Raw genomic sequence first — 114,608 nt, forward strand, 5'->3', positions numbered from 1 at the left:
ATGTTTTTGTCACATCGAGTGGCAATTTGCCCTAAGCCTGGTTAATTTCTGACCTTGACTGGTGGGGATTAAAGGCTGGGCTGACCATGAGATGTTTGAGGGCTGCCTTTAATGTTGAACAAACCGCTAAAAGTGGCATCTGACAGCACTGTTAAAAATCGGCATCGTCTCGTGTCAAGCAAAGAATGTTTTGTTGTGCGGCTTACAAAGCTGGTCTGCAATTGTTCCCTGGTCTGAGACTTTCGAGGACTTCCCTCAGGATGACTAATGGGGAAAATCCCTCTAATAGACAGATCGTGCATTAGGACTGCGGGACCGTGGTACACAACACATGCAACAGAGTTTTGAGCAGTGCGCTGGCTCTCTCGGCTTGCCGAGAGAGGAGGCCCTTCGATCGTGCTTTCTCTTGCTGTATTGACTTAAGTGGCTGGACAACCTCCAGGCCAAGTAATGAAACGCTCCAACCTAAATGTCGTAGGCCCGCCGATCAAAGTGTTTGTGGAAAGACGGGTTCTTGATGTGGTTTTGTGGCCACTGAGAATTGTTATGCTTTCAGTGATGCTTCCACAAGACAGATTAATCTCCTCCATATCCTCTGTTTGTGCAAAGGATCCTTTGTATTGGCTTCCCAGGATGCCAGGCCCAGGTCGTCCCACCTATTCCCCTTACTCTCTGGCCATTTCAAACAGAGCAGCCCCTGCCTGTTGTCCCCGGGCCGTCTGACCAAACACACAAAGGATCTCTTCAGCTTCCAGGCTCTCTGCTCGACCCTCCTTACACAGTCTTTCTGAACAGAGCCATGAGAATCTCTGAGAAACATCACAGCTGACACCCAGTTTTGTGCTGAATATGTGATGGGCTCACCCTCGGAGGTCGTACTGGACGTATCCAGTATGGATTTGTCTAGGGATGGATCACAATAATTGAATTAATTGGTTTCCTGTGTTTACAGCTGTTAGTAAAACCCTCTAAGAGAGTTTGCATCTTTAAAACACTACCTACAGCCTAGTCAGACTTCTGGCTAAGAACCACCCACTTTGATAGGAAGAGAATCTGACTGACATGGACAACAACCAAACACAGTTTGTTTTTAGGGTTGGGTTATCTGAAATGCATTATACCTATAGTCCACCTACAAAAATGGGTTCTCAAAAATGGCGCTTATATATAGATTAAAATGTACAAAAGTAGATGTCAAATGTTTATATACACCTTGCAGAATCTGCAAAATTATAATTATTTTACCAAAATAAGAGGGATCATACAAAATTCATGTTATTTTTTTATTTAGTACTGACCCGAATAAGATATTTCACATGAAGGATGTTTACATATAATCCACAAGAGAAAATAATAGTTGAATTTATAAGAATGATTCTTTACTGTGCTGTTACCTGAATGATCCACAGCTCGGTTTTGTAGTGATAGTTGTTCATGAGTCCCTTGTTTGTCCTTAACAGTTAAACTGCCTGCTATTCTTCAGAAAAATCCTTCAGGTCCCACAAATTCTTTGGTTTTTCAGCTTTCCAACAATGACTGTGTGATTTTGAGATCCATCTTTTCACACTGAGGAAAACTGAGTGACTCATATGCAACTATTACAGAAGGTTCAAACACTCACTGATGCTTCAGAAGGAAACAATGCATTAGGAACCAGGGGTGCAAACCTTTGAACAGAATTAAAAATGTGTACATTTTTCTTATTTTGCCCAAATATAATATTTTTTTCCATTTAGTATTGCCCTTCAGAAGCTACAGAAGATACTTACATGTTTCCCAAAAGACAAAATAAGTTAAAATTTACCCTGGTCTTCAAATACAAAAAGTTTTCACCGCGACTCTTGCTGCATCATGTTTTTTTTATGAAGCATCATTGATCGTTTGAAGCTTCTGTAATAGTTGCATATGAGTCCCTCAGTTGTCCTTAATGTCAAAAGATGGATCTCAAAATCATACAGATGTTGTTGGAATGGGTTCAAATACACAAAAATGCTGAAAAACGTAAGTTTGCGATGGTATTTGTGAATGTTCGTTTGAACTATAGTTTTGGGAAACACCGACTCGTTGATAACAACGGAACTTGCCACCATAGTTGGCTATTGATGCTTTTTGGAAACGCACCCCAGATCATGAACTGCTCACATATAAATGAAATGCCACGCTTCACTCTAAAACACACAGCATCCAAATTTCAGCCATCTGGCGACTATCAGTTTCATAGTCTCGCCAGTGCTGTTTTTACTACAACTGGTGCATTGATTCATGATTAATCTATTTTAAATGTATTTGAAAACACATCTTTCATTTTTCCTTCCAATATCCCTATTAATACAGAGAAAATCATATCACTGAATACTTCACAGAACTTAATAAATCAGAAAGTTCTGGATGTTGATAACTAGTGTATTTGCTTATAACATCCTCTGATGTCTTTAACCTTGCATAATCCATTGACTGGTTCTTTTTCAAGTTCACCACTCCTTGTTTTAATCATTTTCCAGTAAGCTCCACTGTGTGCTAGTTCTTAGGAGTTGCATAAAGCCAACAAGACTATAATACTGGGTAGTTGGAAAGACTGTGAAGCTGTTTCTTACCTTAACATGGTAACTGTCTGCTCTCTGTTTCAGCGACAGTGTGAACATAGATTTGAATGTTCTGTAAAAGTTTTTCAAAGGTTTAATAGACATGGGAATCATTGTCATTGAGAAATGAGATTGCGTGGGTGTTTCAATCAAGATTGAGATGCAATCTTTAAACGATTAATCGTGGAGCTCTAGTCCACACACACATGTAAATGGACATATATGGCCATTGCATCAAGGTTTTTGAGCATCTTCTGCCATGAGCATTGCATTTTTAAGACAATGTCAAGTGGCTAAAATGGCTAAACATTTTATGTTTTTGAACACAAAAATGCATCTTATTTGAAAAAGGTCCATTATTTCTTCTCAATAGTGTAGATATGTAGGAAGCACTACTCACACAGAAGTCACTTCCAAACCAAGCAGGTTTTTGTTGTTCAGTGAGGCGAATTCTTGTGACCAATTTGAAAATGAGCAAAACTTGTGTATGAAAGTTTTTTGCCCTCATGTGAATCTCCAAATGCATGCAGATTTCTATTAGATTAGCTGGATTTCCCACACAACATTTCGCAAAGTAACAGCAAATGTGACCACACCTTAAGAAACACTCGATCATGTACTATTCAGGTCATTTAGGAATACCAGCATGATCCAAACTATTTTTTTTTTCATTCCTAGATTTCATTATGTGCCCACTTTTTTTTTTATAGGCTAAATGTCATGAGTACAAGGAAACCAGAAGAGAAGAGGAGAACACTGACCTGCTTAAGAAGAAAGAAGAGCAAAGGAGAAAGGTAAAGAACAAAGGAAGTGAAACAGATGGTCTGAGCTTACGAACATCACCTCCACTTTCAGTTCACAGAAACACCACAGCTAAACATCTGGGCTTTGCCAAGAAAAAGAACTAACTCTGCCTAGCATATGCTATTGATTAGCATGTTCTAGGTTATAGAAGGTAGTCATGGATGGAGTATTGTAGGTGTTTTCCAGCTGGCTGTATAGTGGTATTTCTGTGGCTTTGAATGCCTCTATGTCGGTCAAACACAAACTAAATTCACTGATACGCATCGAGGACAAAAGGTCAGCCTGGCCTATCATGTTGATATTGTTGTTTATTCATGCAAACATGCAGTTAGATTGTTATAGCCACAGACCTTCAGTCCCTTTACATAAGTAGAAGAGACATTTCTGTTGGAGATGAAATTTTCATTAACTTACTCTTTCCAGGCAGATATTTTGGAGGAAAAACAAAAACAACAGGAGGAGGACAGGAAGAGACAGACTGAAGCTGACCATCGGCGGTATGGGCGCCTAATCATGACAGACCGCTAAGAAAGCCATGTCTGTCAGAATTAATAAAGAAGTCTGAGACCACTAGTAAAAATGCTTATATTATGCATTTTTTCTAATTTGATGCCATTTTTTCATTACAAATTATATTGTGAACATCGTGATTTGAACGAGAAGTTCAATTTTGGAAAAATAGCATGAATTTCAGAATGCTTTTATATTTTGGTCGCTTTAATGACTCCACAATGACTGTGTGAACTCCAAATTTTGTATAAAACCTGATGATCAGGTTCTCCAGCATGATAGGAGATGATTCAGAGAGGAGCATTGTGTGCTTCAATGGAAGCAAGACGGAAGGGTTCAAATGATTTACTCGATTTACTCAAAACAAAACAAAATAAGTCATCATTAACCTGTCATGTATGATTTTTTTCCACCTGTGAAGCACCAAAGGAGATATTTAGCAGAATGCCTGAGCCACACAATGGACATTCTTAAAATTACTTCCTTTGTGTGGAAGAAAGTAATATAGGTTCCTTAACACATTTTAAACTTATATATATAAATAAATATAATAATTAATGTTTTAAACACTTAATTGGCCCTTCGCAAAGTTACTGTTGCTATATCCAACAAGCCATAGCGCACTTACACTCATGTTCTCACTCATGTTAAAAATACATTGCGGAACATAAGGAAACTGGCAGTGCGCAGACAGGCAAGACAGAGCAACAGAGTTACTTTTGGTGTAAAAAATTCAAACAATAAATACCATTGTTGGCTCTTTAATGTATTGTGACAGATCGCTGTAGCACCTCAGTTCAAGCGGCATGTGAACCAATCATCATTCCTCTTTCCTAGTTGTAGCATGAAATAAACATGAATGAACATCAGAACTGGTTTAAAAAATGGAAAGATGTGAATACAGACCATTTTTCAAGTTCAAGTCCACTGACGTTAATATACTCTCATGTCTGGTTTATTTGTTGGACAAAAATGGCAGATTCAGCGTTATGATTGGTCAGATCGCCTGTCAATCATACTCCCTGGCGAAGAGTCAATTGCATGTTAATTGCAATTACATTAAAATGTTTTTTAGTTTAAATTGTAATAATGTATGTAATTAGCTGAACATTATAGTAATTTCTGACCACTTACAGTTAGTAGGACTTGAGTATGAGGTCAAAAGTTTACATACAAATATTGTACCAAAACAATGTACATACAATATTGTACCAAAATACAAAATGCATGTTATTTTTTATTACTGACCTGAATAAGATATTTTTTTATTACTGACCTGAATAGGATATTTCACATAAAAGACGTTTACATATAGTCCATTAGAGAAAATAATAGTTGAATTTATAAAAATGACCCCGTTCAAAAGTTTACATACACTTGATTCTTAATAGTGTTCTTACCTGAATGATCCACAGCTTTGTGTTTTTTTGTTTTTTGGTGATAGTTGTTAATGAGTCCTTTGTTTGTCCTGAACAGTTAAACTGCCTGCTGTTCTTCAGAAAAATTATTCCGGTCCCACAATTTCTTAGGTTTTTTTTTAGCATTTTTGTGTATTTGAACCCTTTCCAACAATGACTTTATGATTTTGATATCCATCTTTTCACACTGAGGACAACTGAGGGACTCAGAGGGATATGCAACTATTACAGAAGGTTCAAACACTCACTGATGCTCCAGAAAGGAAAACAAAGCATTAAGAGCTGCGGTGTGAAAACTTCTGAACAGAATCAAGATGTGTAGATTTTTCTCATTTTGCCTAAATATCATATTTTTTTATTTAGTACTGCACATCAGAAGCTACAGAAGAAACTTATATGTTTCCCAGAAGACAAAACAAGTTAAATTTACCCTGATCTTCAAATGGCTCTCATGAATAATTTTTCCTTCTGGAGCATCAGTGAGTGTTTGAACCTTCTGTAATAGTTGCACATGAGTCCCTCAAAGATCTCAAAATCAAACAGTCATTGTTGGAAATGGTTCAAATACACAAAAATGCTGAAAAACCAAAGACAAGGGCCTCATGAACAACTATCATGAAACAAAAAAAAACAGCTGTGGATCATTCAGGTAACCAAACAGTATTAAGAATCAAGTGTAAACTTTTATATTGGGTCTTTGATGCACATTCACGAGAGAGTGACAGAGAAGCATGTGTTCTATTAAGATATTTAGTTCTTTATTTTAAATGTATCGAAATCCTAAAAAGTGTTGTACAGTTCTAAATTAGAAAGATTTGGAATTTTAACGTGGTCTCAGACATCTAAAGCCCATTTCATTGCTCGGAAGAGGTTGTGAAACATTCTGATGATGCATTGTTCTCTTCAGGGTGAACACGGCCTTTCTGGACCGCCTGCAGGCGAGTAGTTCAGGTAGGGTGCCTGAACCAGTGACCCAAACCGCTGAAAGCACTAATGTCTGGCTGGATTCAGACGATGATGATGTAGATGATGACGAACCACAGGATACAGCTTTATCCAACCCATCACAGGTCCACGCAGACCGTGCAGAGGAGGATGGTGAGTCTTAAACAAGATTTATACGCATCTGCCATGGCACCGTGTGTGTTTAGGTCTGTTTCATTTCACAGCACCTCTGGAAACGTCTTTATTGCATCGACTCAAAGCCTCCATTTGTGTGTGATATTAAACAGATCTCACACCCCCGATGCCGGACGGCACAGCACATTATGTAAATACAAATGTCCCAGTACGCCAGACACGTGATGCTCTTTAGATGCCCCTGTATATACAAACTGTCAGTGTTATGAGAGGTTAATGTCTATGAGTCAGTAAGCGACAAACTCATTAGCGTGGTAGATGTGTTTTGAGGTCCAAATTGCCAGCTGTAAAGTAAACTCATTTGGCTGGGAGAAGCTTGAATTATTGGCATGCCTGTCTGACAACAGATTCATTAATTGTATGTCTTAAGCGACTGCTGCAAAAACATCGGTTAGCTCTTCGAGATCCAGTCTGGCTGCTTTGTCATTACTTGGAAATGGGCCATTCTGTCTTCAGACTTGCCCTGCTGTAGTGTGGGTTAAAGAAATAGTTCAACCAAAAATGAAAATCAGTCAGTATTTACTTATCCTCATGTCGCAGTAAACCCGTATGCTGTTATTTTTTCTGCAGAACACACAGGGAGAATCTTCATGCAGCTCTTTTCCATAAAAAGAGACAGTTCATACAACATGCCTGTCATGTTTTAAAAAGCACCATAAAAGCAGTCTATATGATTTGTGTACTACATTTCAAGTCTTCTGATGCCAGATCGTTGTGTAAGAAACAGTCAATGTTCACTCTCAAATTGAATCAAACATGCATAAAAAGTGCAAAAATTGTACCTTTAAAGATTCCCAGTGTTATTTTAGTATCATTTTAATATCACAGTTTTTATTGATATTTAGAATTATTTAATTGTTTTATATTTTCTGATTTTCAGTGATAAAGTTTAAAAAAAGTGTTCTCATTTTTTTTAGTACATTTCACTTAGTTTTAGTACAACTTAAAATAACATTTTTTTATTTCAAGTAACACTTTTTTATTAGTTTTAGTTAACTATAATAACTGGTCAGTGTGGCAGTAAGACCTATTCACACAAAGAGATGGGTTGAAAAATATTCTGTGCAATAAACAAAACTGGCCAACCACTGGGATTTGTGCCTTTGATAACAAGGCTATTTCTGCTTTTCTGAAAGCAGCGTATTCTGAGAATAAATCTGCATTTTTATTTAGCCCATCTCTGTTTTTTAATGTGCTGGTCCAAATTTTAATGCTAAACATTTGTGTTGGGCCTTTACAGGCTTTTGTACCCTATTTACCACCGAAAGGTTCATAGTAGTACCTTAAAAGTTATGTATTACTACTCTAAGGTACTAACATGCTCATTTTAGAGGTAAATAAAGTACAAAGTTGTGCAGTTTTTGCATATTTTTTTTTAACAGTGTATTATGGCACAGGTCAGACTTGAATCGCATCATAAAGATGGTCATTGGTTCTCATATGACCATATGATTTAATCTGAGAGAGTTTATAGTGTCCTTTTTGGAGTGTTAAATGAAAAACAGTTGCATGAAGATTAAACATTTCTTCATTTGTGTTTCACTGAAAAAAAAATTAACTGCATACAGGTTTGGAACAACATAATAGTGAATAAATAATGACAGAGTCTACATTTCTCCTTTGATGGATTGATCATTGTAAAACAAAAATTGTAAAAAATATTGAATTTACTTTATATCCAGGAACTGAGAACTATTGCTTATTCTATTCTGACAAACAGACGTGGAATTGTATGATTCACACATGTTGCTTTAGCCTCCTTAGTGGGATTTGCAAATTCAGCTCCATATGTGGAGATATTCACCTTTTTTTATGCCAAGAGGTGTGGCTGTTACGGCCAGAGCTGCTGTGTGATGGTGTGGGACTGATGTGCCATACACATTGAAACAGTCTTCATATCTTCTCAGATGCCTAATGACACATTATGTCTGTGTGTTCAGCATCACTTACATCTGAATCACTGTACGGACCAAAGGTTGTATCCTCAGCTGAGGTTTGGGGTCAGCCAGGTCCTCCGATTCTCAAACTCACACCTCTGTCTCTGATTACCAGAAACATTAGATGTGTTTGTCTCCGAACCAAGAGAGTTTCAGAATGACCTCTCGTCTGGCTGCGGTTCGGCTTACTCACAGCAGTGATAGGACCTGCCCTGGTGTACATGAACACCATGAGTACAGTTAACAGGCAGAAAGATGAGTTATTAGAAGCTTTCTATGTTCAAAGGAATAGTTCACTCCTGAATAAAAAAAATCCTGCTAATTTACTCACCCCCATGTCATCCAAGATGTTCATGTCTTTCTTCCTTCAGTCGAAAAGAAATTAAAGTTTTTGAGGAAAACATTCCCGGATTTTTCTCCATATATGGATGTCAATGGGGATCAACAGGTTGCAGTTTTAATGCAGCTTCAAAGGGCTCTATACGATCCAAGCCAAGGAAAAAGGGTCTTATCTAGCGAAACGACTGGTAATTTTCTGAAAAAAAATTAAAAATAATTAAATTTGTATTTTTTTTAACTACAAATGCTCATCCATGACTTCAAACATTATGTAATCACATTGGAAAGGTCACGTGTGGCATAGACAGAAGTACCGATCCAGTGTTTACAAAGCGAACATGCAAAGAAAGTCAAATGCCCTTTACAAAAAAAGGTAAAACAATGACGTTGGACAATTTTGAAGGTGAAGGAGAACGTGAGATGGAGTTTTCCACCCTACCCTACATTTTTGAAGACTAAAAACTCACCATGCGTGACCTTTCCAACGTTACGTAATGCGTGAAGTTGCAGACGTGATTCACAGAGCTAGTGCAATATGAGCATTTGTGGTTAAAAAGTATTAACTTTTTTATAAACTAAATAAGACTCTTACTCCTCTTTTGGGATCATGTAGAGCACTTTGAAGCCTCATTGAGACTGCAATTTGGACCTTCAACCCACTGATCCTCATTGAAGTTCACTATATGGAGAAAAATCCTGGAATGTTTTCCTCAAAAACCTTAATTTCTTTTAGATTGAAGAAAGAAAATCATGAACATCTTGGATGACACGGAGGAGAATTTTTTTTTTTTCTGGAAGTAAACTAATCCTTTAAGGCAAAACACTACAGGTGAATAGAGTAAAGATTAGATATCACCATACTTTCCCCCATTTGATTAATCAAAGTACATTAAGACAATTGTTTTCTATTACAAGCAATGTTTAAACATGCAATAAGGCATAGAGGGTTTGCACTTACGTCACGATTTGGTCACTTACCCTGATGCACGGCCATTTTGGATAATACTCAGATGTAAACAACAGCATGGATTGCGAGGTTATTGTACTACTAAATATGTTGTTCTGCTAATTTATGCTGACTAAACCACGGGAAAAAATGTGTGGAAGCTGCTAAATAATTTAGAGAAGGACTTAGTAAGCAGGAAAGGGCACAATATTTTGACAAACTAAAGTTAATAGGTGGTAAATGTACATACAAGCAATATTAATTAGGATATTAGCCTAATATTTCACCTACTTGACCAGAAATGATATTAAACAAGATTCTTGCCCTGGAAATCCTGGTTCAGTTTGGTTAACCACAAACGCCTTTTGTTCCTCAGACAGTTTTTTGCATTTTTTTCCTTCGTTATAACTTTTGGCAGTCTATAGTACTCCAAATGTTTTCCCAGTTTGACAGATTAGCACAACCCAAAACATGACAACAACTGACCATTTTCAGCAGCAATAATCAGCTAAATAAGCAAGTTTTGTTCGGCTCAGTGGCATTGTTTATGTTTATTGTTTAAGTACTGCCAATACAGCCGATTGATGATTAGTCTTGAAAACACTTTATTATCAATTTTTTTTTTTGCATATATTGTCATAACAGAAATCTAAATATTGGATAAAGCCAGGTTCAAAATCATTGGTTCATTTTATCGCCATATTAAAGCCGAAGGTGTTTAACAGAGAGGATTTTGGATACCTCTTGTTATTACTCCATAAATTAGAAAATACTGTCAACAGTCATTAAAAATACATTTTCACCATGTTTAAGGCATTAAATGTCAAATACATATCATGCAAAGGAAATCTGAACAAACCCCTCTATAAAAACCGGAATACTGTATAGATGGGAATAAAATTGGAAAGTTCATTTGAAGAGATAGTTCACCCAAAAATTTAAATTTGACGTTTATCTGCTTACCCCCAGGGCATCCAAGATGTAGGTGACTTTGTTTCTTCAGTAGAAAACAAACAAAGATTTTGAACTCCAACCGTTGCAGTCTGTCAGTCATATAATGGCAGTCAATGGGCTCCACGGCTTTGAGAGTCAAAAAAACATATACAGACAAAACCAAATTAAACCCTGCGGCTCGTGACGATACATTCAGGTGTTAAGACACCAAACAATAAGTCTGTGCAAGAAACTGAACAGTATTTATATCATTTTTTTTTTTTTACCTCTGATCCACCACAATGTCCAACTGTCCTGAGCATGTTCACAACAGTAAGCATATACACATCAAATTTTCATTTTTGGGTAAACAATCCCTTTAAGTGCTACTGAAGTAAAGATAATAAATAAAACTCATTTTAAGAAAAGCCCTTTAAAGATATGCATTGCAATTGAAATCTACAGATGCTGAATGAAAATAGATCAAGTCTAATATGAAATAATCAAACTTGTATTTTGCATGTTTTCTTTACTTTAGTCTGATGGAAGTCAGGTTATGAAAGCGAAATAGCCCAAAATCTCAAAATTGACCACTGCCTAAAATGATTGGCCTGTAGTGTCTAAAATGTCTATACTGGATTCAAGCTGTATATTCTTAAAGGTGAAGTGAGTAATTTCTGCTCCGCTAACATCACTGAATGTAACTGTGAAAATAATGACTTCCATTTTCCGAACAACTCCACCCGTAAATCAACCTACGAACGGATTACTGATAGTTGGCACTACATGTTAAACTATGATAAAAAATGCCCACTTCATCTTCAATTATGTTCCTGTAGCTCAACCACTAAAGCCTAGCACTAGCCATGTCAAGGTTGTTGGTTCGAGTCCCTAGAAACATATGGTTTACCAATAAAGTGTATACCTTGAACGGACACTTATTCTGTCTCTTCCAATTATTGTCATAAGTATTCTGGTATCCTTTCACCACTTGCCTAATTTAATTTACATGCTGTTGGTTTTTATGTCCAATGACGGCCTTCCAATCTATCCGGCATTCCTGGGATCTGTGAGCATGGGACATCTGTCTGCCATAGTGCTAGTTCTGTCCATTAGTGTGTGGTTTAGTGTGGGATCAAGATGCCGTTGTTTGCGGAACAGGCTGGCAGAAGCACTGCGGTGGAGACGAGTTCTCCCACCCTGTCTGTCCTGCGCCATGAACCAGATGAACCAGCAGGGAGGTCAATCATGCGCTGCAGCCCTACATAGCTGCACATTATTAGACGGATGTGTGAGAGATTCAGGATCTGAAGCCTCTAGGAACAAGTGACCATGCTGCTCATAAACCTTTGGCAGCCTTGCACTCGCACAAGTGATTCAGCTATGGAGATATGAGTTAAACCACTGTATATTTACAATTTGTTTGTTTTTTCCTAGATAGTGACCATACATGGACCCTGATGAAACTCCAGAACAGGTTTCCATACTACGAGCAAGACATGCTGGAAGAGATTGTCAAACAGTGCAATGGGAATTACCAGCAAGCATATGAGCTGCTGGATGTGTAAATGAACCCATTTTTGGTTTGTTTCTGAGTGATTTGATCCTAATGCTGTTTTGTGAGTAAATTATGATAATAATGAAGGTAGTGAGCTTAAACCAAACACAGTGTCCTTTGAACTGAAACAAAAACGTATTTTTTAGTTGGTGCAGTTATTTTTGCTTTGACACAAAATGGATTGACACTTAGTCACAGAGAAAAGAAATCAAAACAATAAATCAAGATTTTAGTCTGCAGTGGGAACATTTATGGATCCCATGAGTACAATTCACAAGCTAAATGATGTGCGCTCACAAAATCCAAAGGCTAATTTATAATGAGGTAAAGGACTGGAGGAATACTGAACTCATCCACCATAGGAGTGGACAGTGAAAAACCAAACCATCATACAGATCATTAGCTTCCAGAATGCTGCATAGGTTTCTGCTAAAACAGCATGAATTTGAAAAGGATGCCTCTATGTATGGGAAACAGAGTGCAACAGTCGGTTCCTGAAGTAAAAATCCCATCCATTTTCTCCATTGGGAAATGATTTATTTAACGATAACTTATAAATTGTTAAAGACAGACTTACTGTTAACCCTTTTGAAAAAAACAGCATATGCTGGTTAGGTAGGTTTTGAAGCATTGGTGCTGGTTCGAGCTGGTTTAAGGTGATCCTTAGCTGGCCATGAGCTGGTTTAAGCTGGTCCATAGCTGGTCATGAACTAGTCATAAGCTGGTTTAAGCTGGTCATGAGCTGGTTTAAACTGGTCCATAGCTGGTCATGAGCTAGTCATAAACTGGTTTAAACTGGTGATGAGCTGGTTTAAACTGGTCCATAGCTGGGCATGAGCTAGTCATAAACTGGTTTAAACTGATCATGAGATGGTTTAAACTGATCCATAGCTGGTCATGAGCTAGTCATAAACTGGCTTAAGCTGGTCATGAGATGGTTTAAACTGATCCATAGCTGGTCATGAGCTAGTCATAAACTGGTTTAAGCTGGTCATGAGCTGGTTTAAACTGGTCCATAGCTGGTCATGAGCTAGTCATAAGCTGGTTTAAGCTGGTCATGAGCTGGTTTAAACTGGTCCATAGCTGGTCATGAGCTAGTCATAAACTGGTTTAAACTGGTGATGAGCTGGTTTAAACTGGTCCATAGCTGGTCATGAGCTAGTCATAAACTGGTTTAAGCTGGTCATGAGCTGGTTTAAACTGGTCCATAGCTGGTCATGAACTAGTCATAAACTGGTTTAAGCTGGTCATGAGCTGGTTTAAACTGGTCCATAGCTGGTCATGAACTAGTCATAAGCTGGTTTAAGCTGGTCATGAGCTGGTTTAAACTGGTCCATAGCTGGTCATGAGCTAGTCATAAACTGGTTTAAGCTGGTCATGAGCTGGTTTAAACTGGTCCATAGCTGGTCATGAGCTAGTCATAAACTGGTTTAAGCTGGTCATGAGCTGGTTTAAACTGGTCCATAGCTGGTCATGAGCTAGTCATAAACTGGTTTAAGCTGGTCATGAGCTGGTTTAAACTGGTCCATAGCTGGTCATGAGCTAGTCATAAACTGGTTTAAACTGGTGATGAGCTGGTTTAAACTGGTCCATAGCTGGTCATGAGCTAGTCATAAACTGGTTTAAGCTGGTCATGAGCTGGTTTAAACTGGTCCATAGCTGGTCATGAACTAGTCATAAGCTGGTTTAAGCTGGTCATGAGCTGGTTTAAACTGGTCCATAGCTGGTCATGAGCTAGTCATAAACTGGTTTAAACTGGTGATGAGCTGGTTTAAACTGGTCCATAGCTGGGCATGAGCTAGTCATAAACTGGTTTAAACTGATCATGAGCTGGTTTAAACTGATCCATAGCTGGTCATGAGCTAGTCATAAACTGGCTTAAGCTGGTCATGAGATGGTTTAAACTGATCCATAGCTGGTCATGAGCTAGTCATAAACTGGTTTAAGCTGGTCATGAGCTGGTTTAAACTGGTCCATAGCTGGTCATGAGCTAGTCATAAGCTGGTTTAAGCTGGTCATGAGATGGTTTAAACTGATCCATAGCTGGTCATGAGCTAGTCATAAACTGGTTTAAACTGATCATGAGCTGGTTTAAACTGGTCCATAGCTGGTCATGAGCTAGTCATAAGCTGGTTTAAGCTGGTCATGAGCTGGTTTAAACTGGTCCATAGCTGGTCATGAGCTAGTCATAAGCTGGTTTAAACTGATCATGAGATGGTTTAAACGGATCCATAGCTGGTCATGAGCTAGTCATAAACTGGCTTAAGCTGGTCATGAGCTGGTTTAAACTGCTCCATAGCTGGTCATGAGCTAGTCATAAACTGGTTTAAGCTGGTCATGAGCTGGTTTAAACTGGTCCATAGCTGGTCATGAGCTAGTCATAAGCTGGTTTAAGCTGGTCATGAGCTGGTTTAAACTGGTCCATAGCTGGTCATGAGCTAGTCATAAACTGGTTTAAGCTGGTCATGAGCTGGTTTAAGCTGGTCCATAGCTGGTCATGAACTAGTCATAAGCTGGTTTAAGCTGGTCATGAGCTGGTTTAAACTGGTCCATAGCTGGTCATGAGCTAGTCATAAACTGGTTTAAACTGGTGATGAGCTGGTTTAAACTGCTCCATAGCTGGTCATGAGCTAGTCATAAGTTGGTTTAAGCTGGTCATGAGCTGGTTTAAACTGGTCCATAGCTGGTCATGAGCTAGTCATAAGTTGGTTTAAGCTGGTCATGAGCTGGTTTAAACTGGTCCATAGCTGGTCATGAGCTAGTCATAAGTTGGTTTAAGATGGTCATGAGCTGGTTTAAACTGGTCCATAGCTGGTCATGAGCTAGTCATAAACTGGTTTAAGCTGGTCATGAGCTGATTTAAACTGGTCCATAGCTGGTCATGAGCTAGTCATAAGATGGTTTAAGATAGTCCTTAGCTTATGACCAGTTTAAACCAATTTATGACTAGCTCATGACCAGCTATGGACCATCTTAAACCAGCATCCATGCTTTAAAGCCTACCTAACCAACATGCAGGGGGTTTTTTTCAACATGGAGGTTGTTAATCAGTGGCATATGCTTTTTGTTGAAGCCACCAGCTTGCATTATTTTAATTTTTTTTTAATATAATTTCTGTTTTAAAGTGCCCCTATTATGCCTTTTCAAATATGATATTTCATGTAGTGTGTCATGTAGCTGTATGTGAACATAAACTATCTGCAAAGTTGTGACGCCGACAGTGCACTATAAATGAAGTTTTTGTCTAACAAAAAAAAGAGTCGGCTCACATTCGCCTAAACGAGTCGTCAGCAATTCGAATCTTTTTTCTGTAACGGCCACACGTCACGAGCTACACATTTGCGTAATGTCCGCCCACGTTCAATTTCGCGAACAACTTGCCCGCCCACAAACAGTAGGCCTACCATTTTCACGTGGATTACATCATGTCAAGAAGACGCCCTGCGCTGTGAGAGTGAATTTGTTTTATATGCCCTTCCGAAAGATGAAACTACCAAGAATGAGTGGTTAACATTAATTTTTTCAACAACACCTCAGCAGTCCAATTCCAATCTTGTTTTGTGTTCGCGTCATTTTACTGATGACTGCTTTTCCAATCTTGGGGAGTAACGTTACAACGCGGGATTCACCAAACGCTTGGTTTTAAAAAATGGATCAGTGCCCAGTTTATTTGGACCGGCTTGCTCCTCTGAACTTCTACATGTAAGTATGATTAATAATTGATGATTGTATTTTCTAGCGATCGTTCAAAATACGTCTTTGTGTACGTTATGGTGTTTAACAACCCCGAACATGTCTTGGTAACCGGCGAACTTGCGTTTCTGTAGTTCTGTTGTTCAGCTGTGAGTGCAATGTAGTCTAAAAATTGTGATTGATGCAGCTTGACTGTCTGTCTGCCTTATTAGTTTAAGTAATGATAATGATAAACGATGGCTTAACGCAATGTTATGGATTGTACAGTGTTGAAGTTCACAACGTAGAGGTGTGCCCGGTTCGCTTACAAAAGCAAATTGCAAGCACTTTCCACAGGTAACATATGACACCCACTGAGAGACGTCCTGCTCCAGTCGTGCTTGCAAAACAGTTTCTTGTCGATGTGACACTTCAACCGTTTCATCGTCAGACTCCGGCTCGAATTGATAGGGTAAAATCGAGGCTATCTTTTCTATGCATTAACAGGTCTCCGCAGCTGTCATTCAGTTATGGCAATGGGCGTTTCGTTTTTGCGCTGTAGCGGTAGACCAATCCAAAAGGACTGCACCATCTGACCAATCACAGCAGTGAGGGCTCACGGAAAGGAGGGGTTTAGAGAGACTGAATCTTCGAACTGCTTCACACGAGTCGTTTAGGAATCATTTAGAAACGGGGTAAAAATAAATCTAATTTTGGAGAAAACTAAAGTGTTTTTTGAACTTGCATACATGTAAACCTGTTTTAAGAGACTATTACAACAATATTAACTACCTTTAAAATGGCATAATAGGGGCACTTTAAAAAAAAACTACACTACCTATGAGTCTTAAAAAGAAATCTCCATCAATCAGAGAATCACGACAAGCAAATCAAAATTAAAATAACTCTTTAGCACTCTCATGAAGCAATTCAAATGACTTAAAGGGTTAGTTCACACAAATGAAAATTCTGTTATTAATTACTCACACTTATGTCGTTCCAAATCCATAAGACCTTCAATCATCTTCAGAATAATTTTTTGATGAAATCCAAGAGCTTTCTGACTCTGCATAGACAGCAACATAACTACCACGTTCAAAGCCCAGAAAGGTAGTAAGGTCATCGATAAAATAGTCCATGTGACATCAGTGGTTCAACCGTAATGTTATGAAGCTACGAGAATACTTCTTGAGTGCAAAGAAAACAAAAATAATTATTTTTATTCAACAATTTCTTCTCTCGTGTCAGTCTTTGACACGGGTTCACAAGAGTATCACGACATTAGAAAAAGTCAATATTTTGGTTCTCTTTGCGCACTTCATAACATTATGGTTGAACCACTGATGTCACATGGACTATTTTATTGATGCTCTTACTAGTTGCGTTGCTGTCTATGGAGAGTCAGAAAGCTATTGAATTTCATCAAAAATATCTTAATTTGTGTTCTAAAGATGAACAAAGGTCTTAAGGGTTTGGAACAACATAAGGGTGAGTAACAAATGACAGAATTTTCATTTCTGGTTGAACTAGTCCTTTAATCCCTGTAAGATACTCAAAATCTTTCATATATATTAAAAACATTTTTATTTCTCCTCACAATGCTTCATAAGATCGTAGCTCTTCCATGTGTTAAAGCCGTTAAGTTTTGTACACAGTCCTACTTTTTTTGTAATGTGATCCACCACTTAGCCTGATGGTTTGGTTCATGGCTTAAAATTTCTTAATAACGACTTTTGTTTAAAATTCGTATGGGAAAAATGAGTGGGAAAAATACTTCTGGAACCAATGCGGCATAAAAAAAAGTGGGCAGGCACAGACGTAATCCTGAAGTAATGGAAGAGACATTTCATAAAATGTATGTCTTGTCCTAAATACATATTCTGTCAAATAAATAATAGAAGTTATAATATGCTTAATTGTTATTCAATTGTATTTGTGTTATCTTTATGTTAATTATCTTTACTTTTAATGTTTAGAATTGATTTCTTAATTTAAAAAAATATATATTTGAATATATGTTGGGATTAGATCAGAAAGGTAACAGGGTTGACAGTTTCGTTTCACAACAAAATAGTTTCTATGTAGTTCGCTTTAATCAAAATATATATATTTTTTCTAAAATACAGTAGCAAGAAGAGTGGAAACAGATTCAAAGAAAGAGAAAAAATGTGTTTAGAAAACCGCACAAAGTAACAATCTTGAGTTTTTCATCATTAAATTCCTTTTACAAATATCTATATGATATACTCAATTAACACACACTTTGTACATTGAGAGAAGGAGCTTTTTTTTTTTTTTTTTGACTCAGTAAAGGAGTTCAGATTCAAGTGTGGCCAAAATATCGTGGCACAGTTTTCTTGCTCTTCAAAGGTTTTTACCCTGCTTAGTGAACAAAATAATGTGGTAGATTCTGTGTGAGTTGCAATAATGTAGCTACCTTGTGTTTTTGTTGAACCACGATCAATCGTGTTTCTGCGCAGGAGAAGTTTCTCATGTAAATGTGATCGCTGCATTAAACATGCCGTTTCCTGTGACAGCTTCCCTGTCTTTTGATGAGTGTATTTTTTGCGAGTGTGTTTTCCTGTGTGCGGGGTGGAGAGGTAGTTGTGGAAAGAGCGGTTCCCAAGGTAACCCAAACTCAAAGGAAACTGTGTTTTTTCTGACATGCGATACAAAGAGATATTTCCGAGAGGTGTTGTTCTGGGTCATTGAAACTAAGAGGGATCACACTGCAACGTCATATCGCACAACTCTGATGACCCACAAATCAGATCTCCGAGACCCTGATTACCTCAGCAGCATTCAGGGGGATTTCCTGTGGGTGGTTCCCCATCTGAATTAGGTCACAGCATTACCCATATCACCCAAGAATTCTGGGGGAAAAATAATAAAATCTACAGACAGCAATAAACCACAGCATCCACCCAGCAGATCTGGGGTCCATTATCCATTGGTGTCGAAAAGACAAATATATTGATTCTCTACGAAATTACCACTTTTGTTTTTCTCTTTGACCGTTTTCCAAGCATTGTGAGGTTTCACTTCAAGACTCATGTGAGTTGCCCTTTCGCGCTTTTATTATTCCAAGGTCTTGTCTGAGAGAATGAGTCATGAAATGCAGCTTCGCTGTATAGAAAAATAAAACCGGCGAGATCGCACAAGCTCTCCTGTCTGTGAAAGATAGGCTTTTATCACTAGGGATCGCGTGTTCATACAGGGTGTAACATTTGCTTATGCTCTGACTGAAATATTAGCCATCTCGTCTGTTGGACCGGGGAGAGGAGGATACTTCAGGACAGAAGAGGACCTCGAAGTGAACTAGGAAAACATGCCACTCGCAGGGTTGTAACATGTAGAGATCTCCACAGTCAACCACAACTGAGTCACAGTGCTTCCTGGGGAAAATGGGCTCCACAAGACAGGCTATTGAGGCACGCCTTGGCTGCTGGCTGACAGCGCCGACAATCCTCACTCGTTCTCACACGCGCAGACACAAACAAATAAATAAACTAGTTACAGCACAACAATATTTGCGTACATTACTGCTCCACTGAGGATTGGCTGCCTTTGAAATAGTTGTTCTGTTATATATGGTATGATTAAGCATTGAGCAATCATGCCAAAGGGTGATTCATTTTCTATGAGTGGTGGAAGATACGTTTGTAATACAAAGCACTATACAGTTGACAACCAATAGACAGCCTGCTATTATACTGAAAAGATTTATTATACAGATACAAATCATATATGGAACTGTTTGTGGTTTAGCTCCTTTTTTTTCCCTAAAAAGCCATTTATCTGAAGCAGGAGTACTCCCTAAACAAACAGCTTAAACCAGCCTCAAGATAACAGGGTTGACAGTTTTATGGGCTAAATTGACACTATATGTATTGTGCTCAAGGTCATGATACTATATGGGGAATTCATTTAATGCTGACATTTCTGCAAATATCTACTTTTCAGCTATCAGCGGTTTACTAAATTAAATCATGGTAACAGGGTTAACATTTTATTTAGACCGCTTTCTGCTGTGTTAAGTAATGTTTGAAAAATGGTCTTAATAGTTGTTTGTTGAAAGGACATAAATTGTATTGTAGCTCTTTTTCCTCCCGAAAGTCATCAATCTAATGTAGCATTACTAACTAAAAGGTAACAGGGTTGACAGTTTCATGGTTTCACTTGCAGGGTCATGAGACTGTTAGGAGAAATCAATCATTTTTGTTGAAATTTCTACAAATATCCACTTTTTGATTATGAGTGACTTTAAATAAAATCATAAAAGCAAAAATGGCAGTTACAGCCTGTTATTTTACTAAACGGCCTGTGGAAATGTCTTGTCTACTTATTTGTTAGAAGAACATAAGTTTTGTACTATGAATGTGTTTTTTGTTTAGCCCTGTTTTTTCCCCCAAGGGCTTTTTAGTTAGAAAGCAAGACAGATGTCAGTTAAGATCTTATTTCCACAAAAGTCATTCATCTAAAGTGATAATACTCATGTTTTGCGAAGGTGTCAAATACTTATTTCACTTATTAAAATGCAAATCAATTTAGAACTTTTTTGAAATGTGTTTTTTGGATTTTGTTGTTGTTGTTGTTGTTGTTGTTGTTGTTGTTATTCTGTCTCTCACTGTTCAAATAAACATACCATTAAAATTATAGACTGATCATTTCTTTGTCAGTGGGCAAACGAACAAAATCAGCAGGGGATCAAATCATTTTTTTTTCCATTACTGTATGGTCTAAATTGACATTATATGCATTGTGCTCAAGGTCATGATACTATATGGGGAATTAATTTAATGTTGACATTTCTGAAAATATCTACTTTTCAGTTATCAGTGGTTTACTAAATTAAATCACGGTAACATGGTTAAAATTTTATATAGACCGCTTTCTGCTGTGATAAGTAATGTTTGAAAAATGTTCTTAATAGTTATTTGTTGAAAGGACATAAATTGCATTTAGCTATTTTTCCTCCCAAAAGTCATTACTCTGAAGCAGCAATACTCCCTAAAAGGTAACAGCGTTGACAGTTTCATGGTTTCGCTTGCAGGGTCATGATACTATAAGGAAAAATCATTCATTTAATGTTGACATTTCTACAAATATTCATTTTCTGTTTATTAGTGATTCTAAATAAAATCACGGTAACAGGACTGACATTTTTGTGGAAATGTCTACTTATTTGTTAGGACACAAGTTGTGTACTGTAAATATGTTTTTGGTTTAGCTCTTTTTCGCACCCTGAAAGTCATTAATCTGATGCGGCAAAACCCCCTCCCTAAAAACAGCCTAAAAAAATAACAGGGTTGACAGTTACATGATTTCACTTGCTATAGGGTCACGATACTTTAAAGAAAAATAACTCTCATTTATTGTTGACATTTCTCCAAATATCTACTTTTAAGTTATCAGTGATTTACTAAATTTAAATCATGGTAACAGGGTTAACATTTTATATAGACCGCTTTCTGTTGTGTTAAATAATGTGTCGAAAATTTGTCTCATCTAATAGTTATTTGTTGAAAGGACATAAATTGTATAAACAACTGTTTGTGGTTTAGCTCTTTTTCCTTCCGAAAGTCATTCATCTGAAGCAGCAATACACCCTAAAACAGCCTAAACGGTAACAGTTTTGTGGTTTCAAATGGTATTATATGCAGCATCATGATACTATAAACAAAAATAATCCAGTTAATGTTGACATTTCTACAAATATTCATTTTTCGATTATTGGTGATTCACTAAATAAAATCATGATAACAGGATTGACATTTACACCCTACTGCTCTGCTAAATGCCTGTGGAAATTGTCTTTGTATTTGTCAAACACAAGTTCTGTACTGCATACTGTAAATATGTTTTTGGTTTAGACCTCTTTTTTAACCAAGGTCTTTTTTATTGAGAAGGTACAGTAAGAAAGATGCAAGTTTATGTTGAGGTCTAAGTTGACATTATATGCATTGTGCTCAAGGACACGATACTATATGGGGTATTAATTTAATGTTGACATTTCTGTAAGAATCTACTTTTTTAGTTATCAGTGATTTACTAAATTACATCATGGTAACAGGGTTAACATTTTATATAGACTGCTTGCTGTTGTATTAAATAATGTGTGGAAAAATTGTCTTGTCTAGTGGTTATTTGTTGAAAGGACATAAATTGTATAAGCAACTTGTCAAGCTGTGTCTTGCAGGAAGCATGAGGGAAGCACGAAGTAAGAATAAACACTTTTTAATGACGAAGCACGGGATAATCCAACATATGCGATAGCAACAACACATCTAAACTAACAAGTAGACCGGACGAAGGAGAACTTAACAGGCATATAATACATTATATATATAAGTGTATATAATATATATGTGACCCTGGACCACAAAACCAGTCATAAGGTTAAATTTTACAAAACTGAGATGTATACATCATATGAAAGCTCAATAAATAAGCTTTCTATTGATGTATAGTTTGTTAGGATAGGACAATATTTGGCCGAGATACATCTATTTGAATATCTGAAATCTGAGGGTGCAAAAAAATCAAAATACTGTGAAAATCACCTTTAAAGTTGTCCAAATTAAGTTCTTAATAATGCATATTACTAATCAAAAATTACATTTTGATATATTTACAGTAGGAATTTTACAAAAAAATCTTCATGGAACATCATCTTTACTGAATTTCCTAATGATTTTTGGCATTAAAGAAAAATCAATCATTTTGACCCATACAATGTATTTTTGGCTATTGCTGCAAATATACCCTAACGACTTAAGACTGGTTTTGTGGTCCAGGGTCACATATAATTAACTAATATACACAGGATAACTACAAAAACACATAACAGGTCCAAGGTCCTGACATATCGCTCCCTCCCGGAAGGTGCGTCCTCGCGCCATACACAACAACATAAGGAGGCAAGGATGTAAACTTGCGAGGAGGTTTAGGAGGAGGCTGACCAGAGTTCATGGGGAAGATGACAGAGGGAGGAGCCAAGGAGACAACAGGAGAGATCAGGGTGGACCAGACGAAGACAGGAGGGACTTGGAGCAGGAGGAGCCAGATGGGACCCAGGCCACAGCCATGATGGCGGCCCATGGTGGAGCCATGGAGAAGGAAGGGCTGAAGACTCCAGGGGGCCGACCGACCGCGGTGGAGCAGGTGGCGGACGAGCCCGAGGCATAGATGGAGAGCCAGAGATTCAGGATGATGAAGAGGGTCCGGAGGGCTGAGGTGGAGCCAATAGCGCCGGCAACCGACGCGGAGGCAAGGATCTGGGAGGCCGCAGTGGAGCCGGAGTGACAGAGGACCAAAGCAGAAGCCAGAGGGATGGAGTAATCTGACGGAGCCAGAGGGTTAAGGAGCAGGATGGTCGACGCCACTCCAAGGTGGAGCCGGAGGGACGGTGGAGCCAGTAGACTGTGGAGAAGAGGGAGCTAGGAGCCATGGTGGAGCCGCTGGGTTGACGAGCCAAGGCGGAGTCCTGGACTCATCAGACCCGTGTCGAGCCCACCGCACAGATGGAGGACTGAGGGTGAGCAGAGGAGCTGTCAGACGACAGCAGAGGAGAAGGCAGGAGTGGGTGGGAGGGTGGTCATTTGTGAGCCTCTGGGGCTCTCGGGGATGCCCTTAGGAACAGAGTCTTTCCTTGGGTTAAACTCAGGAACGGGAGCCTCCTCTCAGCAGGACGTCGAAACCAGAGCCCTCTCTGGACTGGACATGGGAATGGGGGTGACCGGGGGCTCCGCAGAAGGAGAGAGGAGAGGGGGCAGGTCAGCAAACCAGTCTATAAGATCCTCCTCCTCTTTCCATTCACCTGCTGTAGATCTTCAACCAGCTCACCCTCAGCCATGTTGCAGTGTATGGAGCTCCTCTCTGTGATCACACTGGCCTCGGCGTGATACATGGCTCTGTCAATTAGGTTTTTACCCTAAAGTCATTCATCTGACATGGTAATACTCGTTAAGTGTTACCAGGTTAAAAGGTAACAGGGTTGACAGTTTTTAATCTAAATTGACATTATATGCATTGTGCTCAAGGTCATGATACTATATGGGGAATTAATTTAATGTTGACATTTCTGCAAATATCTACTTTTTAGTTATCAGTGGTTTACTAAATTAAATCATGGTAACAGGGTTAACATTTTATGCAGAACGCTTTCTGCTGTGTTAAATAATGTGTGGAACAACTGTCTCGTCTAATAGTTTTGAATAGATTGTTGAAAGGACATAAATTATATAAGAAACTGTATGTGGCTTAGCTCTTTTTCCTCCTGAAAGTCAATAATCTGAAGCAGCAATACTCCCTAAAAGGTAACAGAGTTTCATGGTTTCACTAAACATTATATGAAGGGTCATGATACTATAAAGAAAATAATTTATTTAATGTTGCTATTTCCAAAAATATCCACTTCTACATAAAATCATGGTAACAGGATTGACATTTACAGCCTGCTATTCTGCTAAACGCCCTGTGGAAATGTCTTGTCTTATTTGTCAAACACAAGTTGTATACTGTAAATGTGTTTGCTCAAGAACATGATACTTTAAGGAAATAGAATTTAATGCTGACATTTCTACAAATGTCAAATTACTTTTCAGTTACCGGTGGTTTACTAAATAAAATCATGGTAACAGGGTTGATACTTTATATAGACAGCCTGCTGTTCTGCTAAACACTAAATGTAAAATTGGTCTTGTCTAGTTGTTTGTTAAATGGACAGAAATTGTATATTAAAGTATTTTTTTGTTCAGATATTTTTTCCTCCAAAAGTAATTCAACTGAATATACTGTACTTCCTGCTGGAAAAAGACTAAACCAGCCTATGACAATTTTCTGGTGTTTGCTGGTTTAGCTGGCAGGACAACTGGTAGCCTGACAAGTGTCAACCCCTGCCAAAAATCCAAAAGTGGTTATTTCAATTGTGTTTATTTTTACTCACGCAAAGGTAGTTTCAGACAAACATCAGAGACAGTATGTCATACTCTCCTGAGCTATGAAAGAGCAACCTCTTAGCAATAAAACTGCCAAAGTATTTGACGATGAAAACTCTGGGAAACAGCATCAACACTGATGATATGACAGATTATATCCCACATGTTTAAGCCGTCATGAGGGTGCGAAGCCGAAACAGTGCATTGGTTGGAAATCTGTCACCATGTTGGCTAAACTGCCATGAAACAGCTTGAGGAAAGACTGAGTAGTGATGAGCGCTCTTTACTACACTACGATGATGTCCTCCTGTCCTGACAGGACCTTAGGAGAGGGGTACAGACAGGACGCTGACGCCACTCAAAGTCCTCACAGCCCATGTGATTTAACACTCTAATTATGGCAAATTTTGTTTTGCTGGTGCGTTTTTTTCATCTTGACCGTTTCCCCGCTGAGGCTTGGCCCTTTTCCAGCCTTAAGTCACTCTACATGGAACCTGCACAGCTGCAAGACTAGCAAAATATTTGCTTTCTCTGGTCTGGCACTGGCACAAAACCCAAGACTATAGCAAAAGCAATGGCTCTGCCTGCTTACAAACTCTCTACTAATACCCACAGATTGGCGTTCTGACAGCCCACTCTGGAAAAAACATCCTCCTCTGACTCGCTCTCTGGCTTCTCATGGGTAACACAAGATCTGAGCTACACCATGCCCCGATGAACTTCCTCTGCCCCAGGCCTGCATGTCACACGAACTTGTCTGACCTCCTCTGCCAGTAGATTTGAGGCGACATTCACTCCTCCCACCCACAGAGAAGCACCCCATGCTGAAAACCACCAACACGCTGTTCTGCGGCGACTCCGTTGGGGGCAAAACAAACTGCTTGCCGCTTAATTAAAGGCCACAACAAAGCTGGAGATGAGGCAACAACAGAAGAGTAGTGCTTTCAGTGGCCGTCTGTGATTTTGGTGGGTGATGTGTCAGAGAATATTTGTTTTGTTTGGGAAAATAACATCCAGGTCATGGAAGAACGTCAGGGAAAATTCATTCAAAAGGAATGAGACATGATTATTCATTTGCTGATGACATTTCTCCACTCATTACGGCAATTCAGCTTTAACTAATGCATACCACTTTGTGAAACACCTTGTTATACTGATTTGCTCAATGTAATCATTTTGCGCCCAAACTGGACCATTTTCTTCTTTCACGTATTTAACGTGTTTGCTGACGTTTTTTTTTTTTTTTTTCAGGACTATTTGTGCTACATGGACACACCTTTCAAAAGTTTGAGGTCTGTAAGTTACATAAGGCTGTTTTGTTTACCAAGACTGCATTTATTTGATCTAAACTACAATAATAATAAAAAAACAGTAGTATTATACTTTAAAATGTAATTTATTACTGTGATTAAACAGATATTAAACAGATTAAAACATATTTTGAATGAAAGAACTTTATATATACTGTATTGTGTACTCATAGTTCCTTACATTATTTACTGTGTGGAGGTGTGGGGTCACGCATATAAGACCAATTTGAATTCATTATATATGTTACAAAAGAAAGCTATTAGGATTGTTAAAAGGATTGATTATTATGAACCAACTAATAAACTGTTTATCAATTTACATGCATTAAAATTTGTAGATTTAGTTTCTTTATATACTTTACAGTTAATGTACAAAGCATATCATAATTTACTTCCAAATTGTATTCAGAGGCTGTTCAAAATAAGAGAAAGTCAGTATAATTTAAGAGGATTGTATATGTTTAAAAAAGTGAGGGCAAGAACTAACGCAAAAAGTAGGTGTTTATCTGTTATAGGGGTAAATCTATGGAATAAATGTGATAAGGAATTAAAAGTATGTAACTCACCTTGCCAATTTAAGAAAATGTATCAAAATAAGGTGATAAAAAGTTATATGATTTCGTATAAATAAATTGTGGTTGTATTGTTAAATGAAAGATAAAGGGGAAAAACGAAGGAATAAAAGAAAAGAAAAAATTGTGATTAATGTTTGTATATTTTGGGAAATGTTTTTTTTGTCATATTGTTTATTTTGTGTTAATTAACTTTGCCCATTCAGTTAATGATGTATAAAGGGTAGGCTTAATAAGCAACGCTTCTGCCTACACCTTTTTCGGCAACTATGTATTTTTATTTTTATTTTGTATTTATCTTGTGAAAATTTGTTTGTGAGGACCGGAATAAAATTATTATTGATTGATTGATTGATTAATCAAAGCTGAATTTAAAGCATCATTACTCCAGTTTTTAGAAATCATTCTAATATGCTGACTTTCTGATCAAGAAACATTTCTTATTAGAGATGTAACAGAGATGTTCCGATATAGAATAATAGGTCTTCTGGGCAAAAAGTGCAGTTTTTTAAATATATTTAAAGGTGCCATAGAATCTATTGATACAATATTTAAAATTGTTCTCTGATATCTACATAGAAGGTATATGGCTTAGGTAAGGGCAAAAATTCTCCAGAAACAGTTTAACAAGTACATTTACAACCCTAGGATTTGTCCCTAGAATGAAATGGTCTGTTATTACCTTATTTGAAAGGTTCATGAATAATAATAATGAGCACTGCTCTGATTGGCTGTTTCACAGAGCGGCTCATTCAGTGGCTCACACATGGAGGAAAATATATATTTAATCACAGAGCTCGTGCCCCTATTAATATAACTGCCGTTTTGATTGCACGATCGTTTTACTTTCACTTTTGTGATCGCACGTGCTCTGTGTAACGTTATACTGCAGCGGCAGTACTTACCACATAAGTTTAGATGCTTGTTAGTAATGCTCAGGATCTGTAAATCATTCGCAATCATCCGAGCAGTCATCTCTCCAGCTCTCCGTTTATGTGGTAAGTGAAATCTTATGTACTGCAATATAACAGGCTACCGTTAGCAGTAAGCTAACCATGTCCCTTTAGTGGCTCGCACATTTTGTTCAGGTGATCAGCTTGTGATCCAGTGTTTTCCGCACCTCAGAACGGCTCAGTTCACAGTGAATGAATGCAATGAACTTGTTTATTGCATGTGCTTTGATTTTAGTGTGCACCCACCAGTTTTGCTTTATTTTCGCGGCAGATGATTACAGCATTTTACTAGATTTGTAGTGAGACGTTTTTGTAAGCCTGTTTTCACTGAAGCTGGAGTTTTCTGTAAAAACAAAAGCTCTGTTTCCGTCAAGATAAAAGCTTAAAAATGCAGTATGAATTGCTGATAGCTAGTGGTTTAAATGGATAACTTTACTGCAGTTCAAATTCAAAATATCTATTTTAAGTGTAAAAATTAGGAAAGAAGTATTGTAATTTCCCTATTGTAGTGTAAAGCAGAAATAATATACCTATGAACTAGTCATTTTCATTTATTTTGCAGTGCAATTGCTGGCTATTACTGTCATTGTTATTATTATTATTATTATTTTCTAATTTGTTTTGTTTGGCTTTCTAAAACACCAGTGTGAATGTAAATTTGACTGAGACAGTATATCACAAACAAAAAGTGAATTGAGTCCCTTTTAAAGGTCAGGTACTAGTCAATTCAAGTCAAAATACTTTTTTCTGACAAAAGTTTTCTTAAGAACATCGGTTGAAGCTCTTATTTTGAACTCTCGAAGTGCATTAGATATAATAATTTATTGTAAAAAATGTTCAATGTTTTTTTTTTCAAATATTGCAATAAATATTGTAGTGTGGACTTCATATTGTGATATTATCGTATCATGAGATTTTGATATCGTTACATCCCTATTTTTATTATTATCAATGTTAAAAACAGTTGTGCTGCATAACATTTTTGTAGAAACCATATTTTCTGTTTTTCTAATGAATATAAAATTCAAAATGGAAATCTTCTGTAACAATGAATGTATTTACTGTTACTTTTGATAATTTTGTGTTTGCTGAATAAATGTATTGTTTTTCTCTCATCAAAATCTTACTGATCTTTGAACTTTTGAACAGTAGTGTAAAATTTTCATTCTGCAACATGTTGTTGTCTGTTACAATATGGGTGTAGCATATCATAAATAAATATTGTTTCAAAACATGTAGGTTGCTACGATTGTTTTAGCCGAGATGAAAATAATACACATACTAGCTTGAACCCAAAAACAGAGGTCTCTACGGTTTTTCCGAAAACATTCCACCAAATAAACTCAGTGACTTAATTTAGAAGTTGCACAGGACAAGTCCTGACCATGCTGTGGTCTTCTGTCTCAGAAAAATCCTCAATGATGCATCTAAAATCCCAACAGTATCCCAGTTTATTCATAGTGTAATCAGTTCAGGAGCCAAGGGGAGGCCTTTGACCAGCAGACAGTCAGGCCTCTTTCACAACACCAAGTCCAGTGTTGCTAGTGATTGTGTAAAGCCCAATTTGAAGCAATTGTGGTATTCTACCAAAGAAAGTCTCTAAAGACCGAAACGCTCCAACTCTACTGTACAAAGAAAACAATATTTTTCCACTGAACAGCCACCATTAATTTAATATAACCCTAAAGTATAGCACAATAATTGCCTTTTATATCTTTCAGCAGCGCAACAAAAATGAACTATACTGTCTGCAAAGCTTATCTTCAAGTACATAAAGTAATAAAAGACAAAAGGTTGAATAAACTTCAAATGAAGAGGTACTTTTTCCTAGAAGGACTTAAACTCGTTTAAGGGAGATGGGTGCCCAAAATCAGTCAAATCTAAACAAATTGGACTATTTTATGCGTCATTCGGCACACCCACGCAAGCACTCACTAGGGGTCAAACTGGCAAGTCGAATGTTTAATTTTCACATAGAGATCCCGCAGCTCTGATCTGGTTGAAAGTGCACTACACCGGCAAGAATGACATTAATTGGGTGGAGACTTTGGTGGTATATAAACAGATATAGTTTCCAATGCAGCATATTCTGATGTTTAGAGATTAATCATGGTTTTGTTTGTTAGGTTGGTAGAAAATGAAAATCAACTATCAGCTGTTGTCAGGGTGAACTTTTGTGTATTTAAATGTGGAAACAGCATTAAAATAAACAGTTTTTAGGCAGTACCAAGCAAAACCTGATTACATGTATCAGGTTACCTTTAAAACATGCCAGTGGTTTCTGTATATGGTTTAATGACTGACGCAATCTTTTTTTTTTTTGGTCAGATCCATTAAGTTCTAAAACAAAAATACAACTCATTCAACAAATGAACAGAACATACCTTTTCAATAATATTTCCTACATTAAAAATAATGTCTAGGTGTGTAACTAGATATTGAAGTCTCATTAAAAGTCTGAAATGTATTTAAATGTATACAATTTATTCTAAATAAGCAGTGTAACCATTTTTGACTATTATTATAGTCATTGTGGGGGTGACAGTAACTAATATGTTATATAATGTGAGATTCAGAGAGACAGATTTAACAGGTGGAATAACTTTATGATAAAGTAGAATAGAGATTTTTAGCTTGAAAACAATAGATTAGCAAAATCTGCATTCATAGAAACTTATCAAATGCTGATTTTGACAGATTTCACCTTTTCACCGTCTCGGACATCCTTATTTATCACTGACCCAAAGCTGACATACCACACAACAATCTCATAACAGCTCATTCATTTCATGAGAGGAGTCATATAATCCACTGGAGCCTTGCTACACCCTCATGATTTGGACTGATTTAGGGAAACATCTTTTCTTTGTTTACTATATGTCTGATGGTTTCTGATATAATTATGTGACTTTTGATATTAATATCTATTGATCTTTTAGCACCTACAGCTTCTGCTTAGCAGTCACATGATCACACGGTCAACTACAGTACAACTGTATTAAAGGGAACCCTGGGTATTAAGTCTTGTATGGCTTAATATAACCTAAATGATGTCTTTCACTGAAATATATAGTAGAAAACCTATGTAACATGAAAGATTACGAAATTTAAAAAAAAATTCACATATTTTGGACTATTATTTCGATGACATGAAATGGTTGCACTCTGTGTCACTACCTGTTGCTATTTTTACCACAAAACAACTCGGAAAATACAATACTGATGCGACGCCACATCATGTGGCTTTTGGTTGTAAATTTCACTCGGAAAGCAACAAGAGAAGCGATGTAAGTCTTCACTGCTTTCCAAGAGATAAGGAGAGAAGAAAATAATGGGAATGCCTGTGGATGAATAAAAAATTTTAAAGACCCGTGTTTTTGTTCTCTCCACTTTAGTCCTAATGCCTTTGAGGCTTTTAAGCTTATAAATGGCAGAGACAAAAAACGCAAGATGGCATCCGGGCAGGATGTAAACATGCCGACGCATAAATAAATAAATGGCGATAACGCATATTGCGATACTGAGTCACTCAAAAAAGGTACATTTCTTCACCGCGACAGCCCTACAGTGAGATAAGTTGAGGGCTATCTATTTGCCCACACAATAGATACCTGTTTAAAAAGCTAAGTTTTAGCTCTGCAAGATCACGGTCAACCATTTACCAGAAAGACTATGCTGGTCCACCAACTAGACCAGTATGAAACCAGCCTGGATCCGCATGACAATTCACATCACTCTATGATGGTCTTTCTAGCAGGGAGGTTTATGTCTTTTCAAATAAATTGAGCCGCCTCCATACTGTCTGATGCATGGTGCCATATGAAATTAGTGATGTCTGGAGAAGAAGACATTGTTGAAATCAATTAGAGAGTTTAGCTAACCATACCCAAACCATCAGAGGAGCCGCCATCTGTACTAATATGAGAGACTCTCATGAACTCTGCAGCAGGCACCAAAACCTGACCAGTGTTTAGCCTTGTGCCCTCCACACTGTGATTTGCTGAATCATAAAGGACTGGGAGACAGGACCACCGGTGTGATATAATCCAACTCCTGTTTAAATGCATATACTCCTGTTTACTCTTACTCTTGAAACTTCAATGCCTTGTTTCTAGCGTGCCCGCTGGAAAATTGTTTAAGAATAGAGAGCTTCATCATGGTGCTGGGGTCTCTGAGTGGCTCCTCTCAGATGTTTTTAACGTGGTATGAGGACACAGCAAACCAAACTGGGACATAACAAACCAAGATCAAGTGATGTTGATTCCAGTGTCTGCTGCAGTGAGATAGCTTTTGTGGTTGCCTCTCTAAAGTTGCATGGAATCGTTCTCTCAAACACAAATGTCATCATTTACTCACCCTCATCTCGTTCTGACCCCATATTACCTTCTTTCCTTGGTAAAACACAAAAAATGTTTGTCTGTGCTGCTCTTGTCTACACAATAGCAGTGCATGGCAAACTTAAAGCTTTTGTTGATTTTAGTATATGTTTATAAGCTTTAGATCATGTAATTCTAAACTTCGTCCTTAGGAGATTTACACATTTAAAATGTATAGTCTTTCTCTTCCAGGAATACAAACCCAGAAAAAAATTACTCACAGTGCTGTAACGCAGGACTCAACGACAGTGTGGTAAGATCCAAGTGCGAGCTTTATTACAGATCGTAGTCAAGACAGGCAGGGTCGAACACCAGCAAACAGTAATATCCAGGGCAAGACAAAAGCGTAATCCAGTAAATACAGGTGTGGGTCAAACTCCAAAAGGGCAGTCCAAAGTAGCAAATCAAACAAAACAATGAAGCAAGGCAAAACTATGGCAAAATAACTATGACTATGACAATGAAAACAAAACCGTGGCAAAAACAAGGCAATGAAACAAGAGCAATGCTTAATAGAATCCGCACAGCAAAACAATACTTTGCGGGGCCTGTTTTGTGTAGGCCTCCTTAAATGGCCACCAAACATGAAGTAACCAACAAGGCAGCAGAGGGAGCAGCAACAGTCAGTGTGTTTAAGGGCTCCCTATGCTGACGTGACGTTACAGAACCCCCCCCCCCCACGCCCCAGGAGCGACTCCTGGCACTCAAACAATAACAGTCCAGGAGGGTGGGGGAACAGAGGCAAAACAGGGGGTGGGACGGTGGGCCAGGTCCATGCAGGGGAACAGGTTCAGAGTCAGGGCCAGGACCTTGGAGCAGAGGCAGACAGTGGAGCACTGGAGGACCTGGTCCATGGAGCAGTGGCAGACAGTGGAGCAATGGAGGTCCTGGGCCGTGGAGCAATAGCAGACAGTGAGGCAATGGAGGACCTGGGCCGTGGAACAGTGGCAGACAGTAAAGCACTGGAGGTCCTGGGCCGTGGAGCTGTGGCAGACAGTGGAGCAATGGAGGTCCTGGGCCGTGGAGCAATAGCAGACAGTGAGGCAATGGAGGACCTGGGCCGTGGAACAGTGGCAGACAGTAAAGCACTGGAGGTCCTGGGCCATGGGGCTGTGGCAGACAGTGGAGCAATGGAGGTCCTGGGCCGTGGAGCAATGGCAGACAGTGGAGCAATGGAGGTCCTGGGCCGTGGAGCAATAGCAGACCTGGATCATGAAGTGGAGGTGGGCCTGGACCGTGAAGCAATGGCAGACTGTGGAGTAGTGGAAGCCATGGCAAGGCCGGCAGAGCAGGAAGCCTTGGCGGTGCAGGCAAAGCAGGAAGCCATGGCGGAGCAGGCAGAGCAGGAAGCCTTGGCGTTGCAGGCAGAGCAGGGAGCCATGGCGGAGCAGGTAGAGCAGGGAGCCTTGGCAGTGAAGGCAGAGCAGGAAGCTTTGGCATTGCAGGCAGAACGGGAAGCCTTGGCGTTGCAGGCAGAACAGGAGGCCATGGCGGAGCAGGTAGCTTGGGTAGCCATGGCAGAGCAGGATCATTGGCAGTGGTTGAGCAGACAGTGAGTTCATAACAGGGTGGTACCCACTTTTGAGAATCTGCAGCGGGAGCTGCCTCCTAAGGGGGTTCCGCCGTGGACGCCACCTCCATAAGAGGCATTGGCGCAGTGGACACATGGACAGACAAGGCCTCCGGAGCAGACTCATGGACAGACAAGGCCTCTGGAGCAGACTCGTGGACAGATTCAAGGACAGACGAGGCCTCTGGAGCAGACTCGTGGACAAATTCATGGACAGACGAAGCTTCTGGAGCAGACTCGTGGACAGACTCATGGACAGACGAGGCCTCTGGAATGCAGTGTGCAGCCCACACACTTAAAATGGTGATGGCCATCACAGGCAGTGCAGTGGTTAATGGGATGCCCACCGGGCTGGAAGGTGTGAGGCTTGGGAGCGTCAGCTCTGCGTGGCTTGCTTGGCTTGGGAGAGTCGGCTCTGCGTGGCTTGCTTGGCTTGGGAGCGTTGGCTCTGCATGGCTTGCTTGACTTAGGAGCGTCGGCTCTATTAGTTTGCCTGCTGCCCGCACTGTCATTAGAGGAGGGTCCATTACACTGGCAATCAAGACATGGCGTGGCTCTGGCAGATCAGACGAGACAAGGCATGGCTCTGGCAGGTCAAACGAGACATGGCGTGGCTCTGGCAGGTCAGACGAGACATGGTATGGCTCTGGCAGGTCAAACGAGACATGGCGTGGCTCTGGCAGGTCGGGCGAGACGTGGCATGGCTCTGGATGCTCGGGCGAGACGTGACTTGGCTCTGGACACTCGGGCGAGACGTGACTTGGCTCTGGACGCTCGGGCGAGACGTGACTTGGCTCTGGACGCTCGGGCGAGACGTGACTTGGCTCTGGATGCTCTGGCGAGACGTGACTTGGCTCAGGAATAACAGCATCAACTTGGCTTGGCTCATGAAGATCTGCTGTAACTTGGCTTGGCTCATGGAAATCAGCTGTGGTTTGGCTTAACATAGATAACCCAGCTGAAACTTGACTTGATTCAGGAACAACAGTTGCGACTTGGCTTGACTCGTGGTGCACAGCTGTGACTTGGCTTGACTCATGGAGGACAGCTGTATCTTGGCTTGACTCATGGAGGACAGCTGTATCTTGGCTTGACTCATGGAGAACAACAGCTGTATCTTGGCTTGACTCGTGGAGAACAACAGCTGTATCTTGGCTTGACTCGTGGAGAACAACAGCTGTATCTTGGCTTGACTCATGGAGAACAACAGCTGTATCTTGGCTTGATTCACGAAGTGCTGCAGTGTCTTGACTTGACTTTGCAGGAACAGCAGCTGTAAAGTGACTTGACTTGGCAGGAACAGTAGCTGTAACATGACTTGACCTGGCAGGAACAGCAGTTGTAACGTGTCTTGGCTTGGCAGGAACAGCAGCTGTAACGTGACTTGGCTTGGCAGGAACAGCAGGTGTGACGTGACTTGGCTTGGCAGGAACAGCAGCTGTAACGTGACTTGACTTGGCAGGAACAGTAGCTGTAACATGACTTGACCTGGCAGGAACAGCAGCTGTAACGTGACTTGGCTTGGCAGGAACAGCAGCTGTGACGTGACTTGGCGGCAGGCATGGCGTGAGCAGGCCCTGGAGCGGCAGGCTTGGCGTGAACAGGCTTTGAAGCGGCAGGCATGAAGTGAACTGGCTGTGGCTTGGCAGATGTGACGTGTTCCTCCTTCACGACACCAACAGTGAAAGCAGAGCCACCCAACAATAAGGCAAAGTCAATATACTGCTCAAGGGTAGCAGGGCCATTGCTGTTGGGCATTAGAAAATTTAAGCAGTCCACAAGTCCATTCCGGAATATACCCTTCAGAGCAGTGTCATTAAAAGCCACCAAATGGCACAGTCCACAAAAGTCCTGAACGTAATCTTCAATAGACCGGTTACCTTGGCGGAGGCAGAAGAGGCGTGATGCTGGATCCATGATGATCTGCGTACTAAAACCCGCTGGATCTTTGGTAGGCGAAGTATTTCTGTAACGCAGGACTCGACGACAGCGTGGTAAGATCCAAGTGCAAGCTTTATTACAGATCGTATTCAAGACAGGCAGGGTCGAACACCAGCAAACAGTAATATCCAGGGCAAGAAAAAAGCGTAATCCAGTAAATACAGGCGTGGGTCAAAGGCAGGACCGATTTCATAGTGACACGAAATCTCATGGAGACTCACATGATCAAGAGTGACAATCAATGTAGTAAGCTGGCTCTCCTGGCACACCAAGTTTTAGCTATAGAAGCACGCAACATCAGGTAGATGATGCTTGCTCACTCTCAGGGTACATCTACATTAATCTGTATACATTTAAAAATTGAGTTTTTTTGTTGCAGTAATCAGTTGTTCCACAAAGTGGCAACACTGTCCAGAGTTTTCAAATTTATTCACTTTGGAGAGCGTTTTAAAAAAGCTGAGTTTTCCTTGACAAAAACGCTATCTCAGTGTGGACAGAAGGCCTCACTGGCTGTCGAAAACATATTAGTGTGGACAAGGCCCCATTGGCTGTTGATGGGCATCACGTCAGAAGCAGCCTGATGCTGAAACCATGATATTTATGATTTGAATTTGGGGACGACTTGTCTCAATCCTGAGCAGTTAAATAATCGTAATTACACCACACAATAGAGTTTGTGACAAGCTTTGAATCAGGCCATGTCCTCATGATTATTCAGGGGTGCAAATCAGGCTTAAAATCTTCAAGTGTGTGGCCAGCCTTAACATCACCACCATAAAGCTTTAGTGTTGGTTCGGAGTCGAGTCCAAGTCCTTAACCAACCGAGCTTTAAAAAAAATAATGTGTGGTGTATTACTATTTTATGTTGTAGAATAGTACATGAAAATATCTTAAGCTTGATTTAACCACAGACCATATTTTAGCCATTTTTTGGGATGTTAGAACCGGAGTTCAAAATTAATAAGTTGTTTCTGGCTTCAAGGGCTGAAATGAATTGAACTTGAACTGGCTTCATGTTTTAATTGGAAATGCACTTAAACACCTTGAAAAACTGCGCTCATCAAGCCTCTTCACCAATTAAGTGTAAATATGTACTAATCCTTTAAATTGTTGACCCTATTTGTTTCAGGAAAGGACATTGTCATTTTCAATGTTCTTTCACTTAACCAGACAAAAACCAGTGATGCTGAATCATGTACAAATGTTGTTTATATATAGAGAAGCAATATGTGTAATCAATGTTTTGAACAATGTTTATTAGGTGATGGAAATCCTGTTTTAATAAGTACATGGTCTTGTAAAATAGCAAGCCATTCCCTTGGAACATTGTATAATTATGTCCACACTCAGTGGTCAAAAAGACTAATTCCTGCCCTGACGTTTCATAACAAACAAGCTGCTGGGAGGAGAAAGACATGCATGACATGTAAAGATGTTTTACTTTAATTCATAAAACATTCATTATTCATTCGCATTATTCATCTGTCATGATGAAGAGCTGTCTGGTATTTAGACGTCTACTTAATGACAGTGTAACTTGTCTGTAAACAGTTCCATAACATCTGAATTACAGCTGTCTATCACTCATTTTGAATTATAGGCAGAAGAGCATCCAGTTAACCTGAGAGTAAAGAGAGCCAATCACTCCCACAGTGGAAAGAATGACGGCTGGGCTAAAAGACACATGGCTAAATGAATACCTCCTTCAGCACAGCCCTGTTCAAGTATAAGTGAGTTTGTGTATGTGAGCATTAGTGTGGGTTGAGGTTTGATAGGTGGATTTAAGAACATTCCCATGACCTTACCGTTCCGAGCATCCTGTAGAGTTTGCTCTAGGATTTCAAGAGCTGTGCTGTGGTCTCTCTCTCTCTCTCTCTCTCTCTCTCTCTCTCTGTGTGTGTGTGTGTGTGTGTGTGTGTGTGTGTGTGTGTGTGTGTGTGTGTGTGTGTGTGTGTGTGTGTGTGTGTGTGTGTGTGTGTGTGTGTGTGTGTAAAATCTTGGCAGGCTTTGAAGTGCTTTAGCTATACTTCCTTTATTTGATGTCAAGTCAGAAAATGCTAATTAGCAGTTTATAAAGTTGCGTTTCTGATACCTGCAGATGCACTCAAACAAGTTTCATAGTGCTTACTGAATGTTTTTTAACACTATAAACAATTAGAAGGGTATGTGTCAAGAAGTTTCTACCATCTGTTTTTCCTTTTTCCAATTTCTTTTGCTTCCGCAAATGGCACAACTTCTTTTTTTAAATCTTTTAATTTGACACGGTCTGTCTCATCTCTATCATGCAATATAGCAATTACAAAATGTAATTTCACACCAGTCAGTATAATATCTGCGTTAAAACCTGTTATTACAACTGGCTTGACACTAAGTGGTGCTATGGGGTCATATTTGCTACATAATAACGCTTTTTTTCTCATTTTTACTATTTAGCTACAGCTTCATGGTGTGGTCAAAGTACTTTCATTCAGCCTTTTTTCGCAGGCAAAATCTAGTAATTTTAATAGGAATCCACATGATTGGGAATCTCGTGTGGACGAAAGATCTCCATGCTGATTTCGCCATTGGTTCTCAAAGTTTTTTACAGATTTGCCATGCAAACCAACAGAAACAGAACCACAGAACACATCTGTGTGAGATGTACTTCATGCATTCCTAAACTAGTGACAATGTACAATGTTTTTTTTCCTGCAAAATGTTTGTAAAATTTGACCACAGCTTCAGTTTGTCACGTTTATATTTAATTCTGTTTCCTTTGTTCTAGTTTTCCCTCCACTAGCTCCACACCTGTTCTCCTTTTCCCTAATTGTGTTCCACCTAGTATTTAAGCCCTGCATTCTCCTCTGTTTCTTTGTCTGCTATACTCCTTGTGTGTCCATGTGTGGGCACTTTGGGTTTGGGCTAAAAAATGCAGAGCTCTGACCCCTCTCCCCGGGCAGGGGGAGTGCCCTGGGCTTGGGAATGATTACCGAGCTCGGCGCCCTCCACCGGACAGCATGCCAATAACTTTTACTCAGTTTATTATATGTAAGTATGAACTGAAATGTTGTTTAGCATATTATAATGCTCTTTTTTGTTGGACAACAGGTTTGGAAATGCTTTTCATCCCAAGAGTTTGGCATGTGTTGCTTTTTTAGATGCACGTTTTTAACGGTGAGTGTTTCCTCACCTTAGAGCATAGAGCATATTTCCTTCTCTTTTGCTGTTGCCTCATTTGAGTACTGCATGTGGACAGAGGCGTAACCAGGTTTTTGCGTAGTTTAGAGTGACAAATCGTACCAGCATACTTTGAGGTCAAATTGCACATCCGCTACGCAAAATGCGTACAGGTTGGAAGGTTTGGAACAATCCCATAAAGGATTTTGCCGTGTTTATACAGAATAAATTATGTCTCATTAACAAGGTTCGGGAGGAGCACGATCAGATAATCAGCTTGGCCCAGGTGGAGCTCATCAGCCAATCACCTTAACAAGCACAATTCGTATATAAATACAGCCAGCTCACCTCCGTTCCACAACGGTTTTCCAGCATCCCACCCCCACCCCAATGCCTCACTCTCCATTTAATTCATCCCAGTTTCGGGATGGGGAAGGGGGGGTGGTTCTCTGGGTTTGGGCTCCATCCCGAGCTCGGAGCCCTCCCCCTGGACAGCACGCCAAATATTCTTATTAAATTGCCATATCACATTATATGAGAGTGCGAACTCGTGAATGGAGTTTATTTCTCCACCTGGCCCACTAAGGAGGACATCTCCAGCCCCACTCCCAACCAAGAGCCCAGCCAGCCGCTTAACCCATTATGCACAGGGCGATCGTCTGACCTCACCACGACACAAGAGCCAATGCTAGAACTTGCAATTGAGCTTATTATTGCCCCAGAGCCTGGGCATCACAGAACATCTGACCAGGTGTGTGAGCTGGCAACACCACACGTGCCTGAGGGAGTACTAGTGGAGAGGTAATATCCTATGTTCCTGAGTCTCCTGAATCTTAGCTGGTTCCGCCCAGCCTTGAATCTCTTGCGTCTCTGCTGGTTCTGCCCATCTCCTGTTCTTGTGTTCCTTCCAAGCTTCCCTTTCCCACCTCATCTTCTAAAACCAGCCAGCTCCTCAGCCCTGTCTTTGCTGGTTCCTGTCAGTCCCTCAGTCAGCGCCATTCGGGTGCTCTGATTCACCTAAGGTCTTCCAGTTTCCAGCTCCACCTAGGCATGATGATCCCCTTTGAGTCCCGGACTCCACCTCTGTTCTCCAACCCATCGGCTTCGCCTGGCTCCTTGCTCCGTCATCTCCGCTGTGGTCCGTCATCCCACTGGCTCCACTGGGCTCCCTCATCCCTCCAGCTCCGCCTTGGTCAGTCGTTGACCTTTCTCCGCTACGGGATTCCACTGCCCTCGCTTTGCCTCATCCCTCCATCCCACTGGCTCCTCCTTCCTTCCGGCTCCTCCATTGTCCTTAGGCACTCTGGCTCCGCCACAGCCTTCCGGGTTCTCGTCTCTGTCTCACTCGCTTGAGCTGTCAGCTCCACCTTGGCCCTCCTCGAGTGTGACCCTGGCTCTCTGTCTGCCCGGCTCCACCTGGGTCTCCACCTGGGACTCCACCTCCTGTGGCTCCATCTCCATCCCTCATCCCCAGGGTGTTGTCTGCCAAGTTAACATCATGGCTCCTCCCCTCCTCCCTCAACCCCTCCCTGGGGCCCCGTCCTGGTTGCGTTCTGGGTCCCAGCTTGGCTTCTTCTTCTCCCTGGCTCCCCTCACTGCCTATTTCGCCCTGGCCCTACAAGCTTTGTCCTCTCTCTTTTGCCTGCCCCTCATCTATCTCATGAACCTCCACCTTCCCTCCTCAGTAGGACTGTTCCATGGCACAAGGACACGCTTTCTGGGAGGGGGGAGTAATGTCACGTGTATATTTAGTTCTGTTTGTTCTAGTTTTCCCTCCACTAGACTGTTTCTTTGGTTGCTGATTACCTCCACACATGTTCTGTTTCTCCCTGATTACGTTCCACCTAGTATTTAAGCCCTGTGTTCTCTCTTCCTTTATCTACCATTTTGTGCCCATGTGGTTGTTCTTTTCTCCCTGTGGAATTATAACAATTACTTTCTTGGACTTTACTCCTTCGTTGTGTGCTTTATACTGGACAGCCCATGACAGAGATGCAGAAAATATCATATTATTGGTTACCAGAGTTAAGGTTAGCACTCCGTGTTGAACACACTTGTATAACTAACTTGTAACACTTAAATATAAAAAATACCTGTACATGAGAAATTTACAACACATCAAACTTCCAACTTTTATTAGTGACCTCCATTAGCTGTTTTTTCATACACCTATTTTTATGCGCATTTCGGGATACTGCGTAAAACAAAAAAAAACAAAAAAACTAGAATAGAATAGAAAAGTCAAGATGCATGTAAATTCTAAAAATGCACATAAAAAATATGTCAGGTCAACTTTTTATCTGAAAAGAAAACATTTGCATAAACTAAGATGGAAACCGATTTTCCAAATAAATTCCTCGCGCATACAAAAAGTCATGTCACTTTGCACAATGGGTCAACACAATTGGACTAACCAATGACTGTTCTCATTGCATGGGATCTGAAATGTTGTTTTGATCGTTCGGAAATGCCTGAGCTGAACTCATCTAAGTGGTTCGTTCGCATTCCCAGACAGCAGACATCCACCTTTGAAAGCAAGATTAATTTCATCTACACAACCAAATTACCTATTTCTTAGTGTAATTTGCCTGCAGTTTATTAGGAAGTGACGATTTTGTTCTCTTCATTTCACTGGATGGATGAAATTTCAATTTTAAAAACTTTGTTAAAAACAGTTAAATTCAAAACGTTGGATGACTGACTGCTGGCCAGTGGAAAAATATGTCTGAAATCAAAATGTAAAGGCAGCATAAAGGTGTAGTCACCTTTCTCTGTGAAATTTTGCAGACAAAACGCATTCATTTAAATAGAAATCGACATAAATGTTTGTTTTGTGTGAGGGCAGAAAAGTTCCCCATGCAGATTTTTCAGTTGATCTTGCAAATTTGCCAAACTTTACACCTTTTAGGCAACTATATGTTATTAAGACTATTCTATTTATATAGGAACTGTTGATGAAGTAAGTCCCATTTGAACCAATATAAAATTTCATTATTATCGTCTCCTGGCAAGCCTAACATGCTAATAACTTATGTAGGATATCAAATCATACATAAAGCTCCCTGGAATTGGAATCTGATTGGCCAATCACAACATTTTTTTGGTCAGATGTTTATATATAATTACCACTAAATTGTATAAATGGTTTCTCCATTAGATTTTCAAGTCAACACCAATATTAGTACGTCACACCAATGAAATGAAGACAAAACATGTCTCAGAGAGGGGAAACCGATCAGCTATCAGGATGACCCTCCAAAATGAATGAAGTATTGCATTTTGCGGTTAGCCCGACCGAAAGACTCAAAACAAGTCATAATTTCTCCAAAACAATAACACTGCCGTGACATCACGGCTTTATTACAATCAAACCCAAACCTAATTTCCAATCCTTCCTGCTTGTTTAACTCATGAGTACCATTTTTCATAGACAAGTAAATTTAGATTCACGCTGGCATGAAGTGTTACAACACTGCACGTTGAGCAAGCTGAGCGAGTTGGACAGCCCAAATGTTTGCATGTTTGGACCTTGCATGAGTACGGCTCCTGTCATGGAGTTCATTACCAAGCCTGTGTAATGACAAACAGATGCTTCTGTTCGCCGCTTTCTAACATGCGTCATAATGATACCAAATCGATATTACTCCAGCTAACCACAGAAGCATATTCTCAACTTCCTCTCAGAGTCTTGGACTCTCCTTTTGCAATGTCTGTGAGTAAATTGGTCCAGTGCAAGATTGTTTTGATGGAGTTCATTAAAAGATTTGACCAAGGATTCTTCTGACAATTTTTTCCAGAGTTTGTAGAATATATGCTTCCCCCTACATATACACAACTGTGCCTGTGTTTTTTAAAAGGGAAATATTTATATGTGGTCCAGCTGAATGCTCATCATTTGCGAGTTAAACCACTATGATGAGGGAAAATGTTAGGGGAAGTTGTTTTTCCAGTTTTTCCCCTGTTCAAGGACAGTTTACCAAAACGAATATTTTCTTTTACAGCCAAGTGCCTATAAACAAACCAATTTTTTACTTTTCTGTGATTTTGCCATTGCGAACGTGAGCGTAGCTTTTAGTTAATCTTCCTCAGATCATCCTATTCTATGAAAGCAAATTGAAAACTTAAACATCAAGATTTCCATGTAAAGGGTGGCTCTAACATATGGTTATGGGTCACAACTACTGTAAACCCTTGAGGCGCTGGGGAAAGAGGATAAGTATCGTTTTTCTTCACTGGAGCAAAGAATTATTCCATTGTTTAGGGCATATTGAAATAATCTGCCACTTAGACTAAAAAACATGGTTTTCTGAAATGGATGACAGCTTCACAGTCATCACTCTGCTTGTTCTCTGAACATATGAACGCTGGGAACAGCAGCTCTCTGAGCAAAACTCCACATCAATACTTATTCTGTCTTGAATTATCACCACAATTAATCATGTAGCATCATCAGATTTCTCATCCCTTGTTGTTGTTTGTTAGTAAGTTTTAATTTTCAGCACTTTTCTGATGGACGCTTGTATATTTATGGATTACGAATAGCTTTAGTACACCTGTACTGGGTTAAAAATATCACTTTTTAAAACATGAGTTTAAAAAAAAATACAGTAACCCACTGCAAGTCTACATACTAAGCACAGCCAGTTTGCACATGCTTCATGTTTGTGCAATGCATTGGAGGTGGTGTATCAAATGTGTTACTTTTTACACAGGCCTTACTGTCACTGCCTTATTATTGTTTAGGAGGAGGTTAGATCTTACACAACAAAGGTAACAAGAGTGAAACTTATAAGTGTGGCATACATGCTGCATACACAGGTTTCTAAACACTGGTCTGACATTTAAGGTGAAAAAATCAAACCTGCACTGAGCAATGAGTTGCAATGAGTCCAAGTTTATTCTGCCCTAGTTAAATGTAAAAAAAAAAAAAAAGAGTAAAGGTCACAACTGAGGATATGGTCGCACTTCTGTGAGGCTGTATACGTTAACATTAGTTAATATGGACTGTTTTATATCACTGTTCAAATCAACATTTTATCAGAATTCATTTAGTTAGGTCATGTTAATTTATGTTTATACCAATACATTTTCAAAAATACAACTTGAAGTTTTAAAACTGGTTAATGCATAAATTAAATATAAAATGATCAATACTTGTAATTTATATGGTATACACACACACACACACACACACACACACACACACACACACCACTTATCTATTCTTAGCATTGTATGTGAACATTGTATCCACTCTTAAAGTATTAGTTCACTTCCAGAGTAAAAAGTTCCTGATAATTTACTCACCCCCATGTAATCCAAGATGTTCATGTCTTTCTTTAGTCACAAAGAAATAAAGTTTTCTGAGGAAAACATTCTATAATTTTTCTCCATATAGTGGACTTTAGTGAGAGCCAACGGGTTGAAGGTCCAAATTGCAGTTTCAATGCAGCTTCAAAGGGCTCTGCACGATCCCAGCCGAGGAATAAGGGTCTTATCTAGTGAAATGATCCGCCATTTTCCTAAAACAATAAAAATGTAAAAACTTTTTAACCACAATGGCTTGTCTTGCACTAGCCGACCTCACGCATTACATAATAATGTTGGAAAGGTCATTCATGACATAAGCAGAAGTACCGACCCAGTGTTTACAAAGCGAACATGCAAAGAAAGCCAAACACCCTATACAAAAAAAAGGTAAAACAATGACGTCAGACAGTTTTAAAGTTGGAGAAAATACGATTTTTTTAATTTTTGGCCTACCCTAACGTTTTGAACTGAAGTGCCCAGGTGAAAAAAAAATATACTTAAATGCAATTAAAATACACTTAAATACCCGCAAATACATTTTTAGTACATTGTTTTTTTTGTGTTAAATAAAAGTTTGATGGTTATACACTATAAATTTACTAATTAAAAGTATGTTTATACTTCAGTAGGACTTTAGTACACTTGACAAAAGTATACTAAATACCAGTAATACTTAAATAATTTTTTAGTGTACTACAATAAAGTACACTACAGAAAAAACATCCAAAAGAGTTTTATTAGTGTGTTTTTCAAAAGTGTGCTTTAAATGCTTTAAACATTAGTTGATTTTTAGTACACTGTTTACATACTAATCTTGAGTTTAAAATAAGTTAATATATAAAAAATCTATTAGTAATGTATTGTAGTAGAAGTACATTTTCCCAAAAGTTGTACTTAAGTACACTTAATATGAATGCATTATTATCACTAACACTTAAATTGATTTTGAGTGTGGTAATTTTAAGTTTACATTAAATTGATTTTATTAAAAATCTATTAGTAATGTATTGTAGTAGAAGTACATTTTCCCAAAAGTTGTACTTAAGTACACTTAATGTGAATGCATTATTATCACTAACACTTAAATTGATTTTGAGTGTGGTAATTTTAAGTTTACATTAAATTGATTTTATTAAAAATCTATTAGTAATGTACCGTAGTAGAAGTACATTTTCTCAAAAGTTGTACTTAAGTACACTTAATATGAATGCATTATTATCACTAACACTTAAATTGATTTTGAGTGTGGTAATTTTAAGTTTACATTAAATTGATTTTATTAAAAATCTATTAGTAATGTACTGTAGTAGAAGTACATTTTCTCAAAAGTTGTACTTAAGTACACTTAATATGAATGCATTATTATCACTAACACTTAAATTGATTTTGAGTGTGGTAATTTTAAGTTTACATTAAATTGATTTTATTAAAAATCTATTAGTAATGTACTGTAGTAGAAGTACATTTTCCCAAAAGTTGTACTTAAGTACACTTAATATGAATGCATTATTAGCACTAACACTTAAACTGATTTTGAGTGTGGTAATTCTCCCAGGTTAAAAAAAAGTGCACTAAAATGCACTTTATTTAAGTATACTTAGTACACTTTTCAGTAATGTACTAAAAGTGCTCTATTTTCGCACACTAATTTTGTACTTATTGTACTAAAAAATAGTATTAAGTATATGTTAAGATAAACTTAATACCATCTAAGTGTACTCAACTGTGCTATTTTGAGACACCATGAAATTGAACTAAAATGTGCTTTTAACATACTATATCTGTATTTTAAAAAATATATTTAGTTACAACTAGAAATACACTTGAACCCTGCTTTTGAACATTTATAAATACATTTATGACTAATTTAAAGTATAGCAATAATATATTAAAAGAATATACAAAGTGTGAAAAAAGTGTGCTAAAATACAATTTAAGTATACTTAGTGCACTTCCCTAATGTACTTAAAGTGCTCTATTTTCGGCCACTAATTTTGTACTCTATATACTAAAAGTTATTCTTAAGTATATGTTAAGATAAACTTAAGATCATCTAAGTGTACTCAACTGTGCTATTTTGAGACACCATGAAGATGAACTAAAATGTGCTTTTAACATACTATCTCAGCATTTCCAAAAAATGTATTTTGTTACCACTTCTAATAGGATTGAAACATATTTCATAAACCTTTAAATATACTAATTATACATAAAAAATAAACTTACTGATTATTTAAAATACATGAATAATATATAACAAATGTATACAAAGCGTATTTATAATGTATTGCCCAGATATTTTTATTACAAAAAAATACACTTGTTGATTATTTAAAATACATGAATAATATATAATAAATGTATACAAAGCATATTTATAATGTATTGCCCACATATGTTTAATAATAAAAAATACACTTCTTAATTATTTAAAATACATAAATATATAACAAATGTATGCAAGGCGTATTTATAATGTATTTCCCACATATTTTTATTACAAAAAAAATACACTTGTTGATTATTTAAAATACATGAATAATATATAATAAATGTATACAAAGCATATTTATAATGTATTGCCCACATATGTTTAATAATAAAAAATACACTTCTTAATTATTTAAAATACATGAATAATATATGATAAATGTATACAAAGTGTATGTCACGCCCTTGGACTGTTTGTCTTGGTTTTTCCCAGTGTTTCCCCCATTGGACTGTCTGTTTGGTTTCTCCCATGCCCTTTTTTGGTCTTCCTGCTCATTAGTGTGATCCCCTCCACCTGTTGTTGTAATTATCTCCCCTTTATAAGTTTGTTTGATTTCCTTGTTTCTTTGTCCGGCTACAAGCGTTACACCTATGCTCCTTCGTTGTGTGCACGTCTTCTCCCGCCATTCCTGTCTATTGTTACTCTGCCTGAGGATTTATTGAAGACTTTTTATTGAAGACGTTATTTTTTGCTTTCCTACACGTTTCGTGACAACGTATTTATAATGTATTGCCCATACATTTTTATTCATTATAATACACTTATTAATTAATTAAAATATATCAATTATATATAATAAATTTATTCAAAGCGTAATTATAATGTCTTGCCCACATATTTTTATTAATAAAAAATACATTATAAATACGCTATGTATACATTTATTATATATTATTCATGTATTTTAAATAATCATCAAGTGTATTTTTTATTAATAAAAATATTTGGGCAATACATTATAAATACGCTTTGTATACATTTGTCATATATTATTCATGTATTTTAAATAATCATCAAGTGTATTTTTTATTAATAAAAATATTTGGGCAATACATTATAAATACGCTTTGTATACATTTGTCATATATTATTCATGTATTTTAAATAATCAACAAATGTATTTTTTATTAATGAATATATGTGGCCAATACATTATAAATACGCTTTGTATACATTTTTTATATATTATTCATGTATTTTAAATAATTAATAAGTGTATTTTTTATTAATAAAAAACATGTGGGCAATACATTATAAATACGCCTTGTATACATTTGTTATATATTATTATTGTATTTTAAATAATCAGTAAGTTTATTTTTATGTATAATTAGTATATTTAAAGGTTTATGAAATATGTTTCAAATGTATTATAAGTGGTAACAAAATACATTTTTGGAAATGCTGAGATAGTATGTTAAAAGCACGTTTTAGTTCATCTTCATGGTGTCTCAAAATAGCACACTGAGTACACTTAGATGATCTTAAGTTTATCTTAAGGAGTACTTAAGAATAACTTTTAGTATATTAAGTACAAAATCAGTGCCCGAAAATAGAGCACTTTAAGTACATTAGGGAAGTGCACTAAGTGTACTTAAATTGTATTTTAGCACACTTTTTTCCCACTTTGTATATTCTTTTAATATATTATTGTTATACTTTAAATTAGTCATAAATATATTTATAAATGTTTAAAAGTAGGGTTCAAGTGTATTTCTAGTTGTAACTAAATATATATTTTTAAATACAGATATAGTATGTTAAAAGCACATTTTAGTTCAATTTCATGGTGTCTCAAAATAGCACAGTTGAGTACACTTAGATGGTATTAAATTTATCTTAACATATACTTAATACTATTTTTTAGTACAATAAGTACAAAATTAGTGTGCGAAAATAGAGCACTTTTAGTACATTACTGAAAAGTGTACTAAGTATACTTAAAGTGTATTTTAGCACACTTTTTTCACATTTTGAATATTCTTTTAATATATTATTGTTATACTTTAAATTAGTCTTAAATATATTTATAAATGTTTAAAAATAGGGTTCAAGTGTATTTCTAGTTTTAACTAAATATATTTTTTAAAATACAGATATAGTATGTTAAAAGCACATTTTAGTTCAATTTCAGGGTGTCTCAAAATAGCACAGTTGAGTACACTTAGATGGTATTAAGTTTATCTTAACATATACTTAATACTATCTTTTAGTACATTAAGTACAAAATTAGTGTGCGAAAATAGAGCACTTTTAGTACATTACTGAAAAGTGTACTAAGTATACTTAAATAAAGTGCATTTTAGTGCACTTTTTTTTTTTACCTGGGTGCCCAGATGAAGAACTAACCGCACATGACCTTTCCAACATGATTACGTATGTGTGAAGATAATAATGCATTGCAGAGCTAGTGTAAGGTGAGCATCTGTGGGTAAAAAGTATATAAATTTGTATTTTTTTTGGAAAATTACCATCATTTTGCTAGATAAGACCCTTATTACTCGGCTGGGATCGTGTAGAGTCCTTTGAAGCTGCAATTTGGACCTTCAACTCATTGGTCCCCACTGATGTCCACTATATGGAGAAAAATCCCCTAATGTTTTCCTCAAAAACCTTAATTTCTTTGCGATTGAACATCTTGGATCATATCGGGGTGAAAAAACGATCAGGAAATTTTTATTCTGAAATTAAAAAAAATAAAAGGTAAAGCACCTTTTTATCTCACAATTCTGACTTTATTTCTCACAACTGTAAGTTTATATCAAGCAATTTTTACTTCATTTCTCAGAATTGTGAGTTTATATTTTGCAATTGCAAGTTTATGTCTCGCAATCTCTGAGAAAGTTTGTATCATACAATTCTGAGAAAAAGAGTCAGAATTGCAAGATGTAAACTTGCAATTGCTTTGGGGAAAAAAATTAATTGTGAGGTAAAAAGTCACAATTTCATTTTTAAATTTTTTATTCAGTGGCGGAAACAGGCATAATAAATTTCATAAAGTAACTTTACACAGAAAATGTTAGTTAGGTTAATTCAAGACTTTAGTGTGGGAAAAAAACTAAGTTGTTATTGTTGTTCTAACCAAAGGCTATTAAAAAACGACTCAAAGGGGCATTCATTAGCTCTTTAACTAGCGTTAGCATCGCTGTTCCCTCTCAGTCGGTCTCTTCGACGTCACATCGGAGACTGACGAATTGGGATATTGCCTAGAGAGACCAATCCTCTTCGTGTGTAAACTAAACGAGCCAATGCACATTGGCATGCATGATTGCATCCAGCTGTCGCTGATCACAGCATGAGCATAAATACACAGCAGGTGCAATGCATAGACAGCATTTCGCTTCGGAGCCGATCTTCTTTGCAAGACGGAACGAGCCAAACTTCAAAGAACTATTGTCTGCGAGTGTTGGCGGCACGGCAGGTCAGCGGTGGTGGTTTTTCTGTGGGTGGAAAAGCGCACAGTTAAGGACTGCACTACCTGCCTTCTGTGTCGCAGCGACCATCTCCCCTGTGCGCTTCAGCACTGCGAGCAGCTTTTCTAAAAAAGTGACACGGGTGAACGTCTTTTTAAAGACGAAGCATTTAAAAGAGCAAAATGCCTTTTCACCCATGCGTTTCTGGATGTGGTCGTTACCTGGCGCCAGGTGATGGTCACGATCACTGTCTGACGTGTCTGGGCATTGAGCACGCTCAGGCGGCGTTCGTGGATGAGTCATGTCGTCATTGCGGCGGCATGTCCATCACGGAGCTGCGGACCAGACTCCGCTTCCTGCAAAGGGGCGGAGTGCCAGTTCCTCTGCCCAGATCTACCATGACGGTGAGGAATTCCCTGGCGGGTAATCTGTCGGGGGTTTCTCCTTCCATCGACACTCCGCTTCCAGTGGAGCTCCCAGGAGAGTGTGTTGGACCTCCTTGTGAGGTACCACTCATTACTTTTGGGGCTCCCCCTGATGACCAGATGTCGATCGCGGCATCAGGGGGTGAGCCAGACTTCTCGGGGGAGGATGATTCCGGATCGCTGCCGTCCACCGGGCGGTCAGCGGTGCCGGATACCGACCCTGACATGATGGCTATTCTTGCCCAGGCCGCCGAGAAGGTAGGGCTTGAATGGAACCCTCCATCACTATGGCGTTGTTACAGGTCCATCAGGCCCAGGCACTGAAGGACCTGTACGAGGGTGGGCATGATCCAGAAGTTCTACGTGAACTTCGCATCGCGACGGACCTCGCGCTACGAGTGACGAAGGTGACCGTGCGGTCTCTGGGTCGTGCGATGTCCACGATGGTGGTCCAGGAACGCCATCTCTGGCTGTGTCTGGCCGACATGAGGGAAGCCGATAAGATCAGGTTCCTAAATGCCCCCGTGTCCCAGACCGGCCTCTTCGGCGACGCGATGGAAAACTTTGCCCAGCAGTTTTCTGCCGCCCAGAAGCAGACTGAGGCCATCAGTCACATCCTGCCCCGGCGTGCTCCTGCTGCTGCCTCCACCCAGCCGCCGTGGAGCCGGTCGCAGAGCACCCGCCCTGCCCGTCCAGGCTCCCACGAAGACCAGTGGGAAACGCAAGAATAAGTGTCCCTGAGACGGGTGACCCAGCTGCTCTTCGGGAGGTGGTGAACGCACCCCTCCCTCCCCCGGAGGAGGGCCGGGTGGAGAATCTTTTGTTTCTTTTTACCCGTCTTCGGCCTCATGGCCGGTGACACTCAAATTTTCAATAAAAGAGCAATTTCCACTATCTCTGGGTCCCCAGAGGGGACAGCGGGTGTTGCACAGGTCAGCCCCGGGCCTCACCCCCTCTCCCCTCTCACCAGCAAACGGCGCTGGGCGGTTGGAGAGTGCTGTAGAAAGGACTACTCACGCACTGGCTGCCAGAACACAGGTAAATGTCTCGCACACACCACACACAGACACACTGACCCCGCTTCGGACCGGCACAAAGACGCCCGAGCGGGGTCCCTGCGTTCCACTTCGCTGCTCCCCCACAGGTATGTCGCTGGTTCCACTGGTTCCGCTTGTACGTTGTCTGGGAGCCTGGCTAGAGCTTCCCAGCCCGACAGGGTTTTACAGCCCTTACTTCATAGTACCCAAGAAAGGCGGTGGGTTACGACCGATCCTAGACCTGCGCGTCTTGAATCAAGCTCTTCACAAGCTACCTTTCAAGATGCTCACGCAGAAACACATCTTCAGATGTGTCCGTCCCCAGGATTGGTTTGCAGTGATCGACCTGAAGGACGCGTACTTCCATGTTTCGATTCTTCTGCGCCACAGGCCATTCCTGCAGTTTGCGTTCGAAGGCAGGGCATATCAGTACAAAGTCCTGCCCTTCGGGCTGTCCCTCTCGGCCCGTGTCTTCACGAAAGTCGCGGAGGCGGCCCTTGTTCCTCTCAAAGAACAGGGTGTTCGTATCCTCAACTACCTCGATGACTGGTTGATACTAGCACAGACTCGAGGTCAGTTATGCAAACACAGGGACCTGGTGTTGGCACACCTCGCCCGCTTGGGCCTTTGGGTCAACTGGGAAAAGAGCAAACTCTCTCCTACGCAGAGGATCTCTTTTCTCGGTGTGGAACACAAGAGCGTGCTCAGTCGGTGCTGAACTGCTTGAACACGTTCAAGAGCAGGAAAGTGGTCCCACTGAAACAATTTCAGAGGCTCCTGGGGCATATGGCAGCAGCTACGGCAGTTATACCGCTTGGACTGCTACATATGAGACCACTTCAGCACTGGCACATGGCCGAGTCCCGAGGAGAGCGTGGCAGCGCGGCACTCTACAGGTCAAAGTAACCTCGGCCTGTCGCCAAACCTTCACCCCATGGTCAGACCTAACTTTTCTTCGGGCAGGAGTACCCTTAGAACAGGTCTCCAGGCATGCTGTGGTACACACGGATGCCTCCACCACCGGTTGGGGGGCCACATACAACGGGCAGGCAGTGTCGGGGGTTTGGACTGGCCCTCAGCTACACTGTCTAGCTGTCTCCCTCCACACTTAAGGTTTATGTAGCCGCCATCTCTGCAAACCATGACCCCATTGAAGGAAGGTCGGTCTACAAACTACCTGGTCATCAGGTTTCTTAGGGGAGAGAGCAGGTTAAATCCTCCTAGGCCCCCCTCCGTACCCTCTTGGGACCTGTCTCTGGTGCTCACAGCACTACAGCGGGTCCCCTTTGAGCCTTTGCAGTCAGTCGAGCTGAAGTATCTCTCTATGAAGACTCTGCTTCTGCTTGCACTGGCCTCCATCAAGAGGGTAGGAGACCTGCAGGCATTTTCGGTCGACAATTCGTGCCTTCAGTTCGGGCCGGCAGATTCCCAGGTAACCCTGAGGCCCCGGCCTGGCTACGTGCCCAAGGTTCCCACTACTCCCTTCAGGGATCAGGTGGTGAGCCTGCAAGCGCTGACCCCGGAGGAGGCAGACCCAGCCCTAGCTTTGCTTTGTCCCGTCCGAGCATTAAGATGCTATGTCGACCGGACGCAAAGCTTCAGGACCTCAGACCAGCTCTTTATTTGTCACGGAAGACGGCAGAAGGGGAAGGCTGTCTCCAAGCAGAGGATGGCACACTGGATAGTGGATGCCATCGCCCTGGCTTATCAAGCTCAGGGCGTGCCCTGCCCGCTCAGGTTGCGAGCTCACTCAACTAGAAGTATTGCATCCTCCTGGACGCTGGCTCGTGGCGCCTCGCTATCTGCCATTTGTAGAGCTGTGGGCTGGGCGACCCCCAACACATTCACTAGATTTTATAGCCTTCGTGTAGAGCCAGTCTCCTCCTGTGTTCTCACCTCAAATGGGTAGAAACACTGAGCGGCACTGGCTCAGGTCGGCTTGCTATCTTCTCCAGAGTGTCCATATAGTAGACCCTGTAGAGTTCCTCCTTCCCTGGCACCAGACGTGGCGGAACATCTAGGCGCCAGGCCATCTCTCGATGAATCTTCAGAACCGATAGAAGGCTCGGGTTAACATGAGAGACTTAAGTGAATCCCATATGTTTTCCACGGTAACCCTCAGAGGCCGTGTTTCCCCAGTAGACCTTCTACCATCATCACGAGGGTTCAATCACCTCTAATCTTCCATATGTTGCAATTTGAGCCATATGTGTATTGCTCTGAACCTCCTGCAGGATGGGTGGGAGCTCCGCACGTTCCCAGTGCTCCAGCTTCACTGAAGTGGGTAGTGCTATGTTATACAGTGACTGGTCTTTCCTGATCCGCCCTTGGCCTAAGCAAAAAAATTGGAGGCCAGGAGGCTTGCTCAGGACACTGGAGGGGGGCAGCAGCTGCGGCGCTTTGCTAGGGATCCCAATTCGTCGGTCTCCGACATGACGTCGAAGAGACCGACTGAGAGGGAACGTCTCGGTTACGTATGTAACCCTCGTTCCCTGAAGGAGGGAACGGAGACGACACGTCCCGTCGCCTCAGCTGCTGTACCACTGCTGTGCAGCTGGACCCAAGCTCGGCTCCGAAGCGAAATGCTGTCTATGCATTGCACCTGCTGTGTATTTATGCTCACGCTGTGATCAGCGACAGCTGGATGCAATCATGCATGCCAATGTGCATTGGCTCGTTTAGTTTACACACGAAGAGGATTGGTCTCTCTAGGCGATATCCCAATTCGTTGGTCTCCGACATGACGTCTCCGTTCCCTCCTTCAGGGAATGAGGGTTACATACGTAACCAAGACGTTCTTTACTTAGGCTACTGTGACTACCGAACGAGCGGAGGAAGACGCAGCTGCCATCTATAGACTTGTATCAACCTTGTTGTTTCTGAGTATTATATAGATTACATTGATACTATTGAATTTCAGAGAGCGATTTACACAATAATTTATTCACTTACCTGTTTAACAAAAACAGCAACAGCACCAACATGGGCATCACAAACTTTCTTTGTCATCTTTCCACCTTGTGTATCACAGAGCTGTTTTCTCAACAGCTCTGGTGTATCAGATCGATGTTTACGCTTGTTTATTTGTCTTTGTCAGTCTCCCTGTCTTCTATCTTCAAATTCTTTCTTGTTCTTCGTCCATTCAAGCACTGATTCTCCCGTTGTGTCCGCTTTTAAAGTATAATAGATGGGTTTCATTGTATAATTTTAGCTCTTCCTCTCACAAAACTACACGACGCAACTAAACTCACAGACAGCAACCAATGAGCGTGATGTTTAGTGAAACAATGCGGGTCACGTATTTTATTAGTTTTATATATATATATATATATATATATATATATTAGTGGTGGGCCGTTATCGGCGTTAACTTGCTGCATTAACGTGAGACTCTTATCGGGCGATAAAAAAATATCGCCGTTAATCTATTCTCAAAGTTGGGTTGGGAGCTGGGTCTATACTACGCAAGCTATGATGACTTTCACCTTGATATTTTAGCGCGGATGTATACCTAGCCGAATTGCACTGTAGGGGGCGAGAACGAGTCTTGGAACCTGTGTGTATGCCTACTGTGAAATTACCACATCAAACGAGACGTGCTAACATGGATGCAGCTATGAAGCCGCCAGGTTTGCTTCAGGGCAGGTGCGTTGCTAGACCCTTTTTACTGGGGCACGTGCGTGAGTTATAATTTACTTTGATAATCCCAAAATAAAGACATTAAACTATATGCAACAACTGAATTGATGCTTCTAAAAGCAACGCATTATATATATATATATATATATATATATATATATATATATATTAGCATTAATTAATTTCAATAATTATAAAGAATACATTAAAAACAAACCATTTATTTATTCTGTTTGATTTTGTCATAAGTAACATTTTTGAATAAAACAGTTACTGCATGAAACACATCAGGTTAGCTGACAAGTCATTGTTTACAGTGTGTCTGTCTGTTGAGTTGGTGTATCACCGTGTGTTTGTCCATGTGAGTGTGCACATCATGTTACTGGTAATGTACGGTATGTATCTCTACTCATTCTGCACATGGTCAGTGGAAGGGGAAGATTCAGAAAATCTTTAGCCAGTGCATAGCCCAAATTTGTGGTGAGCTCCTACGTAAGCAAGTAACCAAATGGGTTTCTGCCACTAGCATGTTTCTGCAGCTAAACGTCCCATCATTCCCTCCTGTCCTCTTCGGATGGTAGTGGGGAGAGAAATCAGGACCATATGAATGACATTCCACCTCGTCTTCAGTCTGGGTGTGTTGCCGGCGGTTTGGGAAGTCTGGAGGCTTTACCGATCTAAGTCTATATTTCACATATCCTGGCTCAACCCTGCCTGAGTCATTTTTGTTTAAAAAGAGACAGGAGTTGATGAATTGGAAAATAAATTACGCAAATGTACCCAACACTCAAGCACAAATAAAGGCATAAACAATGTGATCTCTGTCACTTTGTACCTTTTTGATAGATTCACATAGTCGTGATGTACCCAGCGGATGGGAACATGCTCACAGGTGTGTTTAGGCATATGATTTTGACATTCAGAGCACATCAAATCTTTTTAATTGTTTTTTAAATGTTTAACAGACAAGATTTTTGGTTAGCATCTGTTACATCTTTTGTCCATCAAAAATTTGCAGTTTTTTCAAGTAACATGTTATGTGATTGCCCAGTTTCGTGTCTGTCTATCTATCTATCTACAGTGAGGGGAAAAAAATATTAGATCCCCTGCTGATTTTGTACATTTGCCCACTGACAAAGAAATAATCAGTCTATAATTTTAATGGTAGGTTTATTTAAACAGTCAGAGACAGAACAACAATAAGACAAATCTAGAAAAATGCATTTCAGAAAGGTTATACAATTTATTTACATTTATTACATTTACACAGAGGTCAGATGTCTCTTGTAGTTGGCCACCAGGTTTGCACACATCTCAGGAGGGATTTTGTCCCACTCCTCTTTGCATATCCTCTTTAAGTCAAAGAGGCTGATGTTTGGCAACTCGAACCTTCAGTATAAATATATAATTTTGAGTCGTTTCTCAAGATTACAGTATAGTAGACAATAGTACACAGTTGGTAAACCAAATAAAACAAACAAACAAAAAATGTAATCAGTTAATCAATTGCCAGCAATACTTCAATCATAAACAATTTCTTTGCAGTGCCCATGTTTTTTTTTTTTTGTTTTTTTTTTTAATTAAGCTTATGATTTTATCAAAGTACCTACATGATTTTTTTTTGTTAAATGTCTGTATTATTTGAGCTGTTAATGTGTTTAAATGATCATTTTCATATTCATTTTAGAGGTTTGGGGTTTATAGATTTTGGTTGTGACAGCAAATTGGATATAACTTTACACAGAGAAGGTTTAAAAGCAGTTTTTTCATAATAAAAAAAAAGTATTGTCATAGTGTTTATGCCCAGTAGCTATACAGTTGAAATATTTATTTATTTATGTTTTAAGAAAAAAAAAAAATAAGAGCAAAAATGCTTTTGCTGCTTTTCTGTAAGTATATTTTAATAATAATAATAATAATAATAATAATAATAATAATAATAATAATCTAACTAAATCTCAAAAAGTAAGATTATATACTTCCAAAAATGCATGTTGCAACCAACAAGTATTCACACTAAGTCAGAAATGCTGACTTCAGCCTCCCAAAACTGTCACATAAAGTATCTCCTGAAACAAGCACGTCAGATTTACGCAAATGACTGGTTAGACCAAAAGAAAAAAAGTGTGCATGTAAACTGATGGCATCTATGACACACAAACAAACTTTGGTTAGTTAAAAATCCAGAAGATTTTTTAAAGACACGTAATCTCATCACAAAGGGTTAAGATCACTGCATATGAGTCAGCAGGGTATTCCCTGTTCTCAACCGCAACCCTTCCTGTTTGGTGCTCAAATTATGTTTTCTCATCTGATAACAGAGGTCAGTGTTTTTTTTTTTTTTTTTCATGTAATATCTAGATGACGTCTTTGTCTCTATGTTTTTTTATTATCATTATTTTTCCTTAAAATATACGCCTATACATTTCCTGGAATACAAAGTGGTACTAAAACTTTAGATATAAACCACCAGTCCAAATTTTCCATACAAATATATTTTAGACATTATTTAGAATTTGATTTTAATGTTTTATTTCTAATTTATATTCTACATACAATTTTAATATTGCTTGTATCAACGTTGGCATAAAACATTAAAATAAATATATTTTTCAATGTATTTTCTAAACTCATGTTGATGATCTTATTGTGTGAACATCATATGTTTTATTTTTTTTAAATCTTTTGAAACTTCTCATATTTAAAGGGGTCATCGGATGATAAATGATAAAAATCCACCCAGTGGTATTTTTTTAATCTTTAAAAGTAATATCTCCTTTTTAAAATCAGGTCATTCTCTGCTTCTTGTCGGTGTGATGGCACACAGACAGAGGCCGCTCCCACATTGACTGACATGAGCGCCTTACCTTAGACCTCACCGAGCTGAAACAGTCTGACTTCGATCGCCATTGTGGGACTCAGGTGCAGACAAGAATATAAGATTGAGCGTTTGAGGTGTTCTGTTCTTGGATGTAATAATGAACATGGCAGTCGTCATTTACTACCGACATCTGAGCCACTGAAGATGCAGAGGATAACGTTACTTTCAATTTTAAATAGAAAAGTGCCGATCCCAATCTACATATGCGTCTTTGTTCGTGTGAATCATTCATGATGCAGCTTCACCCACAGCAGAAGTGACTATAAAGGTTTTTATGCATCTTTGTAAACGGCCTTTCTTAATAATGTGCTTGTTAACAAGTTTCGCCGCTAAATGTGGCTAAAAGCGGCTAAATGCAGCTAAAGTAAACATTATGGCTCATAATCCCACATCAGAGAGAGGCGGGGCAAGCAGAGCTCATTTGCATTTAAAGGGACCATGCAATAAAATGAGTTGATGTTTTGCAGAGCTGATTTTGACAAGGTAAAAAGGTGTTTTTTACACTACTATTGAGAATTTTTAACTGAAGTATATTATAGACTTATAGGCATCCGATGACCCCTTTAATAAAAATGTCACAGATGAATCTCCAGAGAACTGAAAGACTGCTCTCTGATGACGTACGCAGGACTTCTCCAAATCAAAACTGATGTTTTTTGGCTTTCAGTATGAATAGCCTTAAGGTTATCTGTAAGCTAGTTTGCTCCAAAGCAATGACAAAATTCGCATTTACAAGATACAAGCATTCAAAACTTAGAGTCTTTAACTTACGTCAACATGGATCAACGATTTTGATGACATCACCCTCCCCTTCTCATCAAACCTTCTGTCCAATCAAATGCTTTCTAGGATCCAAAGTGTCCCGCCCCCTACACTATAAACAGATGCTGAAGCTGCAGCTGTAATCGGTCACTTGTTCACAGAATTAGTATTTTTTGTACGGTGAATGGCACATAGTGCACTATATAGGGGACTGGGAATGATTCAGAGTGTAAATATGCTTTCCACTGGGGCAAAAGAAGACTGGTTTTGTGCTGTTTCACACAAACTACTGTAGCACACAGTTAGCCTCATTTGAATTCTACAGAAAATGCTATATTTTATAGTGATATGGATGAGATTGTGGCTGTCATATGCTGACAAAAGCGGCTTTACCAAGCTCAACCTCTGGCTCAAGCTTTTTTTTTTTGCAAGCTTACTTTAAAGTGAACATCTCCAAATGCAACCAACAATGGAGGCACACATTATTGATTAATTGATCGATTGGTATGTTACAGAAGAAAAGCTCATTGCTATTTCCTTGACTTTACACATTAACTAGGTGGTAGCTGTATGCTCTGCTTCGATCGAAGGTGGTGCTAGGCCTGAATTTGATGGTTCACCTTAAAAGCATGGTCATGTGAGTTAGGTCATGTGCAGTGGCCACCGTCTGTCTCATCTGATAAATTTGGACATTGATTGGAATGCTGTCCAAGGTCCTGAAGCCTGTGGAAACACAAGCGGGGGCCTGTGTTTGTATCACCACATATTTGACCACTATCTATTATTTGCTTATATATATATATATATATATATATATATATATATATATATATATATATATATATTTGTGCAATAGGTTGTAATGTGTTTAGAAGGTTTGATTTGGTAATATGGTGTCAATAATAAGCGATCACATATGTGACCCTGGACCACAAAACCAGTCATAAGGTTAAATTTTACAAAACTGAGATATAAACATCATATAAAAGCTCAATAAATAAGCTTCCCATTGAAGTATAGTTTGTTAGGATAGGACAATATTTGGCCGAGATACATCTATTTGAAAACCTGGAATATAAGGGTGCAAAAAAATCTAAATACTGAGAAAATACCTTTAAAGTTGTCCAAATTAAGTTCTTAACAATGCATATTACTAATCAAAAATTACATTTTGATAGGTTTACAGTAGGAATTTTACAAAAAATCTTAATGTAACATCTTTACTTAATTTCCTAATGATTTTTGACATAAAAGAAAAATCAATAATTTTGACCCATACAATGTATTTTTGGCTATTGCTACAAATATACCCCAGCGACTTAAGACTGGTTTTGTGGTCCAGGGTCACATATTAGTGTAGTGCATTGGTAGGATGTTAAAGACATCCAGTCCATCAGTCTGTATTGTCATAGAGCCGTGCTGCCCAGTAAAAACAATTGGCGAAGCTTAGTCAGCAAAGGCAGAATGCGTGAGCGTGCAAATTGCTAAGCAACTTTAATGTGCATAACAAAGCTCCCAGCTGCTCCATAAATCTAACCTTGAAGCCATTTCCTTCTCACCACAGAATCCCATTAAAAGAGGCTCTCGGCGTTAGCTAATCTAATAATGTATCGATGCCTGTGATATAAGCTTACAAAAGCACAATTCAGTCACAAAACATTTCATTCCACATCAAGCCCATTAACATTTCACACTGGGTTGGTAACATCTGATGACCACAGAAATGTGTTCTGGTGAAGTATGTGCCATATAGACTGAGCTGTAAATGGACCGACATTCACACATATGGCTGCACGGGGAGATCACGGATAGACTATTTAACTGACTCCAAATGAAAACTTGAAACAATCAGTTCATCTGCAATGCTACGTTTTTGGCTCTGAAAACCAGTAACCCGAAACCTTTATTTTTACACATGCAAACAATAAAGTCTAAAAAGAAAGAAAGAAAGAAAGAAAAAACAAAAAGACAAAATCAAAACAAAAAACTCAGCCTACATACAGGGGGCATAAAGCCAGTGTGAGCACACAGTACAGTTGGCAAACATCCTGACATTTTTATGGGACCCCATGCGTGCCAAGTACTGAGAAATGTAATTGCTTCAAAAAACGAAACTTCGCAAGACAAAGCAAAGTTTGCTGTGCTAGCATTCAAAATGAAACAGTGGCTGTAGTAAAAGTAGGAGCCAAAACATGAACTTTAAAAAACTAATTCTTGCAAAAATGTTGGCACAAGCATTTTGGCATATTTGTTATTGTTAAAACGAGACTCAAAAATAACAAGATTTGTTAAGTAAATTAATACATTCATTAAAAAAAGCATGTTTTTAGATGCTGATTAAAAAACAACACTTGACATTTTTGGAAGTCATTATTATTATTATTTCATGACTCCCAAAATGTCAACCATAAAATACAAAAAAATATGTTTCTTTGCACTGTACACTATTATTAAAAAAGAAAAACAAAACAAAACAAAATGTATGTTCAAATTAGTTTTTTTTAAATAGTTAAACCACTTGACATTTTGGGAGTCATTATTATTATTATTATTATTATTATTATTATTATTATCTTTGACTCCAACAATGTCAAGTAGAATAACCATAAAATACAAAAAATATATAATTCTTTGCACTGTACACAATTATTAAAAAAAAAAAAAAAAACAATCACCCAAACAAAAAACAATATTGTGTGTTCAAAGTAAAGTTTTTTTTTATAAAAGTTTTTTTTTGGGAGTCATTATTATTACTTTATTATTATTATTATTGTTTCATGACTTCAAAAAATGTCAAGTGATATCAACATAAAATTCAAAAACATATATTTCTTTGCATTGTACAACATTATTTAAAAAAAAAAAACAATATTGTGTATTCAAAGTACAGGGTTTTATATTTATAGTCGTTTTTTATAGTTGCACCACTTGACATATTGGAAGTCATTATTATTATTAAATTATAAATTATTATTTATTTATTTGCATTTTATACACAATTATTTATTTATTTTTATTTAAAACTGTATTTTTTTCAAAAAACAAAAGCAACAAAAATACAAAGAATAATAATTTTTGGAATAACTTTCTTTTTCCATCTCAGACAGTTTAATTTGTTTACTGCCTATACAAGATGTTCTTGTTTTCATAATGATGATTATATAAAAACAAACCTATTAAAACTTTGATATGGAACTATATGATTCATTATGATGTTTCAAAGACAAACGTATCATTATATTGGTTGCCTTTTTTTTCTTAACAATTGCAATACAGAGGTCAATCTTCATATGTGGCCACATCACACTTGGATTTCACAGACCACAGTGCTTTCAATGGTTGCTATGTTGAGTGATGAGCACTAGCACTGCGAGTTCCTCTCAAATCAATCTGTTAACTTGAGTTAGACTTGAGAAATACACAATGGGACGCTGTTTTGTTTTGCTTCTCCTACTTCTATTCTCTCAGCTTAGAAGAGGTCCAAGCAAAATGACGGTCCAAATATCTGCAGTGAATTAGAGGATAAAACAACCGCCACTAATGGGTGGATATTATTTTAAGGATGACCATGTTCCCACCTCACAGCTAGTGTATTTCACCCGTTTTCTTGACAATACCACAAAGAAAGGAAAGACCAAACATTTACTTTAGCTGTCACATCCAGAGAGGAGCCAGTTAACGCTGGGAACTGCCTGGACTTTTTCTTTCTCCAGGCAATAATAAAAATGTGTAACGCATATGTAAACAATGAATGCCAAGGAGGTGGAAAACCGTATCAAAAGTATTTTTCATTAACAAATTGGCATTTTATTTAGAAAAGTATCTTTATTAGGCAGAATAGTATAAATAAACATAATAAAACAAAACTTTTGCTAACATATGAAAAACAAAATATTAGACTTTAAGGCTGCAAACCTTTTAAGGCTTGCTTCGGGTTGGGAACAATATATTCTGCTGTCCACAAACATTTGCACACAGAATTGTCAAACGAATTTTACTTAAATACAAAGTTTCTTAGTGAGAAACTAATCCATTTATGCTTTAAACAGGAGCCCTGTGCCTGGGACAAAAGCGCATGAATAACTGACCTAAAGTCAATGCCCTTAATCCAAAACCTCTTGCAGAATGGAATAAAGGCAATTATATACACTGTACAAAACTGTACAAAAGACAGAACATTTGACAAACATTCCATCATCATAGAAAATAAATAAATACACTTAGTGCATTAAAAAAAAAAAAATTAAATTAGAGCGTACCAAACTCAGTTTGGTTCTGCACATCGCTTCTCACACTGAGTCAAAGACAGTCCAGCTGCCTTGCTTTTTGTTGAATGTTTGTATACGTTTTGTTCAAGAAATTTGATTTTAACACCATTACAAAAACCAAAGGGCAGCTCTAAATGTCCAACAGTGAAATTCATCCATCAGTAAAATATTATGTTCTTGATAAGAAGTGTCTATCCACTAGTTTCAATTGACAGATTGGGCATGATCATTTTTACAAAATTCAATTAACCATGCTTGTTAGTAGGGCTGGGTAAAAAAAAGAGATTCTCGTTTTTACGAAAACGATACCGATTCTGAAATCCTAATAATTGATTAGTCTAGCCTGTTTCCATTTAGCGCCTCTCATCCAGTAAATCGCAATAAGCTTTGTGCTTTGTTACTTTTGGTATGAAACAAAATCTCGGATTTTAAATTCTGTCCGTTTTATTACAGTATTATTACAATATTATTTGGTGCTGTTTAAAGTGGAGCGACAGATCAAGAGTTCAAGATAAGCGGCACGTAAACAGATCATCTCCTCCGCTTTAAAACTAGTTTTAGCACAAAATAAACATGAATGAACATCTGAAGGCATGTTAAAAGAAAGAGTACAACTTACCAAAGTCCATATCCTGTCTTATGTAACCGTTTAATCAGTGTTTAAACCGCATTAATCAATATAACCAGGGGTGCATATAAGTGGTCCGCAGGTCCGCATGCGCGACCAAAATAAGAAAATGCGCTGTGTAAATAAGTTCAGAGCGTGCATTTGCGTAACGACATGGCTGACAGCTGTTAATACACAAATACCATTTTAGATCGGCAAACTGTAATACTGACTGTATAAACAGCATAATTATAGGCTATTCGCTGCCGTTTACAAAGTACAATGCAAAAATGTGACATTTAATTCACTGGGCACTCTTCAATCAGAAGCGCTAAACCCAGGAGCGCGTATACTTCACTAGGCGTGTTTCCATTACAGATTTGCGCAAAAATTTGGCGATATTTTATAAATGTTGATTAAAAAGTATTGCAAAATGATGGCTTTTCTATTAACCGATGTTATGCGACTAAAACGTAATTTATAACTTATCTAAAATAAGTTATTGTCACTGATTTTTGTGGCATTTTGCTAGTAGCTGCGTTTCCATTACCCCTAAATTGCGCAAATTGAAATTGCGAATTGAAAATACACCTAATGGAAACACGTCAATTGCGCAAAAACTCCCATGTATCGCAAAAAAGTTTTTACGCTTGCATAAGGTGATTTTTCAGGCAATTCGAAAAAGAAATATTTCGCAAATCAGCAATAGAAACATTTTTTTTTTTCGCATTTACAAGTCACATTCGATCAAATATAGCCAAAATCACACAAACAATTTATAAATAAATAAGGTTAATGGAAACGCCGTCATTTCGCAATACTTTTTGATAAACATTTATAAAATAGCGCCAGAATTTGCGCAAATCTTTAATGGAAACGTAGCTACTGACGCTCCTTACTGATGCATATACCAACTTGCCGGCAACCCGCCGAAATAAAAGCTTGCTAATTTATGTTTGGAAATTCATATAAAAAAGTAAATATTAACATTTTAGTTTTAAGTTTGCTATTAAATCATTTTATTTTTATTTAATAAACCCTTTTAATTATAAAACAATAGTATTATCACACTTTATTATTTTATTATCACTATTATTAATTTACTTTTTTAGAGTTATATTTAATGGCTCACACTATGTGCAGCGCGAGGATCAAACCAAATCTCCAGGTACTCTTATGATAACCAGGCTAAAACTTATGTGCACCCTTGAATATAACCAACCCAATATCACGGTAACTCGTACATATTTTATGAGGTGTATAATTTCTACGATGTTTACTAGATTGTACTAGTTCCCCAATTCGCATGAATCGTATTTTCGTAAGAATTACCTACCTCTAACCCCGCCCCCAAATCTACCCATAACTGGAGTCATACGAGTGAGGTTGTACGAATTAACCACCTCATAAAATACGTACGAATTGGTAGTGAGATAGCATTGTTATACAATGCTTGTAAACAATGTGACATAACGTCACATTTACACATTTTCAATCGGAATCGGCCGCTTGTAAATAGAAATCGAATCGAATTGTGAAATTTGTGTCAATACCCAGCCCTACTTGTTAGAATGAAACATGGTATTAAGACTGTTTTCTTTTGTTTTATATCTTGATCCAATGGAAGTTTGGGTGCAAACTAGGGATCCGCTAATATGTCGTCTTTTATTACTGTCTTAAGGCTGATACTTTTTGGTACTCACCACTAACAATAAGCCCCTATGGCTTTTAAGCTTTTATACAACACTTCAATGAACTAGAAGTTCCCACTGAGTATGTTTCGAACTAAATTCGAGCCCTTAATTCATACATTTTTCCTCTGTTGTGAATGTTGCAGCAGACTACTGCGATTTGGCGTACTTTACTCGAACTGTCCCGCATCTCTCCACCACTGTGATTGACTGCATGGTTATTGGTATTGGAGCATTTTAAGAGTACAGGTACCAGTATTGGACTGATCCCTATTGCCATTAGGGGTGCTGCTAGCATTTCTGGGCCCCAGTTTTTGCCTCTGGTCAGGGCCCTTGAAATAGTCCTAACCCGCACCCCTTTACAGCGGCCCTTATTGCCAGTATTGGTAGTTAACTATGAAAAAAAACATGGACAGAGGCCTGAGTCCATTCTTGGTCTTCTAGTGCTGGTATTTAAGAGCTTCAATGGCACAACTGAGAAGTGTTCAAAGTTATAATGTGCTCTTAAAAGTCATCTATACTGAATAAAAATTCAAAAGTCAGTGATCAAAAACAAGTGCTCAGTGGTTCATGGTCACTTTCAAAAAGTTCGTAAGGTTGCAAAATGTGCATAAACATGTTCAGTAGCAAAAACGATGCAAATCAATCGCTTATCTTAAATGCGCCAAAATACGTCCCTTCAGCTGCTGGGTCTAGCAGCCACGCATTAGATACGCGGACAAAAAGACCATCGCCCTTACTCAACAGGATGCCTCTGCCCTGCTCCACGCAGTACATGTTGTAGTCCGAGATGTTCCACTGCAGCGTGCCTCCGCTTTTCGTAAGGGAAATAGGTGTAATGACAGACTGCGTATGCTTCTCGTGATAAATGTATTGAAACAACTGTACATTGCTGACGTCCTCTCTGCTTGAGTCGTGCTCCTTAGCATATCGAAAGCAGGTCTTGGCATACACATAGTAATAGCCAGTTTCGTCCACTAGAAGTCGTCCGTCATGGTATTTCATCTTCTTCAAATTCGGCCCTTGAAAATCATCCCAAAGGATTATGGTCAAATCATTTCGATCTTCTGCACAAAGCAAAAGTAACACGGTCAGAACAAACATGTTTGATAAAAATATGGTTATATATTACATTAAGATCACTTCAATTCACTTTAGTTTTTTGACACAAGCTATAAAACTACAATTTGAAAGTCAATCGAAGTCAAAAGACATTTCCGGCAAACGTGTCATGTGATTCTGAAATAAACAGCATATGCTTACTGGCTGAAAAATTGATGGGCGTCTTGATAGGAAGGTGAGCCGATGGCATTCGTAAGTCCTTTTTTGTTCGACATCTTTCCTTCTTTTCCTTCAATCCTTTGAGTGGATCGGCTATTAAGGTTTCACTGTGCATTTCCTAAAAAAGAACAACCAAACACATTACTGATTGATCTTCACAATGCAGATTTTTATGATCATGATCATCTCCAATAAGAAAACAAATACACTTACAGACTAAAAATAGATATTTAATGTAATAATTGTAGATATTTCATGTAGAGGATTTTTTTTTTTTTACCAATGATATGGTGTAAATTGAAACCAGCCAAGCTAGTTTGGAAATGGTGTAAAGGTAAGCATTGATTCCTCATATATGACTAGTACTGCACAGTATTTCTTTGACAATGTTTATCACCAACATTTATTCTGGCTCACTCTTTCACAATACTGATAATATTCAAAGAAGAAGTAGGAAACACTCCGTGTCTTGACCTCATGGTGACATTGTTTTCCTTATTTCAGAAAAGCAATCATTAAGGAAAACGCAAATGTCATCTAAAATGTATGTCCTGAGCTGAAATGTGTAATTTCTGTCACTAAAAACTGCAAAAGGGTTCAAACACTTCCACTGATCGGACACATAGTTCTGTTCTCAAAGTCGATGTTGTAGCATCAGGCTGGTTGGGATGAAAATCGCTCTTCGACACATTTTCATGGGTACAAAACATTTCGGAATCTATGTGAATGGGAATTTTGCATAAGGATGAAAGTTTTACCAATTCAGATTTCGCATCTGGTTCAGTTGGTAATGCGAATGTCTCAAATGCACTGCTTTGTTAAAAACTAATTTCTGTTTGGGCTACACTAGAAAGCAAGAATCTTGGAGGAAATATTTTAACATTACACACTTTAACTCAACGTTCTATAAAGGAATACCATGAATGATAGGGAAGAGGAAGACCATGTTGAAATAGGCCACAACCAGCCTATAAATGTGTCAGACTGTTCCTTTCTACAGTTACACCTGCTCAGGTATGACTGAAATGCTTTCAATGCCTCAAGGGACTTTAGTAAGGATGTAACGGTGAGGACATTTTTTCACCAGTTTGTTAGCTTACAACTACACCTGTTACCTTAGGGTAGAGACCTGCAACCCAACGCAACAGAGTGCGGCACGGGACGAAACTTGATGGGCAAGTGCGAGTGCGGGCGGGTAGAGACTCGTGTGTGTGCGGGATGCCGGAAAATAAAATGATTTGCGGGACTCCCGCAAAATAGAAATATCTAAACATAAAATATCTAAAAACAAAAAATTGTTATTCACCTATTGCACAAAAGCTGCAAGAACAACATAAATATGATTAGTAAGTGAGAATAGGCAGTTTCGATTTAAAGCTTGTTTGCAGCGTGAGGAATGTAGCCATCTGCTGATTTCTGGAACGCATCGCCAATCTGTGCTGTTCAAGTTAAAATCCACTCACTGCTCAAAAGTTTTGCACAGTGCTGAATATTGCGTGCTTACGAATTACAACACACAAAGTGTAGACATTTATGAAAGGCTAATCGTGCATAATATCAATTGTGTTATAAGAGCTTTATGAGATCGTGTATGTACTGAGATGTCAGCTTTAAAGGAGCTTTGTTTGTGAATGTTGATGCTTAGCCTAAATAACAAATATTTTATCCAGAGCATTTATGCTGGGGTCTAGTGGAACTTACGAGATGTTACAGAACTTTTTCATGTAAATTCAACCGTTGTACTGAAAAAATCTCTATAGGTTAATTTTATGCGGGCTTTTGCGGGCGGGAGCGGGACGAGATAACATTTATTTCCGCGGGAGCGGGCGGGCGCGGGACACAATCTTGCGTGAGCGGGACTGAAAAATCCGTCCCGCGCAGGTCTCTACCTTAGGGGGTTGTTGGGTGTGGGTTAGGGTTAGGATGCTTTCGCTTTCAAAGTTGCGATCTTGGTGTCACTTTTTACAGGTTTTACACCTCTCACTTTCCAATACTAAATATTGGCATACACCACATGCTGTACTGTATATCAACTAATAAACTCAGAAAGTTAAGCAAACGCTGTGGGATGAACTAAATAAAAAAGCGTCTAGTTTAATGTCAAAGACAACAGCAAAGACAACAGGCTTTTTTTTAATGAAAACAAAAAGAAAATTAGAACTAAATTGGCTGTCGGTGATGGTGCTTGCATGTTTTTTGCTGAGAAAACCAACATGCTCATCTTCTCTGGTTTAAGAAGTGATCTTTTACTTTACTTTTACATTTCTCTTGAAAACCAAAGCCTTTGCCTGTCATCGTCTCCACAGTATTTGCGTCATTTTTGCCACACGCACCTTTGCGCTCGTATCCATGTTTTTACTAGTGTAAGAGCGGGTGCAGCCATTTGCAAATTTTATGGGTCTGGCTTCTGGTCTCATCCACATCCAACTATTTTTAGTTGTACAAAACAGCTTGTTTTGCTGCTTGATATTACAAATTGGTGTCTTACCATATATTTTAATGTATTATCTTAATTATGAACACAGTAGTTTGTACGACAAACGATTTTACCATTTATGTTGTTATTCTTCTCATTATTTTCCTATAGCAGCTAATGAACCGGAAGTCTCGCCTATAGGCTTACTTCTGCGTTAAAGAAAAATGTGGATACACCTGACGTGCTTGATGTGATCAGTGAAATATGACTCCTGCTGCACTGTTCTGCGGCTCTGCAGCGCACCCTGTATGGAGCAGAGCAAACGCTTTCAGTTTACTGTTTACAACTGAGCGGGCGCGGTCAGCACCGATAGATGGCGCCATTGCGCTCCGGGCGTCCCGAGTTCGAATCCCGGCTTGTAGTTAGTTTTAGTTTCCTGATCTCGTCATCCTCTCTCTCCCACTTGGCTTTCTGTCATTACTCTACTTTCCTATTAAAATAAAGGCATAAAAACTGCAAAAATGAATCCTTAAAGCAAGGCTATTTGTAAATGGTATGGTTCTGGCTTCTGATCTCATCTGCATCCTACTTTTAGCTGTACTTCTAAAAATAACAGCTCGTTTTGCTGCTTGATATTGCAAATTGGTGTGTCTTACCATATTATTTTAATGTTTTTTCTTAATGATTAACACACTATTTTGTAGTGCAAACAGTTTTACCATTTACCGCACGTTGTTTTTCTTCTTGTTATTTCCCTATATCGGCTAATGACCTGGAAGTCTCGCCCATAGTCTTACTTCCACATTGAAGAATAAGGTGGATAAAAAAGTAAAACAATAGTGGGAGTGGTACCGCAGTGGGCAAGTAGTGTATTCGGTGTACAGCCAAACACAGTAATACCGCTATCAGCGACTACCGCAGCCTAGTCTTTAGAAAAAAAAAAGAAAAAAAAAAAAACTCAGACAGAATCAAATGTCTGCTAATGTGCAAGGTGTCTTCAAAATCGAGCCAACAATCCAGAAAGACCAGCAAATCTGGAACACAGTGAATACTTGAATACACTTCCTTCAACTGTGTGAAATCTAGTCTGATTTGTGGGTGAATATGTCATCATTTTATATATCATACCACAAAGAGATTTATATAAGTAGTAGCAGGTTATGGCCCGACTAAAAGATATATTTATGAAATATGAAGAAAATATCTCAACATTAGGTTTTTTATGTCCTAGACTAGGATTGAATAGCAAACAAACATAATAATTAGGGCTTTCAAGTGCAGAGTTCTGGATGTTGTTCGGTGCTCTGACCTTCTTAAGAATTTTGGTAGACCGCAAACAAAGTAGGCCAGCACTTACAAGCTCTCAACTTAGATTGCATTTGAGCAACAGTAACAAGCCATGACACAAGATATATTTAAACACTTTCTCAGGTTTACATTTCCTCAGAAATAAGTTGTCCCAGGGTAATGATAAAAACAGTCGATTTCTCATGGACTGGTAAAGCAAAAAGTGCTTCATAAAGCCCAGAAGAATAGAACTTCTATACAGCATTATAGCCATAATATAACAACACAACCTAAAAAAAGACTGTGTGTACAGGAAATACTCATGCATGTATGAACAAACACACTTTATCTCTCTTCTGATCGCTCCTCACAGATTCTGATATTAATTGAGACAAATTGATTGCTCAACTGCGGCCAAATGTCTTTTCCAAACCCTACAATTACACTATATAATATGAGGAAAGCACAAGGAGGCCTGCATCCATACGGACCATATATAGATGTTTAAGTAAGTCATTTATAACTATCGAGCCAGTAGCCATGAGACATGGTTAAACATCCAAAATGAGTTCCTGACAAAAAACAGTTCCAGGGGCTTGACCTTTTTACAAGCGACTGAACCATCATGGTTAAGGAAATGTTTTACAGCAGCCAAGGTATTATGGCATGTTTATTCTGGCGTCTTTAAACAAAATATGTGAAAATACCAATGCAAAGCCTATGTTTAACAATGGGACTTTCGCATCATTAATGCACAAAGCACATTCTGTCAGCCCAATAAACACTACTTGCAGCAGGTCACTGTTTCGGAACGTCCTTGTTTGTGCTAATAGGAGGAAATGCTTTGCTATAAGCACAGGAAATGTCTATAACGCTAATGAAGAATTTCATTTTTTTTTTTTGGCAGACTATCACACATCATGCAGCTTAGAAGCATCTCTTCACATCTTGGATGAGTGTCAACTGTTTTAATCATCATTAAACAGCAACAATCAATCAAAAAGCATAACCTAAAGCCTAAGGATTTAATGTGTATTTCAATTGCATTTAATTTCTTTCAAAAGATTCCTAAACGGACCGTGTTGTGTAAACTGAAGAAAAGAACTGCAAACTGATGCTGTTTCTGAGTCTGAGCCAAAGTGCACAAACATGAAAAACACAGACTCATCTTTTGAAGTTTATTAGCTCACCTCATTAGGACTCTGCTGGGCTGAGGCAAGGTCGACCTGTAAAACACAACAAACACAGTTCGGTTACACAACTGCATCCAGCAGGTACCACTGCACACTGCATGCTTTTAATGAACTAACGGGAAGGCAGGCTTGCTTTCATTAAGAAATTAAACTCTGCTTGACATGCTCAGAGAACAAAAGTGATGTAAGATATACAGTGGGTACGGAAAGTATTCAGACCCCCTTAAATGTTTCACTCTTTGTTATATTGCAGCCATTTGCTGAAATCATTTAAGTTCATTTTTTTCCCTCATTAATGTACACACAGCACCCCATATTGACAGAAAAACACAGAATTGTTGACATTTTTGCAGATTTATTGAAAAAGAAAAACTGAAATATCACATGGTCCTAAGTATTCAGACCCTTTGCTGTGACACTCATATATTTAACTCAGGTGCTGTCCATTTCTTCTGATCATCCTTGAGATGGTTCTACACCTTCATTTGAGTCCAGCTGTGTTTGATTATACTGATTGGACTTGATTAGGAAAGCCACACACCTGTCTATATAAGACCTTACAGCTCACAGTGCATGTCAGAGCAAATGAGAATCATGAGGTCAAAGGAACTGCCTGAAGAGCTCAGAGACAGAATTGTGGCAAGGCACAGATCTGGCCAAGGTTACAAAAAAATTCTACTGCACTTAAGGTTCCTAAGAGCACAGTGGCCTCCATAATCCTTAAATGGAAGACGTTTGGGACGACCAGAACCCTTCCTAGAGCTGGCCGTCCGGCCAAACTGAGCTATCGGGGGAGAAGAGCCTTGGTGAGAGAGGTAAAGAAGAACCCAAAGATCACTGTGGCTGAGCTCCAGAGATGCAGTCGGGAGATGGGAGAAAGTTGTAGAAAGTCAACCATCACTGCAGCCCTCCACCAGTCGGGGCTTTATGGCAGAGTGGCCCGACGGAAGCCTCTCCTCAGTGCAAGACACATGAAAGCCCGCATGGAGTTTGCTAAAAAAGACCTGAAGGACTCCAAGATGGTGAGAAATAAGATTCTCTGGTCTGATGAGACCAAGATAGAACTTTTTGGCCTAAACTCTAAACGGTATGTGTGGAGAAAACCAGGCACTGCTCATCACCTGTCCAATACAGTCCCAGCAGTGAAGCATGGTGGTGGCAGCATCATGCTGTGGGGGTGTTTTTCAGCTGCAGGGACAGGACGACTGGTTGCAATCGAGGGAAAGATGAATGCGGCACAAGTACAGGGATATCCTGGACGAAAACCTTCTTCAGAGTGCTCAGGACCTCAGACTGGGCCGAGGGTTTACCTTCCAACAAGACAATGACCCTAAGCACACAGCTAAAAGAACGAAGGAGTGGCTTCACAACAACTCCGTGACTGTTCTTGAATGGCCCAGCCAGAGCCCTGACTTAAACCCAATTGAGCATGTCTGGAGCGACCTAAAAATGTCCACCAACGTTTACCATCCAACCTGACAGAACTGGAGAGGATCTGGAGGAATGGCAGAGGATCCCCAAATCCAGGTGTGAAAAACTTGTTGCATCTTTCCCAAAAAGACTCATGGCTGTATTAGATCAAAAGGGTGCTTCTACTAAATACTGAGCAAAGGGTCTGAATATTTAGGACCATGTGATATTTCAGTTTTTCTTTTTTAATAAATCTGCAAAAATGTCAACAATTCTGTGTTTTTCTGTCAATATGGGGTGCTGTGTGTACATTAATGAGGAAAAAAATTAACTTAAATGATTTCAGCAAATGGCTGCAATATAACAAAGAGTGAAACATTTAAGGGGGTCTGAATACTTTCTGTACCCACTGTACATTTAAATCCAATTTGGTGAGAACTAATGTGTTTAGCAAGGTAAAACATCCTGATTATTCTCCTCAGCTATGTCCTGACCAATGCACTCCTTCAGCATGGGTGGTAAATCAGAATTATATTATCAAATAGGGTTTAAATGAGGTGCATATTATACAATGTAAACAGTAGACCTGAATCTGCACCTGCAGAATGCTTCAAAAAGTCTTCCGCAAAATTGGAGTGCTTGCCATACCTAAGATTCTACAAATTGTCCAGCACTACTGCTTTTGTTCATTGCACATTTCTAATAATAATAATAACAACATTCTATTTTCTATCAATTTATATCTATTTTTTTATCAATAAGAGTCTCAGATCTTGCATTTTACCTTGAGTGTAGAAAATGCAAAAACGTATTTCCATTTGGGTCTAATTTACGAAGAGGAACACTGTCAAGTATGTTGAAGCACAAACAAGTTTTTCTTCTATCATTACATCAGCCACATCTTTGGAAATGAAATAAACTGTTCTCACAGGTCTTGGATTAAGATCACTGTTTAAACTAGGGCGTAAACACCTATCTGAAACTATGAACGGTGCAGGTGCTCGGTTACAAGGTAATTTGACACACCACAAAATCTGAAAATCCGAAACTGTCTGTTACTGAAAGTAACACCAGATGGAATGCTGACAGACAGAATGAGAAAGGCATGCAGTGTGTGATGTTATTCCCATTTTCTCTGATCTGCTTTTGATATATATGTGCTATAAATGGAATGAGAAGAAGCTTTTCGCAAAAGCATTTCATTATCATATATGGTTTGGTTCGGTTGTGGATTGTCCCTGCATGCATTTCTGAGGATAACAAGAATCATGAGCCAAATACAACTGACATTCATCTTTTTTCCTTCTTGCATCTGTTTCTCTGGCCCTCCACCAGCACACAAGAAGCCTCCGACATACACCGCTGCGTTTGGGCCAAAGCCTCACAAAACAAGATGTCATAATATTCTCCACAGCATTCAAACTACAGGAGAGAGAGAGCTGGGCATGACAACATGCGAGAGCTGTTTCTCAGCAGCTCTGCCAAACATATAAGTATCAGACCACCAGATGAGCAAATGAAGTCAGAGGGAATGTTTTGGAGAATCAGGGTGAAAGGGCAAACTTGACATGACCAGCAAACAAACTTCCCAAAGTGGGAAAATAAGTCTTTTTACTTTAGCAACTACACTTCTACAAGCTGTGCTTTTGAATTTAGGAAACTATGTTCAATACCGTTTCAAAGCATCTTAGGATGCAGCTCATGAAGTTCAGAGCGAACAGAGCAGGAATCTAGACAAAGAAGAAACTTAGATTTGTTCAACATGTTTTGGGCACAACATAATTCCCATTTATGTTATTTTATAGCTCTGCTGACTTTAATTTTATACCAATATACTCAAAAAGTATTGATAGACACGTCTAGCTTTATTGACTGACACTGTATATCTTTATATCACTTGTGGGAGACCCTCAACAAAAAGTTTCCAGATTTTTGGAAAACGCAGAAAAAGGAAACCAGTGCTAGACCAACAACACATTCACGACGATCAGCATTGCCAAAAACCAACATTTCCTGCGTCAGCAATAGGATTATAAGGTTATTCCCAGGACAAAACTAGTGTACAACACTAAAATATTAAACATTTAATAACCAGCAAACTGAACTACAGTAGCGTACACATAAAAGACAACTCCTATATCTCACGTTAATACATTTGTGAGATGATATTAGTAGCAGTAATGTCTAACTAAAGAAAAAATAAGATTTTTTAAAACACGTTTATGATGTTTCTTGTCGCCTGCAAGGACACGGACTTTTTCTTAATAAACCAGAATTGAAAAACATAAATGGAAATCAAAAGTTTTCGCATTTATTTATTTATTTATTTTAAATCAAAAGCTATTGGAGCGACGTTTCAGTGATGACAGAATGTAAAATATTCTGTTGAAGGTGCGACTAAACTGGACGGACCAAATTCACACCTTTTAAAAAGTCAAATACGTTTTACCTCCAACAGTCGTGCAGCTTGTAAACTATAGAAAAAGTTGTTTTTGAAATTACGTTCAAAACCCACTTGCCACATAAAGCACTGAGTGGGCACGAGGCGCTTCTTCAAATGCGCGCTCCTTCAGAAGTTCAAACGCGGCGCGTCTCACACGCTCTGAACCGTCCTGCAGCGCTTGACATTCAGAGTTTACAGCAGGTTAAACGAAACCAGGCCTCAGAAACTGCTGAAACGCAAGTAAAACTTTAAAATTCATGCACCTAAATTGTGACAATGCCTGTAAGTTTGTTATAATAAATGAGTTTGTTAAGTAAGTGGGGTTGTTTTTCCCCGGGTGCGTTCTGTCTGTCTTTGTTTCCTTAAGAGTTTCTTACCTCTCGGAGATAACCGGTTAAGTGCAACAAAATCGCCACACTCGACGTGACCTGCAGCAGTCCCATGACAGCGAGCGTGCCGAATATGAGCGCTCTGTGCGTGGAGCCCGTGTGTGGAGCGCGCGTCGGACCCTCTTCCATATCGATATGATTCCGCAGGTACGCGCGATAATCATTAGCTGCCATGAGCGCTCGATCGCGGCACAGATCCTCTCTCAGTGGGAGGACTCGACAAATGATCAACGATTCATATAAACATGTGGGTGGGCAATGCTGTTGGCTTCGGAGGCAGCCAATCAGATAATAGACACAGATGATCTCGCTTTTTCATGTTTACTTTTTTCTCTTTTTCTCTTCTTTTTGCGTAAATTCAGTCAAGTGCAGGTTGCTGTAGTCGCAAGAGATTACCAAATGAGGAGTACGCTAACCTGGAGATGCACGTGTCTCTTACTTTCTACTTCTAAATGCTTTAAATAAATCAAGGTATTTGTTATTATTAACTATAACTATATTTCTTCGCCACATAGTACCACACAAACCGCAATGAGATTAGACTGACAACTTCCTAAAACCGGTAAGATTAACATGACAAGTGCATAATAATAAACCACTTGTACTTTAAACCCACTGTAATAGAACTGTGTTGATAATGACTATTACTTCCTGGAGTGATGTAATATTGTTGGCTCCTGTCTGTTGTAATACTGAGACCACACAAGACTGTGGCTGTGCTCATGTGCTACCTAACTAGACAGCATTTATGGGTGTCATACCTAGAGATTATTTTGATCAGTTTGGGCATCAAATCTAGTGAGCAGCCTATGTAGACACAGTTTTTGACATTAAGCTGCCTACCTAGACAGCATTTTTGGTGTAATACCTAGTGAACTGCCTACCTAGACAGCATTTTTGGTGTAATACCTAGTGAGCTGCCTACCTAGACAGCATTTATAATGTAATGCTTAGTGCACTGCCTACCTAGACACCACGTTTGGTGTAATTCCTAGGGATTATTTTGATCATCAAATCTACTGAGCAACCTATGTAGACACCAGTTTTTGACATTAGGCTTCCTACCTAGACAGCATTTTTGGTGTATTGCCTAGTGCGCTGCATACCCAGACAACATTTTTTGAAGTAATGTCTAGTGCGCTGCCTGCCTAAACAGCATTTTTTATTAAATATCTAGTGCACTGCCTACCTAGACAGCATTTTTGATTAAATACCTAGTGTACAGAGCTGCCTGATGCTGCTCTGTCTAGGTTGCCAGCTCACTGGGTATTTCATCAGGCAGTGAACTGCCTACGTAGAAAGCATTTTTGGTGAAATACCTAGTGAGTTGCCTACATAGACAGCATTTTTGATGAAATACCTAGTGCACTGCCTAACTAGACAGTATTTTTGGTGTAATACCTAATAAGCTGCCTACATAGACAGCATTCTTTATATAATGCCTAGTGAGCAGCCTACCTAGACAGCGTTTTTGGTGTAATACCCAGTGAGCTGCATACCTAGACAGCATTTTTGATTAAATACCTAGTGCACCATTTTTTGAGAGCTGCCTACCTAGACAGCATTTTTAATTAAATACCTAGTGCAGCATTTTTTGGAGAGCTGCCTGCCTAGACAGCATTTTTGGTAAAATACCTAGTGCACTGCCTAACTAGACAGCATTTTTTGGTGTAATACCTAGTGAGCTGCCTACATAGACAGCATTTTTTATGTAATGCCTAGTGAGCAGCCTACCTAGATAGCATTTCTGGAGTAATACCTAGGGAGCTGCGTACATAGACAGCATTTTTATATAATACCTAGTGAGCAGCCTACCTAGACAGCACTTTTGGTGTAATACCTAGTGAGTTGCCTACCTAGACAGCATTTTTTTATTAAATACCTAGTGCAACATTTTTGGAGAGCTGCCTGCCTAGACAGCATTTTTGGTAAAATACATAGTGCACTGCCTAACTAGACAGCATTTTTTTGGTGTAATACCTAGTGAGCTGCCTACATAGACAGCATTTTTTTATGTAATGCCTAGTGTGCAGCCTACCTAGATAGCATTTTTTGGAGTAATACCTAGGGAGCACTTTTGGTGTAATACCTAGTGAGTTGCCTACCTAGACAGCATTTTTGGTTAAAAACCTAGTGCAGCATTTTTGGAGACTTCCCTACTTAGACAGCATTTTTGGTAAAATACCTAGTGCACTGCCTAACTAGACAGCATTGTTTGGTGTAATACCTAATGAGCTGCCTACATAGACAGCATTTTTTATGTAATGCCTAGTGAGCAGCCTACCTAGATAGCATTTTTGGAGTAATACCTGGGGAGCTTCCTAGATAGACAGCATTTTTATATAATGCCTAGTGAGCAGCCTACCTAGACAGCATTTTTGGTGTAATACCTAGTGAGCTGCCTACCTAGACAGCATTTTTTGGTTAAAAACCTAGTGCAGCATTTTTGGTAAAATACCTGGTGCACTGCCTACCTCGATAGCATTTTTGGAGTAATACCTAGGGAGCTGCCTACATAAACAGCACTTTTTATGTAATGCCTAGTGAGCAGCCTACCTAGATAGCATTTTTGGTGTAATACCTAGGGAGCTTCCTACATTTTTATATAATGACTAGTGAGCAGCCTACCTAGACAGCATTTTTGGTGTAATACCTAGTGAGCTGCCTACCTAGAAAGCATTTTTGATGAAATACCCAATGAGTTGCCTACCTAGACAGCATTTTTGATGAAATACCCAGTGAGTTGCCTACCTAGACAGCATTTTTGCTGCCTGATGCTGCTCTTCAAAAATGCTGTCTAGGTTGCCAGCTCACTGGGTATTTCATCAAAAATGCTTAGATAGCATTTTTTTGGTGTAATACCTAATGAGCTGCCTACATAGACAGCATTTTTATATAATGCCTAGTGAGCATCCTACCTAGATAGCATTTTTGGAGTAATACCTAGTGAGGTGCCTACATAGACACCATTTTTTATGCAATGTCTAGTGAGCAGCCTACCTAGATAGCATTTTTGATGAAATACCCAGTGAGCTGCATACCTAGACAGCATTTTTGATTAAATACCCAGTGAGTTGCCAACCTAGACAGCATTTTCGATTAAATACATAGTGCAGCATTTTTGGAGAGCTGCCTGCCTAGATAGCATTTTTGGTAAAATACCTAGTGCACTGCCTAACTAGACAGCATTTATTGGTGTAATACCTAGTGAGCTGCCTACATAGACAGCATTTTTTATGTAATGCCTAGTGAGCAGCCTACCTAGATAGCATTTTTGGAGTAATACCTAGGGATCTTCCTACATAGACAGCATTTTTTATGTAATGCCCAGTGAGTCGCCTACCTAGACAGCATTTTTGTTGTAATACCTAGTGAGCTGCCTACCTAGAAAGCATTTTTGATTAAATACCCAGTGAGCTGCCTACCTAGACAGCATTTTTGATGAAATACCCAGTGAGCTGCCTACCTAGACAGCATTTTTGATTAAAAACCTAGTGCAACATTTTTGGAGACTTCCCTACTTAGACAGCATTTTTGGTAAAATACCTAGTGCACTGCCTAACTTGACAGCATTTATTGGTGTAATACCTAATGAGCTGCCTACATAGACAGCATTTTTAATATAATACCTAGTGAGCAGCCTACATAGACAGCGTTTTTAGTGTAATACCTAGTGAGCTGCCTACCCAGACAACATTTTTTGATGTAATGCCTAGTGCGCTGCCTACCTAGACAACATTTTTGTTGTATGACCTAGTGCACTGCCTACATAGACAGCATTTTTGCTTCAATACCATAACTGAGGTGCTCTTGAGCAAGGCACAGAACCCCCAATTGCTCCCCGGGCACTGGAGCAATGGCTGCCCACTTCTCACTGCTGTGTGTATGTGCACTTGGATGGGTTAAATGCAGAGCACTAATTTCGAGTATGAAATGAGCTGTCTACATAGACAACGTTTTTGTGCATCATATCTAGTGAGCTGCCCACCTAGACAGTATAGGTGTCGATGCAGACACCTGTTTTGGGAGTCGTGCCAAGAGAGCTGCCTCTCCTAGATAACAATTTTTGGGCATCATATTGTGTAAATACCAGTTTTGGACATATATTGAGCTACCTAACAAAACAGTGTGTTTTGGGCATCATGCCAAGTGAGCTGTTTACCATTTTTGGATGTCATACTAATTGAGCCACCCAGGTAGAAGAAACAAAACAAAACAAAACAAATGAGCTGCCTACCTGTGGTATCACAAGCACATTCCAAACATCCTAAGAAGGAAGCTCACTAGCTTCTGAAACAGCAGCGAAAAGTTAATAGTAATTAATACTGTTAAAAACAGATGTTTTTGTTCCTACACAATCTATACCGTATTGAACGACTCAACATTCACAGTCCACAAACAGATTTTCCAAATAACACCCACTTTTCAGATCAGCATCCATGATATTCTTGAAGAGAATCAATGAGTCACAGAGTGTTTATCTGAACTTATAAACACACTAAGATTCCTCTTGTTATTGCCAAGCTGAAGCGATGTTAAAAAAGAACAGAGCTTCATAAACAAAAGTGCCTTTTGATGTTGACGCAATTACAATTCCCAGCAGAAAACCTGTTTCAAAACAGTTATTTTAGGCAGCTGCAGAGATAACGCAAGTTATCTTCGAAATAGAATCGGCAAATGTCAACAGGGTTTGTGCGCTTGGCTTTTCCTCCATTCATCCAGCCTCCAGTGCTGAAAGCCTGCAATACTCCACCATTATATCAGCCTTTTTTCAGAACCACAATTATTACTCTGGTTGCAAATAGCACCACGTTGGAGTTTGTGTGACTGCGTACTGTAACTCGCGTCCGCTCGTCGTGTTTTGGCAACGAGGATTTCTGTGGATGACGATCGGGTCACCTGCATTCTCCTCCCAAAATTAGGGCAAGGCCAGACAAGCTCAAGCACTCTCAGTAACCTTATGAACTTGGCTGCCCTCGCAGGGACCGCTATCCCGCAGCACGCCACGTTCGCTCGAGAGTCATTAATATACCGTGAGAACCCTCGTCTTGCCGTGGGTTTCTCGTGCCTTCAGCTATTTTCCACAGAATGCAGGCGCTGCGGCAGGAAGGTTTGGGTGGTATTTATACCCTTTTGTTTTGCCATGTGAGCTGTTCTTGCCCAAGCCAGAAGGTAGTTGAATACGCCGAACCCAGCACTCCATCAGAATATGACAGACGGCCAAAACCAGGCAGTGTTGAGAGCAAAGCAGCCGAAACCACTAGCAGGCACTTTCCTCAGTGCTGAGCAGGCCCCGGGAGCGTATTATTAGCTCTCCTGTAAGCGTGGTACTGTACACACAGGATGAGCGAGAGCACCACGCCAGAATCCTTCCCATGTTTCGCAGACTGTGGAGTCACCGTGAGGATGTTTTTTTCTGGCTGCAGACTCCATGTGGCTACGCTAAAGTGTCTCAGGCCGACCACTTTCTTTGCATAAACTTCACAATATTTCAGCACTCAAGGAGAGGCAGGAAGTTCGATTTGAAATATTAGCGTCACCGCAGAGCCTTGCTCGTGGGATTTTGTATCCCGTGGAACTTTTCATTGTCCTTTTAGCCTGCGGGATTACATATTCATAGCTCTTACAGTGCTTAATAACACAGAAACAGCGCTGCGGTCATCGCTCATATTAATCTGCGATCAGTGTCAAAGCTGCATACGCACAGAATTAAGAAGTCGCCATGTTCCAGACTTCAGAAATGGGACATGAAAGAGTGCAGTGTTGTCCTTTCCCTCTCCGCCACATCCTGTGTGGTAAGTCATCCCAGAGCACACAAAGAACACCCGCCTCTTCCTCTTTTCTCCTTCCTCGCTCTCTCTTTTATACACCATAACAGAAGAGGTCTTGAAAAGGGCACTTAAACTCTGCTTTATGTCTGTCGGTCTTGGCACTTTATACTCAGCCCAACGACGATCATTGCAAAACAACCGATATGGTGACAGATATGTTGGCACACCCACAAGGACCTTTGATGCACAATGCACAGAATCTTGGCAAGAGCTCCAAAAGTCATGCATTCTAACTGGCTGGCACTGTGGAGGATTCACCGGTTCAGTCTGTCAGTGAAATCAAAATTGTGTCCTAAGAAGATACCCAAAACAGTTACGCTTGGAGATTGGTCCCCTCATGTGTCGGTCAGACAGCCACTTCCTGTCTAAGTAGGCGGTTCTTGGCCGAGCAAAAGTGCAAAGTGGACTAGACTTTATGTTGGTAATAAAAAAATGTGGCTATGCGAAGACTGAATGTGGTTTTGACCAAGCACTGATTTGGAAACATCACTTGCGAAAGAAATGTGCCAAAAATATTCAGGCTTAATACATATATTCAGTTTCACTTTATGAGTAGTTTCACTAGTTGGAATACAATGTAGATTATTAGAGCATGCGTCAATGGTTTGACAGACAAAGACTGGTGCCATGCCAGAGGAATCACTCTAGTCTGGGGATTATAATGTCTAATTGCTTCTAGTATTTCTAGGAACTGTTGTGAATCTTGTGCCAGTCAAGTTTACCATTATGAAGGGGGGAAATGGCCAGCTTAGCCTCTTATTTTGATATGTGATCTATTGTTATGGTTAGAGGGCAGCTTATAAAAATACTTGGCTTTATTACAGTAGAGCTTTCAAAGATCTGCCTGGGGTCATAGTCTACATTATACTTTTCAGTGAACATTGGGACCCAGTGTTTTATCATTTAGGAAAAATAAATGGACCATAAAGCAAACAGCTGGAAAGAGAATGCCGTTTCAATATCCTGTTCCATAATGCATCTCGATCGTATCAGATATCCCACACTTGCTTGGTTCCAAAACCTAGTGAACTGGCAACAGAGGCAGCATTTTATCCTGAAAGGTCCTCTACTACTACAAACAACAGATTCTCAAATGGGTCACTTGTGAGGTTTCAAGATGCTGACAAGGAAGGCAGCTTCCTATGTAGGCAGTAGACGGCGAGGCAGCACAATAGGTTTTGGTGCAGCGCTAATTTAATTCAGGTGGTGCTTGCTGCATCACCATGGGGCGCTGATTTTAAGATGAACAGTGTGGAATAGGGCAGCGGTAGACCATTACAGCTAAACCGTCAGTTAGAGGCTGCCCAGTCTCTTATTATCCCAAGATAAATTGCAACTGGCTCCTTAGCGAGTGCACAGCCGCATCCACGACATGCAGCATGTCACCAGATTAGCGCCGCCTCCCTGCCTCTTCCTGCACTCCCCACAAGCAGCTTCCTGCTTGTTTTTCCGTTAGTTAAGGCCTAATTCGAGTAGCCACAGCGCTGCCCATTTAAAGCCGCTGACAGTTTTTCCCAGCCTGCGTCTCTGGAGCTTTCCAGTTGGCAAAGAGTTCCTGGCCTACTGACCAAGGTATTACCGCTGTGAAGATGGTACAGCTCACAGCTGCCGCATAATGTGTCACTGGTTATTTACTCGAATTGTTGCAGACATGATTCATCCGCGGTGATTAAGAACACCCCATTCATTAGAAAATCCCCCAAAAGTAATCCGTACCGTTTCCATGTCAATACGGAGGTACTTGTCCTTTGGTATCATGCCTGGGATGGCTACAGGAAAGTTGATGTCATGGAAGGGCATAGGCGATTGTTTTTCATATTATGACATGTCTGAGTCAGGAATGACTTCGTCAGGAGGCAGGAAGCAGCAGGATCAAAGCAACGGTGTTATGATATGTCAGGCTGATGTAAGTCCGGTGTGTACGGCAACTCTAGGGTTGCCTCGTCTCACCCATACGTGATTAATGTGTTTTCAGCCACTTGAGTAAAAACATGTTCAGCCATGGGAAACACTGAGTCCTCTCCACAGAAGCAAGGGGTCACTTTCTCATGTAAACCCTCGGTAAACACTGATATTTTGAAATGACTCAGCTGCTCCTCCAGTGAACGAGGGGTCTTGAAGACCTCTTGAAGCTGACGCTCTCCTACCGTGGGATGATTCCATGGTAAACAGGGCCAACCTCACTAGCTCAGAGCTGTGGGAGAGCCCTGTACCACCCACCCGAGAGTTTCAGCCCACAAACACAACAGAAACCACTGCCATGTGCGTCGTCGTGTTGTCTGAGACGTCCTGGTTACGGCCACTCGATACTCCTTGCTGTGAGGTAAAACAATGGCTTGTGGTCACGAATGGAAATGAACTGCTAATAGATTCAGAGAAATTGGCACGTGGTGTTCGCTCACAGCCGTCCAGCCGAGTCACCGACTCCCGCCCGCTCCTTTTCGTGAAAGGTGCTGGGTGACGACCGTATTGTGATGGTCAAATGTCACCTGGTTCATGTTCTGAAAGGTCGAAATAAATAGGGTGGTTGTTGGAATCTCCTCAAGACTTTGCTATCTATCTTTCCCGCCAACCTTTAACTAATATGAAGGACGCCACAGCTATGGCGTGACCTTATTTGTGGCAGCTATTGTATTTACGTCTAAATGAAATGTAGTGTACCATGAGAAATAGCAGTGTTTATATCCTTTACGAACAGAGGAAATGAATCCGAAAGACTTTGTACACCCAGCTGTCATCAGAATGTTGGCGATAAATCACGGCAGCTTGACCGTCGCATTGGGCTGCGTGCTAATCAGCGCATAGCCAAATGTGATTTGTCATAATCCATTAAGAAAACATACATCTGGTGCTGCTAGTGATGCAAACTGAACACGTTCCAAGCGTATGTGGTTAAGCAAAGTTTTATTTTGAACAAAACATTCATTAAGTCTCTTATTGAGGAGACAAAATAGAAACCAGTGAGGATGAGGTAGGTGGAGATTATTTACCATATGTCATGCATTTCAGAGCCGCTTCTCCTCCACAATGGATTCACCCAGCAACACAGTCGTTGTGTTAGGGTTGGGAAGGAAGTGATATCATTGCCTGAATCATGGCAGACCCGAAGGGGGGATTCCAGTCGAAGACTAAGCCTGTCTGATGTCAGACCACACCAGTTGGGACGGGAGGCAAACCTAATAAAGTCAATGGGTCTCTGCTTGTGTTGGCTGAGGGCTGATGAGAGCCACCTTGTGTAATGGTGCGAGGGCTGGGCGTGGATGACACCACCGAGAGCTTTCATCAGCGAGTTAATGGGCGATTCATTCAATCTACTCTATTGTAAAACTTGCTGCCTTTTGGAATTCTTTCGCCAGCATGTCATTACAAAGCCTGAAATTACCGTGAACCTCATCGGCATTTAACAAACAGCTAATTTGTTGCTCCTGCGCTGGAGGATAGCACATTTTTCAGCTTAAGTTACAGTAAGGAGTGGCTGTAAAACCTGAAAAACAATACTTGACAGCTTTTGCCTAAATAGATATCATCATACATTTTTTTTTATTCCTCTAGATGCCAGTTTATAATGTCAGGAAAGACTTATTGACCTTTCTCCTCCTTTTCACTAACCCTAAAAATTAAATGGTCAGTTTTTTGCTGCTACTATGCAAACACCTTATTCATACGCAGACTGAAATGCAACTCCACTTCACTTGCAAGCTGTGGCCCGCGAGTTTGAAAAGCTGATATGCACTAAATTGAGCTGCTTAAACCGATAAGATCAAGGTCTGACAGATTTTTTGACACGTTAAGGGTCGTGCACACAGAGCACGTTTTTGCATTCCACTGCGCAGCTTGTGCAAGTACTAGATGAACTTGTCTGATTTTTGCACTCTCTACATCCCATGCACGACCGTTTTTATGTCTGTATGTCATGTGTGATTGATTAAGTACAAATAAAAATCCACTAGGTACCCGACAGCGAATGTTCTCGGAATTTTTACATTCTGGCTAGGTTCTCTAAAAGTTAAAACCAAAAATTTTGAACAGAACATTCAGCATTTTTTTTTTTTTTCAATTTTAATAAATGTTCTCAAATTGTTAACACAATTTATACATCTATTCACATTCATGCAACATTTTTTTTTTCTAAAATGTTTTAGTTGGACATCCAACTTTATTTTATTTTTTTAGACGTAACTATTTATTATACATAAATATAAACCTACAGCAACCCGTTAAAAATAAAAGTTTGGTTTAACTTGAACAAATTGTGACAGAATTATATTACTTAATGTATCGATAATACTACTTTGCACAATTTGTCAATAAAATGCCCTTTAAATTATTAAAAGGTCGCAATCTTGATTCAAACACCCACGCGATCTTATTTCTAAAGGACAACAATTCCCCTGTGTCCATTAAATATTTGATCAAATCATACACTCATTCAAATCTGTGTTTGCGCTGCCGCTGACAGTTACCATGTTTAGATAAGAAACACCGTAACTACTTTTGTATCCTGTAATGTTTGCAAAATAACAAAATAAAACGTTTCCTTAATGGTAATGCAAAACCATGAAAAAACGTTTTTTAAAACATTTTAAATGTTCGAAGAATTAACTATGAGTGATTACTTCCACATTTAGCCTCAATGGCCACTTTCAGAGCGTACACGGAATGTAATAGATTTTGCCAAATTTTGGATGAATAAATTAAAAGTAGGTCAGGACACTTGCATCAAAACGTGATATAGACAAGCCTCTGTGAATATTAAGCCGCAAAAATGCTATTTAAAAATGAATCTGCATTTTTCTATGTGAATGAATGCCGCAGACGTGTGGTTTCATTTACAGCATCTGAAGCTACAAAATATGAGTACATGAATACAAAAATAATCTCTAGAACTATTCTGAAAGTCACTTTGACCACAATTTAGCATTTTTTTATTTTTAGAAAAACTTAAATCATATCATACATAAATAGAAACCTACAGCAAACCGTCAAAATAAAAGTTTGGTTTAATTTTAACAAATTGTGACAGAATTATATTACTTAATGTAGATAGTACTACTTAGAGTTGCACAATTAATCATTAAAAGGTCGCAATCTTGATTCAAACACCCACGCAATCACATTTCTAAATGACGATTCCCTGTGTCTATTAAATCTTTAATAAAATTTTACCAGAACATTCAACTCTAAGTTTGCGCTGCCGCTGAAACAGAGAGCAGACTGTTACCATGTTTAGATACAGCTTCACAAACAATCTGCTATCCAGCATTATTTCTCTTTTATAGTCATTCAAATTATCACAGAAATACTGGTATTAAAGGTCATAGTTGAGAAATAAACATTGATGTCTATGATAGCGATCAAAATAGAGCATGTCATCTTTTGAAAGTACTTGGTGCTTCAAATAACGTTTATGTTGATTGCATTGTTCGCCACTAGGTGGCAACAAATAACTAATAATTTTTTTTTCATTGAATCATTCACTCAAGAGATTTGTTCAAAAAAGCTGATTCATCCAGTAATGAAACAAGTATTTATGATTGAGTCATTTAATTATTCATTAAAACCACTTTTTCATAATTTTATTTGTGTATTAAATATATATAAATTGCAGCAATTAATATTTTGTCACGCATTATTTTGTTTAGTTCAGAATTGTGGGAGAATTGCGATCACTGTTTGAGACAAAAAAAAAACAAAAAAAAAAAACCCAACATGATTCTTAATTTATCCAGAATCGTGCAGCACTACTACTACTACTACTAATACAATTATTAATAAAACATAATTTAAGGAATATTCATCATTTTTTAAAATATTTAGTTAAAGCTGCAGTCCATAACTTTTGGTGCTCTAGTGGTTAATAAACAGAACTACATGCATCTTGAGGAAGAACACATACATTTTGTAAATTGTGAACAAAAAAAAATGTATGGACTGCAGCTTTTAAAAGAAAAAAAAAAAAAGAAAAAAAAAGGAACAAATAAAATAAATAATTTTTTTAAATAAAATCACTTGTGATTAGTGTTTTCACCATTGCAACTTATACGTACATAAATAATTAAATATTCAATAAATGCTTGTGATTATTAAAATTTAATGACACCATTAAAAATGGAAACCAGAAAATTTATGGAAAACAGAATTTGGTAAAAACAAAACAGATTTTGAGAAAAAAAAAATCATAGGGCTTTTTTAAGAAATTACTGTTCAATTGTGTATCTTTAATGATTTTGATTAATTTGACATGCTTTTTGATTCATATTTTTTTAATATAACCATTAAAACAGAGTCTTAAAAATTAAACCCCAAAAAAAATAAAAAAAAATAAATAGTGCAATTTGGGAGAAAATTAAATGGATTTCATAGGGCCCTACACTTCTGGTGCAGCACAAGAATTAAGCACAAAATCTTGAAGATTCCCACAACCAGAAAAAGCAGTATTGTGTTTTCTACTGTTATGTTACTATATTATAATTAGTTGTGATCAACTGTTATTAACAGCAGAAATTACATTTCAGCAGAAATGCGTAGGAAGTTGTCGCCCATGGTTGGACCATAAACAAAAGTGTCTGACATCTGAAGCTTACGGAAATATGGGATGAGATGTCTTTTCAGCTTAGTTAAATTAATCACTCTTTTTACAAATAAGGAAGTTCTGAAAGTTATGTTTCCATGGCACAACAACATTGATTATCTTAATCAAGAATCAGAAATGTGAGAGTAAATAAGCAGACACCACGATTCAAATGAAAAAGCTTTATTACCCACAGCTTTTTACAGTGTACAGGTGTAGTGCATTAAGCTTAATGTGTAAACTACTCAGCAACTTCACTGGGGGGGGGGGGGGGGGGGACAAGTAGTGTTTTCACCATTGCAACTTATACGTACATAACTTATTAAATATCTTATTTGGCAATATTATACAAATGGGCAGGAAGAAAATAGAGAAGTCAGTGTGTTATCATTTGCCCACTACACTATGAGACAGCATGGAGGAACACTGCACAAGTAACAAAATATTCATCTGTTTAGTATAGCGTGTACTCGGCATTATACTTTCAACACAAAATAGCAATAGATCCTTTGTGAAAGAGAGGAAGGTACACAGAAATTAGGTTAAGAGTAAGAACACAAGGGCAGAACATCTACAGCATTAATGTTTACAAGAACTGCAAGAGCACAGATGCATATACAATCCCACTGAAAATGAGGCTGAAAATTGTGCCAACTCCTTCTCAAATGTACAGGATTTAGCTTTCTTCGCTTCTCCCACGTTACCGTTTAGGTGATACTGCTATCGTATGAAAATGTCCAACACAGTGTATGGCAGGTTTTTAAAACATCTCAAAAGAATGTAAACAAATACTGTGTGAGTGCAGATCCAAACATATTTGGCAGCGCTGATGTAACGCAACAGCATGAAAACAGAAATGCATTTTTTTTTTTTTTCATAGTAGCAGGTAGTGTGAGCATATATGGCGTCGGCCCCATGCACAAGATCGTGAATCAGCACTGAAAAGTACGTCCATGCACACGCAAAGAGAGAAATACATGAAGCATGGGCTGAAAGCGCGTCATGCGTGTTACAGCAAAGAAACCACAAGATACAACAATCTTTACAACTCGGATTGCCTCAGTAATGTTTCTCTTATCAACCAATCGCACTGTAACCGTATCTGAGCGAGATAAAGTTTAAAAGGATGAAAATAACACTTAAAAAAACAGGAAAACTAAACTTCAGGTATTATTTACTCACTCTCATTGCTGTTCCAAACATATATGCAGTTGCTCAAAGTATATCCACACTAAAAAGCACAAGTTCATAAAAAAAAAAAAAAAAAAAAAAAAGAATATATATATTTGGGATCAGTAAGATTGTTAATGCTTTTAAAGAATTGCTCATCAAAGCTGTATTTACTTGATCAAAAATACAGAAAAAATAGTAATATTGTGAAATGTTATTACAGTTTAAAATAATGGTTTTCTATTTTAATAAATTGTAAAATGTAATTTATTTCTGTGATGCAAAGCTGAATTTTCAGCATCATTACTCCAGTCTTAAGTGTCAGATAATCCTTCAGAAATAATTTTAATTTGCTGATTTATTACTTTTATTATCAATTAAGAAACAGTTGTGCCGCTTAACATTTTTTTGGAATCTGTGAAGCTTTTTTCAGGTTTCTTTGGTGAATAAAAAGTTAAAAAGAACAGCATTTATTCAAAATAGAAATCTTTTCTAACAATATAAGTCTTTGCCATCACTTTCGATCAATTAAGCATATTCTAGGTGAATAAAAGTATTAATTTCTTTAAAAAAAAGAGAAAGAATAGCATTTACTGACCACAAACTTGTGAATGGCAGTTTGTATTGTTAAAAATATATATATATATATATATATATATTTAAATAAATGCTGCTCTTTTTAATGTTTTATTAATCAAAGAATCCTAAAAAAAAGTATCATAGGTTCCAAAAGCAATATTAAGCCACACAACCGTTTCAGACATTGACAATAAATCAGCATATTAGAATAATTTCTGAAGGATCATGTGACACTGAAGACCGATGTAATAATGCTGAAAATTCAGCATTGCATCACAGAAATATTTTAAATAATATTTTAAAGTATATTCAAATAGAAAACCACTATTTTAAATCGCAATAATATTTAACAATATCACTTTTTTTTGTTTTTAATTAAATAAATGGAGCCTTGATGCGCAGAAAAGACAACATCAAAAATCTTACTGATCCCAAACTTTTGAAAGACAGTTTATATAATTTTCTGAATATTTCTAAAGCCATACATTATATCTAGTTTACCTTTACTTGTATCACCTGTATTAATCATTTGTCCAAAGCCAATTTCATACATTCAAAAATTATACAAAAAAATGTTATGATCTTGTGTGTAATAACCAAACATTAGGCACAATTTTTTTTTTAAAAATTGGCTATTTAATTTAATTTCAACACAAAAAACTATCGCAAGAAAGCTTTATTTTTGAGAATACTGCACAGAAGTTGTATAACCTACTTAAATTGTGTTTTTTTTTAACAGGAGTGTTCCAAAACAACAGCAACATACAGATTTAGTCCATCATGAGAGCGAGTAAAAAAATGACAGGCTTTCCTTTATGCACAAGAAACTGCATTGAGAAAATACTTTTAATACAGGGCACTTGTCACTTAGGGCTTGATAAGTTAGACGTGCCAAACACCTACTAGCTGTCAGCGATCTATCGTTTACGCTTTGCTAAAACAAGAGTGTTTTTTGAGGTCTAAACGAAGATATAGGGAGCGGCCTGTCTGGCCATTCCTCAGTAAAGTGCAATATTCAGTTATATTGTAGTGCACACTAAAGGGCAGGCAGTGAGTAAGAGGTCCACGTGGAAGAGACTGTAGAGACGCTGACTAGTTCAGATGTACTCACTGCAGATGTGTCCTCATTTAGTAATGCACTACCAGTGCGTCACAGTAACCTCCAATGAGTGGACGACGCCAGGAGGAAATTAGAAAATAGAGAAAAGTCCCCTGTAGGTAATGTTCAATCGTTTCCTCATTTGGCAAAATGGGGGTGTTTGTACTCATTTAGCAGCTTTTTAAAGTTTAAAAGTATGTTTGTGTTTTTCCGTAAATTGGCAACCCTTTACTTTGTAGTGAACTCGTTTTTTAGATCATGCGGAGTCTGATTGCGGCATCTGTTGTAAACAATTTTAAACTTAGTTTAAGAAAAGCATATTTACACTTACATCGATTTATTTCAGACAATCATGAATAGGTAATTACACAAAAATAACTGGGAAAATGTATGAGTCACAAGAGGGGAATGTAAAAGCCACTATTTGTTGATGGATTCTTTAACAACAGTAACTATCTTTGTCTAATTACCAGTGAAAAGATATTTTTAAACTGTCACGGCTGGTATCCAAGTGGCGTTGCCAAAAATGTGCTAAAACAGGGTTGTTTGTTAGAACTACCCTGCGATTCTTTTATGTGTTTTGAGTCATGAAATACCTTGCGTTGACCTGGAGCGCTGCTGGATTGCACGGCTGGTCCCTTCGACAAGTGCGAACATCACGGCGAAGGAGAGGTATGGAGATGACATAAGCTTTCCTGCAGCCATGGGGATTCCCTAACAAGAAACCAACTCATAAAACTCATCCGTCTTTTGTGCTGTGGCAGGGTGTGAAAGCAAAACACGGGTAGGCATCAGTGATGGCGCGCCAAAAGCGTGATATGCGGTCTAATTTTAAAGAAAACAAAGTGATAAAAAAAAGAGGTGAAAGCAAGCAAAAAGGTACTCTCGGTCACAGCATGCAATACACACACTTGAACGAACGGCTCTTAGATTACTTCAGTTGTTTCTATGGCACCCCCTGGATGGCCACGGGTGCACGAGCATTACACAACACATAAACACATTCCACTGGCTATGCCTCTAGGTTTGGCAGATACATTGCAGATCACTGGAAAGTGACGGGAAACTTCATTGTTTAATGGCTGACGGGTGTCAGTGTGATGGTGATTTACGCTTGCTCCAGAAGCCACTGGAACAGACTCTTGTGGCCGTTCCTTGTGTCCCCGACCTCTTCTTCAGTACGGCGTTCTTCAAAATATCTCAGAAGAGCTTGCAGGAGGTCGCCGACCCTGAACTCTCTCTCCCTCAGCCTCTGCGCCACGGCTGGCAGCTGGAGAAGTAGAAAAACACACAAAATTAAGCTCAAACATCTGGATAGATACTGCTAGAGTTGGGTGATAGAGCTAAAACACGATCTGAAATGTAATTAACATAACGCCTTTAAAAGCTACTAACTTTACCTGGATACATATGCAAAGAAGATACTTTGCATGTTTGAGAAAGTAAGTTGGCCTGGGTGCATTTCGAAGGCCTCAAAACCAAACTACAAAACAGTGAGGGCAAAAAATTATTTGTTCCCTTGTTGATTTTATAGGTTTGCTTACTGACAAAGAAATGGTCAGTCTAAAATGTTAACGGTAGGTTTATTTGAACAGTGAGAGACCAGTGAAAAACCAGAAAAACACATTTCAAAAAAAGTTATAAATTGATTTGCATTTTATGAGTGAAATAAGTATTTGATCCCCTATCAATCAGCAAGGTTTTTGGCTCCCAGGTGTCTTTTATACAGGTAACAAGTTGAGATTAGAAGCACTCTCTTAAGGGGCAATGCTCCTAATCTCAGCTTGTTACCTGTATAAAAGACACCTGTCCACAGAAGCAATCAATCAATCAGATTCCAAACTCTCCGCCATGAACAAGACCAAAGAGCTGTCCAAGGATGTCAGGGACAAGATTGTAGACCTACACAAGGCTGGAATGGGCTACAAGACCATCTCCAAGCAGCTTGGTGAGAAGAGGACAACAGTTGGTGTGATTATTCACAAATGGAAGAAACACAAAATAACTGTCAATCTCCTTCGGTCTGGGGCTCCATGCAAGATCTCACCTCGTGGAGTTTCAATGATCATGAGAACGGTGAGGAATCAGCCCAGAACTACACTGGAGGAACTTGTCGATGATCTCAAGGCAGCTGGGACCACAGTCACCAAGAAAACAATTGGTAACACACTACGCCGTGAAGGACTGAAATCCTGCAGTGCCCGCAAGGTCCCCCTACTTAGGAAAGCACATGGTCCGTTTGAAGTTTGCAAATGAACATCTTAATGATTCAGAGGAGAACTGGGTGAAAGTGTTGTGGTCTGATGAGACTAAAATCAAGCTCTTTGGCATCAACTCAACTCGCCTTGTTTGGAAGAGGAGGAATTCTGTATCCATGTACAATCAAATCTTGGGTGAGAACCTCCTTCCCTCAGCCAGGGCATTGAAAATGGGTCGTGGACGGATATTCCAGCCTGACAATGACCCAAAACACACGGCCAAGGCAACAAAGGAGTGGCTCAAGAAGAATCTCATTAAGGTCCTGGAGTGGCCTAGTAAGTCTCCAGACCTTAATCCCATAGAAAATCTGTGAAGGGAGCTGAGGTTCGAGTTGCCAAACGTCAGTCTCGAAACCTTAATGACTTTGAGAGGAAAAAAGTAAAAAAAAAAAAAAAAAAAAAGTTACTTTTCCCAACACTTGATACTAAGGGTGTAGTTCGGTAAAGGCGTAGTGATATGTGCACAACCTGATTGGTTGGGGTGAATGACATATATTTCGTGACGGAACTCATTGAACACTCCAAACAAAAGAAAAACAAAAAACTTAAGACTTAAAGTCGAATACACCTAATGCCATCTGCTGGACTAAGCGCATACATTGTGTGTTTATGATTTCATTTTCACACCTACTAACTCACAAAGAGGTCATAAAAGGCAATTTACCTCCTTGTTGCTCCACGTTTGCCCTCTACTCATTTAGTTTTGGATACACGGCTTGTTCCCTTCATGAAATCATGTTGCATAGCATCAGATCTTGTCATTACTTCCTGTTTTTGGTTCGTTTCAAAGTATTTGGTCCTTGTTGCGTTCATATTTCATTCATCAGAGTTCATTTGGAAGCAGGCAGAGACCCATCTATTTAGCTTGTTTGGCGCGCAACAGGGTTCGGATGGCAACATTTACACGTACTCAAATGAACCGCACTAACAGGGCAATCGCACCAAAGTTCGTTTTAATCCAAACTAAACATGACAATGTGAACTCACCCTAAGTGTTCTTACCTGCTGCAGCTCCTGGGCTGAGATCTGGCTGAGCTGCATTGAAGACAGATCAGCGATAGAGGCGGCGATCCACTGGAGCAGAGCAGTCAGCTGAGGGTCCACAGATCGACCCTGGACATCTGTACTGACCACCAGCAGAGCTCTTTCTGCAGGCCCATGTTCCCTCTCCACTCGCACTGCTCCTGCATGGACAAAATACACAAGTTCAACCCATACATACACATTAAAACCATCACAGCAAAGAGTCTACTTCACAAACCATTTCCCACGCTCTCTCTGTTAACTAGGCCAGACACAGAACTCTGTTTGAGCTCATCTGTTGACCCACATGGAGCCGGTTTGACAGTTAGACAACTAGGAACGTGAATAAATAGTCTTGTGGCTTCGACAGGGGCGCGCTGAAGGTGCTTAGCCAAGTAAGACCACTTTAAATGAGTGGCAGCACAAAAATAAGGGCTGAAATTAGTCTAACAGTTGAGGTCAAAAAACAGACCACAAAATAAACACTAGCACTGGAGAAAAAATACAAAAAACATATATAGTTTTCATTTACCGGCTGAATCCTCTTTGGCCTCAGCTTCCTTCTCTTCAGTGCCGTCACTGTAAGGTGAAAAATATTACAGGTGTAAAATGGTCTTACTGACAGATTGAAGGGAAAGACACCACAAACCACATGCAGAAGAGAGTGACAGGAGCTCCCAGATTCCCATTTCTCATATAAACCAGCTGCACTACTGTTTCAGCTACAATTCATGCCAAATGTACAACTTACACATACTAACAGATATTATGGAAGCCCGTTTCCACCACTGAATAACAAAAATAAAAGGCTATTGCGACTTTTTTTAGAATGGCAGGATACAAGGCTTTTTTTCTTAAAATTGTGAGATATAAACTCAGAATTGCGAGTTATAAAGTTAGATTTGCAATATAAACTCACAACTTTGACTTTTTTCCTCGCAATTGAGAGTTTGTATCTCACACTTCTGACTTCTTTTTCTTGCAATTGTGAGTTTATATCCCAATTCTGAGAAAAAAGGTCAGAATTGTGAGATAAACTCGCATTTGCGAGTTATGAAATCCAATTTTGAGGGGGAAAGTTCTCAGAATTGTGAGTTGATATCTCACAATTCTGACTTAACTTGCTATTGCATGTTCAATTCTGAGAAAAAAAAAAAGTCACAACTGGGAGATATAAACTCACACTTCTGACTTTTTTTCTCAGTAAGATATAAGTCAGAATTGTTAAATATAAACACACAATTCTGAGAAATTAAGTCAGAAGTGCAAGATATAAACTCAGAATTCTGATTTCTTTTCTCAGTATTGCGTTTATATTTAACAATTCTGACTTTATAACTTACAACTGCGAGCTTATATCTCACAATCCTGAGGAAAAAAAAGTCAGAATTGTGAAATAAATCGCAATTACCTTTTTAAAAAAAAATTATTCAGTTGCGGAACCGGGCTTCCATAAGATATTAATGCCATACTTTTTTATATAATATATTTTTCTTGAAGCCTTTAAGTGAACAATTGATCTTGGGTGCGAAAAAAAAATATTTATAATAAATTAGCAGTATATCATAAATATTTGCCATCCAACTCTCAAAATTAGTAGTGCTATCAGTAAAATTTAGCATAGTAAAATTAAATCAGCATATAAGAATGATTTCTGAAGGATCATGTGACAGTGAAAAATTGTGTAATTGCTGCTGAAAATTCAGCTTTGCATCACAGCAATAAATTACATTTTTAAATATATTAAAACAGAAATTTGTAATAAATCTTTTAAATTGTAATAATGTTTCACAGTATTGCTGTTTTTTCTTGCATTTTAATAATAAATTTAATTTGAAATATTTAAATCTTACCAAGCCTTAAATCTATTTTATTGTACTTCTACTCGCAAAACATAAAGACAAGGAGAGATCATAAAACTAATGACCAAGACTCTTTATGAAATTTAACAGCTAAACGAAAGCACAAAAGCACATTCACAGTGTTGCTTATTTTTATATTAATAGAAAAATCATAAGTCATAAGTTTCAATATGAAATATGAATATTAAATTTATTTAGTGTCAAAAAAAGGACACCATGTTGGATTAGCTTAAACAGTCAACTGAAAACTTGCAATATTGTTAAATGAATCAGCAGTATATCATTAATATTTGTTGATTTGGGTGGCAATTTTCAAGCATAGGTGTAAATGAAATTGTTTTCAAGAAGTAAACAATCATGATTCTATATCTTTTTCTGTTTGCAATGTATAATTATAACATTTTTATAAACTATCAATTGTGCTTCCTCAGATATAATTGTTCTTTGTCTGATGTAATGAAGAGATATCCGTTGGTTTTATGTGGATTAAAGGATTAGGTCACTTTTAAAATTAACATTTCCTGAAAATTTAAGATGTTCATGTCTTTCTTGCTTTAGTCAAAAGGAAATCATTTGAGGAAATCATTCCAGAATTTTTCTCCATATAGTGGACTTCAATGAGGATCAAATTTCAGTTTCAATGCAGCTTTAAAGGGCTCTACACGATCCCAGACTAGGAATAAGGGTTTTATATAGCGAAACAATCTGTCATTTTCTAAGAAAAATAAAAACATATATACAGGTGCATTTCAATAAATTAGAATGTTCATTTATTTCAATAATTAAACTCAAATTGTGAAACTTGTGTATTAAATGAATTCAGTGCACACAGAGTCTTTGGTTCTTTTAATTGTGATGATTTTGCATGATTTTAACAAAAACCCACCAACTCCCTATCTCAACAAATTACAATACTTCATAAGACCAAAAAAAAAAAAAAAAAAAAACATTTTCCAGAAGGCAAACAATTCACTAAAAATATGTTCATGTACTCTTACTGTACATGTACTCAATAATTGCTAGGGGCTCCGTTTGCTTTAATTCTGTGTGGCATGGAGGTGATCAGTCTGTGGCACTGCTGAGGTGGTATGGAAGCCCAGGTTTCTTTGGCAGTGGCCTTCAGCTCATCTGCATTTTTTATATATTCTCAGGTCTGGTGAGTTTGCTGGCCAGTCAAGCACACCAACACCATGGTCATTTAACCAACTTTTGGTGCTTTTGGCAGTGTGGGCAGGTGCCAAATCCTGCTGGAAAATGAAATCAGCATCTTTAAAAAGCTGGTCAGCAGAAGGAAGCATAAGGTGCTCTAAAATTTCTTGGTAAATGGGTGCAGTGACTTTGGTTTTCAAAAAACACAGTGGACCAACACCAGCAGATGACATTGCAGCCCAAATCATCACAGAATGTGGAAACTTTAAACTGGACTTCAAGCAAATAGGGCTATGATCTTTTCCATCCTTCCTCCAGACTCTAGGACCTTGGTTTCCAAATGAAGTACAAAACTTGTTCTCATCTGAAAAAAAAAAGGACTTTGGACCACTGGGCAACAGTCCATTTCTTCTTCTCCTTAGCCTAGGTAAGACACCTCTGACATTGTCTGTGGTTCAGGAGTGGCTTAACAAGAGGAATACGACAATTGTAGCCAAATTCCTTGACACGTCTGTGTGTGGTGGCTCTTGATGCCTTGACCCCAGCCTCAGTCCATTCCTTGTGAAGTTCACCCAAATTCCTGAATCGATTTTGCTTGACAAGCCTCTCAAGGCTGTGGTTCTCTCAGTTGGTTGTGCATCTTTTTCTTCCACACTTTTTCCTTCCACTCAACTTTCTGTTAACATGCTTGGATACAGCACTCTGTGAACAGCTTCTTTGGCAATGAATGTTTGTGGCTTACCGTCCTTGTGAAGGGTGTCAATAATTGTCTTCTGGACAACTGTCAGATCAACAGTCTTCCCCATGATTGTGTAGCCTAGTGAACCAAACTGTGAGCTCATTTTGAAGGCTCAGGAAACTTTGCAGGTGTTTTGAGTTGATTAGCTGATTGGCATGTCACCATATTCTAATTTGTTAAGATATTGAATTGGTTGGTTTTTGTTAAATGTGAGCCAAAATCATCACAATTAAAAGAACCAAAGACTTAAACTACTTCAGTCTGTGTGCACTGAATTTATTTAATACACGATTTTCACAATTTGAGTTGAATTACTGAAATAAATTAACTTTTCCATGACATTCTAATTTATTGAGATGCACCCGTACATTTTAATCACAAATGCTCGTCTTGTACTAGCTTAACGCATTACGATAACATACGATAACAGTTGGTCAGAAGTAACGACCCAGTGTTTACAAAGCAAACGTGCAAAGAATGTCAAACGACCTTCACAAAAAAGGGTAAAACAACAATGTTGGATGATTTTGAAGTAGGAGGAGAAAATGAGACGGAGGTTTTCGCCCTACCCCCACCTTTTCGAAATGGAGTACACAAACGACTACACGAGAAGTCGTAGACATGCATCGCAGAGCTAGTGCAAGACAAGCATTTGTGGTTAAAAAGTATACATATAAGAAAATGACCGATCGTTTTAGTAGATAAGACCCTTATTGCTCAAATGGGATTGTGTAGAGCCCTTTGAAGCTGCAATCAAACTACAATTTGGACTTTCAGCCCGTTGGCCATCACTGAAGTCCACTATATGCAGAAAAATCCTTAAATGTTTTCCTCAAAAACCTTAATTTCTTTTCGACTGAACAAAGGAGGAAATTAAAATCTTGGATGACATGGGGGTGAGTAAATGATAAGGAAATTTTTATTCTGGAAGTGAACTAATCTTTTAAGTCATGTTGTACTCTAATGCACATGATTCATGTTGTGGACCTAAACTCGTATGGGATTTAGAAGCTGGGACATCCTTGCTCACAACAGGAAGCATGCAATAAGGACAGATTGTTCATTCTTTAGTAAATACATCATGTAACACTTGTGAAGTCAATGGCCCAACCCCCCCCCCGACACTTCCGACACCCACAACTCTACCAAAACATACACAAAGATCCAATTGAGCAATTCTATCCACTCAATGGAGAACAAAGGGAAGTTTTGTTTCTAATAGGTGATATCGGATAAGATTTCAGCACTTGCTGATAAAAAGTTGCATGACATCATGCAGCAATTAGAGCGGCCCACACTGACTATGCTATGCCTCTATCCATAGACCAACCTGTCTGATGGAGAGAAGGACAAATGCTCTTCATAAACCTCGCCTTCTAAACCCAGACTGCTCCAGCTACTGCTGTTTCCATTACTGCTGGGAGGAGAGAAAAAGAAGAAATACTACAAAATCATCTCAAAGCAAATCTAGATAACCTGCTACACTACAAAAATGCTTTTCTTACTTAGATTTGTTGTCTTGTTTCCAGCCAAAATATCTAAATATTCTTAAATCAAGAAGGATATTTTTTAGACAAGTAAAAATTATTTTCTTGTTTTCAGAAAAAACAAGTCAAAATTAAGCGAGTTTTGCTTGAAACAAGCAGAATAATTTAAGAAAATCATTTTTTGCAGTGTAGAAGCATTTTTTTTATTTTATAATATTTGATATTCATCTTGATATTAATATTGATATTGTTTTGAAAACGTTTAAAGAGTGATCTTTATAAATTCAGAGGAATCATTATTTCAACCAACACTGGCTATAGCCATTATAGTTTAAAAATAGTTCATATAAGACGTAGTTAAATACAAGCAAAGCTTCACTGAAAGAACTTCAGTATAATTTTTACAAAAACATTTTAATGTTTGAGTTGGTTCACTGAAATTGATTCATAGTTGTGTCAACTATAAATCATAGATGTGATGAAACATCTGTATTAACACTCATTAATAGTCGTGAGACAAGAAAAGGATTGAAATAATGATCTAATCACAAATATTTCTACCACTGATTAATGTCATAATAAAATGTTCTGAACATTTCATCTATCACCTGTCTCTAAAACCGTACCATGTTGTTACGAATTTAACTTATCAATACAGCAGTTGAGGACATGAAAAAAACTGTTAACCATCATCTATAATTGGACACTGATGATTTATGGAGTACACAGTGATACATTAATAGTTGGTTACTGTAGAAACACTGCCTCAAGCTGACAACCACGCCTTTCATAAATATTTTGATACATATTCATGGTATCTTGGGTTGTTCAAAACAAAAATGGCTCATACATACATTCTAACTTTTAGTGTCTTGGGAGATATTAAAGCGTTGATAGAAATTGCTTCCATTGAGACGCTGCAGCCAAAAACACTGCAAAACAATGCCTGCCTTTGAAAGGCAAGACACTGTGAGTCAGCTGTCATGTTTTGGAGCCAAAGACATTTTTCGGAGAATGAAAACAATATCCCTTAAATTCTCATCTGTGGACAAGGCCCTAGGTGTTCCTCAGCAAATTGGAAAATGGTGAGAAAATCGGCATCTCTGGCTTCAAAGAAATTGTAAAATGGTTTGTGTATAAAAAGAAGGAAAAAGAACAATAAACATTCTTCAGCAATAATGAGTCATACAGTAGGTTCTCGTACTCAAAAAAACTAAACTGATAAAACTCAGACTAAACATGTGAAAACAGTCAAAGTACCTCTGCTGAAAACTAAACACGCCTACAAATGGCACAAAAAATGCTCTAAAAGAAAGCTATACAACCTAAAGGTCTGACACTGACTACACACAGCTGAGGTCATAAGTTTACATACACCTTGCAGAATATGCTAAACGTTAATTATTATCCCAAAATAGGAGAGATCATACAAAATGCATGTTATTTTTTATTTAGTACTGACCTGAATAAGATATTTCACATAAAAGACGTTTACATATAGTCAACAAGAGAAAATAATAGTTGAATTTATAAAAATGATCCTGTTCAAAAGTTTACATACACTTGATTTGTAATACTGGCTGTGTCTAAATTCAGGGTCTACATCCTTCGGAGGACTCATTTGAAGGATGTTACGTGACAGCGCCGCGACAAAGGCTGTCCAAATTCGTAGGATCCTTCAAATGCGGCCCACAAATACGTCCTCCTTTTCCCCGAATTGGAAGGATGGGTCTGGTGGATCCTTTCCCGTCCTACCTATCCCACAATTCCTTTCGGCAGAGCGCTTCCAGAATTTTCAAATAATGGCGGACAAAGCGCCATTATTATTTTTTTTTAAACTGGCGTTTCAAAAAATATTTTTTACAGCGGTTGTCTAGTTAGTCCTTTGGTTTTAGCGTTAAGCTTATTTTTTTTTACATTTGTATGTTTATATGTTTAAAAACATCACTTTCGTAAACTAGCTTCTTTCTTACTGCCTGTGTGAATATCCCCTTACACACAGCTAATTTCTTGTTAGTGATTGAAGATGTTTTTAGCGCTTTTAGGGACGAAAGAGCAGTTATTTTGTTTTGTGCAGTACAGATAACCTTACTTCTTGCTTAGCGCTGTCACGGTTGCTAGGCGACAGGATATGAGCAACGGGTAAGGGAGGGAACTGAAAGAAGGGTAGGCTGTCCAAATTCACAGACACCTACTTCCAGGTTTTGCGGTCTTCGGAGGACCCCTCCTCCTTCAACCTGGTAAGAAGGATCCTAAGGAGGATGCAGACCCTGAATTTGGACACAGCCACTATGTTGTTACCTGAATGATCCACAGCTGTGTTTTTTGTTTAGTGATAGTTGTTCATAAATCCCTGCTGTTCTTCAGGAAAATCTTTCAGGTCCCACAAATTTTTTGGTTTTTCAGCATTTTTGTGTATTTGATCCCTTTCCGACAATGACTGTATGATTTTGAGATCCATCTTTTCACACTGAGGACAACTGAGGGACTCATATGCAACTTTTACAGAAGGTTCAAACACTCACCGGTGCTTTAGAAGGAAACATGATGCATTAAGAGCTGTGAGGTGATAACTTGAATATTATAATTTGAATATTAGGGCAAATTTAACTTATTTTGTCTTCTGGGAAACATGTAAGCATCTTCTGTAGCTTCTGAAGGGCAGTACTAAATGAAAAAAAATATGATATTTAGGCAAAATAAGAAAAATGTACACATCTTCATACTGTTCAAAAGTTTACACCCCTGGCTCTTAATGCATAGCTTTTCATTCTGAAGCATCATTGAGTGTTTGAACCTTCTGTAATAGTTGCATATGCGTCCCTCAGTTGTCCTCAGTGTGACAATATGGATCTCAAAATCATACAGTCATTGTTTGAAAGGGTTCAAATACACAAAAATGCTGAAAAAACAAGAAAAAAGATTTTTCTGAAGAACAGCAGGCAGTTTAACTGTTCAGAACAAACAAGTAATTTATAAACAACTATCACTAAAAAAAAACCAACAACTGTGGATCATTCAGGTAACAACACAGTATTAAGAATCAAGTGTATGTAAACTTCTGAACGGGGTCATTTTTATAAATTCATCTATTATTTTCTCTTGTGGACTATAGACGTTTTTCCTGAACATGGAAGTAAGTCCGACTCTTAACTGAAAGAATGCTTTGCATTTCCAGTCTGCATTGTTTCTAGTCAAATTAGGGTATATTCCGAGCTAATAAACTAAAGTTAAACCTATTAAAATGTTTTTAAAAAGCACATGGCTCCATAGCGCCATCACTTGTCAATGTCGCAATGACCGTCATTTGTCAGTGCCTCACTTTAATGAGTGTGTAGATGACACGAAGCAGCGGACGTTAGCTACATGATGAAGATGGACGCTATTTGAATGGGTTCCTATAGAAACCGGAACAGAAAAGCATTCAATCTGACCTTAGAATTCGTAATGGCGGCGCTCATCGTTTACTCAGGAAAAAGGTCTATATGTAAACATCTTTTATGTGAGATATCTTATTAAGGTCAGTACTAAATAAAAAATAACACACATTTTTTAATAACATCCATCTTATTTTGGTCAAATTAACATTTCGCAGATTCTGTCCTCTCCAAGTGTTTGTAATGCTAAGGTCATTCTAAATGCATTCGTTTACCAAAATGTACTTTTCACAATAATTAGAGCCACATGCTTGTGAAAGGTGCACAGAAAAGAAAACAGAGTGAACTTGAGTGTGGTATTAGTCATCCAGCAATGCTTCATTTAATGTTTAAATGATCCATTCTATAGCTTGTAAGTGTGGTGGGACTTATTCACCTGTCACTTAGATGGTGAAAGCTGCTGCTCTCATCTGGGTGGTCTTCTTCAAAACTCAGATTGGACCAACTACCGAGACTGTCATCACCGACGCTCAAACTGAGCTGCTGACTCACTGTTGACTCCGTCACATTGACGCCTTCTCTCCTAGAGGTACTGAAACACAGAAAGTCAGTGATAAGCCACTACAAAAAAAGTTTCAAAATCTAGGAAATCCACTTATTGTGAGTAACCGATGAGCAATTTTAAGTGATAGGCTGTATGTGTGATTATGTGAAAGCTGTGTCACTGTACCCAAGATTGACGGTTTGGCAGACGTTGGACAATGCGGATGTCATAATCTCTGTGGTGAGACTTTCTGCAAAGCTTGCGCCATCATGACCAATCCCACTGTCTGCATTCAGGCTGGTGCAGCTCAGTTCCTTCTTGGCTTTCTCAATGGCACTAGACACCATTTCTTCAGCAAAAGCAGCTCTTTTTTCCAAATCAATGTGTATTCTAGGAATTTCCAGGCCAGTCACTGCATCGGATTCTTGTTGCCTTCTTATTTTCAGTCCCTGAAAACCGCGACGGCCGTCTCTACTGCAAAACAGGCAATCTCGACCTTGGCAGTATCGACAGGCTTCGTACGCCTCAGCCAGCTTTTCTGTGAAGGAATTGCGTTCGAGTGCCCTCCTGTCCCCGGCTGCCTGAACGCATCCAGGCCCCAGTGTCATTTCCAAAGTGTCATCAACAATTTTCCTGGCATAATGTTCAATCACTTGCATTACACCGTTGTTGCTTTTGCCATCGTTCAAGCTGCTCGTACTATGGTACAGCCTGTTAGTTTCCGTGTAAGGTAAAAGAGAGCATGAAAATGTATTTTTGATTTGATTTTCTGGCATGTCCTCAACAGTCGATTTCCTGTAGAGGCAAGAATCAGTGAGCGATTTTGGCAGTCTAACTGAGCTCATTCTCAGCTTTCTCGTAACATCACATGTGATGTTGTAGGCCAGAGACTCTGCGAAGTTCACAAGCTCTACATATTCATTACTGCTCATGTCTTGGCCGTCTTGACAAGCACACGGCAGAGATTCACAAGAGGATCCATCTTTTTCAGTGTGGGATGACTTGGATGTGGGAATCTGAGAAACATCAGGACTACGATCATTGTGCAAACGCCTAGAAGAATGAAGCCTCAAAGGAGATCTCTGCTTTATTTTTCGTGCCGCATGAGCCAGGCCAGATTTAATAGATCTATACGCCAAGCGAGTGGCGTACTGATCCAAGATAAGCTCCCGGTTGCCTCCCTCTTTCTTGAGCACCTTAATGAGGTATCCCGCATATTCGTCAGTGACGCTCTCGCAACTTGGATACTCTGACGACATCCCACTTGAACCCACTTGGGCGTCACCAGACCACTGACAAGTTAAACTTCCCAAAAGGCCGTCTCCACTCTGACGCTTGTCTGCAGAGTTTACAGATCCTCTTTTGATCATTTTATGACGACAGTGGCTCGAACTAATCATCTTCTTGACATCATTGATGACTTCTCCAGCAACTTCTCCAGCATATGTCCACAGAGAGTTTAAAGTCTGCTCTGAGAACTGGGCACTATGCAAGGCAACACTGCCTTTGCTTTCGTCACCCGTTGGCTTCTTCACATCTCCGAGACTTAGAGTGTCCATCTCGGTGGCCATTGAAACAATGTGGCATGCTAAACGCTCTGCATAATGGAGCGCGCTCCTTTCTATCATTCTGCTTCTGACGTTGGGACTCAGCTCTGCCTGGCAGTTTCTAGAGTGAGGACCATCTTCCTGGTCCTCCTCCTCATCTTCATTGCTGCCAGCTTCTTCAGAGAGAGACCTAATGAGTTTCAGCATGAAATCAGCCTTGTCTGAAACTGAGCCTTCCTCTTTGGTGTCGGTGGCAGGCGGGTAATAAGGGGTGGGTGGAGGAGTAGCAGGAGAAAATTCTTTTGCGAGCGTACCTTTGAGCTTCTTCGAGAACTGTCTGATCTGTTTTTCACTGTACTCGTCTGATGGTTGCTGAGGACTTGAGGGTGGAGTGCTAGGGATTTCAGTTGATTTTGTTCCAGAGTTGTTGCTTGGAAAGTCATCCGCACCGACTTTTCTACCACTGCATGTGGTGACTTCAAAACTGGGGACTTCCAATGTGTCCATTCTCATGACAGAACGGACCTCTGGGGTGAGCTTGGAGACTGGACGTATACTTCTGGTGGACGGGTCACAAGAGCCCTTTGACACCAAGTTAAAGGGAACTTGAGAGGGACCTCTCGGAGTCGATACATGGCTTGGAGTGGATATGCGAGCTGCTATCGTTTTGCTCAAAAAGTCTGCGCAATCTTCTACTTTCTTCTTCACTTTTGTTGAAGAATGCATAAGATCGAAGGCCTCGCCTACTATAGTGTCCACCATATTCCCAGAGAAGTTTTGAAAAGTCTTTCCAATCGAGGGTTTGTTGGAATCATTTTCAATGGACGGATTGCCATCAAGTTCCTCACCACTGGCATCCTGGGTTCTTGCAGGCCCTGGTGATGATTCAGTCTGAGTTGCCTCAGATGTATCTGAGGTTGAGGATGCTACTTCCCCATGGCAACAAATGGTTCTTTTAGGACTGGTCTGACATACATGCCCAATACTTGATTTATACTGAGAAGGTTCGTCTGAGTTGTGCACATGGGATATGACCTTGCCAGCCACAGGAACTGGAACACAACTGGCCATACCTGACACACAATACAAGGCTTTCTTCACCGTGCAACCGTCCTGCTCTTGATTTGCAGCCTCTGTGACGACCTGAGAACCAAGATAGCTAGTTTGGGCACTGCAGGTTTTTGTGATGAGAGTACTATCTTCAGCACTCACGTAGCAAATGTTGTCTACTGACACACTGATAGCTGCCTGTGTAGTGAAAGTCACATCAGCTTGTGAGAGCTCTATAAAAGCCTCTTGGAGAACCGACTCTGACAGGTCAGAAGCGTAGGATGAAACCACTTCCTCCTCTTGCTCAAACGACCAGTCGCTTGGTGTGAGTGGCGTTGAGGGATGTGAAAACTGGCAAACCTCCATGATACCCTCGAACACTAACTCCTCTGCAAGATCTGCAGCAAAACGTGTGACGGTGTTGTTGAAAATCTGCTTCTTCACAAAGAGGAACTCTTTGAGGGCTCCGGAAATGGCTTCGCCTACTAGGAAATTGGCTAGGCCATTTATGGCACGCTCTTTTAACACATAAGCACGGCGCATACCTATTTCATGAAAGGCCATTTGAAATACTGAAGAAGTTAGCCTTGCAGCCAAATGGCAAAGTGTAGTGGTACAGGAGGACACACCTTTCTGCAAGTCCCTTAAGGCACTTCCAAGGCTCATTTCAACCAAGTCTGTAGCAAACTTCTGAATCCCATCCTTAAGAGACTGTGATTGGGATTTGGTGATGGTGACTGTCTCCTGGATGTCTGAGAGCTTCATTAGATGCCCATTAGTGTTTTTGAACTCCTTATGACACACGCAGCTCAAGTTCTTATTAATGTTAAAATCAACAGGGGAGGAGTACCCACAGACCGATCCAAGAATTTCTTTTGACAGGTTGTTGGCAAAATCAGAGTACGTTTTGTACAGCGAGCAAAGGTCCTGCGGTTTACGTAATTCTGAGCCATCTCCATCTGCCTTCCAAAAATACTCTAAGGACCCTCCTTCTCCCAGTGGGCTGAATGCAGATGAACGAACCGGACTGAAGAGCGGCCCGCTTTCGTCGCAGGGAGTCCTCGCAGGCCGCGGGGAATCTGGTGAATCAGAGTGAATACTGTACGGTGATCCTGGTTTAAGTGGAGTTGGTTTCTTGACATTGGCTGGAAGAGTCCTATGATCAAACTTGTGAGGGTTCATTGCTGTGGTCGAGCACCCCCTTGATACAAATTTACAACCGGATTTGTCAACATGCTTCTCTGTTTGACCAGGGTGGGGCTGTTCTTTAAGAACCTTGATGTTGGAATCAAAAGACTGGTCTAGTTCATCAAACTGATCAAAGCTGTCAAAAAATTCACTGACTTCTGAGTCAGAGTCTTCGACTCCGTCCTTTAAAACAGGGATCTTGGGAATGTCAAGTTTTGCTTTAAGACTCTTCTGATATCCAACTTCATCCAGGAATATAATGGGGCTGGGACTTGAACAGTCTGACTCATCTGACTCTGTGAGGGATGTGGAAGTAACACGTCCCTTTGGAAAACTGCTAAGTGCATATAAGTTCTCTGAACATGCAGGCCACGTTGTTGACTTCGGGACGGTTTCTAAAACTTTTGCAGCAACCTTTTCCTTGCGCACTGACTTTCTCGGTATGGAACTTATAATAATGCGAGATCCAGATAAGTCTCTTAAATGAGAGGGGACAGTCTGGGATGCCACATCCCTTTGATTCCTCTGACTATGGGCACCTGGAAAAGATCAGAGAACAGTTCATAAGAACCAAAATCTTATTATTAAATGCAGAACTAGCAGCTGTTCACAAAATGTACTTCCAAAGCCTTTATGGTTGCTAGCTAGCTATACTTCTCATTCAAGATAGCTAAAATAAATATTTAAACACAACTGTTCAGAAGTTTAGGATCAGTAAGATATTTTTGAAAGAAATTAATACTTTTATTCAGCAAGGATGCATTAAATGGTCAAAACATTCAAGCATTTATAATGTTTATAACTTGTTTTCTTTTTTAGTATATAAAAAAAACTTCCTACATTTACTGCTTTAGACTAACTGAAACTCACAGGAAGTTAACCTAAGACTGTCAAGTAAACTTGATGAGTAATCACCTGTGTCCTCCTCTTCAAGATGCTCAAATGCAGTAACAAAGTCCTCTTCGATAGAAGAGACAGATTGATTGGTGTCATCATCCTCAGCTTGGCATGCTTCTGAAGTGCCCCTCTGCAGAACCTGTAACTCCAGTGCATACCTTATCCCAGCTGTGTATCGAGCCAACAACCCCAGCATGCTGCAAACACTGATCTGAGGAGTGGGGCTATGTCTCAAAATGCACAAGGCTCTTGAACAGGCCTGAAGGAGAGAAAAAAAGGAAAGAATCAATCAAATGCTAAGATGACACGATAAAGGGCTTTACGTCATGATACATTCTCAATATATATTGTTATGACAAACTAAATGTTAATCTGGAAGATAAACATAATTCTCAACATAAAGCCTGCAAACTGTCAAAACATAATTTCTTGAGAAGTTGTGATTTTTAGACTTCTCACGGCACTCCTATTTTCCTTGACATGCGTGAAAGAAAGCATGCAATCTCTTGTTATGTCTGAGGAACACTTGTGGTTTTATGTAATGCTCAAAGTACAAAACTTAATACCATGGCTGCCTACCACAAGGTTAGTTCTGTTTAGACCCAATTTCACACAAAACGATACCACAAATTTATAAACCCAGACAAAACAATGAAGGACACCTGATATCAGAACAATGACAACAGCAAACGCGTCTTACACAAAACATAAACATACTCTAAATTTCAGCATAATATTCAAAAAACATACCTGAGAAACACTGTCTTTTCTCTCAAAGGGCCTTTTAGGGTCCTTGAGGAGCAGAATCTCTTCATCTTTAAGGGTATGTACATGTAGTGATCTAAGCAACTCCATCATCTCAGTGGAGAGGGACGTCAGAGCCTGCACAAAGAAATTATAAAAAAATAGCATAAAATCTATCTATCTGTTTGTAAATGGGATATTCTACAGAATTGGTACAAATTGCTGTCCTACAACCAAAAACACATTTGAAAAGCATTTAAGAATTCAAATTTTAGATGTTTACTGATATCCTTCAATCATCTATTGAAACTTACAATAATACTTAAAATATCAGTAAGTTTAATATATATAAAATCATTGTTTATTGGTACCTTCAATTGGGAGGTGGCTGTCCCAAACCCTAACCCCTAAATTATAACTTGATGAAAATGATATATAAAATGATATTCAAATAATTTTTGCATTTTATCCCATTGAGGTTTTTTAAAATAACTTTGGACACACTTTATTTTAAAGCCCAGCTCTCACAAAGCCATAAACTACGACTTTCGCCTCAGTAATGCTAATTTGCTGCTTATTAGAAGTTAGTAAGGTAGTTGTTACCCTGATAGCACACATACATCATGAAGACGTATTTTTATAGAGTGTTTGCTCATCTGCGATACGTCTAAAATATGTCCTATCAGATGTCAAATATTCAACTATTAGATGTCTTTAAGATGGTTATGATTTAGAATTTATGTAAAACTTATATTTTACAGGCTTCTGTCAGATGTTTCTACACAGCAGATGTTTTCCAGATCAACAGATCTTAAACAGACATCTTGCAGATGTACGTGGGCTATTTGGGTAAGTTTAGGTGTTGGGTAGGATTAGGGATGTAGAGTTTGGTCATGTAGAATAAATTCTTTATAAGTCCCTATAAATATCCAATATGCTATTAATAGGCATGTTAATAATCAACTAGTTAATAGTAAGATTTGGTCCCTACTATAACTACCATACCATTTTTTTTTTTTTTAAAGTGAAGTTAAAAAATATATATTTATTTTATATTTTCTGTGTAAATTATGAAACTTCATGTAAAACAAAATGTGTCCCACATTTTCATGTCACTACTCAAACAGTGTTTTAGTCCATTGGCTGAGACTGATTTTAACTACACCCCTATATTTATGATCAGGAAATATTCCTGTGTTCCTCTTCTCATAGCTACATCATTTTGAGGTAAATGTGTTCAAAAGTCTGAAAATCTGTGTGTAACTTTAAGAAACGTCACTACCGAACACCATTCTTCTATAATCAAACACTTTTTTTGGAGGTTATTCCATATCATTTAATTTTTATGTGTACAACTGTTCAAAACTGTGCAAGCTAACCATGTGCTGATTAGCATCTTTAAGCTAGGTTCAAAAGTATTTAAAATTGTCATAACTGGAACAATCACGACCAAAACATTTGGTAAAGTTTTGGTAGTGACAGTTTTTTTGTGTGTTATTCCATAAAAAAATAGTTTTTATGTCTGTACAACTGTTCTAAACTGTGTTAGCTAACCATGTGCTTATTAGCAAAAGTATCTAAAATTGTCACTATCGTAGCAGTCATGACTGAAACATGTTATCGTTATTTCGGTAGTGACAAAAAGGGAACAAATAATGCTTTATTTAGTGAAAATAAACTAAAATTTAGTACAGTTATGCAGATTTTTTGTTTTAGTAGTGTTTTAGTGAGCTAAAAACCAAAACGTTATTGTCACCTCTGAAAATGTGCAGTCACAAACAAAACATGGGATGTTTTATCAAAAATAAAGCATACTGAACTATCAGCTAAGATGTTATGATAGTGTTTGGTTCGATGTATATTCAAACTAATAAATCTTAAACTAACACCGTGTCTACAACGGACGCGACAGTTGTCGCGCCGCAACAGCTAAAGTCTGTCTACACTGGACGCGGCAAAGCGACCGTTGCAAATCATTTAAACTTTGTGTGAGCACGTCATAAATAGAACGCGGCAGCAGATTACTGTCGTGGATTTGCCGTGTCGCGCCGCATCCAGTGTAGACAGCATAATAGGTTCTATTGTATTTTGTCGCGTCGCGCCGCTCGCGTCCGGTGTAGACACGGTGTTAGACCAACTTTTTGCCTTTTACAAAAAAAGATAGGATTCAAAATACAACAAATCTTATAAATCACACTTTAAATATTGCTAAAATTGCAACTGTTATTGATTTATCTCTGAAAACTTTTAAATAAAATAGCAAAAAATATATTTACAAGGTAGATGTAAACAAAATCTTAATAGGTCAATATAACCCTTTTTATTAAATTAAACATTGTTTCAAAAGTGACAAATTTGGGGAGAAGACAGATATTTCCCAAACTTTCTGAAAATACAATATGAGAATTAACTTCACAATTACTAGAAATATGTATCTTGGATATTAAATTTGCATACATACAAAATTTGTGGAAATTTCCAGTTGTTCCCAACTCTGACTTTGCACTAATTCTGAAGAATTGCTCATATGTAAAGGTTGACATGGACACACACTTTCATACAATGTTTAAACAGAAGTGGCATAACCATCACATACCTGTAGAGTAAAGTCTTCCCCCTCAGCGTGACTAGGTAAGCATACATAATGTACCTAGGAAAGAGATCAATCATTCCATTTTTATTAAAGTTTTCATAAATTTCATAGATTACATAAAAACTGTATTTTGATGCCAAGTTAAATAAAGCATCTCTGTGGCTTTAATCCATTCAGTTCAAACACTTTTTAATGCATATTAGGCTAACCTAGTGTAACTAATGCTTGTTTACAGTACATTTTCTATTAATCATGGCTGCAGTAACTGCATGTTGATCAAATTGAAAATGATTAAATGATGGCCAAGCACTTGTATAACTAGATATATATCTATGTGCATCGATTGCACTTTCACTGCTCAGGTGTCTAGATTGCAGTGATGGAGACATGTAGCGCAGTCCCAGGAAATACAGTACAGTACCTTTAGGTCTGTTTGCATTATCTGATTTCCTTTAGTTAACATCGCAGACACAGTGTGTGCAAATAAACTACAATATCAGCAGGCACAGTTCACCCCCCCCCCATGAGAATTACAAAGCCGCACAGAAAAATGCCAACCGAACGAAAAAAGAAAACAAGCCACACTGCAACTGCAATTTCTTTTTTTGAATTTAACAATTCACCCGAGCCTCGTGAGATGCGGACATGTATATAATGATGTGAGATGCAACAGTCACACTGCTGAACTGTCCCAGTTGACTCTAACCGCTCTCTTATCGCCAATATCTGTTGTCATGGAGGCTTTCAAAATTACTCAACTCAAAAAGAGGTCACGAAACATTTAAACTGAAACATCTGTGTATGTATTATTCCAGCTCAGCCTAAAAAACAGCATTTGTTGTATATTAATGTTGAGTAGCACATTAAACTCTTGTTTTCTCCAAAAAATAAACAAAGCAGCAGAAATTAAGGTTACGGCGAGGCACTAATGGAAATAACTGTGGCCATTTTTTAGAGAATTTAAAACACAGAAAAGCGCAGCTTATAATTTTACAAAAGCGCTTACATTCATTCTTTTGTTGAAATGTGTGCATTATTTGAGCTGTAAAGCTGTTCTCGTCTTTTTATAGTCATTTTGGGGTTTATGGTTTTATGTTGTCATAAAATGAAGTTGTTAAATTCAATATAACTACATCGAAGTCAGTATGCAATTTGCAAAGGGTCAAAGACGAGCAGTGAAGCATTGAAACAATTTTTTTTTTAAATGTTTCAAAAAACTTTCACACAATTTTACGACGATTTACAGATACCCACTAAAATGCCATTCACTGTAATAATAGTTCATAAACCAAAAATCTTGTCAGGCATACATGGAACAAAAAAAAAATAGATGTCATTTATGTCCAAAGACAACAAGATGCTGTTCATTGCCAAGTTGTGGTAAACACAGTCTTTGCAGTGCCTTCCTTCTGATCCCAAAAAGAGTGGATGAACCACATCAGTAAGAACTTGGTCCTTTGTTCACTTCACTTTACCGCGGATTCATTTACAAACAAGGCACAATTCGACACAGGATTTTCAGAAACATTAGAACGAAAAGACGATGCCGTGCCGACTACATTGGATCCGACAGTAATGTTGCAACACACAAGTGTGAGTAACTGTTTTTATTACGTGGTCACTATTGTTTTGTCCATTATTACAGATTGTTTGATATGTACTGAGTATTTATGCATTTAAAACTAAACAGGACAAAAAATAGCTTTTACTTCTAAATTATGATGTTTTTTATGTAAAAATCTTGACAACATGATAAGTAGACCTCAGAGAACAGCACAAAATAAAAAACAAAGGCAGTTCATGACCCCTCGAAAGTAGACACTAGCATTTAATTTGCTTTTAATATATATATATATAATCACTTTTGTCAATGTAATTTAATTGTTTCGTCTTTGACCCTAACATACATACTGTTTATGTCCTGTGGTTACACTACTGAAATGTTTATGGATTAGCTCCCTTCACTTCATTGTGCCTCACTGTAGCCCAAATTTTTCCTTTTTTTTTTAAAAGAAACTGAGGAACAAGTGAAAACTGGGACAAGACTGAGCATTTTTTTAACTGCAATTGCAAGCATGCATATAAATAAAGTGCGATACTTACTTCTGATAGATACTGTGGTTCTTTATTATGCAGCTCCACTACCACATTGCACAGCTCCTTCTTGTGTTTCAACAGGCTCTTTAGGCACGGGTTCGAGCCCTCACGGATGGTCTGCTCAAACAGACATAAAGCTTGTTGGAAATTGGAAATGAATGCAATAAAACTGAAGCATGGTAGACAACACCATACCTCTTTCTTCATGGTGGCACGGCTCTTTAACGGGACTCCTCTGATTCGTGCACAGGCGTCCATGATGTTGCGGTGCTGGACAGGAGGTTCTCCTCTCCTTGAATAGAAAATAGGTGGGTTTAAATAAATATGTAGAAAACTCAATCTAGTCTAGAGCAGATATGCTTACATGCAACTAGAGCTGCAAAACGATTAGTCGCGATTAATCGATTCAATATAAAAGTTTATGTTTACATACTATTTGTGTGTGTGCTGTGTATATTTATTATGTGTATATATAAATACACACACATACACTGCTGCTCAAAAGTTTGGGATCAGTACGTTTTTAAAAGAATTCTTATATACTCATCAAGGCTGCATTTACTTGATCGAAAATACAGAAAAAAAATTGTGAATGCTGGGAATATTATTACAGTTTAAAATAATAATGTTCTATACTAATATAAATATAATTTATTCCTGTGATGCAAAGCAATTTTTATCAGCCATTATTTCTTTTTTCAGTGTCACATGATTCTTCAGAAATTATTCGAATATGTTGATTAATTACTCATGATTAGTTATTATTATGTTGGAAACAGTTGTGCTGCTTAATTTTTTTTAGAATTCTTGATGAATAAAAGGTTCAAAAGAACAGTATTTATTCAAAATATAAATCTTTTCTAACAATATAAGTTTTTGCTGTCACTTTTTTTTATTTAACACATCCTTGGTGAATAAAAGTATTACTTTCTTAAAAAAAAAAAAAGAATAAAAAATGACTGTCGCCAAACTTTTAGATGGTAGTTTATATTGTTACAAAAGATTTCTATTTTAAATAAACGCTGTTCTTTTCAACTCTCTATTTGTTCAAGAATCCTGAAAAAAAAAAAAAAAAATCACAGGTTCCAACTAAATATTAAGCAGCACAACTGTTTTCAACATTGATAATAAATCAGCATATTAGAATGATTTCTGAAGGATCATGTGACACTGAAGACTGGAGCAATGATGCTGAAAATTCAGCTTTGTATCACCGGAATAAATTACATTTTAAAATATATTCACATAGAGAACTGTTATTTTAAATTGAAATAATATGTCACAATATTACAGTTTTTTCTGTATTTTTGATCAAATAAATATAAGAAACATCTTTAAAAAACATTAAAAATCTTACTGATCCCAAACTTTTGAGCGGCAGTTTATAAATATATATATTTAAAAAAATATTTGTATATAAACA

The 114,608-nt window shown here is 38.6% G+C and overlaps 3 protein-coding genes across 3 annotated transcripts in view; 1 reads left to right on the forward strand and 2 right to left on the reverse strand.

Moving 5' to 3' along the window:
* Positions 1 to 12,844, forward strand: part of epsti1 (epithelial stromal interaction 1) — a 20,408-nt gene extending 7,564 nt beyond the window's left edge. The window contains exons 4-7 of the mRNA XM_073845010.1: positions 3,293 to 3,376; positions 3,810 to 3,883; positions 6,222 to 6,412; positions 12,047 to 12,844. Of these exons, the coding sequence (XP_073701111.1) occupies positions 3,293 to 3,376; positions 3,810 to 3,883; positions 6,222 to 6,412; positions 12,047 to 12,177 (480 nt within the window). The 3' untranslated portion in view covers positions 12,178 to 12,844. The remainder of the gene's footprint in view (positions 1 to 3,292; positions 3,377 to 3,809; positions 3,884 to 6,221; positions 6,413 to 12,046) is intronic.
* Positions 12,845 to 62,224: 49,380 nt separating this feature from the next.
* Positions 62,225 to 75,571, reverse strand: tnfsf11 (TNF superfamily member 11). Its single transcript, XM_073846042.1, has 4 exons — positions 75,369 to 75,571; positions 71,136 to 71,171; positions 66,225 to 66,360; positions 62,225 to 66,028 (listed from the first exon to the last, which is right to left on the reverse strand). Exons 1-4 carry the CDS (start codon positions 75,552 to 75,554, stop codon positions 65,604 to 65,606), a joined length of 783 nt encoding a protein of 260 aa, XP_073702143.1. The 5' UTR covers positions 75,555 to 75,571; the 3' UTR covers positions 62,225 to 65,603.
* Positions 75,572 to 89,088: 13,517 nt separating this feature from the next.
* Positions 89,089 to 113,443, reverse strand: akap11 (A kinase (PRKA) anchor protein 11). Its single transcript, XM_073846233.1, has 12 exons — positions 113,381 to 113,443; positions 113,192 to 113,302; positions 111,092 to 111,145; positions 108,502 to 108,633; positions 107,770 to 108,010; positions 103,256 to 107,393; positions 102,962 to 103,117; positions 100,703 to 100,710; positions 98,992 to 99,094; positions 94,444 to 94,490; positions 93,891 to 94,072; positions 89,089 to 91,900 (listed from the first exon to the last, which is right to left on the reverse strand). The coding sequence occupies exons 1-12, from the start codon at positions 113,441 to 113,443 to the stop codon at positions 91,739 to 91,741; spliced, it is 5,397 nt and encodes a 1,798-aa protein (XP_073702334.1). The 3' UTR covers positions 89,089 to 91,738.
* Positions 113,444 to 114,608: the final 1,165 nt, after the last annotated feature.

The sequence above is a fragment of the Garra rufa genome, chromosome 8, assembly GCF_049309525.1.
Source record: "Garra rufa chromosome 8, GarRuf1.0, whole genome shotgun sequence".
NCBI classification, from domain to species: Eukaryota; Metazoa; Chordata; class Actinopteri; order Cypriniformes; family Cyprinidae; genus Garra; species Garra rufa.

Coding starts and splice junctions, on each gene's coding strand:
- tnfsf11 (XM_073846042.1), bottom strand. CDS start 75,554: ATGGCAGCTAATGATTATCGCGCGTACCTGCGGAATCATATCGATATG. Junction 71,172..75,368: donor TAACCGGTTATCTCCGAGAG/GTAAGAAACTCT, acceptor TGTGTTTTACAG/GTCGACCTTGCCTCAGCCCA. Junction 66,029..66,224: donor GCCCATCAATTTTTCAGCCA/GTAAGCATATGC, acceptor TGCTTTGTGCAG/AAGATCGAAATGATTTGACC.
- akap11 (XM_073846233.1), bottom strand. CDS start 113,443: ATGGACGCCTGTGCACGAATCAGAGGAGTCCCGTTAAAGAGCCGTGCC. Junction 107,394..107,769: donor TCTTGAAGAGGAGGACACAG/GTGATTACTCAT, acceptor GATCTTTTCCAG/GTGCCCATAGTCAGAGGAAT. Junction 94,073..94,443: donor GGCCAAAGAGGATTCAGCCG/GTAAATGAAAAC, acceptor TTGTCCATGCAG/GAGCAGTGCGAGTGGAGAGG.